Below are 144179 nucleotides of genomic sequence, written 5' to 3'. Positions count from 1 at the left end.
ACAAGTTCTGAATTAAAGCCTTTTACAATCTGCAAGGTGTTATTTGGATTGAGCCACTGTCTGCTAATTCTACTGAGATTGGAAGTCACAACTGTATCAGTTCCATGCTTAAAAGTTCTGTGTTTAGATTGGAGAGGCAGAACAGTTCACACATTTCACACACATTCCTCTCTATAAAGCTGAACTCTAAGCAGGAAAGTTTTCATATATTCCTCAATAGTCCCAAAGACTATACATCCACAACCCAGCTATTGTAAAAGTAGCAGTGGCATCATCACTGTGTTGTACAAAGCCTGTGTAGAGAGCAGAGCTGTGGGAGGGACCCAACAGGTTCCACTCAAGACTGTAAGCTCCAAGGAGCAGGGCCCTCCTATTCCTCTTGTATTGAACTGTATTGTTGCTGTATTGTCTCCCTTTTATATTGTAAGGCATTGAGCGAACTGTTGGTGCTATATAAATCCTGTATAATAATAATAATAATACAGGCTGGCTGCAGAAAACTACAGAAGGACGTGGAGACAAGGAATCACCCTGCACAAGGAGAGAGAGCAGTGACCAGTCTTCATCAAAGGAAGCTCCCGCACAGAGGCAAAATGTCACACTGGATTGCTGCACAGATCTGGAAAAAATACACAAAGCACACCAAAACTGAAGTAAGAATACACATGCTTCTTGTATTTAGACAATATTTTCTTACCCTGGTGTTCAGCTTTAAGCTCCAAGTCACTCCAGAATAAAGCTCTAAAGTTGATTGAAGATGAGAACTTGGTGTGCGGCCATAGATTTTTGAAATCTTGTACACATGCCCTTGGAACAGGTCATGAGGAAGCCAACACCTGAGGTTGGGGAGGCAGAATTAATGGATGCCTAAATTGGGGTTACTATTGTGTAGTGTTATTGAAAGCAATCTGTTATATATGTTTAATAATTGCAAACAAATTCCTGTTGATCCTTCAGGAAATTAAGTATGATTGTATCACCTCTGTCCAGTTCACCTCTGGACTACAGGATACCTCCCACCATGTTATAGAATTAAGTTGGAGGTATCTAAGGTATTGTCTTATATCAATTAGACGGATGATTTATTTATAAATGTATTTTCCCACAGCAACTAGTCCAATAGTTCTTTTCCAGAGAGATGCATTTAATCAGCTCAGAAATAATACATAAGGCTCCATGCACACGGGGCGTTTTGATAATGCTGGTAACGTTAGCTGTGTAAAGTTACGTTAAAACCGTGAGTTTTGCAGCTTTTTTTAGCATTTTGCATTAGCATTTAGCAGCGTTGTGGCACTTTCTTTTTTTTAGGTTTTTTTGGTCAAAAAAGTCCAAAAGCGCTGGTTTGCTGCATTTTACTGCATTTTGCCACGTTTTTCAGCGTTAGAACATTTTTACGGCTAAAAAACTCCTCTAGAAACCCACCAGTCCTGGGTTTTTTTTCCAGCCAAAAAACGTCCCTGCCCAAAAACGTTGATTACAGTCTGTGTGTGCATGGACACATAGGATAACACGCTGGGGGGTTTACTGGCTGTAGGAAAAAACGTCATATGCCAAAAACAGCAGCTGTAAAAACGTCCAGGGTGCATGAGGACTAAAACAGAGGTACAGACAAGGCAGATGACAGGGTACTTAGAACATTCATGCAACCATCAGACACCTTTAGAGGACTCACTTTCTCCTGTCACAACTCAACCAAAAAACCTTCCCTAATATACTGTACACCTTTTCCCAATTGACTCAAATGTCAAGCAATCTGATTGGTTGGCTTTATGAGCATGTTTGATCTTATGTGTTACAAACAATGTGTCTAGACCTAGAACAGCTGTATACATAGATTTTAATTGAAAAGTTAAATAGATACTGCTTGTCTTGTTTATGGCAAGCCTGCAATCTTTACCATCCTTGTGCAAAGGTGGACACACCACCCACGTTGAAATTCTATTCACCATAAACAAGTACACTATGAATATTTAAGACGTGCTAAACCCATTAACCATATACTTCTTATACTGTTTAAGAGAAAACTGCATGTTTTTACTCCTCTTGCGTAGGTAAAGACTCCACCTCTTTAAAAAGGCTATTTCTCATAAACAAGGGCCTCATGAATATAAAACCTTTCCAAATCTAATCAGATAAACTTGCATTTATCAATGCTGGTAGATTTGCAAATAACCTGCTCTGAAACTCCCCCCGTGACTTTCCACATATTTATCCAAAGACAGGTTAGCCCAACAAAACAAAGGTACAGTAATTACCTCCTGCATAAATTAACATGGTAAGGAGTCCTTGGCTATCCTTTTGGTCAATAACGTGAATATGCCTTATATATATATATATATATATATATATATAATTACAATATCCTACATAGGGGGGCTGACATTGTTTTTACATAGATAAAATACAGTGAGTTATGTGAAATGTGTTAATTGTAGGGTCACCGGTCATAGAAAAAGGAAAAAGTGAAAAAGGAAACCTAATGCAGCCACCTCATACAAAGACTGGTATAGTGCACTGCATTACATTTCTGCTTCTGGATTTAGATAAAATACTGTTTAGGTTTTCATGTGCTTGTTGCTACTGTATATGTATGTCCAGGGGTGGACTGACAACTCATGGGGCCCCCGGGCAATAAGGGATCATGGGGCCCGTGTCCTCGCCCACACTTAAACCACACCCAAGAAAGCCTATGAAAGGTACCAGGGGCATCTCATGGGTCCCCCCACTGACCACAGGCCCTCAGGCAGTGCCCGAGTTCCCAAATGGTCAGTCCGCCCCTGTGTATGTCAGTCAGTGCTATTGCCATTCCTGCTGAAATATTGCTCCTAGAAAATTAGTTATAGGATAGGCCAACTAAATTCCCATGATTCCTATTTGTCTCCATAGAAGAACACTATAGGTCACAAGATTTCCATGTCTATATGGTAGCTAAGTCAGAAAGAACAATTGCTGGTGGTTTGTAGCAATGGGACACAAGCTAAGATGAAAGTCCTCTGCCCATCCCTGAAAATCTGCCTATGCATAGATAGCCTTGGGCAACTGAATTAACTTCTAAGATATAGAGTCATTAAAGCGGAGCTCCACCCAAAAGGGGAAGTTCCGCTTTAAGCCTTTGTCCCCAGCTCCCCATTAAGGATTGGCACCTTTTGCGAGTGGGTACCCAAATTTGACAGGTACCTGCTCCCACTTCTGCTGCAATCGTCTAGGTAATCAGGAGCGGAAGTTGTCCTCCCCTTCTCCCTCCCCGTAGTATCCTGAGACACGTGACAGGTCCCAGAAGACTACGGGGCCATTCACAAAGCGCAGTGCTTCTCGCACATGTGCAGTGGACACCCGGCTGTGAAGCTGCAAGCTGTCATAGCCGGTGCCCACACTGAAGATGCCGGTGCCAGGGAGAGAAGACGGCAGGTGAAACCAGCCGTGGTGAGGACACCTCTGGACCCTGGGACAGGTAAGTGTCTGTATTTTAAAAGTCAGCAGCTACAGTTTTTGTAGCTGCTGACCTTTATTTTTTTTTTTTCAGAACTCCACTTTAATAGGCATCAGACAATGGGCAGAGTTTGGGAAATCTTCCAACTGCTGAACAATTTTTCTCTTCCCCAACAGGATCATGAACATACGTATATTTTATATTCTACGATTCTAGAATCATTAGCCTATTAGCTGAAACATTGTGACAGCGTTGAAAGTCTTTCCTTGCCAAAAGAGAATATCTTCAACAGATGTGTCAATAATATACAAGTCCCAGCTGCCATTCCATCGGGATTATCTGATGTTGATGGATACCTTAAAGTAAACTTGGCAAAGCCTTCATTTTATTCAAATGTAACAACACTGCTGAAGTGCAGTACCTCATGGTGCCTGCAAGCAACAGTGTCTCTTCATCCCATCATGTTCCCATACAGCCTTTTAGATTGTATGATTAGGCTGTATATGAAGCCTTGTGCTCTGGCAAAAACAATCCCCCAAATGTCAAATGCCAGAGCATCTATTGCCCACAGAAGTTCTGACATTTGACATCTGAGTGACGGGGCAGAGCTAAGGGGAACACCTCTGAAACAGCAGCATGGCCATATTTATGGCCATGCTGCTAATTTGAAAAAGAACAATGGTACATTTACACAGCATGGCATTTTGCGTTACAATGTGTTTAGCACTTCACTTATTTGTCACTTTTAAGCAGGCGAAGTCCCTTTTATTTCAATGAATGAATAAAAATGTTGGGAGAAGGGAAGCTGGTAACATAAATAAATAAATAAATAAATAAATAAATAAACATGACATGTCAAAATTATGTGATTGGCCCCTCTCTATCACAAAATATTATCTGAAGCATGATGCAGAAAACACTCTGTAGGACACTGCAGGATCCACGCTTCGTTTTGTATTTTATGAATAGTGGTATTCCCTCTCTGGTATAAATAGGCCCCTTATCATTTTCAGGCCAATATGGTAGCAAGTAGAGATAACATTCATGGTAAAAGGAAAACATATCAACTTTTTTTATTTTGCAGGCAGCTACTGAAAAGTAAAAGAAATCCATAAAAATACAGATTTGGTTTTATACTGGTATGCAAACTTCATGACCATCCGAAAGATGGGAAACAGGCAAGAGGAAGACGTGACTACAGGGGCGGACTGACCATTTGGAAACTCGGGCAATGCCCGAGGGCTCGGGGTCAGTAGGGGGCCCCATGAGATGCCCCTGGTACCTTTTTCATAGGCTTTTTTCAGTTTGGTCAAGGACACAGGGGCCCCATGATCCCCTATTGCCCAGGGGCCCCATGAGTTGTCAGTCCCCCCCTGAGTGACTAGTTTTAAATCATGCACACAGAGCAATTAGTGGTGCAGCAAGTCAGCAGAAGGTGCTTTGATAAATGATGGTAGATATGGGATTTTCCACATTCTGTTCAAGAGTCTGTGAGAATACAGCTATGGAACTTACAATGAACTGAAATGATAATACATTGGCAACCATTATACAAAACGTCTTTGGCAATTTCCATTAGGTTGTAATTCATCAACGCTATCCAAAGGTAGGAAAGCCACATTAAAATCCCAAAAAAAGCTCCAAAGATGGGGGTCAAGGCAAGTAGCTAAAACAGAACTAAACTCAATCAACAAGAACTATTTTTAATTTTTATGCTGCTAGCTTTGGTAAATAGATAAGAAGGTACATTATATTTTCTTGTTTTAACATTTTTAGCATTTCTTCAGTTGTTTCCCGGTTTGTGACCTACAGTAGGCCAAAATGATGTCATACATTATAGGAGGCTTCATGGGCATTTGTTCCTTCATTTGGAGAAGTGGAGAAGAGACATTCTTAACTAAGCACACCCTCTTGCCTCTAGCGCCACCCCCAAAGGACTCGTTTGGTAAATTTGGGTTCTCTGTTCTGTGTCTCGACTCCAAGAGCAACCTCGGCCCCTCTGACATACCTGGTTGACTACAAATCACTGCAAGCACTGATAAATACACAAGTGCAAAATACCTATAACCTGACTGTGGTTTATTACCAGTAAATAGGCAATGACCCATTTCTGCATTTCGTTTTGCATTGCATTTTTACACCTGCAATTTTTATGAGTTTTGCATCTTTATTTACCGTATTTTCCGGCGTATAAGACGACCCCCTACTTTTCCTGTTAAAATATAGGGTTTGGGCTATACTCGCCGTATAAGACTACCCCTCTTCCAACGCACACCAAATAAAAATTAAAAAACATCAGATTTGATTCCAATATGGTATGGTATTCCAATGATGGTGCACGATTCCTCGCTCTGACACCAATGATGGGGCACGATTCCTCCCACTGACACCAATGATGGGGCACTATTCCTCCCACTGACACCAATGATGAGGCACTATTCCTCCCATTGACACCAATGATGGTGCCCCATCATTAGTGTCAGTGTGTGAGGAATAGTGTCCCATCATTAGTGTCAGTGGGAGGAATAGTGCCCCATCATTGGTGTCAGAGCGAGGAATCGTGCCCCATCATTGGTGTCAGAGCGAGGAATCGTACCCCATCATTGGTGTCAGAGTGAAGAATCGTGCCCCATCATTGGTGTCAGTGGGGGGAATAGCATCCCATCATTGGTGTCCGTGGGAGGAATAGCACCCCATCATTGGTGTCAGTGGGAAGAATCGTGCCCCATCATTGGTGTCAGTGGGAGGAACAGCACCCCCTCATTGGTGTCAGTGGGAGGAATAGCGCCCCATTATTTGTGTCAGTGGGAAGAATCGTGCCCCATCATTGGTGTCAGTGGGAGGAATAGCGCCCCATCATTGGTGTCAGTGGGAGGAATAGCGCCCCATCATTGGTGTCAGTGGGAGGAATAGCGCCCCCTCATTGGTGTCAGCGGGAGGAATAGCACCCCATCATTGGTGTTAGTGGGAGGAATAGCGCCCCATCAGTGGTGTCAGTGGGAGGAATAGCGCCCCATCATTGGTGTCAGTGTGAGGAATAGTGCCCCATCATTGGTATCAGTGGGAGGAATAATGTCCCAACATTGGTGTCAGTGGGAGGAATAGTACCCCGTCAGTGGGGAGAGGAATAGTGCCCCATCGTTGGTGTCAGTGGGGGGAGGAATAGTGCCCCATCGTTGGTGTCAGTGGGGGGAGGAATAGTGCCCCATCGTTGGTGTCAGTGGGAGGAATAGTGCCCCATCATTGGTGTCAGTGGGAGGAATAGTGCCCCATCATTGGTGTCAGTGACACCAATGATGGGACTCTATTCCTCCCACTGACACCAATGACACTTGCTGACTCCTGTTCCAGTATGGTGCTGCTGCAGCCAGCATATGTGGTTGCAGCAGCACCTCTGCACTGCACACTTACCGGCTGCTCCCTCACTCGATTTTCGTGGGTCCGCTCGGCTCCGCCTCCTCGCCCGTGATTGTCCGCCTGTGTGCCTTTCCTGAGCTACAGTTCTGGCGGCCAATCACTGGTGAGGAGGCGGAGCCGAGCGGCAGGAGTGAGGGAGTGGCCAGAGTGACTGAATCAGCAGCGCTTCCTGGATGGATCGTCGTGGGAGCCAGGTAAGAGACAGCAGCCCTCTGCCCAACCCTGTACTTAGTGTCCCTTCTGTCAGAAGGGGGGGGACGGTGGCGGCACCGCGCCGCCCCCCTAAAAAGTGCCGCCCTGACGTATACCGGCGTATTAGACGAACCCTCGACTTTTGAGAAGATTTTCAAGGGTCAAAAAGTCGTCTTATACACCGGAAAATACGGTATTTATTTATTTCTTGTTGCTAGGCAGATTGTAAATGCAAAACGCATCAAAAACAAGCCAAAAATACAATGCAAGCTTTTCTTCAGCATTTCCATTGAAGTCTATAGAACCAAAAATGCAATTTTTTGCGTTAAAAAAAGTCCCTGACCCTTTTCAAAAAACACACCGGGTGAAAATGCGGAGATGTGAACATGTCCCTTAGGAAAGCATGTTAATGGACTGTACTGCGTTTCTGAAAAACACAAGCAGAAAATGCTTAGGTGTGAACCTAGGGTCACTCAAGATGTATATTGCTAGAAATGCTAGAGGGTCTTTTTCAAAGTGATTTTTTAACAAAATAAAGAATGGAGACATAGATGGATTACTGAGTTTGCTTTGAATATTAAAAAAGAATTAAAAAGCGTTTTCAGTTTGTGGCGCTCAGACACAGCTTGATCCTTAGTTCCACAGCCTAGCCTTTAATAGAAATGTTCATCAATCAAGACTACTTATGTAATCACATTGGTATGGGTATGTCTGGGAATTCTCGACTATGGATGTCCATGTAACCAAACAGATATACATGTAATATACATGTAATAACTCGGAAGTGATTAAGTGGTATAATACATACATGTATATCTTTTTTATATTTATCTGCTGTTATTTAATTGGTCATTATCGATGTAAGTTTTACCCCACAGATTTATGGCTCCTGTAATGTGAACACATTTGGTGAGCCCTTCCTTGTCTGTGAGTTTCAAGAAAATGGCGCCCGCTAATTGGTTGCGCACCCTGCAGGCTATTTAAATGGAGTCTGTCCATGACATCGGCAATGGGCGTACCCCTGAGGACATGCATGCACACGAAACGCATTGGGTGGAGCCTTACGTACTGACGTTACACTGCCACGTTTGTGACTCTTTTGGTATGTGTTTGTAACAGGTTATGTTTCTTTCCATGTGGATTGTTTTATACTTCTTTTAAATAAATACTACACTATCTATAATGAATCCTGGGTTCCTGTGATGAGCTTTTTTCCTTAGGAGAAATCCCCTTTCTGATCTGAGCTTATCAGTACTCATTGGACAAGTCCGTTCTGTACATATGGATCCCTGAGTGTTCACCTATGAGATCAGCATTAATGCTACTTTACCAGTAGCTTTCTGGTGAGTGTTTAGCCATTAGTGGTGTTGGATTTCGTCACAGGATTAAGAGCACTTCTTTGGATATTCAGCATTGGTATTGCTGTGCTTTGTAGTACCACAGACACCTTTTCATCAGTGTTTCATCACTTTCCTTTATTATTGGATGGGCATATATGTATCATACCACTTAATCACTTCAGTGTTATTGTTTATACACTTTATTGCTAATTTTGCACTTAATTATGACATTTAATATTTAGCGCTGCACTTTATTATGCATGTTCTGTGGGATTTGTTGCCATTATCCTTTGTGCTAGAGGCTTTTATATATCAGCACTTGCCATGTATTTGCATTTAAACAGATATACATGCATTGGTGCAAGCTGAAGGTAGCACCGTGGAATGCATGCAAATTAAAATACTACATCACTACAGAAATACCTTCCTTAACCACTAACTGTCAGGCCCATATACAAAAATGGCCGGAAGGGAGCATTGCAGGAGTGGGTGGCCATTTATAAACGTCCTCCTGATTCTCTGCCTGTGCTCCCTGGGAGCGCACAGCACCGCAATCCGGTGCCCGCTGTGTCCTCCCCAATCGCTGTATGGGACCTCTGTGTGAGGTCCTGATCATGTGACCACTGATTGGCCAATCAGTGATCAGATGAATAGTAGTAAGCAAGATGTCACTTCTGACTTCATTGCTTAAAACTTGTGAAATCTGTGAATGATCACAGAGGTCACATGGTACAGGGCCATTCACAACAGCCTTGTACAGTGTGACAAGCTGTGACCAAAAACAGCTCTCACAGTATTTCTCAATGGCTGCAAGAATTTGGCCAGAGAGGAGAAATTATTGCTTTTACAGCCTTTATGGATTTAAAAGCAATCAGTGTAAACAAAAAAAAAAATCTTCATCACCCCAAAAAGTAGTACAGTGTCACTATGGTGACACTGTACTGCTAGGGTGACAGTATGTTAAAAAAAACACATAAATAATAATATAAAAAAAATTAAAATGTAAAAAAAAATTTTAAATTATAATTTTTGGTTATAAGCTAATTTGGGTTATTTGTTTTTTACTAAAAAGGTAGCTGAATACATTTTGGCCAAGATTTATGAAGAAAGATTATTTATTTGCAAAATTTTATAAGAAAAACACTTTTTTTTTCAAATTTTTTTGACTTTTTCATTTATATAGCAAAAAAATAAAAATCCCAATGATGAATAAATACCACCAAAATAAAGTTTTATTTGTTAAAAAAAATGCAAAAAATTCATATGGGTACAGTGTTGCATGACCGTGCAATTGTCATTCAAAGTGTGATAGCGCTGAAAGCTGAAAATTGGCCTGGACAGGAAGGGGGTGAAAGTGTCCGGACTTGAAGTGGTTAAAAAATAAATACATTTCTGCTATAAAACATCAAATAAAAGATGAAAAAAAAATCTAATTTCTGCATAAATTTAGGCCAAAAGGTATTGATATATATTTTTGGTAAGAAAAAATCCCAATAAGTATATATTGATTGGTTTGTGCAAAAGTTATGGCCAGGGGCGGACTGACAACTCATGGGGCCCCCGGGCAATAGGGGCTCCTGTGTCCTTGCTCCCACCCAAAAAAGCCTATGAAAAAACTAATGAAAGGTACCAGGGGCATCTCATTGGGCCCCCTACCGACCCCAGGCCCTTGGGCAGCGCCCGAGTGCTCGAATGGTCAGTCCGCCCCTGGTTATGGCATCTACAAACTGCGGTGTATATATACACCAGTTTTACTCTCCAGTTCCCTGGTCTCCTCCTCCCATGCCCGACTCCAGGACTTCTCCAGGTCTTCCCCCATCCTCTAGAACTCACTACCCCAATCCATCAGACTGTCACCTACCCTCCTCACCTTTAGGTGCACCCTGAAAACCCATCTCTTCTACCCCGCCCTCACCTAACAGCTGATCTCCTCCACTCCTCCTTCCACTCCATCCCCCACAGCCATTTCCTCCTGTACCACTATCCCCTCCCTCCTAGATTGTAAGCTCCAAGGAGCAGGGCCCTTGACCCCCTTGTGTATTGTATTGTTACTGTATTGTCTCATGTACTGTCTCCCACTATAATGTACAGCGCTAAGTAAACTTTTTGGCGCTATATAAATACTGTATAATAATAATAATATACTGGAATTTTATTTTTTTATACTAGTCATGTCTTCTTATATTTCCCCTTACATTGGATTTCCGCTGTATACATGCTGAAGTAGACAGAAAACATTTTCTAATGTGTTTTCCCCTTACTGTTCCCTTCAAAAATTCTTTTTTTCACCCCCTCCCCCTAGCTCTCCCACTCCTCTTGTATGTTGGATAATGGCCCAGATGTGTATTGCACTGATGACTCATAGAGGTCACAACAGCTGGAACTTGTTATACTCACAAGATGTGACTCCAAGCTGAACCCAACAATATATGTGGGGGCTTCTAGAAAGTGAGCTCCCCCTCCCCATCCTGCATTATACTTCTCTCCCTCACCTCCGGGAAGATTAACCTCATTGTTGTCGTCTGTGTTCTTGCTGCCTCAAGTCAGATCTGCAGCTTTTAATAGAAACAACAGACTTTCCTTACTGTTCCATTAGCCCCTCTCCTATATCCTACATATGATTTGTGTATTGTACTTCTGCTCAGTGTGCTGCTAGAATCAATCACCAGCCTTGCTGTTCCTGCTGATATTGTGTCTTTGTAACTGTTATCTGCATTTGTCAAACACTGGACTGTTTGCTTTGCAACATATTGATCATTAGCCACTTGCCCTCCAGAGTATTTACCCCTCTTCCTGACCAGGCCATTTTTTGTGGTACGGCGCTGCGTTGCTTTGACTGACAATTGCACGGTCATGCAGCACTGCACTCAAACAAAATGTACGTCCTTTTTTTACTACAAATAGACCTTTGTTTCAGTAGTACTTGATCACCGGTGCGGTTTTTATTTTTTGTGCTATCAACAAAAAAACCCCAACAATTAAAAAAAAAAACTCCTATATTTTTTACTTTTTATTTTTTGCGCTATAAGAAAAAAAGATTGACAATTTTGAGAAAAAAACAATATTTTTGACTTTTTGCTATTAAACATGTCAAGTAAAAAATGTAGGACAAAATGTATTCTGCTACATGTCTTTGCTAACAAAATCCCAATATGTGTAAATTAATTGGTTTAAATGAAAGTTATAGCGTTTACAAATGGCGATATATATACAGGAACTTTTTTTTTTTTTACTAGTAATTGCAGCAATATGCGACTTATAGCGGGCATTCTGACACTGGGGGGGAACTGACTTGGTGTCACAGACATCCCCAGTGACACCAATACAGTGATCAGTGCTAATAAAAAGCACTGACACTGTACTAATGGCACTGGGCAGGAAGGGGTTAACATGAGGGGCAATCAAAGTGTTAACTGTGTGCTGTTTTACTATAGGGGCTGTGTGTATGTTTCTCTGTAGGCACATTGCTTTGTATGGCTCTGCTATGCAGAGCCATACAAAGCAGTGTGCAGGAGCTGACAGGGGAGAGATCTGTATTGTTTACATACAGGTCTCTCCCCCATCAGAAATCCTCGGAGATTGCTGGGTGCCGGCGGGGAATCGCCAGCTGGGACCCAGTGATTGACAGCCAAGGCAGCAAATGGCAGTGCGGGTAGGACACGTGCCCCCTACTGGCTCTGCAAAATATATATATATATATATATATATATATATATATATATATATACGTGATTTTGCAAACTTGTGATGCCCTGTAGCAGTATTTCTGCTATAGGGTGGTGCGGAAGTGGTTAATATATTATTGTCTCCATGTTATGGTAATGCATCTGCTGTTTCTAGGCTAAGCAAACATACAATAATTTAAGACATATGCAACATGTGTTAATCTATAGCATTACTGTATGTACATTATCAATCTAATTTAGATTAAAGCTGCATAAATTGATACTTTGATGTGATAAAATAAGTCAACTTGTTTACAGAACCAAGATTTCCTGTTAGGTATAGAGTTGGGTCATTTGAAAGCTATACTGTAGTCAAATGTATCAATTTGCAATAGGATCATTCATAGAACCTAGACCAGTGTTCCTCAACCTTTTTCCAGTCAAAGCACCCTTGAAATTGTTTTCATTTTCAAGGCACCCTAGTTAAGGTTTTTTTCACACTACTGCACGCTGGGGAATGCGCGCAAAATCTGGTGCATTCCAACGAACACAGAAATGTGCTGCTCTTTAGCAGAAGGGTGCGATTAATCCCTAATGTTACCCCAATGCCTTAGCAAATGCAGTGCATTTTCTGTGTGGCGCAAGTTAAAAAAAATGGTTTGGGGACTAGGACTAGTTCACACCAGAACGTGGTACGGGAAAGGAGTGTGTGCGTTTCCCGCACTGCAGGTGATTGCATTGCCCTTGCGATTTGCATGTAGGTGCCAATGTATTGATGGAGGCATCCCAAACAAAGACAGCAAATGCAGTGTGTTTGAAGACACCAGATTGCATGGTGCTGCAGTACCATTTAGTTTCATGTGGAGCATTTTTTGCACTGCTGTTTCTGCACGCCAGAGCAATTTGCAGCCCATTCAGATGAATGGGCTGCAAAATCACACTGCACGTTCCCCTTAATGCTAAACTCTGCAACCCAATCCCAGTCTACCCACCTTTGGACTCGCCCTGCTAATCTCTGCACTCCAGAACCCTTCTGCTCACCTCTGCACTGCAACCCCCCTCTTCTCACCTTGGTACATCAAACCCCCCTCTCTGCTCACCTCCATATCCTAGAACCCCCTCTCTGCTCACCTCCACACCCCAAAATCCCCTCTCTTCTCACCTCCATATCCTAGAACCCCCTCTCTGCTCACCTCCACACCCCAAAACCCCCTCTCTTCTCACCTTCATATCCCAGAACCCCCTCTCTGCTCACATCCACACCCCAAACCCCTCTTTGTTCACTTTCACACCCAAACCCCTCTCTGTTCACCTCCACATCTCCCTCTCTGCTCAGCTCCATACCACAAAAACCACCACTCACCAGAGCTTTGGGGCAGACTGGTCTTTTATTACTATCCACACAGCTGTGGGCGGTGCTGGCCGGGTACTGTCCCATAGGGGGAGGAGGAGATCTCAAGATTCAGTAAGCTGCCTCCCGCTACCACTGCTTTGCACTGCACTGTGCCGACTGAATTCTTCTTCAAGCATGATGCCACGGCACCCCTGAGGACCTCAAGCGGTTGAGAAATGTTGAACTAGACTATGCTGAATGACTTATTGTAAATATAATTGCCCTTAACCTTATTCTGCAAATGGCCCAGCATATGGACCTGAAAAATTCACGCTGACTCTTCCCTGATTCCGAGCAATATTTTGTGTCTCTCATAGTAGATGGTTGCACCGAACAAAATCATATGACAGGAGGCAGCAGTCCAACCTGGAAGCACTGAAACTATCGTTGGTTTCAAAGGATTATATAAAATTATAGGCGCCCAAACAGAGTTATTCCAATCATTTTATAATTCAGTTTTTTAATACACTGCTCAAACAAATTAAAGGAACACTTTAAAAACACATCAGCTCTCAATGGGGAAAAATATTCTGCTGGATATCTATACTGATGTAGACTGGGTAATGTGTTAGGAATGTAAGGATGCCCCATCGTTTGATGGAAATGAAAATGATCAACCTACAGAGGACTGAATTCAAAGACACCCCAAAAATCAAAGTGAAAAAATGATGCAGCAACTCAAAATGGTACTCAGTAGTTTGCATGGCCCCCACATGCTTGTATTCATGCCTGACAATGGTGGGGCATGCTCCTAATGAGACAATGGATGGTGTCCTGGGGTATTTCCTCCCAGATCTGGGCATCACTGAGCTCCTGGACAGTCTGAGGTGCAACCTGGCGGAGTCAGATGGACCGAAACATGATATCCCAGAGGTGTTCTATTGGATTTAGGTCAGGTGAGTGTATTGGCTATTCAATGGTATCCTTCATCCTCCAGGAACTGCCTGCATACTCTCGCCACATGAGGCCGGGCATTGTCCTGCACTAGGAGGTACCCAGGACCCACTGCACCAGCGTAGAGTCTGACAATGGTTCCAAGGATTTCATCCCGATACCTTATGACAGTCAGGGTGCCATTGCCTAGCCTGTAGAGGTCTGTGTGTCCCTTCATGGATATGCCCCCCCAGACCATCACTGACCCACCACCAAAACGGTCATGCTGAACAATGTTACAGGCAGGATAATGTTCTCCACGGCTTCTCCGGACCCTTTCACGTCTGTCACATGTGCTCAGGGTGAACCTGCTCTCATCTGTGAGAAGCACAGGGTGCCAGTGGTGGACCTGCCAATTCTGGTGGTCAATGGCAAATGCCAATCAAGCTCTATGGTGCTGGGCAGTAAGCATAGAGCCCACTAGAGGATATCAGGTCCACAGGCCACCCCCATGAAGTCTGTTTCAGATTGTTTGGTCAGAGATATTCACACCAGTGGCCTGCTGGAGGTCATTTTGTAGGGCTCTGGCAGTGCTCATGCTGTTCCTCCTTGCACAAAGGAGCAGATACCAGTCCTGCTGATAGTTTAAGGACCTTCTATGGCCCTGTCCAGCTCTCCTAGAGTAACTGCCTGTCTCCTGGAATCTCCTCCATGCTCTTGAGACTGTGGTGAGAGACACAGCAAACCTTCTGGCAATGGCACGTATTGATGTGCTATCCTGGAGGAGTTGTACTGCCTGTGCAACCTCTGTAGGGTCCAGCTATCACCTTATGCTACCAGTAGTGACACTGGCCCTAACCAAATGCAAAACTAGTGAAAACAGTCAGAAAAGATGAGTAGGGAAAAAAATGCCAGTGTCCTCCACCTGTAAAACCATTCCTGTTTTGGGGATCATCTCATTGTTGCCCGTCTAGAGCAACTGTTGTTAATTTCATTAACACCAAGGCAGCTGAAACTGATTAACAACCCCCTCTGCTACTTAAGATCAATATCCCAGGAGTTTAATTGACTTGATGCTATACTCTGATTAAAAAGTGTTCCTTTGATTTTTTTGAGCAGTGTATTTAATTCTGATTTACAAAAATGTGACACATGTATGGCATTTTTATGCTGTTTTTAATAGGCTCATTATTTAGAGCACACGTGATATACACAATGCCCAAAAGCCAAATCCAACCCACCAGACCATTTCATATGACCCTCACACCTGTCCTACAACTGTGGTAACCCTCTCGTCTCTGCCCCCACCTTATCTAAACAATGAGCAGCAGAGAGGAGGACAGAACTCTTCCACCAGATCCTTGTTTCTCCATGCAGCTGCAGAGAGGTTCATATCTGACCCCCCTACCCATCTCAGCAATTGGTAGCAGAAAGGGAGAAGTTCCTCCTACAGATCTTGCACCTCTCTGCAGCCACAGTACCCTTTGTCTCCCCCTCCCCTGATCTCAGCATTCAGCAGACTCCGGCCCACTCTGGTCCTCCTCCAGACCCTGCACTTTCTGCTTCTCAGCCTTGCCCCCGGCAGCACAAGGTAAGGCGGGGTGCATTGTGATGTAAGGGAGGGACTCATCACTTCTGATGTTGGATGGACTTGTAAGATCTGATGTAAGGTGTAACAGCGTATACACAGAGACTGACACAGTCCTCCATTTTGTTAAGAACCGCCATCTTGGCAAAGGGGTTAACCATCCTGACAAACATATTTCCCCCTAATTCTCCCCCTCCCTTTCTGAGAGTCCCAGCAACATTTGGCCAGTGTGTATGTGTGTAGGAGTGTCACAGGAGGCCAGGGCCCAGCAGGGGGCTAGGAGCTATAAAGTCCCCAAGGGAGTTGGGACCTAGCTGTCTGAAGAACCTGTAAAATGTAACACCTCGTATAAGATAAGGCAAGCTTTCCCAGGATTTCAAGAAATTCCAAGGAAGGTGGGACCAGCTAACACTTTTAAAAAATACCTTTTTCCCCTATGTCTCATATCTTGGAATATGAGAGACTTACATAAAAACCGGACATATCGTCAGATTGGCCACGAGAAGGCGAACAGTTTGTCTCGAATACATAGGAAAGCCGAAAGATAGATCTCGTGAACCGTTCAGTGTATAATTTCATAATTCATATCTAATCAATCCTCAGACATGTCTGACTAATTGACCCGGGTGGAATGTCACTTGTGTAGATGGAAAGTTGTGGGCCAAAATATGAGTTATGGGAGATATTGGCTCTGGTTGAGGTATCCGCCCATACCTACACGCCCTAAACAAAGTATTGGTCCTTGACTTCAGAGACACCCCCTGCTGGGGACTACAAAATAGGCTGTCAGGTCTAAGAGTCTGAGTTGAAGACGTCTTTTAACATCAATACCACCTGGGGAGACCCGTGCCCTTTTGCTCTGAAACTTGGATCTGCTAACCCAGGACTTTGGCAAGTAACTTAACCCATTCACCTCTCTCTGATATCTCTTTGCTGTGCTGTTGGTCTCATGTTATACAGATGATTACCTCTGTACAAAAAGGAGGTGGTGGCAGTGTGAAGGGTTAATTGCGTAATTAACCTGACCAAGTAACAATCACTCAGGCTGCTGGTACATCAATTGTGGTCCAATTAGTTGGAAAATCATTGTGCAGGGTGCAGCTGGGTGTGGCATTGTTACGCACGTGACATCGCGGTTTTAGATTGGCTAGTCCTTCGGTCACGAGTTTGGTGAGAAGGTCTGGGGTATGACGCCGCGATTGTAACATAAGGGACTCTGGATATCTCCTCTTACAGAGGCCCTTTGAAGGCAACCATAATGCTGATGCAGCCCATGATGAAATTGAGTTTGACACCCCTGATATTGAGAGTGAATTTAATATTACTTATATAGCAGCATCAATTTACACAGCTTACATGTATATTGTACATTCACACCAGTCTGTAACCCTCAAGGAACTTACCATCTAAGGTCCCTACTCACATTCATACATATACTAGGGCCAATTTAGACAGAAGCCAATTAACCTACCAGCATGTCTTTGGAGTGTGGGAAGAAACCTGAGTACCCCGAGGAAACCCACGCAGGCACAGGGAGAACATGCAAACTCCATGTAGGTAGTACCAAGGTGGAGATTCAAACCAAGGACCATACTGCTGCTAGGTGGGCCTGCTAACCACTTAGCCACTGTGCTGCCCATTGGAAAAGCTGTTATTATTTATTTTTCAATTTAATCTTGCAAATATTGACTTGATTAAAATTTTGTGTGGAGGTAAACAGGTGACTTGAACTAGGTTATTTGAACTGAATGAATGGTAAAATGTAAGACCTATCTGAAATCTCGATTCATTTGTAAAGACTCCCCTTTTGAATTGCCAGATGACAGTTGCTCTAGTATTGCCTCTTTGTAAACCAGGACGCAATTACAGCTTCAAACGTTGAAGCTAGGCATGGCAATAACTTCAGAACAGCATATAGCAACTTAACAAGGAGGCATTGGTAAAATAGAGGGGTAGGCAAACACAAGGAAAATGAGGTTAAATGCAGTGAAAAGTAAAGTAATGCACTTGGGGACTAAATACGAATGCATTCTACACACTAGGGGGAGAGCCTCCGGGTAAATCAGGGATGGAAAAAGATCTGGGGGTCCTAGTTGATGACAGACTCAGTAATAATATTCAATATCAAGCTGCAGCAAGCAAGCAAGTAGATTATTAGCATGTATTAAATAGGTATTTACGAAAACTATAGTTCTACCACTTTACAAATCTCTGGTTCAGCCACATCTTGAATATGCTATCCAGCTATGGTAACCAGTCCTCAGAAAGGATGTGCTGCAATTGGAGAGAATGCAGAGAAGGGCAACAAATTTAATAAAGGTGCTAGAGGACCTCAGTTATGAGGAACGATTAAAAACATTAAATTTATTCTCCTTGAAAAAGAGAGGATATGGTAGCGATTGAAAAAAAAACTTAATGGTGATTCCAACATTGGAAAGACACTATTTAGTCTCAAGTTATTCAAGAAGACATGTGGCCATGTGGATGGGAAGCAGTTCAGCCTTAAATGGAGCAGAGGGTTTTTTAAGGTTCGAGCAGTAATGATGTGGAACAATATTCCACAATCGGTGGTTTCAGCATGAAGTTTTACTAATTTCAAAAATCTTTTAGATGGGCATCCTCCTGAACACAGAATACAGGGATATGAGAACTGGTAGAGACATACACACACACACTCAGGTTGAACTAGATGGATTGGAGTCTTTATTCAATCTCACCATCTATGTAAATATGTAACTATATGGATCCTTATAAACTACATTTACAATTGCACATCTGTGATCAGTAAGGAAAAAAAGAGACACACTTTATAGAATGTGCTACAGGATTAATATTTACATCACCTTTGAATTAACCTGGTATTTGGATCTGGAAAGCTTTTTGTGCAAACTAAACACTAAACAGATTTTAACAGCTAAAATATCCAGTTTAACAAGTATTTTATAGGAAAACGTTCTCCCATTGGAATTCAATCCCTCTGGCAAGACAATAAACTTTACCATATCCCAGTATGTATGCCTAGATTCGTTAACATTGCAATTCAGCCTTATATGCTTTTCTCCTATTCAGAGTATTTTGGATGTTAGCTGTCGGTACTGATCATAATTTCACCAGAAATGTAGTATGGTGGGCCTTTGAGATCCAGCAGGACAATTACATTTCTAGCTGTCTAACAATGTGGGTTTTCATATAGAACCTAAAAAGGAAATATTTTATGCATTGATGCCCTATAACTAGTGATGAGCTGAATGTACCTGGGTTTGGTTCAAGCAGGGACTGGCGAACATGTCTAAAGTTCAGGTGACAAATCCAAACCCCAGGTGAATGTTAAAAAAAACTATGCTGGCTATTTTCTGTGATAGAAGGCAAAGGATTGCCAAACAAATGAGATGGAGGGATGGGCACTGTCCTGTGGGACATGTACCAAAGCAAAAAAATTACAATTTGTTTGGAGGAGAGCAGTAATTTTAGCAATGCTTAAACAGAAACATTAAGAATTCAAAACTCCATTAAACCATGCTGGAGGAATGCCTTGATCCTACCTGTGAAGTACTGCATCTGTGTGATGTATACAACTTACTACAGCAACACTGACTTTTACAAACAAAAAAGGGGTTTAACCCCATTAGCTTTGGAAGAATTACCTATTAATGACCATGCCATTTTATGCTGCGTTACTTTACCTGACAATTGAGCAGTCATGCAACGCTGAATTAAATTTATGTTGTTCTTTTCTCCACAAGTAGAGCTTTCTTTTGGTTGTATTTGATCACCTCTGTTTTTTTTTTTTTTGCTATAAACAAAAAAAAAAGTAATTAAAAAATAAATACATTTCTGCTATAAAACATCCCATAAAAGATGAAAAAAAATCAAATTTCGGTATACATTTAGGCCAAAAAGTATTCTGATACATATTTTTTGTAACAAAAATCCCAGTAAGTGTATATTGATTGGTTTGTGGAAAAGTTATGGCATCTACAAACTGCGGTATATACACTGGAATTGTCTTTTTTTTATACTAGTAATGGCAACAATGAAGCAGGACTGTGATATTGCGGCAGACAGTCTGAAACCAAACTGACACTGACACTTAGCGGTAACCAGTGACACTAGTACAGTGATGAGTACTAAAAATATATACTAAATAAAATAAAGTGCAGCGCTAATATGTAATCATAAAAGATGAAAAATAAATAGCAAACATAAATGGTGAATAATAAATAGTAAATAATAGTTCATCCAATAAAAGGAATTGTGTAATGAATTAAATAAGTTCAAATAGCACAGATGGATAATCTTCTCAGCAGCAGATTTCTAAGTAAACTCGTGACTGGAACAAATGGTAAAATTGCACACTCACCGGAAGCGCATAGGTAATGCGCATATATATGTGTAACCACCAGGGATCTCTTAAATAGGCAGATGGTATCAGGTGTATGGTGAGCTTCCTTCTATGGTATGGTCATCCAGCCTGAGGCAGTATGGAAATCTGCTGGGTCCAGAGGTCCCTTTAAGGATGGATGGGTGCTCAGCCTGGGTACAGGGCTCCCTCCTCTGGATGCTGAATTCAGTGGGGATTATCTTTATTTGCTGTGAACGAATGGCTGTTTGTTCCAGTAGACTGATCAGCGTGGTTACACATATAAATGCGCATTACCTATGCGCTTCCGGTGAGTGCGCAATTTTACCATTTGTTCCAGTCACAAGTTTTCTTAGAAATCTGCTGCTGAGAAGATTATCCATCTGTGCTATTTGAACTTTTTTCATTCATTACACAATTCCTTTTATTGGATAAACTATTATTTACTATTTATTATTCAACATTTATGTTTGCTATTTATTTTTCATCTTTTATGATTGCATATTAGCACTGCACTTTATTTTATTTATTGTCATTTGAAGGTTTATTGTGGTTGCCTTGAGTGTTACAGCTGCTATTTTTAGGGAGCTCACTTTATTACTATTTTTACTTTAAAAATATATACTGTCACTAAATATATACTGTCACTGTATTAATGACACTGGCTAGGAAGGGGTCATACATCTAAGGTGTTCAAAAGGTTAACTGTGTGCCTAGCCAGTATTTTTGTGTACTGTGTGTGTTTTTACTAGTTGATCTGCTATATTTTATACCCTGCTTTGCAGGGAAAGAAAATCCAGCAGATCACTGCTGACAGAACACAGCTCTGCCTTGTTTACATATTCAGAGCTTTATTCTGTCAGTCTCCTCAGCGATCAACGAGTGCCAGTACTCATCCATAGGCCAGCACCTGTTGATCACCTTCTGCTGTGTTCAATCATAGCAGAAGTGGCACTCCGGTGGCACGTATGTTTATACACGTGATTTTGCAGAGAATGTCCGTTCTGTAGCAGTAAGTCTACTATAGGGTGGACTTAAAGTGGTTAAAATAGCTGGCAAAATTACAGCTCCCGGCCACTTCATTTGTTTGTTAAAAAAGCAGACAGGGTTTCCATTCATGTATACCAAAATTGTATCCTAGATGAGGGTAAATGTTAGTGGGTGGGGACACTTTGGGTCAGATATGGATTTTAAGAGTGAACCCCACAAAATAATCAAGAAAAAAAAGTGAGATCCTCCTCAAAAATCTACCAGACTCTTATCTGAGCATGCAGCCTGGCAGGCCTAGAAAGGGGAGAAGTGTAACCCCCCCAAATAATACCAGGCCACATGTCCTCAACATGGGGTGGTGCCTTGCCAATGGAGGACCCCTTCAACCTTGGCCTGGTGACTGTGGGAAGAAAATGTCCCACAATGTAGCAAACGAATGACAGCAGGAAATGCCTAAAATGTTCAGCTTGTAGGTCGGTGCAATTTTTTTCTCCACTGCAGGTGGCGCTCATACAGAGTGGCAACTCAGCCTGGAGAGGAAGTCCAACAGAAACAAATTTTCTCTATGGTTTTCTGGGTCAATAGAGCAGCGTTCTGGTTGGTTACACTGCACCCATGTGACCCTTAGCGACCATCTTGTGTCAACAGGGTCTATTTAGGTCCTTGCCCCTGGGTTTGAGCGTGCTTCTGGTATGTGGCTAGTGTAGGGAGAGACACCCTGATTTTTAGGAAAAGCAATTAACAATAGGGAAAGATTCTTGGTGAGAAAGGAAAGATTAGGGACTTGCCATCCTGGAAAGGAGCTTCCCTCTTGGGACCAATCTGCCAGAACGCGCTTCACTATCTGAAACAGACGCTGTCGGAAGCTCTCCTCCTACACTTCTGACTCCATTGAACTGTGAGCTATTTCCCTAACGGTGTTCTCCCACCAGAGATTCTGTAATGTTGCTGTTCTGTTTAATACAAGCTTCAAGTTTTGCTGCATCCAGACTCTGTGTATTTACTACCCGCACTTTTTATCTGCATACGTATTAGAGTACAATTAAAGACTCCTACGTGACAGCCTAAACAAGTTCTAAATCCATTTACTATGGGATACTGAAGTCTCATAAAGTAAGCAAACAACATCATTTACCTTCTCTGAATGAGCCAAATCCATTTTTTGGAGCTTTTGCATGCTCCCCTTCTCAGATACTGCAGCTACAGTGGGAAGATTCAAGCAACAGAGACAGTGCTGTCAAGCCAAAAACCAGTGGCAGGACTAGGTGTGGCCAGGTGCTGACTGACAACCTGCAGTGAATCAGCAGAGACAATGCTGACAGTCACAGCCCCTTCAACATTTCTCATCCCATTTAAGTGCAAGTGGGCAAAGCTTGAATGAGAGTGGCAACTCTGCACTGGATTCAGGAGCAGTGTAGCAGTGTTTCCACACAATCACAGGAAGCTGCATTAGGTGGACTTTACCGGCAGTCTCAATGGGGATTTTGGGACTCTGCAGGGTGACTAAGCGAAAACTGTACGTAGAGATGCACTTTTTGTTAGGCGCTGTGGCACATGCTGTTTTTTTAATAGGAGACCATAATTCTGCTAATTACCTCCTTTAGTTTAGGATGAATCATTTATTCTACAACCATACTATATAAGCAGATAATCAGTATACAGAGGTTTTGTACAGCCTTGTGAATTGTCTTTCACTGATTTATCGTTGATTTTCTCTGCTGAGGTCATCTGCAGCTGTGTCTTCTGAAATGAATTAAGGACATGTTTCTTAGGGATTTGCATTGGAAATATAGGATATTGAAAAATTTGACAGGAAATCAAAAAACCAATAAAGAATGACTAAAAAGGAAGGGGGCGTTTTGTAATTTTAAAACATTTTCCAAGTAATACATTGTTACATCAGGTGTCCAACCGCTGAGACTAACAGAGCTGAAAGTTCTGTAGAAAATTAAGAGCATATTGATCTGGTGAAATGCTGGTGAAAATGTTTTAGGAAATGTTTCTGTTATCGTGAAGAGTATTTTTTGCAATATACAGTAAAGTGAAAACAATCAAAACTGCATTGATAATGAAATTGGTATTTCACTTAGAGTAAATATCTGAAGGAAACCATCCCAATCACACATCACATATAAATGTATACAGATTTTGATTTTTGCTCCTAAGAAATTAGCCCATATACACAATTATACAAGTATTGTACCTGCCAAAAAATATGTTTATTCAGTTACTTTTGTGATTTGAGAACCTTTGACATACTGCAAAGGCAGTAAGATCACTCTGCTGCAACCTGATTTAGCTATACGGCTTCCTGGAGGATTTCCCTGCTAATTAGAAAGAGGTGATGAAGCTTATTCATTGTATTATGGATATGCTGAAGGTAGGGAGATGTCATAGGAAGCCATGAAACCTGGAAATAAGCATACCACCTACCCTGATTATGTAGTGAGGCAGTTATGGTTAAATCACAAGAATGGCCATCCAGAATTAAAATGTTTTGAACAATGTAAGAAAAAATAAACATTCTTGGAGTCCAGTAAGGGACACATGAGATCGAGATCAGGCTCAGGTATACATAAGGAATACTACATATAATGCATTAAGGTAAGGAAAAAAAACCTTAAGGCTTTAGAATCACTTTAGGGATCTCCAAGAAACAGATTTTACGGTAAGTACAAAAGAGGTAAGATTGTGCTGGGGGACATTTGTATTGAGGAGGATGAAGATTTACAAGGAGAGATTTGTAGGGAGTAATGACTTGTTCTGGGAGGAGAAAAAGACTGGAAAGTGAGATCTTTGGGGTGTGAGTGTTGGTGGGGAGTGTGTTTGGGGGGGGAAGGTAGAATGAAGATTTGTGCTAGAGAGAGAGAGAGAGAGATGTATGGATGGGGAGTGTAATGAAGACATGTACTGGAAGGAAAGATTCTAGGGGGATGAAGACTTGTGCTGGGAGGAGATATTTTGATGGTGGATTAAAGATTTGTGCTGGGAGGAGAAATTTTAGAGGGGGGAGTTGTGCTGTGAGGGGAGGAATAAAAAGTGCTAGGAATGGGGGTTTGGTGGTGAAGATTTGTGCTGTGGGAGGGGATGTAGGGGCAAAGATTTGTGCTGGGATGGGGGTGTCAGCAGTTTCAGCTGTTGGTAATTTTCTGGGAGGAGGGGGTAATTTCTATATTTTTGGAGAGAATTTGGGCTTGGGGTAACCTTGCAGATTAGTGCTGGGTTTTATGGGGTGGGAGGGGGGATTGCTGCTGAGAGAAGAAGATGGGGAGAAGATTGCTTGAGGGGGAATTTTTCACTCCCCTGCCCCTGCACACTGGGTAAGACACACTTGACCCACACACTCTGTGTATTATGTACTCCTGAACCCTGCACACTGTCTATTACAAATTCCTGACACCTGCACTCTGTGGGTTATACGTTGCTCACACTTTACCCCTGAACTCTGTGCATTACCCATCCCTACCCCTAAATTTTTTACATTACATCCTCCTTCTCCCATCATCCGTGCATTACGTTGTGCTCTTGATCCCTACACTTTTCATATTTTACACCCCTGACTCCTACACTACATTGTACATTAAATGCTTCTGACCAAATCGTTCATTGACTCAGAAGCCCCTGACTATATTAATGAAGTTCTTCTTGCTGAATGCTGCTTGTCAATGAATGTGTTAGCCAGAAGTAGTAATGTAGAATAAAGTGCTGATGTCATAGGTGTAAAATACAAAGAGTACAGGGGTCAGGAGTATGTTACACACTGAGTACTGTGGTCAGGAGTATGTAATGCACAAAGTGCCAGGTTCAGAAGTACCTTAACTATTTTAGTGAAGTTTTTTTTAAGATAGCTTCAAAGTTTTTCTTACCTCTCTGTCTATTTTCAGTGAGCAAGAACATATATGTAATAGAAGTGACTGTGGCATATGTGTGCTATACTCTACTTGTGGTGCAGGTCTTTTACCAGGAGTTTTCCAGTCACTGTACAGAATGGGCTCAAGTAAAGAGTTCAATGGAAAGGTTTTTGATAGTCTTGGTGTTCTAAAGGGACTCCAGGCTAGTAGCAGCACTAGTAGAGGCTACAGGCTGTTGTTTTAAGGTGGCACACACCGCATCAATAGGAACCAATATGGTATTTTTAAGCCTGCTAGCTGCCTGCAGCTCCTCAGGAACAAAACCTCTAAAGAGGATTTGTGAGACTACGTTTTTTAAGACAGTAAAGGTGTTAGCAATGTCTCTATTTTAGTAAAAGAAACCTACCTGCTTGCTCGCAGTCATCTGTGGAATACACACTGAGCTGCAGGAACATGCCTGTGTGCTGGGATGACTGCACTTGTCAGATCTCTAGTGATCCACAGAACGGGATTCCCCAGGACACGGAGTCTAAGTCCCAGGCTGCCTTTTCACCAGAGCCCCTGATGGTGGGGATGGACTTGATGTGAGACTGAAACCAGGTTGCGGACCCTGAGTACACCCAACTGTGGTAGAGGGGTCCCGCTGAGGGTATGTGCCAGGGGTGAGCCTGATGTGAAGAGGCTGACAGGTCCAAGTCCCAAGCGGGATGGATGGATGACAGTCAGGAGTGAGCGTGGTCAGAGTAGCTGGGTCGGTAACGGTGGAGGCAGATAGCACCAAGCAGTAGACGGAGAGTAGCTGGGTCACAAGCCAAGGTTCAGCAACGGGAGGTCCAATAATAATAAGGGCAGCCAGAGGAATAGTCAGGGACGAGCCAGGGGTCATATTAGGAGAAGGTCAACACGAATCAGGACAGGCAGGGTCGGCAACAAGGAACGCACTTCAGGAACACAGGTAACAGGAACTAGACCTTGCGACAATCTGATCACCGCCTGGCCAGTTTAAATAGTGCGCCCTGCACCATCATTGGTGCCAGGCGCGCGCATGCGCGAGTGCGAATGCTCGGCCGCAATTGCCGCTGCGGACGACCAGGTCCTAATGCGTGCACATTGGTGCGCCTAGGCAATCTGCGCATGCGCAGACCTGTGCGCCGCGGCAAGACCCATGGTCCCTGACAGCACTCCTGTGCATGTGCAGGAGTCACATTATCCTGCACTAGCAAAGGAAATTGTCTGCAGCTTGGAGAAGCTGGGTAGAAGATGCTGGCGCTGGTGAGGGACATTAGACCATTGAAGGGAGGTAAGTATTGCAAAGTTTACCTCCAGTTAACAGAAGCAACCTAATTGAAAATACAAGGTACAACTGAGGTACAACTGAGGGTACTCACAGACTGTGACGATCGCGGCGTCAGACCCCAGCCCTTCTCACCAAACTCGTGACCGAAGGACTAGCCAATCTAAAACCGCGATGTCACGTGCGTAACAAGGCCACATCCAGCTGCACTTTGCACACATTTTTTCCAGCTAATGGACCACAATCGATGTGCCGGCAGCCTGAGCGCGATTGTTACTGGGTCAGGTTAATTACGCAATTAACCCTTCACACTGCCACCACCTCCTTTTTGTACAGAGAAAGAGGAATCTCGGCAATATTAGCAATACACTATGATTGGATAATCGTCTGTATACCATTGTCATCGCAGACAGATTATACAGAGGGTTAAACCCACACAGTAGCGCTCTTCAGCGGCAGGAATTCGTAATTTGCATTAAAGAGCTTTAGAAACAGTTCAACACTTTCAGAAAGTAAGATTTATTACTAAAAGGTCAAAAGGGTGCAATAAAAATATTTACAGGAAAAGATGTAGCCAATATATATACAAATAAATATACAGAGAACAATATCACAGCAAAGAGATAACAGAGATAAGTTAGAGGGTTAAAGTACTTGCCACAGCCTCCCCAACATTTATTGAGGCAATGCTGATCTAGATAGCTGCAAAAAGAGCCCAGCTCAGCATCATGTAGATAAAGTCTTGATTGAACAAAAAAAAGTTCTTGAAAACAGACAAAATAGCTAGAAAAATTGGTTAAGCGTTTCCCAGTAGGGAAAGATGTCTATCCTGTCAATAGAGAAAATACATCCACTCTACTAGGATTCCAACTTCCCAAAGGTTTTATTCATTCCCTACTCTATCTAAAACAAAACAAAAGTTTTGGCTGTACATACACTTTAATTTCACTCTCCATTGTTGCTTTTCAGTGGTGCATACCACTCGTGGCAGAGATGTGGTAGTACTCACCTTGTCATGTTGAACAAAGCCTTGATTGCTCAGTCAGTTAAAACCCAACTTCTGCCAACTGGGCAGAATGTTCCCATACTTCTTGTTCAGTCTTACAGCCTTCTTCTGGACAGGAAGTAGGAAAGAAATCTTACTTGGGATTTGACAGGATTGTAGCGGACGTCCGGAGCAGAACAGGGACAGAAAGTAGGTACTGGGTGAAAGGAGATTGACTTGGATATTCTATGTTGTCATGTGATGGAAAATGGCTCCTACCAGGGTTCAGGGACTAAGGTGTCAGGAATGCTCTCAGCACTGGTGGTGGGACTCACCTGCCGTGTGGGCTGCAGTACCAGAGCTGACCAGCGGGTGCTCTTAGCAGCCAGAAGCTCACAATCAGCCAAACCTGGGGCTGATTGCAGAAAGGTGTATATAAGGCATGACCAGGCCTGTGCTCTGGGCCTTGGTGTATGTTTTCCCATGAGCTTCTGTACCTGGTATCCTGTGTTCCTGCTTCGTTGCTGACCCGGCTTGATTCTGACCTCTGCTGACCGTCTCCTGTTGAACCCCTGGCTTGCCTGACCATCCTTCTGCCTGATCCCCTGTACCGCGCTGTCCGTGAGTTGCTGAACCCGGCTTGTGACCTTGACTATTCTCTGCCTGCTCCTTTGGTACCTTGCTGCCCGCACGTTGCTGACTTGGCCCGTCTTACCACGCTAACTACTCTGCCATCCATCCATCCTGCACGGATCCAGCCGTACCTGCACATACCTCTGGCGGATCCCTCTACCACTAGCAGGTGTACTCAGGGGCCGCGACCTGGTTCCTGTCTGCTCCAAGTCCATCCCCACCATCAGGGGCCCTGGTGAATAAGCAGACTGGGACTTAGACTCCGCGCCCTGGGGAATCCTGTCCTGGGGACCACTAGAGGTACCACCAAACGGTCACTACAGAACCCTACGGCCGGCCTGACCGTTCCACCTCTCCAGCCCTGACTACGCCTGTGTTCCTGCACCTACTAAGATTAGTGGAAGGTTGGTTTGTTCACTGTGCGTTTATATATATATATATATATATATATATATATATATATATATATATATCTGGGTGGCTAATAATAAACTGTATTATACTGTACCTGAGACCTGCGTTTCCCTGTGTCAGTCCACACCTTTCTGGTCATTCCTTGATTCCTGACATAAGGCATCTTCTGGTCACCTGAGACTTTGGAGGTCCAGATGGGCTTAAGTGGCAGAACATATACCAGTGTAAAACCCATGGGATTATCTGGCTGGACAATCGTAGGCAGACAGACGGGAACTGTACATTACGTTTTGGCAGACAGACTGAAACTAAGTCATAACCAGCAGCATTAAAAACAAAAATGACCAGACAAGAAAAGAAATGAAACCAACGCCAATACAGACAGACAAACAGGATCAGAAGCCAAAGCCAATACAGATAAACAGGAACAGAAGCTGAAGCCAATACAACTCAGACCAGGATATACAAGACAGAAGGATTGAATCTTAACAATGGAATGGATAGAGGCTGAAGTGTATGGGTCACAGGACAGACTGATTCAGACGATGCTCCAGCACTGGCCCCTAAATAGTCACAAACACAAAACAGATGAGATACACACTGACAAACTGAAAAACAGACTAACAGAACAGCCAAGACAGGAAAACATCAGATATGAAATGGGGATAACACACTTTACCAATCTGAACACTAATAGCTATCAAAATATAACAAAAGTTTGGATTATAGTTAAACATAAAATGTATGTTACCCTAAATATTTATTTTTTTCCTGTGAGTGTTTTATAAATCATAGTCTCTAACATTCCACCTGAAGTACCCTGTTGATCCTGCCAGTCACTTTTCTTCCATGTTCCAAACACACCACAAAAAGCAGAGAAGCTGATCTGAGCTTGTGTGGTCAGTTGTCATCCTTTGGCCAGCCATTCAGAGATACAGTACACTGTGCAAACACACAGCATGCCCGTATTGGTAAGTCTGTTCAGCCACCACACCCCCTCCCAATCACGACCTGCCTCTTGAACATACCCCCTGCTCAAAGCACATCCTGCATCTTGCCTCAGGCTGAACACTCTATTCAATACGGGCACACTGTGCGTTGGCACAACATCCTGTAACCCTTCCTTGCCTCCCCTCCACTATCAGGAAGAAGAGATGCATGGCCACATGACAGACCTTCTTAAACTTGTTAAAACGGTAAGATAGATCATGTCTGAAACTAAGAAAAGCATTTATGGTACCTGCATAGTTATAACTGTTTTAGGAATTATATGTTCACAATAATTTTAAAGTGGAGTTCTGGCCCCCGCCCCCCACATAAAAAAAAATAAAAGTCAGCAGCTACAAATACTGTAGCTGCTGACTTTTAATATTAGGGCACTTACCTGTCCAGGGATCCAGCGGTGTCCTCACCCCATGCCAATTCTTCAATTGGTTGTTGGGTGCTAATGCCACCATCTTGACTAAGAGAAACCGGCAGTGAAACCGTGTGATTCCTCAGCCAAGTTCCTACTGCGCATGTGAGATCCGCGCTGTGCTTTGTGAATAGGCCGCAGCTCTCTAGGACTTATGAAGTGGCTGCGGGAGTGGCTGAACTTCCATCTCAGTTCACCACAGCAATCTGAGCCAGTAGTAGGAGCAGGTACCTGTCAAAACCAGGTACCTTCTCACCCCTCCTCCAAAAGGTGCCAAATGTGGCATCGGGGGGGGGGGGGGGAAGCAGATGATCAAAGCTTCCACTTTTGGGTGGAGCTCCGCTTTAAGGACCAGTTCACACTAGTGAAGAGAGCTGCATTTTTCTGTATAAGAGAATTTTTTTGAGCCCTGTTAGCAATTCCTTGTTGGTGTCAGCTGTGGGGCAGAATGGTGTGGAAAATGCTGCATTTTTCTGCATTGCTCTGCAGGTCTCTGTGTGACCCTGTGTTTTTATGAGACAGAATCTCAGTGCTGACGTCACACCACTGTATGATTCCGGGTTGTCAGCGGCTCCCTAAGTGAGTTTTTACTTTTTTTTTCTCTGTCACATTGGTTTAATTGGATGACTGGCTCTTTTCTACAATAAACATTTATTTAAACTACTACATAATCACTGGCCTACTGCTGGCTCCATATTTAGCTCTATCTGTTCCAGAGGGAATTGTCTTTTGCTGCTGTCTAAGGCTACTTTCACACTGATCCTAGGAAAAACATGGCAAAAACGCATATGTATTTTTACCGTGTTTTATACTGCGTTTCTACAGCAATTTTATCGTGTTTGTAGCGTGTTTTACAGGAAATGTGATTTAAAAATGTACCAAAAATGCAATGCAGGTGCATTTTTGATGCATTTTCCATTGATTTCAATGGTGAGATGCATTTTTAGCGTGTTTTTTTACCGCACCAAACCTGCACAAAAAATGCAACAAGCATGAGTTTAAAAAACAAACCTGACCTGCAATGGATCAATGCAAAGACTTCCATAGGAATTCATGGTCGCACGTTTTTCTTCTGCTTTTTTTTTTACGTAAAAATGGAAGAAAAACGGATGAGTGTGAAACCAGCCTTAGGCTACTTTCACACTGAGGAGTTTTTCAAGCATTTTTTGTTTAAAAAAGCACCTGAAAAGCTCAAGTAAACGTCTTGCCTATGTATGTGAATGTATATCTATATATGTTTTCACATAAGTGTTGCGCTTGTGGTGCGGTGTACAAATTCTTCCTTGTAGCATCTTTGGGGCATGTTTGGGAGTTAAAAAAAAAAACGCCCCAAAAACACCTCTTCCCATTGAAATCAATGGAAAACACCTGAAAAGCACCTTAAAAACGCCTCTGAGAAGCATTTTTGGTGCAGTTTTTAAGTCACGTGTCCTTTAAAGCACGGCAAAACACCTATGTGTTTTTGCTGTGTTTTTACGGCAGATCAGTGTGAAAGTAAGAGGAGAGATTCCAGAGTGGAATAGCTAAAAAGAGTGGGACATTTGAGTGGAGAGTGAAAAAGTTTCTCCTATGACTTCTGGTTATTTCTGGTGCTTTTGTTTAATTTTCTTCTTTGTGTTTTGCTAACTTTTACTTTTTTAAATGTAAATTGTAATGTACAGCGCAGAGCGAACTATTGGCGCTTTATAAATACTGTATAATAATAATAATAATAATAATAATAAATCACTTTTTCTGTCACTTTTTAAATAGCATTTTTTTTCTTCCTTTCCTTGCCTTCCTTCACTCTGTTAATTAAGGGGAGGGGTTAATTGGTCACAGGCGATAAAGGTCCTATATAACTTGCTGTAGAGGTCACTCTGAGTTTGCTCATTCTTGAGCTGGCTTGATAAGTGGAGTGAAAAAACCGGAGTGTAAAACAGGAGATTATAACAGGAGTCTACTAACCTGTAAGTGACAACTGATCTTTCCTGCTAATATTGTAACTGGGATAATGAGTGCTAGCAGGGTTAAAGGTTTTGAGCAGTACACGGTGTACCGCATGTATGCAACAATGGAGCAACAGCTCCAGGATGGATACCGCTGCGACAGATGTGAGCGGGTTGCCCTTCTGGAAATGCACGTTAGAGATCTGGAGGAGCAAGTAGCAACACTGGGCAGAACCGGCAACCTTGAAAGTGGTCTTCTGCTCTCTGAGCAGGTAGCTAATGGGATTGATGTGGAGGGCAGAGGGGCTAATCAGGATTATCAGGTAGGAAGATGGGTTACTGTAATGAGAGGGAGTGGTAGGGGCTCACAGAAAAAGAAGTCCAGCCCTGGGTTTGTGCACCAAAACAGATTTATTATTATACAGTATTTATAAAGCAACAACAGTTTGCTCAGCACTGTATATTACAAACATTTTTACAAAAAGATTTGACAAGTTGTGTGAAGATGTGGGGGTGGCAAGCTCAGGGGTGGCAGCCCTGGATGTCACTGCTATCCCTAACAGCCGGGAGGGCAGATCATCTGGGAGGGGTGGTGAGAGTAGTGCAGGAAGGCCTAGACAGCTGGTGGTAGTAGGGGGATTCTATAATCAGGACTGACAGAATAATTTGTCACCAGGATGACCTCAACTAAATGGTTTGCCATCTCCCTGGTGCCAGGGTTTGGCATGTGGTGGACTGGGTTGATAAATTACTGGGAGGGGCTGGGCATGACCTTTCTGTCTTGGTCCCTGCTGGAACCAATAACAGAATACATGGAAGGTGGAGGCTCCTTAAGAATCAGTTTAAAGAATTAGTCTCCAAGTTGAATGGAAGGACCTCTAAGGTGATATTCTCTGAAATATTACCTGTGCAATTCGCAACTCAGGAAAGACAGGGGGAGATTAGAGAACTCAATGCATGGCTAAAGACCTGGTGTAAGAGGTAAGGATTTGGGTTTCTAGAGTACTGGGCTAGCTTTTCATTGGGGTGCAACCTATATGCTAGAGATGGTTTGCACCTAAATGGAAGGGGGTCTGCTGTGCTGGGGGAGAGGTTTATGGAAAGGCTGGAGGAGTATTTAATCTAGGACCGAGTGGGGAGGGAGAATTAGATTATAACGAGGTAGTTAAATCAGACAGGGGTTGTCACGATCGCGGCGTCAGACCCCAGACCTTCTCACCAAACTTGTGACCGAAGGACTAGTTGATCTAAAACCGCGATGTCCTGTGCGTAACAATGCCACACCCAGCTGCACCCGGCACAACGATTTTCCAGCTAATCGGACAACAATTGATATACCGGTAGCCTGAGCGATTGTTACTGGGTCCGGTTAAATACACAATTAACCCTTCACACTGCCACCACCTCCTTTAGTACAGAGAGAGGAAACTCGGCGATATCAGCTATAACACTATAATGGTTGAGATAATCGTCTGTATAAAAACGGTCACCGCAGGCCGGTTATACAGAGGGTTAAACACACACAGTAGTGTTCTCTTTAGAGGCAGGAATTCGTAAATTGCAATACAGAGCTATAGAAACAGTTCAACACTTTCAGAAGGAAAGATTTATTACTAAAAGGTCAAACGGGTGCAATAAAAATATTTACAGAAAAAGATTTTAACTACCCGGAAATTGACTGGAATAACAGTACTGCAGGAACTAGAGATGAGCGAATTATTCAAAAATTTGATTCGGCTGATTCGGCGAATTCGCGGAATAAATTGATATCGAGTCGAATATATTCGCTGCGAATTTAACTTATAAAAAGGGTGTTTCTAGGCTTCAGAGAGCCTTTATATTAGTGCAGAACACTGTACCTTTAATTTAAATGCCCTTGGAGTCTGCTGGGGAAGAGAAATAATACTGTCAGTCAGTATGACATGCAGATGAGTGCCGTCGATCTTAGAATCACCGCACACTTCACTCATTTGGGCAGTCACGGGGCCAAAACCAGAGTGTGGAGCCACAGTGTGGCGGTGGAGGCAGCAGCAATGGGAGGCCATACAGCACCCTATGAAAAAATGGAACCCACCAGCAGTGTGAGGAGACCTGAAAGTGGCACATGGCAGAGTGTGGCGATGGAGACAGCAGCAATGGGAGGCCGTACAGGGACCCATGACACACTCTGGACCTGGCAGCAGCATGAGGAGGCAGTACAGGGGCCCATGACAGATTACAGGCCTGGCAGCAGCATGAGGAGTCGGTACAGGGGCCCATGGCAGATTACGGGCCTGGCAGCAGCAATGGGAGGCCCCTAATCTGCCAGCACCCTATGACAAAATGGAACCCACCAGCAGTGTGAGGAGACCTGAAAGTGGCACATGGCAGAGTGTGGCGATGGAGACAGCAGCAATGGGAGGCCGTACAGGGACCCATGACACACTCTGGACCTGGCAGCAGCATGAGGAGGCGGTACAGGGGCCCATGGCAGATTACGGGCCTGGCAGCAGCAATGGGAGGCCCGTAATCTGCCAGCACCCTATGACAAAATGGAACCCACCAGCAGTGTGAGGAGACCTGAAAGTGGCACATGGCAGAGTGTGGCGATGGAGACAGCAGCAATGGGAGGCCGTACAGGGACCCATGACACACTCTGGACCTGGCAGCAGCATGAGGAGGCGGTACAGGGGCCCATGACAGATTACGGGTAGAGATGAGCGAAGTATTCAAAAATTCGATTCGGCTGATTCGGTGAATTCGAGGAATTAATTCGATTCGATGCGAATATATTCGCTGCGAATTTAACTTATAAAAAGGGTTTCTAGGCTTCAGAGAGCCTTTATATTAGTGCAGAACACTGTACCTTTAATTTAAATGCCCTTGGAGTCTGCTGGGGAGGAGAAATAATACTGTCATCAGTATGACATGCAGATGAGTGCCGTCGATCTTAGAATCACCGCACACTTCACTCATTTGGGCAGTCACGGGACCAAAACCAGAGTGTGGAGCCACAGTGTGGCGGTGGAGGCAGCAGCAATGGGAGGCCATACAGCACCCTATGACAAAAATGGAACCCACCAGCAGTGTGAGGAGACCTGAAAGTGGCACATGGCAGAGTGTGACGATGGAGACAGCAGCAATGGGAGGCCGTACAGGGACCCATGAGACACTCTGGACCAGGCAGCAGCATGAGGAGGCGGTACGGGGGCCCATGGCAGATTACAGGCCTGGCAGCAGCAATGGGAAGCCCGTAATCTGCCAGCACCCTATGACAAAATGGAACACACCAGCAGTGTGAGGAGACCTGAAAGTGGCACATGGCAGAGTGTGGCGATAGAGACAGCAGCAATGGGAGGCCGTACAGGGACCCATGAGAGATTCTGGACCTGGCAGCAGCATGAGGAGGCGGTACAGGGGCCCATGGCAGATTAAAGGCCTGGCAGCAGCAATGGGAGGCCCGTTATCTGCCAGCACCCTATGACAAAATGGACAGCACCAGCAGTGTGAGGAGACCTGAAAGTGGCACATGGCAGAGTGTGGCGATGGAGACAGCAGCAATGGGAGGCCGTACAGGGACCCATGAGACACTCTGGACCTGGCAGCAGCATGAGGAGGCGGTACAGGGGCCCATGGCAGATTACAGGCCTGGCAGCAGCAATGGGAAGCCCGTAATCTGCCAGCACCCTATGACAAAATGGAACACACCAGCAGTGTGAGGAGACCTGAAAGTGGCACATGGCAGAGTGTGGCGATGGAGACAGCAGCAATGGGAGGCCGTACAGGGACCCATGAGACACTGTGGACCTGGCAGCAGCATGAGGAGGCGGTACAGGGGCCCATGGCAGACTACGGGCCTGGCAGCAGCAATGGGAGGCCCGTAATCTGCCAGCACCCTATGACAAAATGGAACACACCAGCAGTGTGAGGAGACCTGAAAGTGGCACATGGCAGAGTGTGGCGATGGAGACAGCAGCAATGGGAGGCCGTACAGGGACCCATGAGAGATTCTGGACCTGGCAGCAGCATGAGGAGGCGGTACAGGGGCCCATGGCAGATTAAAGGCCTGGCAGCAGCAATGGGAGGCCCGTAATCTGCCAGCACCCTATGACAAAATGGAACACACCAGCAGTGTGAGGAGACCTGAAAGTGGCACATGGCAGAGTGTGGCGATGGAGACAGCAGCAATGGGAGGCCGTACAGGGACCCATGAGACACTGTGGACCTGGCAGCAGCATGAGGAGGCGGTACAGGGGCCCATGGCAGATTACAGGCCTGGCAGCAGCAATGGGAGGCCCGTAATCTGCCAGCACCCTATGACAAAATGGAGCACACCAGCAGTGTGAGGAGACCTGAAAGTGGCACATGGCAGAGTGTGGCGATGGAGACAGCAGCAATGGGAGGCCGTACAGGGACCCATGAGAGATTCTGGACCTGGCAGCAGCATGAGGAGGCGGTACAGGGGCCCATGGCAGATTACAGGCCTGGCAGCAGCAATGGGAGGCCCGTAATCTGCCAGCACCCTATGACAAAATGGAACACACCAGCAGTGTGAGGAGACCTGAAAGTGGCACATGGCAGAGTGTGGCGATGGAGACAGCAGCAATGGGAGGCCGTACAGGGACCCATTAGACACTCTGTACCTGGCAGCAGCATGAGGAGGCGGTACAGGGGCCCATGGCAGATTACGGGCCTGGCAGCAGCAATGGGAGGCCCGTAATCTGCCAGCACCCTATGACAAAATGGAACACACCAGCAGTGTGAGGAGACCTGAAAGTGGCACATGGCAGAGTGTGGCGATGGAGACAGCAGCAATGGGAGGCCGTACAGGGACCCATGAGACACTGTGGACCTGGCAGCAGCATGAGGAGGCGGTACAGGGGCCCATGGCAGATTACAGAATTGGCAGCAGCAATGGGAGGCCCGTAATCTGCCAGCACCCTATGACAAAATGGAACACACCAGCAGTGTGAGGAGACCTGAAAGTGGCACATGGCAGTGTGTGGCGATGGAGACAGCAGCAATGGGAGGCCGTAAAGGGACCCATGAGAGACTCTGGACCTGGCAGCAGCATGAGGAGGCGGTACAGGGGCCCATGGCAGATTACGGGCCTGGCAGCAGCAATGGGAGGCCCGTAATCTGCCAGCACCCTATGACAAAATGGAACACACCAGCAGTGTGAGGAGACCTGAAAGTGGCACATGGCAGAGTGTGGCGATGGAGACAGCAGCAATGGGAGGCCGTACAGGGACCCATTAGACACTCTGTACCTGGCAGCAGCATGAGGAGGCGGTACAGGGGCCCATGGCAGATTACAGGCCTGGCAGCAGCAATGGGAGGCCCGTAATCTGCCAGCATCCTATGACAAAATGGAACACATCAGCAGTGTGAGGAGACCTGAAAGTGGCACATGGCAGAGTGTGGCGATGGAGACCGCAGCAATGGGAGGCCGTACAGGGACCCATGAGAGACTCTGGACCTGGCAGCAGCATGAGGAGGCGGTACAGGGGCCCATGGCAGATTACAGGCCTGGCAGCAGCAATGGGAGGCCCGTAATCTGCCAGCACCCTATGACAAAATGGAACACACCAGCAGTGTGAGGAGACCTGAAAGTGGCACATGGCAGAGTGTGGCGATGGAGACAGCAGCAATGGGAGGCCGTACAGGGACCCATGAGACACTGTGGACCTGGCAGCAGCATGAGGAGGCGGTACAGGGGCCCATGGCAGATTACAGAATTGGCAGCAGCAATGGGAGGCCCGTAATCTGCCAGCACCCTATGACAAAATGGAACACACCAGCAGTGTGAGGAGACCTGAAAGTGGCACATGGCAGAGTGTGGCGATGGAGACAGCAGCAATGGGAGGCCGTACAGGGACCCATTAGACACTCTGGACCTGGCAGCAGCATGAGGAGGCGGTACAGGGGCCCATGGCAGATTACAGGCCTGGCAGCAGCAATGGGAGGCCCGTAATCTGCCAGCACCCTATGACAAAATGGAACACACCAGCAGTGTGAGGAGACCTAAAAGTGGCACATGGCAGAGTGTGGCGATGGAGACAGCAGCAATGGGAGGCCGTACAGGGACCCATTAGACACTGTGGACCTGGCAGCAGCATGAGGAGGCGGTACAGGGGCCCATGGCAGATTACAGGCCTGGCAGCAGCAATGGGAGGCCCGTAATCTGCCAGCACCCTATGACAAAATGGAACACACCAGCAGTGTGAGGAGACCTGAAAGTGGCACATGGCAGAGTGTGGCGATGGAGACAGCAGCAATGGGAGGCCGTAAAGGGACCCATGAGACACTCTGGACCTGGCAGCAGCATGAGGAGGCGGTACAGGGGCCCATGACAGATTACGGGCCTGGCAGCAGCATGAGGAGTCGGTACGGGGGCCCATGGCAGATTACGGGCCTGGCAGCAGCAATGGGAGGCCCGTAATCTGCCAGCACCCTATGACAAAATGGAACCCACCAGCAGTGTGAGGAGACCTGAAAGTGGCACATGGCAGAGTGTGGCGATGGAGACAGCAGCAATGGGAGGCCGTACAGGGACCCATGACACACTCTGGACCTGGCAGCAGCATGAGGAGGCGGTACAGGGGCCCATGACAGATTACGGGCCTGGCAGCAGCATGAGGAGTCGGTACGGGGGCCCATGGCAGATTAGGGGCCTGGCAGATGACGACGAGGCTGCCAAGTGCAATCAGCCTCATCATCATCAATTAGGGTCTCCGCCTCACTACTAGCCCCCTCGGCTGCGTGTGGGTCAGGAGACAGACCTGTCTCTAGACTGGCTACCGAGCCACTCTCCTCGCCAGTACTTCTTCGCCTGGCTGCTGAAGAGGCGGATGTCTCCCCCCGTTCCTGACTGCCCTCTGTTAGCTCTTCCTCACTGTACAGTGGGGCTGAGCCCACAGCATGCGATACTTCGCTTGGTGAGGGAACACCAAAGGACAGGGGCAGGTAGAGGACACGTGATTTCAGTGGGCTTGCTCCCGGGCCATGCCAACTAACGGTTGTGTCTGATGTACCCACCGACCGTTGGCTGTAGGTGTCAGAGGTGACCTGGGAAGAGGAAGACGACCGAGCCAACCAATCGATGACGGCAGGGTTGTCGGTGGAGACACGACCGCTGGATGACACCGGGAGCACTGGCCTCTGGCTGCGACTAGTGCTGCCTCGACCCCTTCCTCTGCTGCCACGTCTGCTCACTCCTGAAACATTGCCTCCTCTGCCACTCCTCTGCGTGTTGTCTGACATACTCTTTAATTCAACGATTCTGTGTCCCTGAGTAACGATTCTGTGTCCCTGAGTAACGATTCTGTGTCCCTGAGTAACGATTCTGTGTCCCTGAGTAACGATTCTGTGTCCCTGAGTAACAATTCTGTGTCTGTCCCTGAGTAACAATTCTGTGTCCCTGAGTAAAAATTCTGTGTCCCTGAGTAACGATTCTGTGTCCCTGAGTAACGATTCTGTGTCCCTGAGTAACAATTCTGTGTCCCTGAGTAACGATTCTGTGTCCCTGAGTAACGATTCTGTGTCCCTCAGTAACAATTCTGTGTCCCTGAGTAACAATTCTGTGTCTGTCCCTGAGTAACAATTCTGTGTCCCTGAGTAACAATTCTGTGTCCCTGAGTAACGATTCTGTGTCCCTGAGTAACGATTCTGTGTCCCTGAGTAACGATTCTGTGTCCCTAAGTAACGATTCTGTGGCCCTAAAGTCTCTCTGGCCCTTACTCTGTCCCTAATACAGACAGGTCTGTCTCTCTTGAATGACCGGAGGCTAATGGAGAATTGTAAGATGGCCGCAATTTATAGCTCCACCATTACACAGTGCTGGCTGGCTGGCTGCTGATTGGCTAATGCGATCACATGTCATGAATGAATGCATTATGGGTCAGCGCGCCTTGTCTGCGCGCCTTCCCAGAGATCCCCGCTCCGTCGCCACACATGTCGCCGCCATTTTTGGGAAAATTCGATTCGTGCATCCGAAGATTGCTAATTTTCGGATTCGGCGCGAATCAAATTTTTCCTGAACTTCGAAACGAATTCCACTTCGCCATGTTCGATTCGCTCATCTCTAGCAGGAACAGTTAAAGGTCAAACCTTTTTAACCTACTACAGGACAATTTTATGGTACAGTTCTTAGAGGCCACAACTAGGAATTATGCTCTGCTGGACCTGGTAATCTCAAACCATGCAGAGCTTATTATGAATGCCCATATAAAAGAACATCTGGGTAGCAGTGACCATAACATGATTTCATTTATTGTTAGCTGTAAACAGCAAGCACATACGGGAAAAATAAAAATGCTCAATTTTAAGAGCTAATTTTCCAAAGCTGAGAGCTGCTCTCCAAGACTTAGACTGGGAGGGATAATTGGCATCAATGAACACAACACAGAAATGGGAGTTCTTCAAAAAGACTGTATGTAAACACACTGCAAAATATATTCCATGAGCAACAAGTTTAAAAGGCTAAAAATCAAACCTATGTGGCTTACGGCCAAAGATAAAAAAGCTCTAGATAATAAGAAAACAGCTTTTATTAACTAGAAAAATTAAGCAATGTTATCATTGTTTAAACATTTCAAAGAATATAACAGAATATGCAAAAAGGAAATAAAGGCAGCAAAAATTGAAAACGAATGACAGATTGCAAAAGATAGAAGGGCCAACCCCCCAAAATTCTTCAAATATATTAATCATAAAAAGGTCCGGTCCAAGCATGTAGGCCCTTTACAAAATAATCCAGGGTGGGTGATTGGGGACAAAGAGAAGGCAAATTTATTAAACACCTTCTGCAGCACTGTGTATACAAAGGAGCATGGAGGAGCTTGTGTCCATAATGAGCATGGAATTGACACAGCTCCAGATGATCCACATTGGTTCACACCTGAGATGATCGAAAAATATTTAGACAGAATAAAGGTGCACCTGGACTGGATGGCATACACCCACAGGTCCTTAAAGAATTGAGCTCGGTCATTTCAAAGCCATTGTTTCTAATTTTTAGGGACTCTTTAATGACTGGCATAGTACTTATAGACCTGTTAGTTTAACTTGAGTTAACTTGAGTTCTTGCTGGAAAAAAATATTTTAAGCAACAGACAGCATGGATTCATGAAAGACAGAAGTTGTCAAACAAATCTGATTTCTTTTTATGAGGAGCTGAGCAAAACCTTGGATGGTTTGGTGGCGGTGGACGTGGTATACTTGGATTTTGCAAAAGCGTTTGACACAGTTCCCCACACACGGCTAATGTGTAATGTAAAGTCTACAGGCTTTGCAAAATCTGTATGTAAATGGATAGAAAACTGGCTAAAAGATCTTATTCAGAGAGTAGTGGTTAATGATTTATACTCTGGTCTAGGGTTGTCAGTGGTGTACCCCAAGGTTCAGTGTTGGGACCCTTACTTTTTAATATATTCATAAATGATATAGGGTCTGGGATTAAAAATACCATTTGTAGATGACACCAAGCTGTTGTCAGGAATGGACTGGCCAGCAATAGTGGGACTCAGCTGCCTTATGAGCTGCAGTACCAGGGCTGGCCAGCGGGTGCTCCCAGCAATCAGAGACTCAACCTTGCAGCCAGTCAAACACCTGGAACTAATTATACTGGTGTATTTAAGGGACATTCAGACCTGCAGACTCTGCCTTGGTGTTGTGTTTCTCTTGGGCCCTGTATCCTGTTCCTGCTCTCTGTTCCTGTCTGATTCTCTGCTGACCCTGCTCTGATCCCTGGCATGTCTGACCATTCTCCTCTGCCTGACCCTCTGTACCACGCTGCCCGCTACCTGCCCGACTGATATTGACCCGGCCTGCCTGACGACGCTTGCATTGTATGTACTGTTATCTGTGGGTGGTTGGTTGGTTTGTTTGCACTGTGTTATGTTTTAGTATTGCACTGCGTTTGTTTGTATGGTTAGTGTTAATAAATTACATTGTTTATAACATATCTGAAGTCTGCGTTTCCCTGCGTCAGTCACACACCTCTGGTCATACCCGGGAGCCCTGACATTACACCAAGGCCAATCCTGACCAGAAGTGGCTGCACAGGGAAGCCATCTTGGCTTGTTGATGGGAAGGATGGATCTGGATGAGGTTGCGTATTTATCTCTGCTAGTGTTTGATGACAGGGAGTATGCTTATCAAACTCTGAAGGAGTATCCCCGGAATGAACTGCTAGAATGTATACGGCTCGCTCATGTTCTAGTAGATCAGGGCACAGAGTTCTCTGAGGTGCAGCCTTTGATTGAGGTTTGTGCTGAGTTGGTTTCATCTGGTACCCCCGAATGCAGGGATGAATTTTTGCCACCATTTAGTGCAGACCAGGTAGAGTCCCTGGTGTGGTTATTAGAGGATGATGTGGATTACTTTCTGGAGCATTATTCCACATGTTCACCACAGACACTAAGAGATTGTATAAACGCAGTGTAGTCATTGACCAGACAGGCTTTGTGTAAGCTCAGCTTTGTTCAACCCATACTGCAGACATGGACAGACTTGCTGCACCCAGCCTCAGTCAGCTTACAAAAACCCAGTCCTGCTTCTAATCTATTTCCTCAAAACTCTATTCCTGCAATCCCAACAGCTCCTCCTGCCCTGCTATCTACCGCATGTCAGTCCCCTGTTCCCACTCGCTGCACCTATCCTGCCTTTAACCCTGTAAAAAAGTCCTCTGTAGCAACTGCTCCCTCTCCTGTTCCATCCTCCAGTTCTTCTCTGTCTCCAGCTGCTCCATTCGTTTGCAGACCTGCGTTTACTTGCAGTGCTCCAGTAGTTAAAACCAGAAAAAAGCGAAAATTCTTTCCAACCAATACCATCCTGCCAGTATCCAAACCGGTGAACCTGCTTTCCGTGGTTCAGCCTGAAGCCTCTACTCAGCCTGAAGCCTCTACTCAGCCTAAATCCTCTACTCAGCCTGAATCCTCTACTCAGCCTGAATCCTCTACTCAGCCTGATGCCTGTACGCGGCCTGATGCCTGTACGCGGCCTGATGCCTCTACTCGGCCTGATGCCTCTACTCGGCCTGAAGCCTCTACTCAGCCGGGCTCCCGCATTCAGCCTGATGCCTCTACCCAGCATGATGAACTGATCCAGCCAGACGATCCAATGCCTGGTGACCCGGTGCCCACTGCCTTGCCAGATGACGCGGTGCCCGCTGGCAAGCCAAATGACCTGATGCCTGGTGATCCAGTGCCCGCTGTCATACCTGGTGACCCGATGCCCGCTGTCGAGCCAGACAATCCGGTACCTGATGACCCGGTGCCCACTGTCGTGCCTGTTGACTCGGAGCCCACTGCCTTGCCAGATGACGCGGTGCCCGCTGTCGAGCCAAATGACCTGATGCCTGGTGACCCGATACCCGCTGTCCAGCCAGACGATTCAATGTCTGCCCCAGTGCCCGCGGTCATGCCAGTTGACTCGGAGCCCACTGCCTTGCCAGATGACGCGGTGCTCGCTGTCGAGCCAAATGACTTGATGCCTGGTGACCCGATGCCCGCTGTCCAGCCAGACGATCCAATGTTTGACCCAGTGCCAGCGGTCATGCCAGTTGACTCGGAGCCCACTGTCGTGCCTGGTGACTCGGTGCCCGCCGCTCCGCCTGGGGGCCCGAGACCTGTCGCTCCGCCTGGGGGTCTGGCGCCCGCCGCTCCGCCTGGGGGTCCGGCGCCCGCCGCCCCGCCTGGGGGCCTGAGACCTGTCGCTCCGCCTGAGGGCCCGAGACCTGTCGCTCCGCCTGGGGGTCTGGCGCCCGCCGCTCCGCCTGAGGGCCCGAGACCTGTCGCTCCGCCTGGGGGTCCGGCGCCCGCCGCTCCGCCTGAGGGCCCGAGACCTGTCGCTCCGCCTGGGGGTCCGGCGCCCGCCGCTCCGCCTGAGGGCCCGAGACCTGTCGCTCCGCCTGGGGGTCCGGCGCCCGCCGCTCCGCCTGAGGGCCCGAGACCTGTCGCTCCGCCTGGGGGTCCGGCGCCCGCCGCTCCGCCTGAGGGCCCGAGACCTGTCGCTCCGCCTGGGGGTCCGGCGCCCGCCGCTCCGCCTGAGGGCCCGAGACCTGTCGCTCCGCCTGGGGGTCCGGCGCCCGCCGCTCCGCCTGAGGGCCCGAGACCTGTCGCTCCGCCTGGGGGTCCGGCGCCCGCCGCTCCGCCTGGGGGCCCGATGCCTGTTGCCCCGCCTGGGGGCCCGATGCCTGTCGCCCCGCCTGGGGGCCCGATGCCTGTCGCCCCGCCTGGGGGCCCGATGCCGGTCGCCCCGCCTGGGGGCCCGATGCCGGTCGCCCCGCCTGGGGGCCCGATGCCTGTCGCCCCGCCTGGGGGCCCGATGCCTGTCGCCCTGCCTGGGGACCCGATGCCTGTCGCCCCTCCTGGGGACCCGGCGCCCGCCGCTCCGCCTGAGTGCCCGATGCCGGTCGCCCCGCCTGGGGGCCCGGTGCCTGCTGCTCCGCCCGGGGGCCCGGTGCCTGCTGCTCCGCCCGGGGGCCCGCTGCCTGCTGCTCCGCCCGGTGGCCCGCTGCCTGCTGCTTCGCCTGGTAATCCGATGTGCCTCTGCCCAGAGTCCGGCCCGATGTGCCTCTGCCCGGTGTGCCTCTGCCCGGAGTCCAGCCCGATGTGCCTCTGCCCGGAGTCCAGCCCGATGTGCCTCTGCCCGGAGTCCAGCCCGATGTGCCTCTGCCCGGAGTCCAGCCCGATGTGCCTCTGCCCGGTGTGCCGCTGCCCGGAGTGCCTCTGCCCGGAGTCCTGCCCGGTGTGCCAGACTTTGATATCCCGCCAGTTACCAGACCCGGGCGGTGGAACATTTTGCCCAGCTAGGACTGTTTGGAGCGTCCTGAGGCCGCTCCTTGAAGGGGGGGTACTGTCAGGAATGGACTGGCCAGCAATAGTGGGACTCAGCTGCCTTATGAGCTGCAGTACCAGGGCTGGCCAGCGGGTGCTCCCAGCAATCAGAGACTCAACCTTGCAGCCAGTCAAACACCTGGAACTAATTATACTGGTGTATTTAAGGGACATTCAGACCTGCAGACTCTGCCTTGGTGTTGTGTTTCTCTTGGGCCCTGTATCCTGTTCCTGCTCTCTGTTCCTGTCTGATTCTCTGTTGACCCTGCTCTGATCCCTGGCATGTCTGACCATTCTCCTCTGCCTGACCCTCTGTACCACGCTGCCCGCTACCTGCCCAACTGATATTGACCCGGCCTGCCTGACGACGCTTGCATTGAATGTACTGTTATCTGTGGGTGGTTGGTTGGTTTGTTTGCACTGTGTTATGTTTTAGTATTGCACTGCGTTTATGTTTGTATGGTTAGTGTTAATAAATTACATTGTTTATAACATATCTGAAGTCTGCGTTTCCCTGCGTCAGTCACACACCTCTGGTCATACCCGGGAGCCCTGACAGCTGTGTAGTGGAATAACGACCTTACAGGATGTCTCCAATTTATAAGCTGACCTCAATGCACTGTTTAATTGGGCAACTATGTGGCAAATGAGGTTTAATGTTGATAAATGTAAGGTTATGCACTTGGGCATATGAATATGCATGCATCATACATACTGGGGGGGGGTGTACAACTGGGGAAATCAATGGTGAAGGATCTGGGAGTTCTGGTAGATCACAAGCCTAATAATGGCATGCAATGCCAAGCTGTGGTTTCTAAAGCGAGCAAAATCCTCTCTTGTATTAAGAGGTATAGATTCCAGAGAGAGATATCATATTACCCCTGTACAAATCATTAGTAAGACCTCATCTGGAATATGCATTTCAGTTTTGGGCACCAATTAAAAAAAAGAACATTGGGGAACTGGAGAAAGTACAGAGAAGGGCAACCAAACTGATAAGAGGCATGGAGGAGCTCCGCTATGAGGAAAGATTAGAGACTGAATTTATTCTCTCTTGAGTAGAGGAGATTAAGGGGGGATATGATCAACATGTATAAATCAGTGGTTCATATAGTGAACTCGGTGTAGTTATTCACCCTGAGGTCATCAGAGGACAAGGGGGCACTCTTTTTACGTCTGGAGGAGAAGAAATTTAATCTCCAAACATGGAAAGGTTTCTTCACAGTTAGGGCTCGTTCACACTTGACTAACTTTTAACTCTTGTCAAATGCCATTATAGCGTTTGACAAGCATTAGACAGGCATTTGGGAAGCATTTTTAACGCTCCTCAAATGCTTCCTAAATGCCCTATGCGCATTTTTGAGGCATCTGATAGGTGTTTTCCAAGCATTAAAACTGCACCACAAATGCCTATTATGAAGTTAATAGTGTTAACGCTCAAACGCCTCGCAACCGCCTTGCAAATGCCCTGCAAACGCCTGCCAGGTGTTTGAAGAGCGTCACCATAGACTTGAATGGGAGGCTTCAACTCCTCCTGACTCAACATATGGTGTCAATTTTGCTGTGACGCTTCAGTGTGAACAGTACTGTGTGCTGCCATGTATTGAATTTTCATAGGCATTTGAGGAGCGTTAAAAACTCTTCCCAAAGGTCTGTATAACGCCTGCTAACAAAGCTAGTGTGAACTTGGCCTAAGAGCTGAGAAAATGTGAAATAGACTCCCTCAGGTGTTTGGTTCTGGCCAGCTTAGTGGATTGCTTTAAAAAAGACCTGGATTTTTTCTTGGCTACACAGAATATAACTGGATAGTAACATTTATAGGTAAAGTTGATCCAGGGAATATCTGATTACCTCTGGGGGGATCAGGAGGGATTTTTTTTTTCCCCAGCAGGAGCAAATTGGATCATGCTTTGCTGGGTTTTTTGCCTTCCTCTGGATCAACTGTGGGTGTGGGATTATAACTTTTTTTTTATTTTTTTATTTTTTTTATGGTTGAACTGGATGGACTTTTCTCTTTTTTCAGCCAGACTAACTATGTAACCTGGGGAGAGTCTGTGTCTAAGAAGCATGCTGTGTCCACTGTACTTATTACAGCTTCTGATCCGGAAAGTGTGCATTTGATTAAGTGGTGGCACTTGGTGTTTTTGTTGCACTACAAGGATCTACTGGATGATGGAAGATCTTTTATCTGAATATATATGAACTTTGATTTAGCAGAGACTACACATTTGGCACATTGAACATTGTTTATTTATTTGTATGTTTTTGTTATATTCACTGGCACTGTATCATTTCACAATATTGTAAGTTTTTACATTTGGGTATATCAAACTTTGTTAGCAGCGCACATATTATCACAGCGCAGATTTATATCAATACATTTATAATCATAATAGATGTACACATGATTTATAACAGTGATGGTGATTCTTTTAAAGACCGAGTGCCCACACTGCATCCCAAAACCAGTTCTTTATCTCAAGGTGCCAAAACTGCAATTGAACCCGAATACTGAAGTTTTAGTTTAGAAAAAACAACCCATACAATAACATCTTCTGTCTTAAAAGAAAAATACAATAACAGCTTCCACTGACCACCAGCACAAGGGGGCAAAGTTCCACTGACCACCAGCACAAGGGGGCAAATCTCCACTGACCACCAGCACAAGGTGGCAAATCTCCACTGACCACCAGCACAAGGTGGCAAATCTCCACTGACCACCAGCACAAGGTGGCAAATCTCCACTGACCACCAGCACAAGGTGGCAAATCTCCACTGACCACCAGCATAAGCTAAAATCTTGTGTTAATAAAAAATAATTTTTAAAACTCAGCCAGTCCAATATATATATCCTTGGCCATGCAAAAGCTCGGACGAGTCGTGGTTAATGAGTTGCAGCTCTTGACGTCATCACCTGGAACCGCTACTCCTTTCTGAGCATGCGCATGGCCCCTATGTGCGCTGTTATCTGATGCTCGGCTGCTGGGGCGACTTGGCTCGCCTGCTGACAGAGGGGGTTCTGTGTACCCACTGCGCACACGTTCCATAGGTTTGTCACCACTGGTTTATAATTTCACTACTTCTAATGTCAAGGACATACTGACACTTGAGGATTCGAGAATGTGTGCTTTTTGTGTTTTATTATTTTATAGCAAAAGAAAGTTTTGTGTGTATTCATGGGAGAGATTTATGGGTTTCACCTGAGCAGTCTGCTGATGGCTGGTATATCAGGTGACCTAATCAGGTGACCCAATATGTTATGAATAAGCGTTCTACGTGGAATGAAGTGTCAGCCCTGTTTGCTCTCTATCCCTGTGTTTGTTGAGCCGTTTTTAGAAGATTTACTATAAATATGGCTTTTTACTAAGGATCAAAGGGGTGCAATCATCTGGATCTTGTTTGTTGCAACCTATTGCAGGCTTTCACCCTGTGGATGCTGAATGGGGATTTGCATGGAATTAACCTACCTGGAGAAGTGGCTCTGCAATGCATTGTCCTGTATCCATTCCTGACCACATTATTAAGGTACACTGTTCTTCTTTCAACAGTATATTCATAATTCTGCAGAACTCCCTGAGTTCCATTTGGCTTGCGCTACTTAAATCACACTATCTTCTGCAGACATTATCCAGGCACTATACCAGCAAGATGTTTAACTGCCTTTGGGGACATCTTGCACAACAGTGACACAGTGAAGAATCTGAAAAGTTTTTTTTTTTTTTTTTTACTGTTGTATTGTTAGTAGTATGACTTGCTACTAGAAGTGCAGTTTGGGATATGCAATAATAATCAACATCAATGACAAAGCTGAAATAGGTAAAACATTTACAGAATATGAGGGAAGGAGAAATGTATTTTGATAAAGTTCTTGGACAGCATATTTTACTTTGGTCCTGGGCATGCAAGTAGACCACTTCTCTTTTAGGGCCCATTCAAACATTGTATGGTGACTGGAGCAATATCAATGTCAAAAAAATCGCACAGGGCACCACTAACTTCTTCTCTCAGTCTGCCGTTTCCCAGTGTCTGGATACATAGGAGAAGCATCATCTTTCCAAAGCACCTTCCAGATCTGCTGGGTTAACTATCTTTGTAAGTTCCCCAGTTTGAGTTGTCTTTCCTTTCAATAATTAAAGGAGATCTTCTGTCCTCAATTTTACATGTCATGAATGATAATTTAAGTTGTGAATCCCACATGTATCCAACTACAGAGCTGCCCCTCTTTAATAACTCCAGTATGGAGCATCTGTGAATGTTTCTACCTGCGGCTATCTGCCAGTTCTTGTTTTTTGTGTTGTTGCAGTTTGTTTCTTCCTTTGTTGTCATACAGCCAAGGAATATGAGGACATCTTCATGCCTTTGAAGTGGACTCTTGTTTGCTTGTATGGGTAACACTCTATCCAAACGTTTTTTGTTCCCTGGTATGAAATGCAGGTACCCTCTCTGATCTACGTCCCTCTAAAGCAGGGGTAGACAACCTTAAAGAGGTGAAGATCTACGTGATCAACATGGGAGAAGTCAAAGATCACCCGGCAGTGTTGCCTCCTCACACCTAATTTAAACCTCTAATTGCCGTACTACCCTATCACTATCATGTTCATTGCACAGCAATCATGGGTTTAAATCCGGTGATGAGAAGGCAACATATCACCTCCTCACCACTTGTCAAATGCACTAGAATCGCTTTGCAGAGGAGCAGCAGTGCCTACTGCACCTGTGAATGAGCCCATAGTTTTAATCGGCAGTGGCACCCTAAGGGCTTGTTCACTTGTAAAGTTGTGGTTGAATCAGTTTTACTGCCCCCCCCAATCCTTGCCCTCTTTAGCTGCTGAGGAAGCAGCCAAAGGTGTACACAGGCAACAGCAGAAATTGCACCCCCTGTTGCTTTTGGTGGTCAACTGAGACCCATTCAAATAAATGGTCCACTCTACAAGTGCCTGCCAACTCCATACTTCTGCAGGGTCTGAGGGCTTATAGCAGGCGGTGAGAAAGCAACACACCGCTGCCTGTTTAACCCCTTGTTTGCGGTACTGCACAAGGTTGCAGGGCAATTGTAGAGTGGACTCATTCACTTGAATGGATCATGCTTGACAGGTGCTGCACCCACCAACCATGACAGGGCATAGAGGAGACATCAACTTATGCCGCTCTTGCCCCCTACTACAGCTCCAACTTTACAAGTAGTTCCTCTGCCCTCTGTTTGATGCTCTGGGATGGCATGTCAGCAAGCCCAGACTGAGATCTACCAGTCACCTGCCCAAGATCTACTGGTTGCTGATCGCCGCTCTAAAAGGTCCCCTAATCTTTAGTATTGCCCTGTATAATGGCTAGAAAAGCTACAATAGTGTCCTGGACTATTACGAGGAAAATTGATGTTATTAAGAGACATGTTTACTACTCTAAACAATCCTCAGCATCAGTAGTCTGCCTGCAGGGGATGCACCTTTATAGGGATAATTTGCATCATTTAAAAATGTACCCTCTCTGTAGTAGGCAGGGTTAATCTTATTAAAATGGTGTGGATGCCATAACTGTTGTATATTCTTCATAATGGCCTTCTGTGAATATCCCAAATGGAATTCAGAAAAATAGATTCCCTGATTAGGGATCTCATTTGAAAGGAAAGAGCCTAGAAATAATTTTGAGGCTCTCTTTGCCAAAGGATTGTGAAGGTCTGGCGGTCCCTAATCTTAAATTATATTTTCTGACCTCCCAAATTCAACATATTGCTTGGTGGGGGGAGCCAATATTGCAAGATCCTGTTCAGAGGACATGTCTGTCCCAACTGCCTGTGGACCCACTGGTTTCTTTGCTTCAGGCCAAGCATTTTGTGCAATAATATCCCACCTTCTTGCTAATGTCTATCAGTGCAGCCTAATCAACACACATCAGTGAGGGAGAAAAATGACCTGTTAGCAAAAAAATTTAAAAAAAGTTTCTTTGTTTCTATTATAAAATGTTGCAATTTTTTTGGTTATAGCACAGCAGAGAAATACAAAGCAGCATGTTTCTCTATTAAAACACAAACAGCATATCATGTAAAACAGCACAGTTAACCCTTTAATTGCCCACGATGTTACCCCTGCCCAGTTTCATTAGCTTTTTATTAGCACTGATCACTGTATTAGTGTCACTGGAGATGTCAGTGACACAAAGTCAGTCCCCCCCCCCTTCCCCAGAGTCAAAATGCCGGCCAAAGTCCCGTTCTAAGTCACTGATTGCCACCATTACTAGTATAAACAAAAAAAAATATTCCAGTATATATATACTGCCATTTGTAGATGCTATAACTTTTAAGTCAAGTTATTAATTTACACGTATTGGGATTCTTTTTTTAGCAAAGACATGTAGCAGAATACATTTTGGCATACATTTATGAAGAAATTTTATTTTTAAAAATTTTTACTGCACACTCCATCTCCACGGAGGGAAAGGAGGAGGGCCCGACAAGAACTGGGCTGATGGGACCATGCCTTCCTGCCTATTATTACTTGCATCGATGTTCCTGGTCTGCGGTTTCCCTTGATTGGGATAGGAAGCAACCCACGGAGTTTCTATTTTTCAGCACCCCCTACACCTTGGGGATATATATATGTGTTTTTGTGGACGCTGTTGAGCTGTTTCTGTGTTTATATAGACTATATATGCTCTCTCGTTGATAACTGGATGTGTTTAAGTCTAACAAGGGTCTTCGGGCCCTCCGAATATCGCCCACTGATTCATGGTCTCACAACTCTTGGACACGTTACCCCACCCTGCCTCCTGACATGACCGGAGGAATCACCGCCCAATTGTGGGGTGACGGCTCCGTTTTTCATGTGTTATGGAGACAGGGTTTGGGCCCGATTGGCCCTTTGATGTTGAAATTTTTTGTTTTTTCAGGTACATCTAACTGCATACCTGATCCATGTCTCTCAGTTACTCTTTTCATTGTCGCAGCTATCATTGCTTCACTTTTACTGTTTTTTGTCTTTTTTTTCCTCAAAAATTTCGTACATGATGTTGGCTTGATGCCGGTGTGTGAACGTCACGACCCCCATTTTGGGGTCTGGATGTCCCCCAGACTGGTAATGCTACCCGTAAGTCTATTTGTTATGGACTTGAAGGTCCTTACATCTAGCCAAATAATTCGAGTATATGTCTTGTCAATGTGTATTTTTTTGCTGATGGTAATAATTTTTGCATATTATGGTAATTCAATGTATCTCGCATAATGTCCAGGGTTTCAATTCGCCAAACAAGTGCAAAACAGCCTTTCTCCAGTATAGGCGATTAGGGGCTAAAATTATTTTATTGCAGGAAACACATTTTGCAGCCGCAAAACACCCGACATTTTCACAAATCCTATAGACAAGGGTATTATACTTTACACTCCTCCAAGAGTAGAGGGGTGGCCATTTTTCTGCATAATTCAATCCCCTTTGAGGTTCAACATGTGTACCGTGATCCAGACAGTAGGTTTATTATTCTTAAGGGCACCCTTTCAGGCCGAGAACTTACAATAGCAAATGTTTACGCACCGAATTCGGCACAAGCTACCTTTTTCTCAAAATTTTTTGATGTTCTTGATAGATTTTTGTCACCCCATCTATTGGTGGGTGGTGATTTCAACCTGGTAGCAAATCCTCTTTTGGACCGTAGCTCACTCTTGCACTCTTCCCACGCCTTCCCAAAATCACTTACTAAAAGACTAGAGGCCTTCCAGTTAGTAGATGCCTGGAGGGCGCATAATGTAGGAGCTAGAGAATATTCATTTTATTCTCACCCACATGACTCTTATGCTAGATTAGACTATATTTATTGCACCCCTATTTTATTAGCAAACTCTAGGATAGCGAACATCCACTTGAGTCCTTGGTCGGATCACAATATTATAGCCTTGTCTATCACGTGTATGGGACTTGCACCCACTCCCTTCTCATGGAGACTCAATGATTCTATGCTTACGGATGTTGACTCCCGCCTTGAAGTAGCTGCATCTATTTTGGAATATTTTCAATCTAATTCGACTCCTGATATTTCTCCAGCCACATTATGGGTAGCCCATAAGGCGGTCCTACGAGGCCGCCTTATTTCTATGGCTTCATCCAGAAATAGAAAAAGATGGCAGCAAATTCTGCTTCTTACCCGAGAGTTGGAAGCACATTACCGAAGTCATATTGCTAACCCATCTCTTCTTAATAAACAGTTACTATCTCAAAAGCGCTTAGAATTGAATACTCTGCTATCCCAAAAAACTGAAAAAGCTCTCCGCTGGTCAAAAGCCTCGTTTTTGTTACATAGCAACTCGGCTTCCACTATGTTTGCAAGGAAACTGAATCACTCCATGCGCCCCCCACATATTTATAAATTGCGTACTAACTCGGGTGCTATTTCATCTCTGCCTCAGGAGGTTTTGGGCATTTTTGAAAACTTTTATTCTAACCTATTAGCCCCTCCACGGTCGGACTCTGTTTCACCAGCAGCCTCGTGGCTGGATTCTATACCCCTCCCTGCTCTCACACCTTCTCAAGTTGCTTCTCTTAATGCCCCCTGCACTCTGGAGGAGATAACTCGTGCAATTAGCGCCCTGAAAAGCTCTACTGCGCCAGGTCCAGACGGGTTCACTGCTAGTTATTACAAACATTTTGCCTCTTCTTTGGCTCCCTATCTGATAACTTTATTTAATGATGTTTTGCAGGGGGGTAGGTTCCCGGAGGAGATGCTGTTGGCTAACATGTCTTTAATACCCAAACCACAGAAAGATCACAGCTTACCACAAAATTATAGACCAATCTCAGTAATGAATAATGATCTGAAAATATTTAGCCGCATCTTGGCGGACAGGTTGGCCCCTATTATCTCCTCTTTGGTCTCTCCGGACCAATCTGGATTTATCCCAGACAGATTTATCACTGATAATATTCGCCTCACGCTCAACGTTATTCAAGATGCTAATTTACATTCTAAAGAGGTCTTGCTGATGAGTCTGGATATAAACAAGGCCTTTGACAGTGTTCTTTGGCCCTATATGTTTTCCTTGCTACGAAAAATGGGCTTTAATAACGAATTTTTAGCCGGTATACACGCCTTATATGACTCTCCGAAGACAAGAATACGGCTCCCTGGCTGCAATTCAGACTTTTTCACATTGGGTAGAGGTACCCGTCAGGGCTGTCCCCTTTCACCCCTTTTATTTGCACTGGTGTTGAAACCCTTGGCAGTAGCGATCAGATCACACCCGGATATTTCAGGCTACCCATTGTTAGTCTCACAATTTAAAATGAGCATGTATGCTGATGATGTTATGCTTTTTCTTACTAACCCGTTGACTTCATTGCCTAATTTATGTGTCATACTGAATGATTTTGCTATAACGTCAGGTCTTACTGTTAATTTTACCAAATCGGTAGTTATGTCGGTTAATATTCCTGATTCCCTAAGTGCATCTCTCCGCAGTTCCTTTCCATTCCGCTGGTCTACAGACCGGATATCCTATTTAGGTATTAATCTCACTCCCAGTTATTCAGATATATTTGCTGCTAATTATCCACCGTGTATATCACGTCTATCTACTCTACTGAGGATTTGGCATGGTTATCCTATTTCCTTCTTGGGTCGAGTCACGGCTGTTAAAATGAATATTTTGCCTAAACTTCTTTATCTTTTTAGAGCACTTCCAGTTCCAGTCTCAAAAACGTTTCTGAGCCAATTTCAGCGGACCATTAATAATTTTATCTGGGGTAATAAGCGTGCACGTTTTGCCTCAGCGATTTTATACCGCTCACAACGGACTGGAGGCCTCGGTCTTCCCAATTTTTGGATATATTATCTTTCGGCTCGTTTTGCACAGCTATCACAGTGGGCAACTATTAACTCTCAGATCCCATGGGTCAAATTTGAATCTCAGTCCATACGCCCATTCTACTTACCGAGCATCTTGTGGTCCAGGGTCTCTCCACGTTCACTTACCTTTTATAACTCCATAGTGACCCATTCAATGACACTTTGGTCCACATACAAATTTAAATTAAATTTGGTCTCTCCTATTCCCCCTATTCATTTTTTGGTGATCCAACTTTTACACCAGCTTTTTCTTCTCCTCAACTGTTTCGTTGGTGGTATGATCAATCTCTTATCAGATTATCTGATTTTCAAAGAGGAGGATCTTACATTACCTTTGATATGCTACGCGCGCTTTTTGATATTCCCCTTCGCGAGTACCATCGTTACCGACAGATTAGACACTTTTTTGAATCACATTCTGGCCTTACACCGTCTTCTCTGGTTTCCTTTTTTGAACGTACCAGCCGTGACTCTCCCAGGGGCAGGGGTCTTATTTCCAATTTTTATCACCAATCTTTACTTTGTCTTTTTCATACGCCTCCGTTGTACCAACAGAGGTGGGAGGAGGATAGTGGTACCACTTTTTCGGATGAGGATTGGGATTCCATGGTGGACAATATCTGTAAAAGCTCTCGATCTCTTTCGGTTCGTGAAACGGCCCTTAAGGTTTTAACTAGATGGTATTATACCCCATCAAGACTACATAGATTGTACCCACAAACGTCCCCTCTATGTTTTCGAGGCTGTGGTTTTACAGGCACTTTGGTGCATATATTTTGGGATTGCCCGTCCATATCTTTGATTTGGCGCAGGATATCCGAGGTGGCCACCTCACTGGCGGGTACCCCAGTATGCTTATCTATTCAGACTTGCCTATTGGGGGCTCATATTCCAGGGGTCCCTGATGCCATTATGAGATTGATACATACTATTTGTATTGCCACTTTATGGTCTATTGCCTTACACTGAAGATCCAATGCTGTACCTTTGGCCTCCATCCTACACAGAATTGATGCTGTAATGCTCATGGAACGCATTCATTATACTTTGCTGGATAAGATGCACTTATTTGATAAAAAATGGGAGTCATGGAGGGATTATAGACATTTATTGCATGATTGATAACGTTTTCAGTGAACAATGACTGACAGATGCTGTTGACAGACGTATTATTCAATTTCTCTTATCATTAACGTATTTCATGTACTTGCAATCTACTTTTCTTCTGTTTCTTCTCTTCATTATTATGGTATCTTTTTCTGAATTGTACTTTTCCAAAGTGCCTTGTTTTTGCTGTTAATATTTGAAAATGTGCTGTTATTTTATTGTCTACTTATACTCAATAAAATCGTTTGTAAACAAAAAAAAAAAAAAAAAAATTTTTACTGGATATATTTTAAAGCAAGAAGTAAAAAAACATTGTTTTTAGCTTTTTTTTTTTTTTTTAAATTTTCGTCTTTTTTTTTTGTTTATGGTGCAACAAAATAAGGAAAGCTCTATTTTGTGAAAAAAGGACATACATTTCATTTATGTACAGTGTTGCATGACTGCGCAATTGTCAAAGTAATGCAGCGCCATATCACAAAAAATGGCCTGGTTAGGAAAGGGAGTAAATCCTCTGGAGAGTGGTTTTTAAACCTGCAGGGGGCCTGTTTTTTTTTTTTGTATCCTTGTGGCGGTTTACTACCGTTTTAAAGCTAAACTCTTGGCAAACTGCTAAATACAAGGTTGGAATGTATAAAGGAGCTGTTTCAGGTGCCAAAGGATATATATTTCTATCTAACCAGCCCTGAGTGTTACACGACTGTCATGTTGATCACCCCCCTGCCCCCAGGTTGGAACTGGACAATGTTGAGAAGCTACAGACTGATTAGATCATATCTCTGCTCTCCCCTTCTATCTCTCTAGGTTCCTTGCTATCCCAAGTGCATACCTTGCACTTAGCAGTAATCAACTGCAACTCATCCCTCTCCTTATCTTGTTGCTGTGCAGTGGATTATAATAAGCAGATATCAAGCCAAATTCATATACTTATACTAGTTGTATTTCAAAATACATTGAATTATATTTTTTAAATAAATATTGTACTGCATTAATTGTTGTTTTTATGTGTCTGGAGTTCATATTAAAAACAAAGTGTACATTATTGAGTTGTTATGGTAAAGTTTAGATTAAGGTAATTAATTGTTCATGTGAAGTTCACATTTTAACATGCCTTTTTTGTCATTTTAATTGTTCTTTAGTCACTCTATTAAATGTAGAAATTTGCAGATCAGTCACCAGAGGGATTCGTACATTTTATTGCAAATACTCATCCCCCTGCCGAACAGCTGTTGCAGTACAGTATCAGCTACATAGGGAGTGCATGGTTTTCACCTAAAATTACATTCCAAGGACCAGCAAAGCACTACCTTTGTGTAGCACTCTAAAGCAGGAGGCAGAGTCTGTAAATGTAATGACAAATCTGTTTTTTTTATAGTTTGTAATTACATATGTATACTGGACAGACAAAGTTGTCCTCTTTATTATTATTATTGTTATTATACAGGATTTATATAGCACCAAGGGTTTGCTCAGCTCTTTATATATAACGGGAGACAATACAGCAACAATACAGTTCAATACAAGAGGGTTAGGAGGGCCTGATCCTGGGAGCTTACAATCACTTTACATAAAAATCTAAAGTTAAAAAGGATATACGATATACTGTACATAGATCCCCAATATGCTTCTGGGCTGTTGTAGCCTTCTTCACTGGTAATGTTTTCAGAGCAATCCTAAGTCCTCATTTACAACTGAGTTGAGTGTCTATGGTCGTTTTGCAGGTATTTTTGCACATTTAAAGTGTAAGCAAACATATATGTTTAGTTAATGGAAGGCTAGTCACAAAAACTTTTCTGAGCAATGAGTTTCAAGTGACCTTATGCTCAATTGTGAATGCGCACCACTGAAATAGGAAAAATTCTAATATCAAGTGTTGAAGTGCTTCCGGATTGCTTAGGTGTGAACAGGGTCTAACTCTAAACTATATGACTCTTGGCAGTAGTGTGACTTATGCAACAGTCCCCATAAGGTCCCATTTAGACCTATGCTTTGAGGCTACATGCATTTTAACGTATTATTATAGAGGACTTATATAGCGCCAACAGTTTGTTCAGCGCTTTACATTATGGAGGGAGACAGTACAGTAACAATACAGTTCAATACAAGAGGGATTAGAGGACCCTGCTCCTTGGAACACATTCATTTTAAACCGCACCCCAATGCACTAAACCAAGCCACCCCCAAGACACCTGTATTGCAGCGCACCACAACACACAGTAACACACTTTGAACTTTAACTTTAACATAACATTACAGTGACTTCATTAATGGACTGCAATGGACCAGATAGGAATCTTTTGATTAAATCTCTACTTTTATTATATATACCGTAGTGTATATATCTTTCAGTTAGGTCATCAGACCTCTCTGCCTCCAATTTCCGGGGTCCTGGTGAAGCTAATAAGCGAAACACGTGGACCTTTGGAGTACAGAGATACCACAATACATGATGCTATGATTATTTGGGCTCACTAGTCAAGTATTGTTTTTATAAAAAGTGTTTGGAAGATGTGTTTTAATAAACATGGTTTATACAGTAACATGAGGTTGTCTGCTTTTTGTTCTAGTAAAGTTCCATCAGTTTTTGTGGGTTTTTTTTTCTCTTTGATATATTAGGGATGAGGTACGTTTGCAGTCTGGTCTGTATAATCTCTACTTTTATTATTATTTGCTTTTATCTCTACTTTTTACATTTCTTAAATCTCTACTTTTTTTACTTTAATTTAATTGCTACTCAAAGATGCCTGTACATAACTTCAGCAGCTTGCGGTATAGCTTAGCCGTAATGGCTGTTCTGCCAGAGTCCAGTCCAACATTCCTATTGGCTGTCTCACTGGTCAATAGGAATGTGTGGAAGATGGGAGATGCCTGGAAAGCTTTTTCACTTTAAAGTGGTTGTTACAGAGTGAGGCAGCAGATGCTGAAAGGAACTAAAGTTACGTATTGGTAACTCTGGAACTCTGCACTTCGAACACGTCAGCAGTGTTCAATATTCTTAAGGAATATTATTGATATAAATATTAATGATATTAAATGTCTAAGAGCTGTATAAGTATTAAAGTGGAGTTCCACTCAAAAGTGGAAGCTCCGCCTATCTGCCTCCTCCCCCCTTCCGTTGCCACATTTGGAACCTCTTGGAGGGGGGGGGGGGAAGACAGGTACCTGGTATTGACAGGTTCCCACTTCCAGCTCAGTTCACCGTGGCGAACTGAGCTGGAAATCTGACCCCCCCCCCCCCACAGCCCTCTGGGAGTGATTCACACATGCGCAGTAGGAAACTGGTTGTGAATCCGCAAGACTTCACTGTCGGTTTCCCTTAGTCAAGATGGCAGCGCCAGCAGTCGACCGAAGAATGGGCTTGGGGTGAGGACACCGCTGGATCCCTGGAGAGGTAAGTGCTCTAATATTAAAAGTCAACAGCTACATTGTTTGTAGCTGCTGACTTTTCATTTTTGTGAGGTAAGGAAAGAACTCCTCTTTACTATGAAACGTAACCTTTCAGTGCTGAATTAATGTGGTTTGTGCTATTAAAGGAGGAGAAATGGACAACTGTATACTGTTTTGTGTTGCAAAGTTCATATACCTAGGCAACATTCCAGCCACACTTGACACCACCATCTGTGCTTCTTCAGCTCTGACAACCACCACACTCTGTGCCAGTATATATTTTTTCCCTCTAACTTGTCTATGTGACCTCTCTCCTGGTTGTTCCTAGTGCACAATTCCTCTGCTGTCTCCAGTCATGTCTTCTTTCACCCTTCCACCTTTCTCTGCTTTTATTTAGTCTCCAATATTCTTTTCTCTGTTTGCTGCTTTTCTCTCTCTGCTGCATCTTTACTCCATTTGCTGTCTCATTAATGTCCCTCTGACTTGAATGGCACGTATTTTATCCCTTCTACCACTATTTCTCACACACTGCCCTTGTCTCCTTTCCACATTTTGGGTGTTACTCCCTCAGCTCCAGTAACCATCAGAGTTTTCACATGAGTACAATGCACAATGCCAATGATGTTGTAAATGCAAGAGAGAGTGAATCACAAGACTGGCTATAAACTATATATAGGGCAGCACAGTGACTAAATGGTTAACATTTCCGCCTGGCAGCACTAGGTTCATTGGTTCAAATCCCAACCATGGCAGCACCTGCCTGGATGTTACATGTTCTCCCTGTGCCTGCGTGGGTTTCCTCCAGGTACTCCAGATTCCTTCCACACTCCAAAGACATGCTGGTAGGTTAATTGGCTCCTGTCTAAATTGGCCCTAGTATGTGTATGTTTGAATGTAAGTTAGGGACTTTAGATTGTACGCCCCTTGAGGGACAGGGACGGATGTGAATGTACAATATATATGTAAAGCACTGCATACAATTGACGGTGCTATATAAGTTCCTGTAATAAATAAAAATAAACTATTTTAGAAGCTGCAATAGTTCACAAACATGCATACCACTGCTCAAAATAAGGTTCTTCCAGTGTTCAAACGGCAGTGGTCTGTACTGGCAGAGCTGTGTAACAGCCACACCTCGCAGCACAAGTGTCCTTACACATACAGAAAATGTATTGCAGAGAAACTAGTTGGACCAGCTCTGCAGTGCACTGAGTTGTTAACTCAATCTATCTGACTGCTTGTATACTTTTATTACTTCAGTTGTGCTTTAACATGTAAAGCTTATTGTAAACTTATGACGGTGTATGTATTTTACATTGATTTATTCATTAATTATTATAATTAATATTATTAATTTATTTTTTGTTCGGGTTTAGATGTCTAGGTTTAGGTGTTTATTTTAATAGTAATATTAATAATAAAAAATATTTTTAAGGGGTAGGGGTAATTATTTATTTATTAATACCTAGCATTTATTTAGGATTATTTTTTTTTTACTTGTGTATTTATTTTACATTTATAAATGTAAAATAAATACACAAGTAAAAAAAAATAATCCTAAATAAATACTAGGTATAAATAAATAATTACCCCTACCCCTTAAAAAAATATTTTTTATTATTATTCCCAATCCTAACCTTAACTAACCCCTTACCCTAGCAAAAAACAAAATAATAAAAAATGAATAATAATAAAAACTAAAGCTGTTGTAAAAACTAAAAAAAGAAAAACTTAGCAACAAATAATGCAACAGATGATATTTTTCTCTATTGGCTAATAAAAAAATGCCAAAGTTCAAAAAAGTTCAAAATAGGCTATTTCTGACAGTTCTGTGACATTCCCTCCATACAGCGGTTGAAACCGCTGTATGGAGGGAATGTCACAGAACTGTCAGAAATAGGCTATTTCTGACAGTTCTGTGACATTCATTCCATACAGTGGTTTCAACCGCTGTATGGAGGGAATGTCACAGAACTGTCAGAAATAGCCTATTTCTGACAGTTCTGTGACATTCCCTCCATACAGCGGTTGAAACATTGTATCTATTTGTTTCCATTTATGGAAACAAATAGATACAATGTTTCAACCGCTGTATGGAGGGAATGTCACAGAACTGTCAGAAATAGCGGAGCTCTGCAGATACACTTAGCGGAGCTCTGCAGATAGATACAGCGGTTGAAACATAGGCTATGTTTCAACCGCTGTATGGAGTGAATGTCACAGAACTGTCAGAAATAGGCTATTTCTGACAGTTCTCTGACATTCACTCCATACAGCGGTTGAAACATAGCCTATGTTTAAACCGCTGTATCTATCTGCAGAGCTCCGCTAAGTGTATCTGCAGAGCTCCGCTATTTCTGACAGTTCTGTGACATTCCCTCCATACAGCGGTTGAAACATTGTATCTATTTGTTTCCATTTATGGAAACAAATAGATACAATGTTTCAACCGCTGTATGGAGGGAATGTCACAGAACTGTCAGAAATAGGCTATTTCTGACAGTTCTGTGACATTCCCTCCATACAGCGGTTGAAACATTGTATCTATTTGTTTCCATTTATGCGGTTGAAACCGCTGTATGGAGTGAATGTCACAGAACTGTCAGAAATAGGCTATTTCTGACAGTTCTGTGACATTCCCTCCATACAGCGGTTGAAACATTGTATCTATTTGTTTCCATTTATGGAAACAAATAGATACAATGTTTCAACCGCTGTATGGAGGGAATGTCACAGAACTGTCAGAAATAAGCTATTTCTGACAGTTCTGTGACATTCCCTCCATACAGCGGTTAAATGGAAACCGCTGTATGGAGTGAATGTCACAGAACTGTCAGAAATAGGCTATTTCTGACAGTTCTGTGACATTCCCTCCATACAGCGGTTGAAACATTGTATCTATTTGTTTCCATTTATGGAAACAAATAGATACAATGTTTCAACCGCTGTAAGGAGGGAATGTCACAGAACTGTCAGAAATAGCCTATTTCTGACAGTTCTGTGACATTCACTCCATACAGCGGTTGAAACATTGTATCTATTTGTTTCCATAAATGGAAACAAATAGATACAATGTTTCAACCGCTGTATGGAGGGAATGTCACAGAACTGTCAGAAATAGCCTATTTCTGACAGTTCTGTGACATTCCCTCCATACAGCGGTTGAAACATTGTATCTATTTGTTTCCATTCATGGAAACAAATAGATACAATGTTTCAACCGCTGTATGGAGGGAATGTCACAGAACTGTCAGAAATAGCGGAGCTCTGCAGATACACTTAGCGGAGCTCTGCAGATAGATACAGCGGTTGAAACATAGGCTATGATTCAACCGCTGTATGGAGGGAATGTCACAGAACTGTCAGAAATAGGCTATTTCTGACAGTTCTGTGACATTCACTCCATACAGCGGTTGAAACTCCTTCTTCTCATCCTTCTCCTTCTTCTCATCCTTCTCCATCTTCTCATCCTTCTCCTTCTTCTCATCCTTCTCCTTCTCCTTCTCCTTCTTCTTCTCATCCTTCTCCTTCTTCTTCTCATCCTTCTCCTTCTTCTTCTCATCCTTCTCCTTCTTCTTCTCATCCTTCTCCTTCTTCTTCTCATCCTTCTCCTTCTTCTTCTCATCCTTCTCCTTCTTCTCATCCTTCTCCTTCTTCTCATCCTTCTTCTCATTCTTCTTCTCATCCTTCTCCTTCTTCTCATCCTTCTCCTTCTTCTCATCCTTCTCCTTCTTCTCATCCTTCTCCTTCTTCTCATCCTTCTCCTTCTCCTTCTTCTCATCCTTCTCCTTCTCCTTCTTCTCATCCTTCTCCTTCTCCTTCTTCTCATCCTTCTCCTTCTCCTTCTTCTCATCCTTCTCCTTCTCCTTCTTCTCATCCTTCTCCTTCTCCTTCTTCTCATCCTTCTCCTTCTCCTTGTCCTTCCTCATCACCAAGGGCATTTAAATTAAAGGTACAGTGTTCTGCACTAATTTAAAGGCTCTCTGAAGCCTAGAAACCCTTTTAATAAGTTAAATTCGTAGCGAATTAATTCGCATCGAATCGAATTTCTTCCTCAAATTCGGCGAATCAGCCGAATCGAATTTTTGAATAATTCGCTCATCTCTAATTGGGACCCACTAAAGATAAGAGCACCTTCCCTTTACATGACTTACTTCAAAGAGTATCAGTGATGCATAAAAAAGACATTGGTACTTTCTTGTATTTTGGATATACTGTATTTTTACACATTGTAACTTTATTTTATTTTTTAAATGTATTTCAAACATATTAGAAAGCAATGCCTCCCCCAAATGAACTATGCTTTCCATCCTCAGTTATCTTTAATATGACTGTAGTCTGTGTCTTGTCTGCTTGAGAAACATCCCCCCCTATTCATGTGATCCTTATCAGTTTCAAATTGGGGTGGAGAAGAGTGCTCATTTGACCATCTCCCTATAAATTTAGATCAGCTCATGGGGGGAGATCACTGATGGGGAGCACAGTCACTGATGGGGTGCTGCTTTTGCGTGAGTGCTGCATTGATGGAGCGCTAAGAAGCAGTTAAACACTGCAGTTGAACTAAAGCAGGATAACTCAAACAGCAGGAAGATACAACAACAACAAGAAACTCAACTGCATGCTGGACAGACTGCGAGTAAACACCCTGGCAAACATCTCTTACAAGTCTGAGTCCCACTCCGTGTACCTTTTTAATATGTCCCCTCTACTCCTCCTTTTCATATTACTTTCCTGCGTTCCCAAAAATCTCCCTTCTTTATCCCTCTGCTCCACCCCAAAACTTGTACATCTCACCCTCACAGCTACCATCTTCCTACTACTACTCTCATCACCTCCTGCTGATACTTCACTCTCCTGCTGACCCAAATACCAGGACTGGAAGGCATGTGCACTCGTGTACATCCCGCTCCCATCTTACTTTCCTCACCCTTCTTCTTCTCCTAACCTCTGGGGATATCTCCACAAACCCTGGTCCTCCAGTATTTCACCCACACACCAGGCATCCTCTTTCATCCAGGAATAGCCACAATTCCCTCAATTTAATATCAGTCAACGTGCTCCCAAAAACCACCCTCCCTTTTTCATGTGCACTCTGGAATGCCCGCTCTGTCTGTAATAAGCTCACCTCTTTCCATGACCTTTTTGTCACCCGCTCCGTTAACCTACTAGCAATTACAGAAACCTGGCTCCAAGCAGCAGATTCTGCTTCCCCCGCAACACTTTCCTATGGAGGCCTCATCTGGACCCACTCACCCAGACCCAGTGGTCGGAAAGGTGGTGGGGTTGGTTTGCTTCTATCCCCACTGAGCACCTTTCAAGTCCTCCCTAACCCTCCCTCTCTATCCTTCTCTTCTTTCGAGACTCACTGCAACCTGCTGTTTTTTTCCCATTTTTCTGAGGATTGTAGTGATAGCTATCGACCTCCTGAACCGGTGTCCCGCTTTCTTGATGATTTCTCCGCCTGGCTACCCTACTTTCTCTCCTCTGAACTACCCACTATCATTCTCGCAGATTTTAACATCCCTATTAATGTCAACAACCCGGCTACATCCCAACTCTTCAACCTAACCTCATCTTTTGCATTAGCACAATGTACACAGTCTTCCACTCACTCTGATGGGAATACATTAGACCTTGTTTTCTCCCATCTTTGCACTCCCTACAATCTCACAAACACCCCCTTTCCTCTCTCTGATCACAATCTCATCACCTTCACAGTCTCCTCGTCTTCAAACACCTATCCCTCCTAGCGGCAAACAATTATCCGCAGAAACCTTCACAACTTGAACCCTGCTCCTTTCTGCTCTGCAACTGACCAACTCTATGACAGAATCTCTCCCCGTCCTGCCCTGACCTGGCCACTGCTGTCTACAACAGTTCACTTTCATCCGCATTAGACTCGCTTGCTCCTCTAACAACATGAAGCATCAGGCCCTGACCGTTACAACCTTGGCAGACTGACGACACCAGAAATCTTAAACGGCATAGTCGTGTGCTGGAGCGATTGTGGCGTAAAACCAAATCCCAGCAAGCATTCACCCGATATAAATCGCTTATTAATACCTTGTCATCCAGTCCTCGTCATCTCTTCTCTACTTTTAACTCTCTACTTTCTCCACCTCCACCCAGTACCTCACTCACTGCTCACGAGATTGCAAATCATTTAAAAAACAAGATTAACGCAATTCATAGGGGCATCGCCACTGCACAGACATCAATCCCACTTAGCACACCTCATAATAAACCTCCCTCAACACTTTCCTCTTTTGACCTTGCTACTACCGAAGAGGTCACTAAGGTTTTCTCAGAAGCCTGTCTCACTACCTGCCCCCTGGATACAGCCCTCTCACAACTACTACAGTCACCCTCTTCTTCCATCCTATGCTCCCTCACTTACATCTTCAATCTTTCCATCTCTACTTGTGCCTTCCCCTCCCTTCTAAAGCTTGCGCACATCGCTCCCATACTTAAAAAGCCCTCCCTTGACCCCACCTACCTGAACAACTTAAGACCCATCTTCCTGCTGCCATTTACCTATAAACTCCTAGAACGCTTAGTCTACAATCACCTGAGCTCCCACCTCACCGACAACAACCTTCTTGACCCTTTTGTCACGTACCTGATTGGAGACTGAAATGACGAGGTCGGCCTCACTTGTGTCACTAGCCCTGACCCCGCTGGAGTTGGAACAGAGGGAGTCTAGGGACCAGGGGGACAAGAGCGCCAGTGGTTGTTGTTTGCAGCTCTTGCAGATGATGACCTTGGAAGGCTGATGATCCTCTGATTTTGGCACAGCAGTAGTAGGCAGAGCAGGTTTTGTAGATTGCCAGGCATGCACCAGAGCAAGGCAGGTAGTGAGGACAAGAGACAGGAGCAGTGTCATGGAATAGCCAGGGTCATGAACAGTCGGGCAGCACAGTACAGAATCAGAAGGAAAAGCCGAGGTCAGGAGCAGAGCCGAAGTCCGGAACCAGTATCAGGAGAGTAATCAGAGTCAGGTCAGGAACAAGCCGGGTCGGTAACAGAGGAATCGCACAGGAACAAGCAGGACACGGGGGAGCTGAAGACCAGTCAGCACTGAACATGAGCAGAGACACTCCTTAAATAGGCCGCCTGGCGCCAATCTTTGCTGTGCATGTGCACGTGCGAGTGTGTGTGCACGTGCGCGATCGCGCATTTCTGCGTGCATGCGCACAACCGGCAATTCTCCTGCGGGAATTCCTATGCTCATGCGCATTTCCGATCGTGATTCGTCTTGCCGGAAATCCCTTACATTGCCCCCCCTTAGGGGCAGCCTCCGGATGCCCACTAGGGCTCGTTTTTTCAGGGTGAAGATGGAGGTAGGCTTGAACTATCCGTGGGGCATGGACATTAGTGGATGATTCCCAGGAATTATCCTCTGGTCCATAATCTTTCCATTTAATGAGAAACTGGGTTTGTCCGCCCCTCTTCCTGCAATTCAAGATAGCCTCAACCTCGTATTCTTCATTTATTTCAACCAGCAGTGGAGCAGGCGCCTCCAGATCTCGATTGGGAAATCCCCTTGGAATATGTGGTTTTAGCAAGGAGCAATGGAACACTGGGTGAATATTCATATTAGCAGGTAGTTTTAATTCGAAAGCTACAGGGTTAACTTTTCTCTTGATAGTAAATGGTCCCAGGTATCTTGGACCAAGCTTTCTCAAAGGACAATTCAATTTTAGATTTGCCGTGGATAACCAGACTTTATCCCCTTGTTTTAGTTTTAAGTTGCCCCTTCCTTTGTCAAAAAATTTTTGTTACTCGCCTGAGCTTCGGAAATAGTTTTCTGCAATATTTCACTGTTTCTCCTGAGGAACTCCATCCTTTCTTGTACTGCCGGGACAGCGGGTTCCACTGGTATTTCCGGAAGGAAGGAGGGATGATATCCATATTTGGAGTAAAAGGGGGATTGCTTGGTAGCCGAGTGAATGGAATTATTGTAAGCGAACTCCGCTAACGGAAGGAGAGATACCCAGTCATCCTGTGAATATGAGGAGAAGCCTTGGAGGTATTGTTCCAGAGTTTGGTTTGTTCTTTCCGTCTGTCCATTTGTTTGTGGGTGATATGCAGAGGAGAAGCGTAATTCGATCTCTAATGCCTCACACAGAGCTTTCCAGAATTTGGATGTAAATTGTACTCCTCGGTCAGATACAATATTAATAGGAACGCCATGTAATCTTACGATCTCTTTGATAAAAGCAGAAGCAGGTTCCGTGGCGGAAGGAGTCAATTTCAAGGGAATGAAGTGGTCCATGTTTGATAGGCGGTCAACCACTACAAAAATAGTGGTGAATCCCTCTGATGGGGGAAGTTCCACAATAAAATCCATGGAGATCATACTCCAAAGTTTTTCCGGTACGAGCAAAGATTCCAACAGGCCCCAGGTCTTGGCTTTGTCAGACTTGTTTCTAAGGCAAACTGTACAAGACCTCACATAGTCCTGGCAATCTTTTATTGAGTTTGGCCACCAGAAGGAGCAAGAGACCAAATCTGAAGTCTTGTGAAACCCGAAGTGACCTGCTAAGGGGTGATCTTGACACCATTTGAGGATAAGAGTCCTGAGTTCTTTGGGCACAAAGATTTGTTCTTCATGAAAATACAGATCGTCCTTTAGCTGAAGATGCATATCTATGGAAGGTGGATGATTATCCACCACTTCTCTTATTTGTGTTACAAGGTCTGTCTGCAGCAGTAAAAAATTCTTGGGTGGCAAAATCGTGTCCGGTTCAGAATGTACAATTGGGTCGGGAAACATACGGGAGAGTGCGTCGGGTTTACTGTTTTTTGATCCAGGACGGTATGTCAAATGGAAGACAAAGCGGGAGAAAAATAGTGCCCATCTTGCTTGTCGTGGCCTTAGGCGTTTTACTGTTTTCAGGTATTCAAGGTTCTTATGGTCTGTGAAGATGAGAATAGGATGGGATGCTCCCTCCAGTAAGTAGCGCCATTCCTCAAGTGCTGCCTTGATGACTAGCAGCTCTCTGTCTCCCACATCATAGTTCCTTTCAGAGGCATTTAACTTCCTGGAGAAAAATGCAACAGGGTGCAGAAGGGATTTGAGTCCCTATCTTTGTGACAAGATGGCTCCTACAGCATTCTCAGAAGCGTCCACTTCGAGGACAAAGGCTAGAGCAGGATCTGGGTGCTTCAGGATAGGTGCGGAGGTGAACAAGGTCTTTAATTGCTCAAAGGCTGCTTGGGCCTCGGGAGTCCACTTGAAGGGGATATGTTGCCTGGTGAGCTGTGTTACTGGTGCGATGATCCCAGTTAAGTTTTTGATAAATTTCCTGTAGAAATTTGCAAATCCTACGAAACGCTGCACTGCTTTCCTGTCTCCTGGAACAGGCCACTCCAATACAGAGGAAACTTTTTGGGGGTCCATAGAAATGCCCTCGAGGGTGATCACAAGTCCAAGGAACTGGATAGACTGTCTCCCAAATTCACATTTTTCAGCTTTTGCGTAAAGGTGATGTTGGCGTAATCTATCCAGAGTCTTCTTCACATGATCCCGATTTCTTTCTATTGAACTGGAGAAAACTAAGATGTCATCCAGGTAAACGATTATGAATAGATCCAAATAGTCCCGAAATATATCGTTTACAAGGTGTTGGAAGGTTGCTGGGGCATTACAGAGACCAAAAGGCATCACCAGGTATTCAAAACGCACAAAGCGGGTTCGAAAAGCCGTCTTCCATTCATCACCTTTGCAGATTCTAACCAGAATGTAAGGGTCCCTCAGATCCAGTTTTGAGAAGAAACATGCTCCTCGCAGCCTTTGGAATAACTCAGGAATTAGAGGCAGGGGATAACGATTTTTTACCGTTATCTTGTTTAGGTCACGGTAGTCCACACAGAGTCTGAGGGTGTGATCCTTCTTCTAAACAAAGAAGATGCCAGCTCCTGCTGGTGATGTAGAAGGGCGAATAAATCCTTTTTCTAGACTCTCATCAATATAACCCCGGAGGACCTCTAATTCTACATCGGATAGGGAGTAAATGTGTCCGAAAGGAATTTCGGCGCCGGGCAGGAGCTCAATCGGACAATCATAGGAACGATGAGGAGGAAGAGAATTGGCACTCTTTTTATTAAATACGTCCAGATACTCATGGTAAACAACAGGAACGAGTTTCATGGCCTCGGGATCAGAGTGAATACTAAGAAGAGGGGTTGCTGCACTTGGTTCTTTAGGAATACAGTGGTTCAGACAGTATTTCGAAGGGAAGAGGATTTCTCCAGACAACCAATTGATGGTTGGGTTGTGTGCTCTTAGCCAGGGCATGCTGAGAATAACTGGAAATATCAGGGAAGTAATGATATCCAGACAGATATCTGGACCCATCTGCTAGATGAAGTGCAAGTTTTTGTGCCTTGGTATGGAGCAGAATCTTATTCTGGGTAGTGAAGTTCATATCCATAAAACAACTACAAGCGCCAGAGTCTATAATGGCCGGGACCGTGATCATCCTTTCGGCCAGTTGTAGTTGAAGATGGAAAGAGAGATGCATTTGGCTTGTTCCTTGGGGATGCATCATATAAAACCAGTTGGGAGAGGGCTTATGAGGTCTGATTGGACTCGTCACTATATAATGACCTGCGTCACCACAGTAGAGACAGAGGTTGAACTTCTGTCGTCGAATACGTTCTGCAGCGGACAACTGTGGTCTCCAAAAGCTCCTCCTAGATGGATTAATATGTTTTATTTGATTAATGGGTAACTCTGATGGAACAGCATTCGTAGAGGGCACAGGGATCCCTATTTCTGAACATATCAGAATCTCCCCGTTAGTTTTCTCATCCTGTCTCTCCCAAATCCGACGGTCAATGTGGATCGTCAGGTCTATCAGGTTCTCCAGCCTGGTTGGTACCCCCACTTGGGCAAGCTCATCTTTCAGGGTGTCAGAAAGGCCAAGACGGAACTGGTAGCGGAGAGCAGACTCATTCCATTGAGTATCAGAACTCCAGATGCGGAAATCGGTAACTTATTCTTCCACAGGCCTTTGGCCTTGCTGTAGCTTGTTAAGCAGATTCAGCGGTTTGACGCAGGAAAGGATCAGCATAGATTTGTGCCATTGCTGTGAAAAGAGTCCACCGAAGTTAGATCCGGATCATGTTGCTCACAAAGGTTCCGGTAGGGAAGGGGTTCCAAAGATCACACTGGGCTCTGTTTGAGTGGTTGCATCTAAGGCTGCAGGGAGATCCGTGTCTGTGGGGTCATTAGACTCGGTTAGCAGTTGATTATCCAGATGCTCAAAATTTCTCTGCAAATCTTGCACCAAGTTAAACAAGGCAGATACTGATTGGCAAATGTCCCCCAATGGAGAGGCCTCCCTTTCAGACTCCATCATTGGCTGACTGGTACTGTCACATACCTGATGGGAGACTGAAATGACGAGGTCGGCCTCACTTGTGTCACTAGCCCTGACCCCGCTGGAGTTGGAACAGAGGGAGTCTAGGGACCAGGGGGACAAGAGCGCCAGTGGTTGTTGTTTGCAGCTCTTGCAGATGATGACCTTGGAAGGCTGATGATCCTCTGATTTTGGCACAGTAGTAGTAGGCAGAACAGGTTTTGTAGATTGCCAGGCGTGCACCAGAGCAAGGCAGGTAGTGAGGACAAGAGACAGGAGCAGTGTCATGGAATAGCCAGGGTCATCAACAGTTGGGCAGAACGGTACAGAATCAGAAGGAAAAGCCAAGGTCAGGAGCAGAGCCGAAGTCAGGAACCAGTATCAGGAGGGTCAGGTCAGGAACAAGCCGGGTCGGTAACAGAGGAATCGCACAGGAACAAGCAGGACACGGGGGAGCTGAAGACCAGTCAGCACTGAACATGAGCAGAGACACTCCTTAAATAGGCCGTCTGGCGCCAATCTTCGCCGTGCGTGTGTGCGATCGCATATTTCTGCGTGCATGCGCACAACCGGCAATTCTCCTGCGGGAATTCCTATGTACATGCGCATTTCCGATCGCAATTCGTCTTCCCAGGAATCCCTTACACTTTTACAGTCTGGCTTTCGCTCACTACACTCCACTGAAACTGCCCTACTAAAACTCATTAATGATCTACTAACTGCTAAAACCAATGGCCACTACTCCGTACTCTTACTACTTGACCTCTCTGCGGCTTTTGATACAGTTGACCATCCCCTCCTCCTCAAAAACTCCACTCTCTTGGTCTCAGAGACTCTGCTCTCTCCTGGTTCTCCTCCTACCTATTGCTCCTTCAGCATTACCTATAACGCTGTCTCTTCCTCTTCACTCCTTTCTGTAGGGGTCCCTCAAGGTTCTGTCCTTGGACCCCTTCTCTTCTCCATCTACACCTCCTCCCTTGGTCACTTGATAAACTCCCATGGCTTTAAGTACCACCTCTATGCTGATGACACACAAATCTATCTTTCTACCCCTCACCTCACCCCTTCAGTCTCCTCTCGCATTACTAACCTACTAAGCGACATATCGGCATGGATGTCACTCCACATCCTCAAACTCAATCTTTCCAAAACTGAGCTCTTAGTAATCCCCCAGCCCGTGACCCCTCCCCTGACTTCTCCATCAAGATCAATAACACAATCATCAGTCTTTCCCCTCATGCCAGGGTACTAGGTGTAATCCTAGACTCCCATCTGTCCTTTCACCCCCAAATCCAATCACTGTCCAAATCTTGTAGACTTCACCTCCGCAACATCTCCAAGATACGCCCGTTCCTAACCACGGAAACCACTAAGCAACTTATTCACTCCTTTGTTATATCTCGCCTTGAGTATAGCAACTCCCTCCTCATTGACCTACTGAATCGCAGGCTATCCCCTCTTCAGTCTATCATGAATGCTTATCCAGACTTATCCACCTTACTAACTGTTCTGTATCTGCCACCCTTCTCTGCCAATCCCTTCACTGACTTCCCATTGTCCAAATGATAAAATTCAAAACATTAACAATAATGTATAAAGCCATTTATAACTCTGCCCCAAATTACATCACCAATCTTGTCTCTAAATATCACCCAAACCGTACTCTCTGCTCCTTGCAAGACCTCCTGCTCTCTAGCTCCCTTGTCTCCTCCTCCCATGCTCATCTCCAGGACTTTTCCAGAGCTTCCCCCATACTCTGGAACTCTCTACCCCAATTTATCAGACTATCGCCTACTCTACTCACTTTTAGGTGATCTCTGAAAACCTCTCTCTTCAGGGAAGCCTATCCTGCCCTCAGCTAATAATGGAATCTTCTACTCTTCCTACCAGTCCATCCCCCACAGTTACTACCTTATGTACCACTAGCCCCTCCCTCCTAAATTGTAAGCTCCAAGGAGCAGGGCCCTCCTTTCCCTCTTGTATTGAACTGTATTGTTGCTGTATTGTCTCCCGTTCTATTGTAAAGCGCTGAGCAAACTGTTGGCGCTATATAAATCCTGTATAATAATATAGCATTTCTTTTATAGTAAGGATACCCATGAAAAATATGATTTCCCCACTACCAGTCAGTGTCCAGCTCTACTTCTCGGCATCCACTTTCTCTTCATACCAGCCATGTCAGTGCCAGGAAATTAGCCTACTGAATACGTAGGTATGAAAGACAGAAATTGAGCACTATTATACCAACATATTCAACAATTCAACTTCAGCAGTATAGTAATAACAATCAACAAAATGTAAAGTGATATTAAATCAATTTTTGTCACTTTCCAGGATGCTGAGGGCTGCACTTACATTGTCTTCTGCTTTTTCAGCAATTTATGGCATTCTTTCCTCTCTTTTCATACTACCCCTGGAACACTGTCCACTGATTTCCATTGTATGGGGGCTCCTTGGCTTGCAGGGTCCTACGGAGACCAGCTGAAGCCATACATTTGTGAGTGTTCCCAGAAGAGGACTACAGCCCTATGTGAAAATGCTGCTTGTGCCAATATGCCCAAGCAGTCCGAGAGGACAACAAACCAAAGGTACGTCTCTCCTTCTCCACAAACAGAACACACACTTCTCTTCTACCTACAAGGGAAGTGATTTACAGTGGCTCCTGAGGATGTCTCTTTTGGACTGCCTGTGTGTGTCAGCACTGGCAGCATCCTCACATCAGCTAATGGGGCACACATATGAAGTGGCCCAATGACTAAAGGCCCATTTAGTTCTGAGTACAGTCCTGGTGTGACTTTGATTTACAGTGCGTGCTCTTCAACCGGAAGTGTGGGGGAGCAGCACACAAAAAACTGATGAATGAGACTGCAAGAAAAAGAAAATGTTTCTGCTGTTTTTTTTTAGTGGGAATTCTTTGTTGTACCTTGTCAAATGTATCTGTTAGGATGTATGGCTGAAAAAAGGGAAATATTTAGAATTACTTTAACAATATAAGTGAGAGCATTCATAAGAGAGAAGTGTAAAGTTATCCTTTCAAAACTCCCTATAACCTCCAAATTGGTTGGGATTGTCTGCTCTAACCCATTGTTTTACAGCATACTATTTTCTGCAAAACTACAGTTGCACTTTAACAATAATTCTACAATGGCATTCATAATTATCAATCATGGTTAAACATAATTAAGTCTAATGACCACAATATGTAGTAAGCTGTACTTGTTTCAAAGAAACTAGTGGAGTGATATACTCAAGCCTCCAAATGTTTGTTTTAGGACACCCAGCTCTCCATGATCTGTGTAAAAGCTTTCTGCATTTTGCCTTAACTTCTATATAGCCAGAGAATTAATTTGTCAAATGGTTATATTTATAGCAGGAGCTACATTATTCCCATTCAGTACTCTATATTGCTAACATATGAGTGGGTATAAATACAGTGTCTAGAGAATCAAAATGAAGATAAAAGGGAAAAAGGGGGAAGGGAGTAATAAAATCAAGATGGTGTTCAAGCTGCTATTTTAATGAAATCCATGCATATTTGAAAAATACACACTAACAACACAGACTCGTAGGTGGTAAAACCCTTTATTCAGAGACCAGAGTGAGCATAGATTGAAAAAGAGAGGGGCCTTACAACCGTATTGCACAGGAGGTATTATTGTCATTCCTGTACCAGCATTGATGGCATTACAGGATTTCCTGTACATGAAGACAAACTAGGTCATAAGTCTCTACATGTGCTTCTTTTCCCTGAATATAGCACCAATAAGAAAACACTGATTTACCCTTGCACTTCCAGCATGCTTGTATCAAACATGACAAACTTTTTGCACACATTTTCAATGGAAGTGCAGAAATGTGTTTTTCAAGACTGCATCATCAAAACTAAAAATTGCTAAATTCTCTTCAAAAGTAAAAAAATAAAAAACACAATGGTCCCTGTCAGTGGGCTCTACATGTTTCCCTGGAGTCTGATGGAATCTAATAGTCTAAATTTGTGGCTTATATCTGCATTAACATTATTTTTACTCCTGCAAATTCTCTTCTATTTGGGGTTTGGTTTCTCATAATTCTCAAGTATTAACTTTATGTCTTCATGAAATAGGTAAACAACTTCTAACTTTGGGCAGCTCATACTTGGCTAGTTGTGTACAAAGAAAGTCTATATAAAATGCTGCAGACATTTAAATGTAAAGAGATTTGTGGAAATATTTTATTTTTGTAATGCTTGAAAATTTAGGAACATTCAACCTGCACAAACTCTTCTTCTATGGAAGTATTCCAAATCTGAATAAAAAAATAACATTTTATTTCTTTTCTTAAGTCTTCATTTTCTAATTGGTGTTGACCACTATATCTTATTATTTTGTATATAAAGTGCTTTCTAATCTGCCAACTATTTTCTTCTTCTGTGTACCTTCTTAGCACCCCACTGAATTTTCTAAGCATCCCTCACCTATCTAGTCAAACTGCAGTGTAGGTTGCCATTTTGTAGACTGAACCAAAATTCAAGAAAGCTATGATGGAACTGACAAAAGAAACAAAAAAATGTGCAATACATAAAAATGCTCATTAATTAATTTTAAATTGACGGACTAAACATTGTCTTTTACCAACATGGCTTGCTGCACCGTGTGCACAAGATACGCAATCTTTAGGTCATACATGGCTGTATATACAGTTGGAAATCATAAAATATCAGGTTGCAGTGGTTCTATCTATGTAAGTACTATATATTCTAGCAATGTTCTATATGTCCTAACCTATTCTCGGGGACTGATTTTAAATGTTTTTGCAGGATTTAATGTAAGCAAATATTTCTGCTTTGTTATATTTTATTTGATAGACAATGACCCCAAAGTACCTTTTTAAGAGTATGTTTTGATTGTTTTTGGTCTAAAGCATATAGACTTCATAAGCTATCCCTGGGTGATTTTGTATAGAATGAAATATGTGGGAAATGTTTCTAGGGCAAAACTCAAGTAGAGGTAAACCTCTTAATAAACTTGATGCTGTGTGTATATCTGAATTTACAGTATACATACATGTAACATCATTTATACACACAATTTATTGACACCTCTCATACCCTTTAAAAGTTGAGTTTGCCAATTGGCAGATTAAACCTGCTAGAACCAATATTACAATGACACTGTTCTTTAAACATCTAGGGACCCTGAGATATTCTAGACCAGAAGGATTAAAGGCATTACAAATATAGACATTTCTTATGGAAGGTTGAGTTGAATGTACAATTTAGGTAATTTTAAAATCCAGTAAAAGGTATGAGAGGGGCTTTGATGGACTAGACAAAATAACAATCTGCAGGGTAAGTCATACCCCTCCATTATATTCTGAGAACACAGTGCATGGGGCTGAGGTACAACTCATGCCTGTTTTGTTAACTGTAGGGGTGCTGTTAGTTTACTGGGGTTTGAGAGACATTCGGCGGCTCACGGTCTTGAACAAAACACCTCTGAGTAGAGAAGGATATTCAGCAACACGGAATAGGCTCCTCTCATTTATGGCAATCTTGGAATCAGGACGAGCACCAGTTAGCAGTATTCTTAGATTGTCCTCATGAGGTCGGTTTCCTATTGACAGAACTGAAATCTCAAGGCCAGCTGCCCGGGCATCTCGTACAGCCTGTAGAAGTGTTTCCTCAACTTGTGTGTTTCCATCAGAGAAGAGCAGTACCTTCTTAGTTGATCCTGGTTCACCAACTTCACGATAAAGTTCTGTGACAGAACGCAATGCTGCTGCCACATCTGTGCCTCCATTTATAAACTTCATATTGTCTATTCCAATCACTGCTTCTGTATAGTTGGAAACAAATTGCACCTCAACTCTCTGATCAGTACGACCACTATACTGTACCACAGATAGTCTCACAGAATCAAATGCAGGACTTTTAGCCTCTAGGAAACGCTGTGCTAGTCGCTTCACAAAGCTTTTGCTTGTTTCAAAGTTTCGGGTGCCAACACTTGCAGAGCTGTCCACAAGTAGCGTGATGTCAGCAGGAACATCAAATGATACTGGAGAGAAAAAATGACAGCTTGTCATTCATGTGTATAATTTCACCTGTTAGTAAATTCACAAAAATAATAAAAGGCTAATTTTTTTTTGCTAGTCCTTATGTCCTTATCCTTACTGCCGAAAATAAAACATGTTTGCTGGTAACCGTTACCAGTTTTTGAAGTACGGGTTTTCCTGTTTATTTGCTCAGCTGGAGCAGAATTGTTGCCTAACTGCTTCTTATTAATCTTAAAGTATAATTAAAAGGGAAAAACTTTTTTATGTTTTGGATAGCGTGGAGTGGGATTAGAACCACTGTCAGATGTTATTGCTGTTTGTGCCCACGTTAATGGGATTCACCCTCTCTGTATGTCCTGTTTACCATTTTCATTGAAAGTGAAAGTAAAGAAAATCCTAAATTTTGGGTTATTCCCAGAAAAGTATTCCCTAGAGGGGAAATCTTCCAATGGGGACACTAGTTCTGGTGACCTGGGGGTTACCAAGGGATTCCATTAATTTCGTATGGCTATGTGACATTAAGTGAAGGGATATCTCTGAAATGAGACATGGATGATGAAAATAATTCTGACAGGGGTTATGTCTTTAAAGGTTCTGTACATTTCTAAGCAATAGTCCGAGTTTATATGGGCATTTGGGGTGGAGGAGTGTATGTATTCACTTATTCCCTATACTTTTTTGTGCACCCACTTGGTTACCATCTATACTCACATGTGGGCATTACAAAGGTGTCTGACTCCTGCTGCTAGATTTCCCATCTAATTTTAAATTATGAAGTCTGCAGCAGGAGGACTAAAATACCTCTGCTTGGCATCTTAAAAGCTACAGTGTAGTGTAGATGGGGAAAGTGCTAGGAAAAGTTAGAAGCCATCTCCCTATATAATTTGGATGAGCTTAACCTTCAACAACTATCAGAACATTAAACCTGAATTCTTCATAATAATATATCATACAAATGTAGTCATTATGTTTCTTTTTTTTCGTGAGAAGCCCTTTCTAGGACATGTATGTCTCTTATTTTTATACTGCTGCAAAAAATAGTTCCCAAAAACTGATGTCCCATCTGTCTGACAGGCTGTGATTGAACATAGGTATGATAAAGAGGTCCAAAAAGAAGATGAAACAAAAAGTGGCTCAATTAATTGCCTTTATCTCTAAATGAACAGCATGTACCTGCAAGCTAAAACATCATGCATAGTAGACAGAACAAGCAGTATACTCACTGGCACAAGTATAATCGGGGCACTTCTTATCTGCATGGGAAAAAAAAAACTTACATCAGAAGAAGCAAATTAAAAGGGCAAATGATATGTACATAAAGCATTAAAGTATACTTAGGAACACAAACCTTACTAAAATACATTTCTTAGAAAAATATTGTTACCTTTACAAATATGAGCAGTCAAATTCTGCAAGAAGCCATCATCAAGCAGCTCCATATAATTGGCCTTCTGCAGAGACAGTCCTTGGGAGTATGATGTTCCTCCACATGCAATCTCACCCAGCTGATCAGGGTTTGCAGCAGACTGGAAGATGTCTCCAACTCCCAAAGACACAACCTATCCAAGAGACAAGAAATGTGAGCTTTAATGTATTAATGCATGGTCAGAAGTGCAGTGAGCACAGAGGTCTACTCACCGGTGCAACCTCGCACAATGTGTTCAGTGGTGTCTTGTCCCTCAGGATATCAGAGTGGCCATCTGTCAAGACAAGTGCTACTCTCTTGTCTGATGCAAACCTCTTTAGTAGGTTATCTTTAGTGAAAGCAAGTGCCTCTCCAGTCCAGGTGCCACCGGCTATCCAGCCCAATTTCTTAACAGCCCTGCAAATAGAAATGATGCAAAATTTTAGCAATATGAAATATCATTCTCACTTCCTATGACAGCAGAATAAAAGCATGAAAATATTATGTTTAGAGCAGTACTAGAATTAAAAAAATCTGTATTAAAGTGTTTGTTACCGCAACATTTCATATTCATGATATGTGTCTGAAGTGCAATGTGTTTATAAAAAAAAGTTTCCGGTTCTCTTTCTATTTCCTCCTTTGTGTGAAATTGCTAGTGATTCTGGCAGTCCCCCTGCTTTCCTATTTCAAACTGACTGTGCTAAGCATGGATGTTTATCCATTCCAATGTGGTCAGTTCAATAGTTGTGCTCAACTCAAGTTTGCCTGTACTTCCATTTTCAGACTTGTACTGACACTGGAAAGACTAGTATATTTCTGTTTCTCTGCCTGTTGCTGACCCCTCTCACCCTCACCTCTCCAAGTCCCTTATGCAGCTGAGTATAGAGGTTGTGTGATCACTTATAAAAAAAGAAAAAAAAATATTTGTAATGCTTTTTTTAAAATATATAAATAAACATTTTGACTTTCATTTTTATTTTAAACTCTATGGGTTGTCTTACAAGGCGAACTTCACATACACTTTAAGTAGAAATGTTCAGAAGGATATGCCTTACATTGTCCAGTGTATAGCCCTGCTACACTCAAGTGCTGTTATCTCCACATTAATAGCATTTTTGAAGCTGGAGAGAGAGTTTCCACTACTAAGGTGATGTTGTTTGTACACGTCATGTTCTCTGCATTTCATGAGTGACATTGTCTACACATAACACAGAGACTTCACAAAAGGTCAGCCCTGTGCTCCCAGTCTTTTGATTCAGTTGTGTCCCCAGATGAGGCCCCTGGGCAAGACTGAGCATCTTGTCTTCAACTTGGCATCTGTCTTCAACTATAGGCCTGCTCTAAGAAGGTTCATTAATTAAAATGTTTGAAAACGTTCATGCAAACACAGACAGCATCAACTCAAAATGCAATTTTGCAATTTCAAAAAATGTTTTCACTTCCACTGACTGAATGGAGAGGTGAGGGGTCACCGTAAAGGTAAGTATGTGCAGATGGTAGGGATGGTATTAAAATCATCTTGTTGCTTTACTCTGCGTGATGAAAGCACAAGTTCATTTTATGGAATACAGTTCTGATTATATTCAGTATATTAATTATGTTATTTTAGTGACTAGTAAAGCTTTTAATGTGTAGTTCTATCTAGTATGTATAGTTTAAAAGTACCCGAGCAATGTTTATTGTGCAAAACTTAAATATAAAATATAAATTGGTTAGCTGCTGTCTTAATGGTATATTAATGTAATCAAAATGGCTGTGCTTACCCTAAATAAATTGTAGTGCAAATCCTTAACTTCAGTACATTTTATCACTGTGCAAACAATCAAAAATTCAAAAGTCCTTTAAACAGTGTTTGCACTTTAAAGTTGCACTGTTATTGCACTGGCACTTTCATTGTGGACCTAAAAGAATGGTTTAAAGTACTTTTGAATTTTTGATTGTTTGCACATTGACAAATGTACTGCTGTTAAGGATTTGCACTACAATTTATTTGGGGTACGCACAGCCTTTTTGACAACAGCTAGCATGACCTTGTCATTTTTGAGCAGTGAATTTGCTTTTATTTAGATGCAGATACTTTTTCTTTAACTACTCATTTGATTATATTGTTCGAATGTACGTTTGCTCCAAGTTGATTGGATACAAAAGTCACTTACTCCTTCAGGTCACCAATAGTCTTGATATTGGCATCACCCATAGCCACGGCTTCCTGGGTGTTTCCATGACTGTACTGAACCACTCCAACTCGGGATTCTCCAGAGTCAAACTGCAATCAAAGTCAAACTGTGAAGATAGTGTTGGAAATTTTTGGAAGCCTTAACAGTAAAGTACTTGAAGACCATTGTGCAAAGTGCAGCATCCCAAAGCAATCAATGACAATTTTTCTCTGATCTAACTTTACAAAACTCAAATCTGTTTACTATGTATTACTGTACTTTGCATTTTACAATAGTTCTCCTTACTAAATACGACTGTTTTAGTTAGTAAGAGTGATTTTTTGTTAAAGTTGCTGTATAGAAATATAAGTGTATGTTAGTGGTGAGTATAGGAAAAAAATAATTAAAAGACACATGTAATGTGAGGACCTTTTAAGATTTTTGTGATTATTCTCACCTTGACATGTTCATCCCTGCTCAACCGATCAATAACTTTTATTATAAATTCTTTTGCTAGTTGGAAATTAGTGTTACCAATACTTTCAGAACTGTCAACCACGAAAAGTACATCAACAGGACCACACGTGCAGTCTATAAAAAAACGACAATGGGTACAATGAACAGTGTCAAATCTGTTGCAGATGAACGTCTGTAAAGAGGATTAGTGTTTCATGCATCTGGTGTAAGATCAGACAACACAAGGTTAAGCTTTATACAGTTGCAAGAAAAAGTATGTGAACCCCTTGGGATTACGTGGAGTTTTGCATGAATTGGGCATAAAATGTGCTCTGAACTTCATCTAAGTCACAACAATAGAAGAACACAGTCTGCTGAACATAATACTACACAAACATTAGATGTTGCCATGGTTTAATTGCACATAACATGTAAACATTCACAGTGCAGGGAGGAAAAAGTATGTGAACCTTTGGACTTAATAACTGGTTGACCCTCCTTTGGCAGCAATAACCTCAACCAAACGTTTCCTGTAGTTGCAGATCAGACCTGCACAACGATCTGGAGTAATTTTGGACCACTCCTCTTCACAAAACTGTTTCAGTGTAGCAATATTCTTGGGATGTCTGGTGTGAATCGCTCTCTTAAGGTCATGCCACAGCATTTCAATCGGGTTGAGGTCAGGACTCTGACTGGGCCACTCCAGAAGGCGTATTCTGTGCTGTTGCAGCCATTGTTTTGTTGAATCACTTTGGTCATCGCTTTGGGTCATTGTCCTGTTGCATCACCCATCCTCTGCGGAGCTTCAGTTGGCGGACAGATGGTCGTACGTTTTCCTGCAAAATGTCTTGATAAACTCTGGAATTCATTTTCCCATCAATGACAACAATCCGTCCAGGCCCTGAGGCAGCAAAGCAGCCCCAAACCATGATGCTCCCTCCGCCATGTTTTACAGTGGGGATGAGGTTTTGATGTTGGTGTGCTGTGCCTTTTTTTCTCCACACATAGTGTTGTGTGTTCTTCCCAAACAACTCAATCTTGGTTTCATCTGTCCACAGTATATTCTGCCAGTAGTGCTGTGGAACATCCAGGTGCTCTTTTGCAAACTTCAAACGTGCTGCAATATTCTTTTTGGACAGCAATGGCTTCCTCCGTGGTGTCCTCCCATGTACTCCATTCTTGTTTAATGTTTTCCTTATTGTAGATGTGTCAACAAAAATGTTAGCATGTGCCAGAGATTTCTGTAGGTCTTTAGCTGACACTCTGGGATTCTTCTTTACCTCATGCAGCATTCTGCGCTGTGCTCTTGCAGTCATTTTTACAGGACGACTGCGCCTAGGGAGAGTAGCAACAGTGCTAAACTTTCTCCATTTGTAGACAGTCTGTCTTACTGTGGACACATGAACATCAAGGCTTTTGGAGATACTTTTGTAACCCTTTCCAGCTTCATGCAAGTCAACAATTCTTGATCGTAGGTCTTCTGAGAGCTCTTTTCTGCGAGGCATGGTTCACATCAGACAGTGCTTCTTGAAACCAGTAAACCCAAAACAGGTGTGTGTTTTTTAAGGGCAGGACAGCTGTTAGCAACACACCCAATATCATCACACTGATTGGAGTCAAGGTTGGCTCACTCCTGGCTCCAATTAGCTCTGGGAGAAGTCATTAAGCTAGGGCCTCACATACTTTTTCCTCCCTGCACTGTGAATGTTTACATGTTATGTGCAATTAAACCATGGCAACATCTAATGTTTGTGTAGTATTATGTTCGGCAGACTGTGTTCTTCTATTGTTGTGACTTAGATGACGTTCAGAGCACATTTTATGCCCAATTCATGCAAAACTCCACGTAATCCCAAGGGGTTCACATACTTTTTCTTGCAACTGTATATGTCAGTAAACTATGGTATTATGAAGAATAAAATCCAGGTCAACAGTATTTATTCAGGTTAAATGTCGAACACACTTTCATGGGAGAGCTAATTGCTTTGTAGTCTGAAATCAGACATGCTGAGATGACTGGTCGATAGAAAAGGGGTCCCATTGATCTTCTTTAGGTTGTTTGAGATAAAGGCACAGATGCAGGGGCGGACTGACCATTTGGAAACTCGGGCACTGCCCGAGGGCCCGGGGTCAGTAGGGGGCCCCATGAGATGCCCCTGGTACTTTTTTCATAGGCTTTTTTGAGTTTGGGCAAGGACACAGGGGCTCCATGATCCCCTATTGCCCGGAGGCCCCATGAGTTGTCAGTCCGCCCCTGCACAGATGTGATATATATATAATTGACAGGTACAACACGTGAGTGAAGAAGCTAAGGGCTAAAATCATTAAAAACCACCCTATTGTGGGAAAGTAGAATAACTTGTCAGAGAAACAGCAAAGAAGATAGGTAGTCATGGTTCTAGATAGTCAGGACACCTGTCATATGAGAGTATATATGAGAAAAGGTATATTGTATGGATACATAATATTGCCAGTGGTCATGCCTCAAGAATAAAGACATTTATTAGACCCACCAGGAAAGGGAGGGATAACAGAAACAGTGGAAACATGCATTGGTGCAAGCCAAGGGGGCAAAACCTAAATGAAGGAGGAGAAGAAAACAACACACACTTACCACAACAAGCTGAAAAAAAAGAAGCATACAGTTAAAAGTCAATCAAAAACATCAGGACATGAACAAAGCCAACATCAAAGATACAGCTGAGAATAAACAGACCTAACATCAGACATACAAAGTGCAAACATTACAAAAGAACTCTCTGAAGTGCTGAAGGACAGTTCTTACAGTGCATATCAAACATCACCGAGTCAGAGCAGACATGAGAAGAAGGTCATCCAATTGCAGATAAGCCAAGATCAGACCTTTCAATCAAATGTGTCTAATAAGCTCAAAATAGACCCATGAACCAAATATGGTTGAATGTATTACTAAACTCTCAATTCCGCCAGACTAGCCTTTTTAACTTTCTTCAAAAGTCACATTTACACATATAACTACAAGTGTGGTTATCAAGTTAAGTTACCCTTCATATCAAATGCTTAAAGTGGTAGTAAGCTCTCTATTTTTATTTTTACCTACAGGTAAGCTTATAATAAAGACTATCTGTAGGTGAAATGAATATCTCCTAAACATGCATCATTTAGGAGATATTCTTGTCACGGACCTATGGTAGTGAGTTATGCCTTTATCTTGCAGGGAGAGTTCTTTTTCAGAGTTTACTACCACTTTAATACTTTTATGAACATTTCTTACTGCTATCATTGGGAGTCATTTATAAAGCACACTGAGCTTTTTTTCTCTGTTTTGCAGATTGTATGAGTTCTTAGCTTAAACAGACACCTACATCTGATTAAAGCTAGCCTGTGTTTCCCCACAAAGGACAATCAACAGGTTTTCTATAATATGTCCCTGCCCAGCAGCACCTACAGTATCTCACAGAAGTGAGTACATCCCTCACATTTTTGTAAAAATGTTATTATACCTTTTCACGTGACAACATTGAAGAAATTACACTTCGCTACAATCTAAAGTAGTGAGTGTACAGCTTGTATAACAGTGTAAATTTGCTGTTCCCTCAAAATAACTCAACAAACAGCCATTCATGCCTAAACTGCTGGCAACAAAAGTGAGTACACCACTAAGTGAAAATGTCCAAATTGGGCTCAAAGTGTCAATATTTTGTGTGGCCACCATTATTTTCCAGCACTGCCTTAACCCTCTTGGGCATGGAGTTCACCAGAGCTTCACAGGTTGCCACTGGAATCTTCTTCCACTCCTCCATGCCGACATCACGGAGCTGGTGGATGTTAGAAACCTCCTCCACCTTCCGTTTGAGGATGCCCCACAGATGCTCAATAGGGTTTAAATCTAGAGACATGCTTGGCCAGTCCATCACCCTTACCCTCAGCTTCTTTAGCAAGGCAGTGGTCATCTTGGATGTGTGTTTGGGGTTGGTATCATGTTGAAATACTGCCCCGAGGCCCAGTCTCCGAAGGGAGGAGATCATGCTCTGCTTCAGTATGTCACAATACATGTTGGTTTCATGGTTCCCTCAATGAACTGTAGCTCCCCAGTGCCAGCAGCACTCATGCAGCCCCAGACTATGGCACTCCCACCACCATGCTTGACTGTAGGCAAGACACACTTGTCTTTGTACTCCTCACCTGGTTGCCACCACACATGCTTGACATGATCTTAACCAAATAAGTTTATCTTGGTCTCATCAGACTACAGGACATGGTTCCAGTAATCCATGTCCTTAGTCTGCTTGTCTTCAGCAAACTGTTTGCAGGCTTTCTTGTGCATCATCTTTAGAAGAAGCTTCCTTCTTGGATGACAGCCATGCAGATCAATTTGATGCAGTGTGCAGCGTATGGTCTGAGCAGTGAAAGGCTGACCCCCTTACACACACACACACACACACACACACACACACACACACACACACACACACACACACACACACACACACACACACACACACACACACACACACACACACACACACACACACACACACACACACACACACACACACACACACACACACACACACACACACACACACCCAGCACTCATACGGCTATTTCCCAAAGACAACCTATGGATATGACACTGAGTACATGCACTCAACTTCTTTGGTCGACCATGGCAAGGCCTATTCTGAGTGGAACCTGTCCTGTTAAACTGCTGTATGGTCTTGGCTACTGTGCTGCAGCTCCGTTTCAGGGTCTTGGCAATCTTCGTATAGCCTAGGCCATCTTTATGTAGAGCAACAATTCTTTTTTTTCAGACCCTCAGAGAGTTCTTTGCCATGAGGTGCCATGTTGAACTTTCAGTGACCAGTATGAGAGAGCGAGAGCGATAACTCCAAATTTAACACAGCTGCTCCTCATTCACACCTGAGACCTTGTAACACTAACGAGTCACATGACACCAGGGAGGGAAAATGTCTAACTGGGCCCAATTTGGACATTTTCACTTAGGGGTGTACTCACTTTTGTTGCCAGTGGTTTAGACATTAATGGCTGTTTGTTGAGTTATTTTGAGGGGACAGCAAATTTACACTGTTATACAAGCTGTACACTCACTATTTTACATTGTAGCAAAGTGCCACTTCTTCAGTGTTGTCACATGAAAAGATATAATAAAATATTTACAAAAATGTGAGGGGTGTACTCACTTCTGTGAGATACTGTATAGACACGGTTCAAAAAAATTAAAGGAACACATTGAAAACACATCAGATCTTGATGGGTAAAAATATCATGCTGGATATCTATACTGATATGGACTGGGTAATGTGTTAGGAACGTAAGGATGCCCCATCATTTGATGGAAATAAAAATTATCAACCTACAGAGGACTGAATTCAAAGACACCCCAAAAATCAAAGTGAAAAAATGATGGAGCAGGCTAGTCCTTTTTGCTGAAATTTCATTACAGCAACTCAAAATGGTACTCAGCAGTTTGTATGGCCCCCACGTGCTTGTATGCATGCCTGACAATGTCGGCGCATGCTCCTAATGAGACAACGGATGGTGTCCTAGGGTATTTCCTCCCAGATCTGGACCAGGGCATCGCTGAGTTGCTGGACAGTCTGAGTTGCAACCTGGGGGCCTCAGATGGATCAAAACATGATGTCCCAGAGGTGTTCTATTAGATTTAGGTTAGGCGAGCGTGGGGGCCATTCATTGCTATCAATTCCTTCATCCTCCAGGAACTTTCTGCATACTCTCGCCACATGAGGCAGGGCATTTTCGTGCACCAGGAGGAACCCAGGACCCACTGCACTAGTGTATGGTCTGACAATGGGTCCAAGGATTTCATCCTGATACCTAATGGCAGTCAGGATGCCATTGTCTAGCCTGAAGAGGTCTGTTCATCCCTCCATGGATATGCCTCCTTAGACATTCACTGACCCACCACCAAAACAGTCATGCTGAATGATGTTACAGACAGCATAAAGTTCTCCATGGCTTCTCCAGATCCTTTCATGTCAGTCATATGTGCTCAGGGTGAACCTGCTCTCATCTGTGAAAAGCACAGGGTGTCAGTGGGAGACCTGCCAATTCTGGTGTTCAATGGCAAATGCCAATCAAGCTCTACGGTGCCGGGCAGTGAGCACAGGGCCCACTAGAGAACGCCGGGCCCACAGCCCACCCTCATGAAGTCTGTGTCTGTTTGGTCAGAGACATTCACACCAGTGGCCTGCTTGATTGTAGGGCTCTGGCAGTGCTCATTCTGTTCCTCCTTGCAAAAAGGAGCAGATACCGGTCCTCTCCAAGAGTAACTGCCTGTCTCCTGGAATCTCCTCCATGCTCTTGAGACTCTTGAGACTATGCTGGGAGACACAGCAAACCTTCTGGCAATGGCACGTATTGATGTGCCATCCTGGAGGCATTGGACTGCCTGTGCAACCTCTGTAGGGTCCAGATATCACCTCATGCTAACAATAGTGACACTGACCCTAGCCAAATGCAAAACTAGTGAAAGACAGTCAGAAAAGATGAGTAGGGAAAAAATGCCAGTGGCCTCCACCTGTATAACCATTCCTGTTTTTGGGATCATCTCATTGTTGCCCATCTAGTGCACCTGTTGTTAATTTCATTAACACCAAAGCAGCTTAAACTGATTAACAACCCCCTCTGCTACTTAACTGACCAGATCAATATCCCAGAAGTGTACTTGACTTTATACTATACTCTGATTACAAAGTGTTCCTTTAATTGTTTTGAGCAGTGTATCTTTTGGTATGGAGGAGCGTGTGTCTCATTTCTTTTCCTCTGATGTAGAGTACTCATGTTTAATGATTGTCCTGAAGCTATCACATGAGCATGGTGAGACTGCTCCCCTAACTGCAAGGGTTAAAAGTTTGTTTAGGTCTGGGGGATGTGAAAAAGTGGATTTGTTTACTCGATCCTCCGCTACAATAGCAGATGATGTTCTCCTATGCTACAGCAGTGGATTGTTCCTCAGTGTCCTCATATCCAGTGCAAGGCTATGGACCCTGCAACAGTCTTGATGAAGTCAGAGAACCTCAGACCACAGAAACATGGGGAGTGGAGGCTACAGGTGCCAAACCTGCAGCATGCAAGAGCTTGCAGGAGCAGAAGGGTGAGTAAGTAAAAGTGCTTTTCCCATTCCTCTAGATGTAAACAATCAACTTACCCTTGCAGTGTGGTGACAGCCTCACTGCAAGGGTGGATTTTTAGTTTCCCTGGAATTTAGCTTTAAACCTTACAGAAGGACTTCCTATCTTTACTCCCAGGGGCTGTATAGAGCAATGGGTGAGCAAAAGTAAAATGAATATGTGCGGGAAGAGAAACATTAAAGCAGACATGCTCTTTTTTTCCTGCAGGGCATAGCATAGGTTCATGTTAAATACCCTAGGCCCTACTCCATATTAGGTAAGACAATTATGAAGTACCTATGTTGCTATGTTACTAAACTGCCAATATGACTATACCGTCCTCTACGTACATACTATATTTTGCTATACCTCACAATAGTGAAATTATTCTAAATAGTACACTGTTGTATGGCTGTTCCTCTCAGTCTATCACTATCTGGCATATCGTCTAGCATTTGTGTAGTTCCCATTCACTGGTATATACTCATGGAGTGGAATGACTGACACATTGCTGGTACGTGTGCTGGATCTTAGTTTTATTGCTTGGATAGGATCATATGTTTTAGAAACATACTGTACATATGCAGATTATTTTATTTGCTCGGAACCTCCCTAGGATGGACTATTAAAAATAATTAGGTTAGTACTTACAGCACATCTTCATGATAATGTCCAGAATTTCACACTCCTGTGAATACACATGAAGAAGTTTAGATGACTTTCTAAGTAAATGTGTAAACCAGACCTTAAACGGTAAAACTCTCTAGTAATGGACACCATCCAAGCTCCTTTTTAGACAAAGAATGAGTCACTTGGAATAAATGTTTCATATAGCCTTGTATTTCTGTCTGGAATCTCCTAGTGCCAGTGACTGGAAGAAAGGGCATCAATCTATGACCAAAGTTTGAGTTGCTATGCCTAGTAGTATAGCATCTGGCAGTCTCCAATATCTTCTTATCACAACCCCATATTAATGGTTACATCACTGCAATAAAGGGGGTAGAACATGGTTACCAGAGGCACAATGCCAGCAAGAATAAAATATGACTCACATCTGGGCCTGGTGGGCCTGGAGGTCCTGGAGGTCCCTAGAAGGAAAGATGTTCAAAGAGAAAATATAGTCAACAAAATTAGAACACAAACTATTTCAGCCAGAGAGTGGTGAATGATAATACATTATATGAGGCAGTAAAACTGCCAGTAATCTCTCATAGGAGAACAGTTAGAGATATTAGCTCCTTTTCTAAACTTCCATGTTTAGAAGTGCTGCAGACAATCTTTCTAGAGGGTTGCAAGCAGCATCTGTACCTGACATCAGGCAGTTTGAATGCATTATTTGTATAAGAATACTGTGCATACTTGAAAAATTTTGAAAGGATATCATTTTTTTATTTTACTTGAACTCTAACATTTATTAAGATTACTACTATATAACAGGGTGCATGCTGCACCTTAAAAAATAATATCACTAGAATACACTAGCATGGATGCATACGATATAATGTAAAACATATAACATTTTACATAAATAGCTAAGAGTCAATAGGCAAATGCAGCTTTCAGAAGCATCCAGCTTGTATTTGAAATTATTTGAGGTGCTTCTGAAATCATTCAGATTTCAATGACAGGTGTATATGACCTGCAATTGACCTCCTTCTTAGTTGCATCAACCTGCCTCAAGGTGCTATTGCATTCCAGTTGACTTCTGTGGGAGGAGAAGCAGTTTTGATCCAAACAAAAACCCATCAACACAAACCTTTATAAGGATACAAACTGTACATGTACTTATCTCAACACTACTAATGGAAGCAAAAGGGTATTTTGTTCCTAAACAGAATATTACAATAATGAAAACACACTTTTTTTCCTTTTACACTTGCAGCATTTGTGTTATTAAACTCACCGATGATCCTTCTAATCCTCTGTAACCCTTTGCTCCATTGGGCCCATCTGGACCTTTATCTGGACTCTGAAATATGATGCGTACAACAAATAATATGTATTTAAATGTAACTATTAATGGCTTTTAAACATTTTAAGGAATATATAATAAATATGATGCCTAACATTCTGTGTGCTTTGAGTAGCTCCCTTGGCTCTTATTCATATTGCTTATTTTTTGGACATATTCACCTGTTCAATATTCTCCAAGAACAATGTGTAGTATAGTGGGCAATATAAAGAGAATATAAAGGAACTGGAATGCTAAGCTCTATAGTTGTAGAAGAACTGAACTGAAGAAAGTATCATGATCAGGGGTGGACTGACCATTTGGAAATTCAAGCACTGCCCGAGGGCCAGGGGTCAGTATGGGGCCCCATGAGATGCCCCTGGTACCTTTTTCATAGGCTTTTTTGAGTTTGGGCAAGGACACAGTGGCCCCATGATCCCCTATTGCCCGGGGTCCCCATGAGTTTTCAGTCCGCCCCTGATCATGATACTTTCGAACAAACGTACATGATAAGTTTAAAAAAAGGAATGCCTAAGGTAGGGCTTTAAAAAAACCACATTTGAACAAAAATTATATAAAAACTATTTGGTATCATTAATATCACGCCGTTTTGAGCCTCAGAAACTGAACAGCTAGAGTATGAAGGGAAACCTCTAATAACATACAGCAGTCGAGTATTTTCCAAATATCTCATGAACCTGAGATACTTGGTCTTCCATTATTAAGCTCTTGGCACAAAGGTCTTTCATGGCACCCCTTACTATAACCATGTGGTTTCAAATCACCTAAATGTAATTCTATGGTGATAGTTGAACTAAAGGAGGTACAGCATATCAGATCCCTGAAAAATAAACTATTTTGTAAATGGTAAACAGGTCAACAGCGATAAATTCAGCTTATCAGTATTTCCTTAAACTGACCTTATAGTATGCAATTTTATTGTACACTCTCTGTGCAATCACCTTTAGATTTACTAAAACTATGTTATATGAGGACAAACTTAAATAATCCATTCAAATAGTATCAAACCAGGCAGTCCCTTGCACGATAGGAGGTTGTACAATCAGATTGTATAGTGTATAGTCAGCCTAAGACTTTTCTTGCTCTGGAATTACAACGCCTATTCATGATATAAATATAGAATTATTGACAGAAATGGTAGAAGTTTGGATTTGAAGATAACCCTATATGGCTCCTTAATAAACTATCACACTCACATCATCACCAGGATCTCCAGGATCTCCTTCATCTCCTTTTGGTCCAGGATATCCCTTTGTTCCCTACAGAAAATGAAATAAATAGCATTTCATGACTAATTCATTTTTAAGTGTTTTGTGAACAATTTGTTTTCTTGATTAGGATTATTGACTTACATTAGTTCCTCGATCGCCTCTAGTTCCGGGGTACCCCTGAAGTGAAGAAAAATGTTAATCATAAAAATATATCATACTGAACAGATGTTATAGGTTTTTCTTACCCAACCTGTGGCCCCATCTGTACTACAACCTGGTCTGTTTGTCAGTAAGTTAAAAAACCAAGGTGCATAGCTTTTGTGTAATCTTAGGAGTCACGTTGGGCCTGTAACTCAGCACTCTCTTAATATTTTTTGTGAACTCAAAGTTACGAGTAATGTAAAAAATATTAAATCAAATATAGAGTAGTAGATATAATAAAGATTTTGTAGTATGACCCTTTCTTTGATGTAAATCCATGACCATGGTATCTGGAAATGTTTACCTTGTCAGGATCAAAAACTTACTTGGAATCCTTGGAATCCATCAGTACCATTTCCTGGGGGGCCATCATCTCCCTGATAACAGAAATGTGATGTTAAACAATGACTGTACATTGTTTTTAACATTTTGAACAGTTTACCTATCAGGATGATCACCTTTTAAAATTCCTAAATCTTAGAAAAAGAACTTCTGATCAATCATAAAAAAAAATAAACTGGAGACAGACAAGCTTATAATTGGCACTTCCAGTGAATATCTACCCCAATAAATGGGCAAAGAAGGTTTCCTTGTGTTTAATGGTTTTCCTTTGTTGGAAATAATGTGAGCTAAGCCTGAGGGGTAAGCAAAAATTAAACTGGGTCAACCCAGGCTCCTGGCTCAGTTTCCATACCAATAATCCATGGGGTAATAGATAGCAAGCATAAAGTAGATGAGTTAAGGTGTGACCACCCTGTCCAACCACTATAAAGAACTGTTACTTTCCATTGGATATTACAAAGTGGGTCATGACAAAATGGAGCAGCATTCCAGGAATTTAGTGCAAAAAGAAAATACCTAACATATAAGCAGAGAGCAGCAAGTCAGGTTCCAAAGCCAAATTAAGTTAAACCTTCTTTTTAAAACAAACAATAGATTTACTAACCATTGTGATAAGGCAGCACCCGTAACAAAGCTAAATGACATCCCTATACAAGGGCATAGCTATAAATTATAGGATTCCATACAATATTTTGTTTGGGCTTCTTATTCCTCTCAGTGACATTCACTGCAGTACCCAGCACTCTGCTTTGGTGACCAACAGGCTATGCTTTACTCCTAATACATTTACTTTGGTGGTCAGTGGTGTCCTTCTACCCTTCCCTAAGAATAGCCCTTATCATATTGCTGGTCACTTTTTTACATTGCCAGTCATTTGTAACTCATGCCATTCTGATAAAAGCATCTTTAAATGACATAAGTGGTAATAGATCTTCCCATGCATAGAGATAGTTTGTATTTTTCACACACATACACATTTTTTAATGAACCAGGAGTAACCCCTATAGAAGTCTATGGAGATCACATAGGTAGCTCTGCGAAGGTCATCGCTGCTGGATACAAGTGAGGGGGAGGATAGGTTACTTTGTGCTGATATAAAAGATAAGTGCCTTTTCCTATAAATGTGAAGTATATTTATTATTGCAATAATTACACATACTCAACATTTAATTTGTATTTTTATAGCGCTTTTCTCCGTAGGGATTCAAAGAACATAGCAGGTTAGGTAGCTTTATTGGGCACACAAAATTGAGCCACGTAACATACCATCATGTCTTTGGAGTGTGGGAGGAAATCCTCACAAGCACAGGAAGAATATGCAAATCCCATGCAGACAGTGACCTGGTTGAGATTTGAACCTAAAAGCTTCAAGGTAGAAGTGCTAACCACTAGCTGACTAGCTAACGATGCTATAGGAGTTATTTACTAAAACTCCCTGGTGCAAAATCTGGTGCAGCTCTGTATAGAAACCAATCAGCTTCCAGGTTTTATTGTCAAAGCTTAGTTGAACAAGCTGAAATTAGAAGCTGATTGGCTATCATGCACAACTGCACCAGATCTTGAGTGCACCAGTTTTAGTAAATCTACCCCTTTGGGTCAACTGGTAGTTTTTGGTGATTTCAGGGAAGGTGACCGTGTCATGCAGTCAACACTCTGAGACAAATTATTTTATAAAATGAGTCTAATGAAAGTTTGGCAAAAATATTGGGAACGCTTTTCTTTTTCCAGTATTGCTGATGCTGCTATGCTTGCAGCACAAATAATAGGCTCAAGCAGCTAGCGCATATGCTATGTCTTCAAAAGACAATTAATGGAATTCATAGAGTGTCTATGACACTTTGGAATGCTGACGTGCATCCACATCACAAATGTTGGTGTGGGCAACAGATTCAAGTACCTTTTGCAAATAGGTAGATGAATCTGGGGCACACCCTGTGTGGAGCGATATTTGGCCTCTCAAAAGCCCCAAATTTTAAAGGATTTAAAAATGTTGAGTTTGACCCGCCAAACCTGCACTCACATCGACTTGGCTATTTACTGTATGTGTGCAATTTCAGCACTATGTAAGAGCACACTGAACTGCTCCTATCTACTTTTGGACAGGATTCCGTGCTATATATACATTGTAACCATGATAACAAAAACTAAACGCTGCTGCATTCCAGGATTTTTAACATTTATCATTCCTCTCTATATGCAGCACTTACCCTCTCGCCTGCTAGTCCTTGCTCTCCGGGTAGTCCTTTAGCTCCTCTCAGTCCTTTTGTTCCCTAAGCAATAAAATAAGGCCAAAAATAAGAAGAAATGAAAGAAAAAAAAGGATTTATAGCTAATGGGAAACAGAGGAGACACAGGAAACAGCTGCAGATGATTCCAGTTTAATACACATGCTGGAGTCCAGCGGGAATCAAAAGCAGCTCATCAAGTTTCACTTTGGACATTTGTCCCTTGAAATATGGCATCAATCAGAGTACACTGTATGAAGGCACAACATGTGACACAGCATGGAACCCAATCATGAAAGATGGCATGAAGAATTAATTTATTGCTTCAAAATCTGGTGTTAATTTTTTAAATATTAGGACATGAAGCACATAGTGTACAAGATTTCAACATTCTCTGTCTATGTCACATGTAAACTTTGTTGAAGATGCAATATCATCAAATATCACCTTTTCATGGCTATGTGGAGAAGACGGAGACATTCTGAATTTAGAGGTCCAGTGGATTGGTTGCAGTGAAATAAAATTGAACAATGTCAACAATGTGCATCTACCAAACACTTTAAACCTGAAATGTGTTTAAAACAATTCCTGTCCATAGTCATATCATGCCCAGATATGAAAATCCACACTCACTTCTAATCACCTCCCAACCCTCTTACAGACTCATAAAAGGGGCAGTCTCCCACATTAAGAGGGCTGTCCTTCTGCAGCCTAAACTGTATTTTTTTTCCTATGTCATATTTTCCACCATACTTCTATTCTGTATGTGTCATGGAGTCAGCCTGCATTTATTCTGCCCCATATCATGATGTCCTCCTGCATTTTTTCTGTGTCATATTGTCTTGCATGGCAATTTATATTTACTCTGTACATGTCATGGGGGTTGATCTACTAAAACAAATAGACTGAGAACTTTGCAAGTGGAGCTGCACGCTTCAAGGGAATTTGCTCTAGAGCTTAGTAAATTAGGTGAAGTTCACTTTGCAAAGAAAAACCCCATCACAGTCGAGAAAAAAATTGCATTTTTACTTGCACATGATTGGATGGTGGAAGTCAGCAGAGCTTCCTCTGATTTACTACACTCTGGAGCAAATTCCTTTGCATAGTATAACTGCACTTGTAAAGTAGACAGTCTGTTTGCCTTTAGTATATCAATCCCACGGTGGTCTTCGTTTATTCTGTTCCTGTTCAATAGTGTCCTGCATATAAATTGCCATGTCATGGTGTCCTTCTACACTTATTCTGTCCCATGTCATTTAATCATCCTGCATTTGTTCTGTACATGTCATAGTGTCCTGCATTTATTCTGTATTATGTCATTGTGTCCTCTCGCATTTATTCTGGCCCATGGCATTGTGTCCTCCTGCATTTACTCTACCCCATGTCATTGTGACCTCCTGCATTTATTCAGCCCCATCTAATGTCATGGTGTCCTGCTATATTTATTCTGTCCCCTGTCATGATGTCCTGCATTTATTCTGTACTATGTCATTGTGTCCTCCTGCATTTACTCTGTCCCATGTCATTGTCTCCTCCTGCATTTAATCTACCCCCTGTCATTGTGACCTCCTGCATTTATTCAGTCCCATTCCATGTCATGGTGTCCTGCTATATTCATTCTGTCCCATGTCATGATGTCCTGCATTTATTCTGTACTATGTTATTGTGTCCTCCTGCATTTACTCTGTCCCATGTCATTGTGTCCTCCTGCATTCATTCTATCCCATCCCATGCCACTGTGTCCTGCTATATTTATTTTGTCCCATGTCAAGGGGTCCTCCTGCATTTATTCTGTTTCATCTCATGTCATGTTGTCTTGCTATATTTATTCTGTCCCATGTCATGATGTCCTGCATTTATTCTGTACTATATCATTGTGTCCTCCTGCATTTACTCTGCCCCATGTCATTGCGACCTCCTGCATTCATTCAGTCCCATCCCATGTCATGGTGTCCTGCTATATTTATTATGTTCCATGTCATGATATCCTGCATTTATTCTATCAAATGTCATTGTATCCTCCAGCATTTATTTTGTCCCATGTCATTGTGTCCTCCTGCATTCATTCTATCGCATCCCATGTCATTGTGTCCTGCTATATTTGTTCTGTCCCACGTCATGGGGTCCTCCTGCATTTATTCTGTTTCATCCCATGTCATGTTGTCTTGCTGTATTTATTCTGTCCCATGTCATAGTATCCTACATTTATTCTATCCTATGCCATGGTGTTCTCCTGCATTTTTTCTGTCCCATCCAATGTCATGGTGTCCTGCATTTATTCTGTCAAATATTATTGTGTCCTCTTGGATTTATTCTGTTGTGTGTCGTGCTGTAATCTTGAATGTATTTCTTCCACTGTACCATAGTCCTCATTTGTTGTGTTGTGTACATTATTAGTCCATAATATATCATGTTGTGCATTTATTTTGTACCATATATTGCTACTCTTACTTCTCTAATTCTCCATCATGCCATGCTGTCCTCCATTATCTGTGCTTTCTGGTATAAGTATATCTTTATTTGTTATGCTGTCTACATTTTTCTATATCATGTAAAACTGTGATACAGCAATTATTTTTCCAGTAATGTCTTGCTGCATTTATACTTTCCAAGGATAAAGTGTCATCCTACTTTTATTCAGCTTTTATCCTGTATCTCCATGTCTTGCTGCCTTATATATTTTTAAGTTTCTACAGTTTCTGACTACTATCCTATTTATTTCTGCCTGATGTTATGCTGTCCTCCTGCATATATTTCTCTCCTGCAAAGTTAAATTAATGTCAAACAACTCCGTGATATATAGGTTGAATGCAATGCGGGCCTCCTACTGGACTATGTCCCCTGCAGCTCCCACACAACTACTCTTTTGATGTCAGGAGGGCAGAACTTTTAGTGAAGAATGTACAAACACCACTGCTTTCATTTACTGCTTGTTAATGGAAGCATGTATATACTGTGTTGAAATCCTCATTCCAGCATAGAAAGAGACAAAGGGCTGAGTATGTAAATCCTATTGCCATAATATGTTAAGTGATTTTTTATCATTTAGGAAGTGTAAATATCAGAAGAACACAGTTCCTGTTTGTTACGATGTTTACAATTGAGTACTGTCCGTGATACTTTTTTTGAGTACTGCTTGGACTTTGAAGAAGGGGACATACCCTGAAAGCTTGTCCTCAAAAATGTATGTTAGTGCAAATAAAAAAAGTATCACGGACAATACTCAATTGTTTCTGTCGCTAATGCACTAATATGGCTACAATCACCTCAAACATTACGATGTTTACAAATTGGGCAACAACAAAGCAGGCAGTAAGCTTTAAAATAACTTTTACAATTGTGCAAGTAACATTAAAGTAGTTGTAAAGGCAGAAGGTTTTTTACCTTCATACATTCTATGCTTACCTGAGCCTGCTCTCGATCTAGCAATGTGCAAAAGAGCAGAGGCTCTCTCAGTTCTCTCATTCCTCACTGGTTTAAAGACAGCAGCAGGAGCCATTGGTTCCCGCTACTGTCAATCACAGCCAGTGAGAAGGGAATGGGGGCGGGGCCAAATCACGCTCTGTGTGTCTTGGGAGATTCACTCATTTGGAGCCTCCCAATTGACATCCCTCGACTGGAAAATCGAAAGAGCCAGGAGGAAAATTGTCAGCCAAACAGCACCAGCATCCGATCAGATGTAGGCACTGTTTGGATATTTTGAGAGCTTGCAAGGCTGGCTGTCAAAATACAACAGCCACAGAAGGATAGTCATCCCTGTTTGTAGGACAGTCCTACTTTTGGAACCAAATGTCGCTGTCTCTCTTTCCTCTCCAGTTGTCCCTACTTTTGGTCTGATGTATGAATCTCTATAAAAAATATACTATTTAACTTCCAAAGTGCTACATTAAAGCCCAACTGAATAAGCTGATTGTATTACTGTGATGCAAAGAGGCTGCATACAGAGTAAAATATATGGTCATCTGTTTAGTTGTTTGCCGCAGAAAAGGGTGAAAACACTCTATGTTTGCAGCATGCTGGAGAACCGGACCTCTGATTGACACAGAAAGCAGCAGTCCAGGTATTCATTGGTCTGACATCCCTGCACATTGCTCCAATCAGTAGTGCTCATTCTGCCTAAGCAGTGTTGTTGATTGGAGCAATGTGTGTGTGTGTGTGGGGGGGGGGGGTGTCAGACCACTGGAAAGCCATACCACTGTGCTCTTGGCTTTACTAAAGGGCATTGAAATAGCGAAGAGCATTTACAAAGTGTTCTATAGCTTTAAGTTTAACAAACTAAAATGCATTTTTAACAAAACACCAACAGCAGGAAAACAATCCCTAGGAGATCTTTAATGGTTGAGACAGTAAGCTTCAAAAGACAGTGCTTAGACAGTAGAAGGTATTTGAAACAGAATCAGCTGGTAAGACTGTGGCTGCAAGTAGCTTGCTGGCAACATACCACCAGTTTAGGTAATGTTTGTCTGCGTGTGCATCCCATGCCCATCCATCCATGATATACTATGAATACAGAGCTGCATTAATTATTTTTTATATGTTTGTGTATTTGCTTTTTTATTGTATGGCCATAACATTTTGATTTTAAAAAGTCCCTTCCGAAGTCCCAGTATGGACTTTTTTTTTAAATTTGAGTCTCCGGAATAAAATGTTTAAGAACCCTTAGTTTAACTGAGAAATGTTTGGCATTAACTCTTTGTGGTCTTTGTAATTGGACATGTGAAAAAGACGGGGTTTTGCAGCTTACTTAAAGTGATTCTAAACACACCCTGTTTAATTTACATTATCCCTTCTCTTTCTGTATGCAGATAATGGCACTGTAATTATTTTAATTAAAAAAACAAAACATCTAAGTACCTTTTACCTAATCAATATACAGCTGCCACATGACCTAGCTCTTTCCCAGCCTGTCTAAAGGGAAACATAAGCAGGAAGAGCTTCTAGTCCTCTGCTGCTGGTCACATGCTAACAAAAAAACTGCTTTTGGGATACAGAGTAAAAATAAATAGTTAACATCAAAAAACCTGTCTTAAATTGTCATACAAATATATATTTAAAATAACATTTTTAATATTTTTTGGCAATTACATAGTTTGGGCAGATTTTCGCCAGTCATAGGCTGTGTCACACCCCTTCAACCTGTGATTTAGAATAACAGGGAGGTGATGTCTCAAACAGGGGCGGACTGACCATTTGGGAACTCGGACACTGCCCGAGGGCCCGGGTCAGTAGGGGGCCCCATGAGATGCCCCTGGTACCTTTCATAGGCATTTTTGGGTGTGGTTTGAGTATGGCCGAGGACACAGGGGCCCCATGATCCCCTATTGCCCGGGGCCCCATGATTTGTCAGTCCGCCTTTGGTCTCAAGATGTAATATCCCACCTCCATTGTGTTTAGCTGGTCAGTCGGCATGGAGGAGGAGGGAGGGAGTGGGCTGTCATTTACCAGTGTGTATATGCACAAATGTGTGACTCTATATTCACATGGGCTGTTCAGATGTGATAGGGAAGAAATGCTTAGCATAGAAACTCACTGAAAACTGAGCATGTGCAGTAGCTGCCCACACTGCTCTGCAAAATCCCCAACTGCCTCGGGGACATGGGCAGAGGGGGGAAATAGAGAACAGCAGGATCAAGCAGGTTTTTTGCAGAATAAAAAAAATGAATCCCATAGTGGATGAGCAGGTATGAACAGCATGTAATACAGCATTTGTTGATAGTTTTTTATGATGTGGATTTAGTGACACTTTAATTTGTGGTAAAGGATGTCCCTTTTTCTCGACTCTAAAACTTGGGAGGAATGGAATGCTGTGTGGTAGAGTTGACATAACGATGTACTTATGCTATGTGTTTGTTATAGGTATATTAAAAGAAATGAGTCTGGTGCATTTTAATAACTGCAGCTCTTCTAATTACCTACCTCAGGCCCACTGGGTCCTTCATCTCCTCTGTATCCTTTGGCTCCTTCTGGCCCTGATTCACCCTAAAAAAAGAGTAAAACATTAGGTTCCATCCAAGGCAATATCAAGCAACATAAGAAACATAAAACTAAGAGAGTTTAAAAAAGACCCTGAGAACTGAGTCATCCAAGGAAAACCACAAATTTTACTGATAAGATTAATAAGGGAAACATTCTACTGATTCCCTTAGGTTATCTGCAGTTCACAGAACCATAACTCAGAGCTGGATAAGAGGAGTGTAGTGAGTGAGAGGTGAGAGGAAAAGCCCACAGAAAATAGACAGTGGGGATTTGAAGAGAGGTGTGAGAATGAAAAAACGTACCAATAAAATAGAAAAGCCCACGTAACAAAACAGTATTTAGTTATTTTGCTTTGGACATTGTGAACAAGCAAAAGGGTGGTGGGAAGGAATGTATTATTAATTGCACACAGAGAACTTTTTTGGCCCAGTCCTAAATCAAATAAACATTTCTTTATTTAATGAAACAATGCATAGAGTGATGACTGTACCAAATTCAGTAATGCATACCAATCAGAAATCAGGCCCCACTCAGGTTTATTTAGAGTTTGAATGGTAATGAACCTAAATGAATGCGCCCTAAAATATATATTTTAGGTTTCTTAAAGTATATCTGAAAGTACCTTAAAATATAAGTTAAGTTTTCTATAGAGTAGGAAAAGTTCAAATCCATGAGAAAGTAGATTGATAACACTGGAACCCTGAGTTTTCTGTCTCTATTTTATATTATAATCATCCAAAAGTGTGGTAGCAGTTCAGATATAGAGAATTTAAATACTGGACTGGCAACCTCTGCAAACCAAAGGATTTCCACAATCACCACACCATGATATTCAAGACAAGATACAATTGAAGGCTTTGCAGAAAACTTGTCTTTGGAATAAACATGTATCTAGACTGGTATACCACAGTGTGGAACTTCAATTCTAGACTTACTCAGAGTTAAAATCTTGTTAGTTTTTTGCCATCTGTGCCCCACTGGGGACAACTCACATACTAGCCTGTGGACAAAGAGGCAGTGAGAGGAAATCACTTCAATGGAAGAGAAATGCATTATTAGACAACTGTCATCAGGACAAGTGTAACTACTGGAAGATCAATCCATCCATTCTGTTCCAATGACAACTTAAAGAGGGTAATTTACTAAGGGCAAATACACGTTCACTTTGCAATTGAAGTTACAGTCTACAAAGCAATTTTCCCCAGAGCTAAGTGAATGTAGTGAACCATCACTTTGCATAATATGCACAATCATGTGCAAGAAAAATAAGAGAAACACCATTTTTGCTTGCACTTAAGTGGATGTTGGAAGTCAGCAGAGCTTCACCTCATTCACTAAGCTCTGGGGAAAATTTCCTTGCAAATCACAACTTTCCTTACAAAGTGCAGAAGCATATTTGCCTGTAGTAAATCAACTGAAAAGTTTTCATTTTCCATCCTGAAAACAATGGTTACTTACCAGCAATGATCCTCACAGCAATAAATACTTAAGAGAGGTTCTACTCTATTCAAGGCTATTAAAACAATTTTACTTTAGATACTCTTTAAACTGTTTTTCTTTAAAACCAAATTCTCATAATTCAATTCAGCCACAAAATAATTCCTTTGCTGTTGGTCTGATGCAGTGGGGATTGGTATATAATGTTAACTTATATAATTTGTTCACTAGACTGAATATAATGTATCTGCGCCATTTTGGAAGACACTGGCTGACAAAATGGCTGGCTAACATGGGGGCCGGAGGTGGGAAAGGTTGAGAACTGCTGCAAATACACATAATACAGATTGTCATTCTGTGGGAAATTGTAAGGGCATGGTGACAGAGTAATGTAAGATTGGCAAGGAAAATAGTGCTACCAAGTCTTTTTCCATAGCTGATCAAATGGAGCTTTCTAGGCAAAAACAATGGGGAAATCCATGTAGCACCACTGCGCTCAGAAACACTTAAGGGTTGATTTGCTAAAACTGGAGAGTGCAAACTCTGGTGCCACTTTGTTTAGAAACCAATCAGATTCCAGTTTTTTTTTTGTCAAAGCTTAATTGAACAAGCTGAAGTTAGAAGGTGATTGGCTACCATGCACAGCTGCACTAGATTTTGTCTTCTCAGGTTTTAGTAAATCAACCTCAATGTGTTGCTTTAATACCTGGATTGATACTTTCTTGAGGTGCCTGTTTTGCATTCAGTAGATGTGCTTTACCATTTTTTTACTTTCTCATCCCATCAGAGGATTTTCATGCCAAAATGTTTTAACCAAACAATTCTTTAACATATCCTTAAAGAAATAGATAGTTTTATGAAAACTAGATCGAAGAACAGTTTGGCTGTTTAGAGTGGCAACCAAATTTCATGTTGCATTTTTAACACATGCTAGGGAATGAAAGCTAAAATTTAATTGGTTGAAAGAATTTTTTTTTCCATCGTTATTTAAACAGACATGTTCTGAAACAAGTCTCTTAAGTTTAACCAGGTGCTGGGCTACAGCAATATGGAGAAAGAGACATTGCTCTTTGTTTTCTCTCCTGCACAGTCCTCCTCCAGCCAGCAGAGGTGAAAGCTAAAGCTAAGCAAGCCCATAGACTTCTATTAAGAGCTCTGAGAATCCTGGGAGTTGTAGTTTGAGGTGGTAGCCATATAATGGCTACACTATAATGGGTACACTACATTTCCTAATGCAAACTGATTTTTATCAATCTGCAGGGGAAAGTTCTTCCTCTTGGCATCAAGGGAGTTGGAGAGAGAATACCTCTGTCTGAATATTTGCCTGCCAACTGGAGACCATACCAGCGTAAGTCTAAGCCTGAGACTGGGAGTGAAAACACCCGGGAACAGTAGCCCACATCACAGCATGGGCACTGCTACCTAAGGGAGACTGGAGCATCTACTCACTCTGTGCTTCTTACCACTGATCACCGGAGGCTTTCGGGGAGAGATTGAGAGGGTCCTCATTCTATAGCAAGAAGTAACTGCAGCATCTTGGGGACTGGAGAGAAGGCTATTCGCCCATAACTGATGCTGCTAGCAGGCACCAAGCCATACAGAGCAGGACACCAAGTGTAATCCCAGCCATTTCATTTGAACTTTTTCATTTTCAAATCAACTCTTTAGATTCCCTGCAAACCTCACATGTTATAAAATATACACTATATTGCCAAAGGTATTGCGACACCTGCCTTTATATGTACATGAAATTTAATGGCATCACAGTCTTAGTCCGTAGGCTTTAATATTGATTTGGCCCACCCTTTGCAGCTATAACAGCTTCAACTCTTCGCATTTGTGATGTCAGGCACTGATGTTGGACGAGAAGGCCTGGCTCGCAGCCTCTGCACTAATTTATCCCAAAGGTGTTCTAATCGGTTTCAGGTCAGGACTCTGCAGGCCAGTGAAGTTCCTCCACCCCAGACTCGCTCATTGATGTCTTTGTGGACCTTGCTTTGTGCACTGGTACACAGTCTTGTTGGAACAGAAAGGGACCATCCCCAAACTGTTTCCACAAAGTCAGGAGCATGAAATTGCCCAAAATGTCTTGGTATGCTGACGCATTCACTGGAACTAAGGGGCCAAGCCCAACCCCTGAAATACAACCCCAAACCATAACTCCCCCTCTACCAAACATTACATTTGGTACAATGCAGTCAGGCAACTAACCCAGACATGTTCATTGGATTGCCAGACAGAGAAGCGTGATTTGTCACTCCAGACTACAATGCTCTAGAGTCCAGTGGCGGTGTGCTTTACACCACTGCATCCAACACTTTGCATTGCACTTGGTGATGTAAGGCTTGGATGCAGCTGCTTGGCCATGTAAACCCATTTCATGAAGCTCTCTATGCACTGTTGTTTTGCTAATCTGAAGGCCACATGAAGTTTTGAGGTCTTTAGCTATTGACTCTTCAGACAGTTGGTGACTTCTGCGCACTGTGCGCTTCAGCATGCGCTGACCCTGCTCTGTCATTTTACATGGCCTACCACTTCGTGGCTGAGTTGCTTCCACTTTGTTATAATACCACCAACAGTTGACCGTGGAATATTTAGTAGCAAGGAAATTTCACAGATGGACTTATTGCACTGGCGGCACCCTATCACGGTACCACGCTTGAATTCACTGAGCTCCTGAGAGTGACCCATTCTTTCACAGATGTTTGTAGAAGCAGTCTGCATGCCTAGGTGTTTGATTTTATACATCTGTGGCCATGGAGGTGATTGGAGCACCTGAATCAAATGATTTGGAGGAGCGGCCCAATACTTTTGGCAATACAGTGTATCTTTTTACAATTAATAAAAATCTTTTTACAGTAGAGCAAAACATTTTCTGAGTTACAGATTTTCTTAGTAAGGATTCATGACTCATGTCTTCGAATTTATATAGTTCATTATCCATAACATATGGATTCTAGAGTAATTTAGCATTATATTTTTCACTGAAAATAACAAACAAATGGTAAAAAAAACCTTATAATTTAATTTTTTGTTGTGACAGCGCTAGGTCCTGCCACTGGGTAGCAGTAAATGGCACACAGGGTTCTGACTGAGGGGCTCCAAAATGTCTGTTTTAACCATTTTTCAGTTCTCTATGTGTTTTGTAACACACAGATTGGGGGCTGAATCCAGAGGCTTTGAAACGTTTTGTGAGAGAAGAACCCTCTACCCGGTATCCAGATTTTACCAGAGACCAGCAGGCGGTGTGTGTGATGATGTGCACACCCTTTATAGTCACGAGGCTACCCGTAATTCAGTGCTCCACCCAGGAGGTCTCCTGCCCAGGCCAGGGCGTGGGGCAGTACAGCAGGGAACCGGGAGAGTGCAGAGTGAGTCCAGTGAGAACAGAAGGCAGCTGTGAGAGGAACAAAGGTGTACCTGAGCACAGCAGTGCTTTTCAATAGAGGGACCAACCAAAGGTTGAAGCCTGAGGCCTAAGCAGTGTTGCTGTGAAAGAAAGCCAGAAGGCTGAAGAAAGATTTTCTTTTGAGTCCTGCAGTGACAGTGGAAACCCCTGCAACAACGACAGTTTTGTTGAACTTTTACTTTTTTTCTAATAAAAGTAGGCTAACAAGCCCTCAAATAGGACTACCTAGCTTGACTGAACTCAGTTGTAAACACTACACTTGAGCCAAAACCCCTAGAACGTCACACCGTGCACCAAATGCAAAGTAATTTTGCTGCTACCTTTTTAACACACCATTAGGGCCCAGCCAGAGGCAGGAGAGGTGCTGACTTTGGTTCAACAGTTAGAAATAGGGAAAGGAAGGAACTAAGGGTTGCATGTCCCTTCCCCTGACTACATCAGCTCAGTGGCTCTCTCATGGTAATATTCACAGTTTTTTCAGTTTTACAACTGTGCTCTACTCTGTGTATTAGGATTATTGACACTGGTTCTGGCATAAATGAATCTTGCATTTAAAAATACCCATCAGGCTTGGTTTTCTAAGAACCAAAATGTGGTTTCCCTAGGACTGGTAGACATAATTTATCATTTTTGCACCTACTGTGCGAATATTCAAACATGATAAGCCCTGGGAGACACATTTTGGCATCTTCACCCCAAATGCCACTGAATAATGTAATATTTTTTATCAATGAAAGATTTCAAGATAAATGTAGGCTACAACTGCTGGCCTGCTTCTGAAAATGTTATTTGCCTGGCTGTATCTGATTTAAGAAATCTATAAGTGACCTACCTTTCACTGGTATACAGCAAGGAAGATCTGTGTGAAGTCAAAACTCCTAATTTTGGCTTGTTCTGTGTCAGTGACTCAGAAATTGACTCAGTACTACAGCTAGGAAGCTTGCAATTTTAAAAGGAAAGCTATCAATTAAAGACATATATTTTAATTAAGCCCAGGCTCTATCTTTCTGACAACCACTTTAGTCAAATTAATTGAATGTGCCCCCAAGAACAGCTTGCCAGAAGACTTTTTAGCATTAAACAGCACAGTGCAGAACTGAAATACAGTACATATAATGGGTCAGGAACCCATTCAGCCTGCTGATAGGACAGGGGCAAAAGCACACTAATCAGGTCATCCTGAAACTCCCTCTGCTCTCTGCTCTCTTTGTCAGCACATCACATTGCACAGAAGTGAAACTTAGTTGGCTATTAGAGACGGCCCTACTTTTTCTAGTATGAACCTAATATGTAGGGCAAGTAACATAGGTTTGCTTTTACTTTGCTCCCACATCACTCATTTTGGCCACCAGGAGGGAAGAAATATAACAGTACAGGGTATAGGGTACGATGACTCTGCTCCCTTTCTCCTACAATGCAGCAATTGGTGTCTACGTGGCAAATTGATGGGACCCAGCACAGCCAAGTGGGGGAGTCTTAAATCCTTTTTGTGCTCCAAGCAGAACAACTTGAAGCCATTCTTCTACTTTCTGGGCAGCAGTCAGGAGTCAGCGACAAGGCAGTGTTTCAACACATAAGTTACCCACCCAAATAGTAAGTGTATACCATCTTCTTTTGAAGGCTGGGCTAATTTTTCTTTTGAACCTCTAGTCACAGGCTCACTTTAAGATGTACACCTGGCCCCTATTCTCTACATTTCTCCATAAATGGATATTTCTGTAAAAAGAAAACTGAGATCTTTCAAAGAACCTCTTCTTGAAATAACTCTATTTTTGTTAAAAAAAAGCAAAGCAAAACCAACACATTAAAAAATAAAAAACACACCAACTTTGCCTGTATGCTCCTAACATGACACCAATTTATTATCTGCAGCTTCAGAGCCATGTATAAACAGTATATAACTGCATTTCTAGTTGGACAGAATCTGAGATTTTCTGTTATTCCAATGATATACACAGATCCCCATTGTTATTATAATGGAGGAACGCCAATTTCTGTCTCGCAGCCACGTCTGACTTATTTTCTGGTTAATTTCTCTTACATCTTTGCTACTGTATCTTCTTACTGTAAGTTCTGTGAAGACAGCTGCCAGTGTTTATATAAGATAATGTTCATATTGAAAGATATTCATCAGGAGGAAATAAGGTCAAAGTGAAAGAATTTCTGAAGTGGACTAAAAGGAATTATAATGAATTAAAATTTAATAAGGAGTATGTCCTATTTTAACAAAAGGAGGGTTCCAGAAACATACTGTAAATATTAATAAATCACTTACGATTGTTCCTGATAAATTAACATATTTATCAAATCCAGGTCCAATGTCTACACTCTAGTTTGATTCTAAACATTTTTATACTGCTGAGGAGTTGTATATCATCTCCCATTTGGGTCTGAGTGGGGGAAGTTCATTATTTAGTGGTTTCCTTATCAGACTGGATTCTATCTTGCTGGACTACGCTGCCAAGATGCACAATTTTCCATTATCCATTTATCCTGTGGATGGAGACCTCTATATTATATCTAACTACATAGGTCAAATTCACATGATTGCCTGTCTTGTGCCATTTTCCTACTGCAGTCATTTATATTATGTTTATGGACAGATCATAGTTTAGAAGCTGTGGTGTACAATGCAGGGATGGACTATAAGATATATGACTTATTTTAAAATCCAAATTGTTTTCAATTTGGGTGAGGTGTTCTGTTTTCCACCCATTTAAAACATAGGAAGTGAGTGGAACTATCCAAAATAGGAACCAGGACAGGAAATCCCTGGTAAAGCCATTAATTTTTTTTGGTAAAGCCAAAAAGATGAACAGGCCCACTTTTTAATTGCTTACTAACTAAATGAGACATGCTTTTCATTTGTTACCATTTTGAATTCCGAGCCTTTACTTCTTCAAAAGAAGGATTTGGAAACTGCTGTTTTAATTTATTCTGTAATTTTCAGTTATCACCTCTTCTCTATAATCTGTGGTAAATCCATAAAGTATGGTACTTGCTGTTGAATTTGTGACAAAAGGATGACCTTGCTGTTTTGAGAAGGCAGTATTCTGAAGGATTGATTTGTGGTTCACTTACATTGAACAGACTGGTGTATATACATTTTAGTAATGGACACTTATCTAATTTAGTACTAGTGGTCTTGGATATAAAGGTAGTGATTGTGATTAAGGAATGAATGATATGGCTATGCCCATTGTCCATAAATGAGGAATAAATCCTTTGTTTTCTGGGTTATGGTGGAAGACAAATTCAATGCCTTCTGTTTTAGGAAGGCAATGCTATAATTTTTTCACCATATGGTTAGAGTCCTAGGGTTCTTAAGAATCTGAATATCCTTCTGTCAACCCAATATGAATTGGTGTAGGATAGGAGCCACAGCTACGAGTGTCACATAGGCCATCACCACATGATCCAGCCCCCAGGTCCTCTTTCCTTAAAACATGATCCCAAACACTTCTGTCCATCCATAGGCTGTTAGGTGCTTTAGATGTGCTGCATTAGATGGGTGAGTGATGATGACACAGAAATGGAAGCATCGACCAACATAATCCCTGAGCCCACCCAGAAGACCGGGCTGAAGAATAGTACCCAACAATTTGTTTAGGACAGTACTGATTGTTATCTTGGTTCACAATAAAACAAAACAAGCCTAAGTATTAATACAAAGATTTGCCTCTTACTGGATCTCCAATGGGACCAACAGGCCCGTCTCGTCCTTGATCTCCTTGCTGTCCAGGATCACCCTTTAGAAGAAAAAAAATAGTGAGAAATCATATTATTCTATATACACTAATAAATACCTGCAATATTCATGTAAAAATATTCATGAGCATATAGCAAACAAATAACCTAAAAAATAATATTCTAGTGAATTGAAAGCAGCTCAAGATAGCAGTTTTTTATTTTATGAATGATAATAGAATAACTATCATAAATGATTATTATATGTAAATACCCTTTCCAAAGGAAATGACTTCTGGGTATATGCCATGCAGACTCTGTGACATTTATCATGAGAGGTATATGTGGGCTAACATTGCTGACCACTTTTTGAATACCTTGTCTCCTCTAGGTCCTCGAGTTCCAGACACGCCTGGTGGGCCCCGCTCTCCTGCACCTCCCTGAGGAAATTAGAGATTAGACTTAAGTAACAGGTCATATACAGTAAATTAACACTTGTACAGAGGGGATATACCAGTTAAAAAAAAAAATCATCTCTCCATAAAGAAGGCCTGTAATGGCTCATGCTATCACAAGGGATTCTGTTCATCCCTTCCTTGTGATAGCAATAAAGTTCAATTTAAAAAATAAAGAAACAGAGTTAAAAATGTAAATAACATTAGTAATAATAAAAGAAAAATTACATGTCCCCCATGCTCACGTGCAAATGCAAGAGCACACATAGGTTCCACGTGCATATTTAAAAAGGAGATCACACCACAGCAATAATTCTAGCATCAGACCCCATGTGTAACTCTAAACTGGTAACCTGTAAAGCAGGGGTCCTCAAACTACGGCCCGCGGGTCACATGTGGCCCGCCAAGGACATTTGTCCGGCCCGCCGGCAGGGGCGTATTTGCAGCGAGGAAGGGACACTAAGTACAGGGGCGGGCAGGGGGCTGCTGTATCTTACCTGGCTCCGTGTCCCAGTCCCACGACGATCCAGTCCAGGAAGCGCTGCTCCTTCATTCACTCCGGCCACTCCCTCACTCGATGTTCGCGCTGCCGCTCGGCTCCGCCTCCTCACTGGTGATTGGGCACCAGAACTGTAGCTCAGGAAAGGCACACAGGCAGCCAATCACCTGCAAGGAGGCAGAGCCGAGCGGCCCCGCGAACATCGAGTGAGGGAGAGGCCGGAGTGAAGAAGGACAGCTGACAGGTAAGTGTGCCGTGCTGATGGTGCTGCTGCAACCAGGTATGCTGGCTGCAGCAGCCCCATGCTGGAACAGGGGTCAGCAAGTTAAGTGTCATTGGGAGGAATAGTGCCCCATCATTGGTGTCACTGATACTAATGATAGGGCATTATTCCTCCCACTGACACCAATGATGGGGCACTATTCCTCCCCCCACTGACACCAACAATGGGGCACTATTCCTCCCCCCCTGACACCAACGATGGGGCACTATTCCACCCTCCACTGACACCAACGATGGGGCACTATTCCTCCCACTCACTGACACCAACGATGGAACACTATTCCTTTCCCCACTAACACCAATGATGGGGTACTATTCCTCCCACTGATACCAATGTTGGGACACTATCCCCCCCCTCACTGACACCAATGACGGGGCACTATTCCCCCCCACTGACACCAATAACGTACTATAACTCCCACTCACACCAAAGATGAGGCACTATTCTTCCCACTGACACCAATGATGGGACACTATTCCTCCCACTGACACCAATGATGGGACACTATTCCTCCCACTGACACCAATGTTGGGACACTATCCCCTTCCCCCACTGACACCAATGACCGGGCACTATTCCCCTCACACTGACACCAATGATGGGGCACTATTCCTCCCCCCACTGACACCATCAATGGGGCACTATTCCTCCCCCCACTGACACTAATGATGGGGCATTATTCCTCCCACTGACACCAATGATGGGGCACTATTCCTCCCACTGACACCAATGATGGGGCACGATTCTTCCCACTGACACCAATAATGGGGCGCTATTCCTCCCACTGACACCAATGAGGGGGTGCTGTTCCTCCCACTGACACCAATGATGGGGCACGATTCTTCCCACTGACACCAATGATGGGGCACTATTCCTCCTACTGACACCAATGATGGGGCACGTTTCTTCCCACTGACACCAATGATGGGGCATGTTTCTTCCCAATGACACCAATGATGGGGTACTATTCCTCCCACTGACACTAATGATGGGGCACGATTCTTCCCACTGACACCAATAATGGGGCAATATTTCTCCCACAGACACCAATGATGGGGCACTATTTTGCTCCATAAGACACACTTGGGGGGAAATGTCTGTGCGTCTTGTGGAGCGGCCTGCCCAGTATTCCCGCCGTCGTTGTATGTCCGCAGCCTCTGGTCATCTCCTGTACTATGTCCACAGTCTCTGGTCATCTCCTGTACTGTGTCCGCATTTGTTCATAGTTTTTTTTTTTTAAACTATAGTCTGGCCCTCCAACGGTCTGAGGGACAGTGAACTGGCCCCCTGTTTAAAAAGTTTGAGGACCCCTGCTGTAAAGGCTTTTAAAGTGTTGCCTATGGATAATTCAATGTAATGTAGTTTGTCGTCATTCCATGGGCGTGCCCAATTTTAAAGTGTGATATGTTCGGTATCTATTTACTTGGTATAACATCATCTTTATTCTTTTACCAAAATTCAGGTATTATATTGTGTTTGTGTGCACTAAAATTCATTTTCAAGTCTATTTTTTCCTGCAAATTTGTGTTTGGTTAACTGCTGCGCAAATATCGTGCAGAAAAAAAAATTGCAACAACAACTGTTTTATTCTCCAGGGCCTCTGCTTAAAAGATATATAATGCTTTGGGGCTCTAAGTAATTTTCTAGCAAAAAAATGCAGATTTTTACAGTATATATATGAGAGAAATTTCAGAATTGACCCTGACTGGAGTTGGTTAAGGTGAGTTACTTGTGACTATAAATGCTGTGGTATGTTCATGACAATCAATAGATCTGTGAATGGCATTCAGATGAGTGGTAAAACACTTGCTTTACAAAACAAATAAAGTTTAATGTGCCTAACTACTACTGGCTAAAGAAGAATGCTATGCTCACCCTGAATATGTTACCAGATATGTTACCAGATGTTGCAGTTGTAGTGTATCAAATCTGCTGGTTCACAAGTTAATGCACTAGGCCATAAAAGACAAGCTCTGTCCCTGACAATAGCTGCTGCTTAGTGTATCATTAGATGAATTCACCAGGTTGCACAGCAGGAAAATGGAGTACTCTATGTTCCCGGCATAAAAACATGTAAGTAACATCCGTATTATATATAGTACATAATGGCAGCTTGGCATGTTCCATCAGCATGTGTATGTGATGCAAGGAAGCTGGCTCCTGGTTTTACAGGAATCACCTGTAGATCCGAAACCTTGCTTGGTTTATATGCCTGCAAAAAAATGAAAACAAAATGTGTCCACGCTGCTCACTGCTTGACCAAACCTGCGCAATGCAAACAGATATCAAGATGCAAAACCTTGATGCATTATGCACACAAATTTCTTAATTGTAGTTATTGAGCGTACAATGCATCAAGCCTTTTCATCTCAGTATCTGTTTGCACTGTGCAGCTGTAAACCTTTGGTCAAGCAGTGAGCAGCATGCACCAGGTTTTTGGATTTCATAGCGCATTCCATTAGGTTGAGCAAACTCTATAGGGACTCTAAATCACCTTACTAATAGTACTGGTAAGAGCACCAGCAACTTGATTAATATTGTTGCAGGAGTCTAAAGGAAAACAGTGCATATTTCAGTTTCTGCCAAGATACTTCTCAGTGGATTGCTGTCTATTATAAAAGAAGCAGAAAGATGTTCTGTCTGTTGGTGCAGATGAAATTGAAAAACCTGTGCAACAACTGGTTTTTCACAACTCCCATTCTCATTCATTATGGCTGCAGCTAAGATACTGTTATTTGAATTTTGTCTGGGACCAGATCTGATGAGAAGGATTAGGAGGAAGAGCTTGGCACTATTGCCCACCCTGAGTCTTCTACCCATGTGTGGTCCTTCATATTTGTTTATGATAACTCAAGTTTCCAAATAACTAGAAGGATGTTTATTCCTTCACCTTTGTCTATATACATTACTGACAGCTATGGATAAGTTGTCTAATGGTAAGGAGAAAACTACCAGACTGGAGATCCCCACACACCACTACCGCTCCTTAGTTTCCTAGTATGTCCTATGTCTGGCAGCCTGAGAGCAAGACACTAGAACACAATTACTGACTCCAGAGCTGTCTATTTTAGATGCACCCATATCCTTGTATGCTCCTTTTACTAACATTACTCCTTCTAAAATGTCTCCTGCAAATGCAGGCTGAATAAAAGAAATCATTGAATGCATGGCCAGCTCAAGAACAAGGTGCACCAACAAGCTAGCCAGTATGTGTTCCTGCTCTATGTCTGTGCCTGATAACAGAATTCCTCCCACATTAATTATCAACGGCCTGTGCAGTAGAGTGAGGGAATCCTGTAGGGCATCACCCCGATGTCAAATTTGCATTGGACTAGAGGCAAAACTGCTACTTGAACTGCCAAAAGTTCATAATTATGTTCACTGGTCCAATCCAGACTGAATAGGGTAGTCTGTCAACTGATACCCAGTTGTTAATTTTTCAACAATGAAATCATTCAGCATCATGGCCAATCACAATTCAGAGCATATTAGAGGAGCAACCCATAAATCATTAACTGTATTACTAGGCATTTCTTTGCACTAATAGTAGCGAACATTGCAAAACGTTCAGCTTGTCAGAATGTTCTTTTTACTCTCAGCCATTCACAATAGTGTTGGGTATGTAATGTATTGTAACCAGTGTTAACTATGGCAAATATATTCTGATTTTGCCTATCCAACTTAATGAGCATATTACTAATTATATTTCAAAATGTGATCTCTAAATTAAATGAACTCAAGACACTAATCTTAAGGTAACCCTGCTTTGTAGAAGACACCTTTGCTGCCTTTGTTGGAGAGATTGTGAACAGAAGTACTTTACCATGTGTCCAGCTTTGCTAAACAAGACGTTTGGAGTTCAGAGCTCTATAAAGACTGGCTGTTACCATATAGTGGCCAGATAACCACAAATGTAAACCTAGAATCGCCAACTGCTAACATACTACTCCCAGTCCTTTAAAATGTGAAACTATTAATTTATAAAAATCAGATTTCTGAATCAGAAACCATACAGTATATTTAATGAACCTTACCCTATCGCCTGGAGGTCCATCTGTTCCAGCATCACCCTAAAAAGACCAAATACATGTTCATTGATAGAGTAGATAATTGTAATTCTGTTTACACACAATCATATTTAGTTTCAGCCTCTTACATCATCACCAGATTCTCCTTTTTCTCCTGGAGGACCATTTGATCCAGGATCTCCCTGTAATTAAAAAATAATTATTAATGTACACAATTGAAAATAAAAGATGAGCTTTTCTATCTAGGATTTTTCAGCCATTATGTTATAGAATTCTTAAAACTTAATATTATTGTAGAATTCTTTACTTCTTTTTTTCCAGGAGGATCTGACTTCTATTATGATTTAAATATACTTGTGTTTTTATAACTATTAAAGCATTTATCATCTTGGTCTGTAGGCATCTCCATTGGTAGATATTTATTTTCTTTTGCTGATCGCTCATTTATTGTTAATATACCGTTTTGATGGTAGTTATTGGTCTCCCACTGACAGTTAATATTTTTCCATTGCCGATCACAGCAATATTGTTAGCATTGGATTTGTCATTGGTAGTTATACTGGCATGATAGTCATAGGTCTGTCAATGGGAATTATGCACTATCAATCATTATTATTGTTAGTCATTGACTCCTCATTGGTAATGAAGGGTTTGTCCTTAATAATACTTGATCATGGATTTGTCATTATTGATTAAATATTTGCTGATGATTAGTAAGCATGCATTTATCTATGTTGCATACAAATTTATTATTAGCAAGTACATTTGTGTTATTTGTGGACAAAAGTGTTGTTTGCTTTGTTCCAAGGCTTTATGATTAGTAACTAAGGATTTTTTCATTGACAGTCAAACATTTTCCATTAGTATAGTTTTATCTATAGGGAATATATAAACCTTAGAATTTTCAATTGCAAATTATAAATGTATCCTTTTTAATTATGGATTTATTTTAAAACCAAAAGGTTATTTTTTTTCCAATCCAGCGCACAGTCTGTTGTACTTTCCAAAATCCAATTTGCCTATACTCTGATGTTTATCATGATACCACAGAAATATGCTTGTAATAAAGATTGATTATAGCTATAACTATAATATATATAATATATATATATATGATATAAAGCTGGAAAATTTGTGTTCTCGAGGATTGCCATGTGGTGATTAGTTTACTCAGTAATTCATAAGAAAGACTGTGAGAAGATCAAACATTAGCCACTCTTTTTCTAACATCTTGTTTTTTAGGAAGCCAGATGAGCAGAGCATCTGTTTTTCAAGGTTTGTGTTAGAAGATGAAGAACATAATCAGTTAGCCAGTTTCTCTGTTAGCACAATTTCAAAGCTATATATTGCCTTGTTTAATCTCCGACTTTTTAAATCTTTAGGGATGCCATGACACATGCACAAACACCTAAAAAATTATCTGATCATGTCTTACCTTGTCACCTATATTCCCTGTGCTACCAGGTTTTCCTGCACCACCAGGTACTCCAGGCTCTCCCTGCAAAAAAACAAAAACAAAACAATATATATAATTATATAACATATAACTATATAACAATAATATATATATATTAGCCAACAACTTACAGTATGTGTTATTTGTTCCATGTACCTGTAGCTGCTTCTCCATGTATCCAAGTTTTACTTAATATGTATGCTTCATACAACTACAATCTTTTTTTATATTTCTGACTCTGCCTATCAGTTGCTCAATATTTAGCTAGATTCATTTAAAATACTGCTGTATATATGAAAGCTGAAATTGCTGATCTTGAAGCAGCAAGCTTTGGGGGCTGTCATCTTTAAGCTTGTTTTAAAGCCTTGCAAGTCACTGACCTGAAACAACTATTGGCACACATGCGATACTTATACTTCTTCCACCTCAACAAAAAGATCAGGAAGGACAAGGATTAGAAGCCTAGTGATTGCACCTCCAAGACCAAGTCTGCAGTGACAGCTACCATTTTTGTATTTTGACAGGTTTCTTTAAAGCTCTTGATATTGGCATTGTCAGATTTTGAATTTCATTTTTGGAAGGACACGATAAAACAATCAAAGTTAACACCTAGTTAATTTCCACAGGCAATAATCCTTGTTTCTAGAATGTATTATGCCCTTGCTTCTCCTTGTATAGTTATTGTTAGACGTGTACGGTTTGTTTAGTTCTGAATTGAAATTTGAAGGAAATTTTCGTTATTTGGAGATTCAGATGTATCCGAATTACAATAGTAAAGAATTTAAACAAATTTGAAATAACGAAACAAAATTTGAATTGAATTAGAAATGATTTTGAAAACAAAATTGAATTTAAAAACAAATTTGAAATGTAAACATATTGCTGACTATTGCTGATTTCCTTCAAAGACTGTGCATATTAGAATATAGCTGTCTTCCGAAATTTGAATTTCGATAAAAATAGAGTAGAAAAAACAGAATAGAGTAGAATAGAAAATAAAGGAATAGAATAGAATAGAAAAGTATAGAATAGAAAATAATAGAATAGAAAAAATAGAATACAACAGAATAAAACAGAATATAATAGAAAAAAAAGGAACAGAATAGAAAATAAAGGAATTGAATAGATAGCAAAGAACAGAATAGAAAATAAAAGAACAGAATAGAAAAAATTAGAATGAAGTAGAAAGAATATAGCTGTCTTATGAACTTCAAATAAAATAGAACCAGCTATTCTTCATAATGAATTTGAAATGGATATTTTTTTATTTTTGAATCCATTAAAAAAATCCGATTAGGATCAAAAACGAAAAAAATTTAATGAAACAAAACTAAAAACATTTTGTTGCGAATGGAACAAAATTAAATGAGTAACTTAGCAAATCGATACAAAACAAATTTTTTCGCTCTGCGCATGTCTAGTTATTTTATTTTTCCTCTATGCCCCTAATTGGCTAACGCTTACTTTTCCTCCTTTTGCTCCATATGACCCGGGATCTCCTTTTGGACCAGAGGGTCCAGACTCCCCCTGAAAAACAGATACATATTTACTGATAGGAGCATTATTGCACAATGGATCTGAAAAATGAATATGAATTGATTATCAAAGCTTGGTTAGTTACACCTTCAAAATTTTTTTCTCCCAAATATATGTTAATAAGGCAACTGACCCAAATGTTACACATACACCAAAAGTGTAATGTGGTGGGCTTTCATGCGTGTATGGCCAAATTACCTTGAAGTGCCCTTTCATGTGCCCAAATTACTCAGGTAAGATGGGGCCGCAATAAAATACATAAAATATTTGTTTTTTTTTGTCTGGGGCTTCTGGACAATTGTTGATACTACCAGAAGAAGAATGAATGAGTGGGGGGACAATCAGAGATCACCATACTCTCTACAGATCAAGGGACTTCCAGCCACCTCTGCTTTCTCTGTAGGCTATAGAATTATAACTCTGTATGTAAAGCTCCTTTTTACAAATAGCAACTTTAAACTTAGATTTTTACACTAAAGAATAAGTAACATGATTGGTGAACAAAATATAGAAAACTGCATGAAATGTGTGCCTAGAGCAGTGTTTCTCAACCTTTTTTCAGTCAAGGCACCCTTTAAAGTTACGGACAGTCCTGAGTCACCCTTTAAATTTATGGACAGTCTTGAGGCACCCCATTCTAAAATGTGAAAAACTATTCTAATAGTTTTATATATTGCGGCAACATCCACACATGTAGGACTCCCAACGTTAGAGGTGATTTATTCTTCCAAAGCAAATACACTCTTGCACACTGGTACTGACAAGTATCCCAATGTTTCTCTTCTCCCTCAGTTTTTCTCCATCACTGAGATAATGTGACCCCAGCGCTGATGGATAGGGGCAGGTGAGGGTCAAACTAGGATGCTGTGCTTGCGGCTGACATCCTCCTTATCAGCTGATGATGTCATTGGTTGTCAGGATGTTGATAGCTAGAAGGTTGTAATGGTGCACAAGGAAACCCTGTGGATTTGCGTAACTAAAAGGCAGGCTTGTTCCACCCACTGGCTTGTATTTAAGTTTTTAGACATATTGTCAAGGCACCCCAGGTTGCCTGGGCACCCTGGTTGAGAAAGGCTTGCCTAGAGCATAAGAAAGTTAAAGGAAATCTTTCCTGAGAGAACTGCAAAGGCTGTCATTGCCATCCTTCTTCTGAAAATGCTAGTTGCCTTGTTTTCCCTAGCTTCAGTCCTTTCTGAGACACCAACCCAAAACAAGCTTGCAAATAGGAAACATGAAGTTAGACCTCATAAACTGCATACTTGTTTTAGGTTAGTGACTCAGAAAATTGAATCAGCATGACAGTCAAGGAACCAACATTTTCCAAGGAGTAGGAAAGTATTTCCAGCCTACATACTTCTACATTACAGGCTTACTTTTAATTCAGCATGTGTTCAAAAGTTGCAGCCACATTTTGAAAAAATACATAGGTATGCACTTATGGGCTTCTGAGGCAATTGTGATGTGCTGATAATCTTGCATCTACACTCACAGCAACACAAAACCTACAATGTGGCTACCAACTCCAGAAGGTGGAAATAAAACCTTACTATTTGCAATTGTTGGTCTCTTAGGTACCTGCATTATAGTTTGATCAGTTGCCATAGCTAAATTGAATCTACAGCTGTAGACTTTCTCAACTTCAGAAATGGTGACGATACACTTGCTTCAAATACATATTAAATATAAAATTGCAATACATTTACCTCAAAACCCGGAGATCCTTTGCAACCGGGGAAACCAGATTCTCCATCTTCTCCCTACAAATAAACACAAGAAATGGAAAATAAGTCAATGTACCAAATGTAACTTCTCAGTCTATGCTGATCTGCATTTGGATATTTAGAATATGGAATCCATTTATATCACAAAATACTGTATAGCGAGTACTAATTCTTACTAAATTTTTGGACAGAGAGCTGCCAAATGACCATTTTTTTGCTTTGTGTAGCTATTGCAGTTTTATTTGTAGAGAAGTGACTAAAGCATATTGCAGTTACAAAGTGCTAAATAATCATGCTCCTATATGGAAATAAACAGAGCAATCTGTCTTCAATGCTAGCAGATATACCCATAACTATGAGAAGCTACTGGGGGATGAGAACCTGTGGATGGATAAGTAAAATTTGCAATAACTGCTCTTTATGTAAAGGAAAATGTGTTTTCTAGATGTGACTGTATGGATATTACATATGTCACTTTTCAGTTATGTAACCATACTTCAAATGTTATACATAACCTTAATGATCGAGACATATGATTGCTACTGACCTTCTGTCCATCAGTGCCATCAATTCCTCTTTTGCCTTTATCACCCTGTAAGATTAGAAGAAACCAATGTTAGAATAATACAAATTTACATGTGGAAAGTCACAAACAGAGAGTGAACAAAAGGACACAATTTAGAGAGTTAACCAGTAAATAAAAGTCAAATTAATTAATGAAAAAGAAGAACATTCACAATACTGGTAACATTCAGCATTCAAAGAACACTCACATTGTATAACAGGCATACTGTTTTGAAAGAGAAGGTAGAAAAGATAGACTTTTAGGGTGTTTTAGTTTAGGGTGTTTTAGTTAAGGCCTTCACCAAAACCCTGATCTTCCATATTGTTTGGTTGTTAACAGATCAGCTCACCTGTCATTTGGCATTTCAGAACATCACTGTGACAACAGACTGTTCTCAATGGGTCCTCAAATATCAGTCAAGTTAAACCTCTTAATATTTATAGCAAACCTGTGGTGACAATAAAGCTTACATTTCTAACAAAGTAAAGCATCAAGAGATGCCAGGACATGGACATACCTTATATTTTATATATGGCCCTAAAGTGCCAGTGCAAATACTAGCTTTCTGTAACTCTACAAAAATAAGCTTTCTCTCTCACATGGCCTGTAAATACCTTGCCAAGTACCAACATTGCCTTGTGCAATACAAACATACCTATTCTTTAACTTTTAGAAGTTCGGTATTTGCATAGGTGCTCCAGGGACTCACATAGATGTATTTCTAATATATATTTAGCTGTGTGCCTAATGTTTAGCTTTAAGGTGATTAGGAGCCACCAGATAGGTCATAGAATATATTAAATGTTATCAGACTTCAGCTTAAAAAATTAGTTAATAGAGGTGAATTTTTATTTCAGGTTGCTTTTTATAATATAATGTATTATGGGTCTTGTTAGATGGCCATTGTAGTAGACTGTCATAATTGTTCATATAAGATAACATTGAATAATAAGATAAAAAAATGTTGACTGAATAGAAAAAAATACAACCAAAAAGGTAGTTTAGATAGTTAAAACATATATATAGAATATAGTATTAAGGAAGAATTATCACCAGAGGCTGAACATTCTTGTAGAATTCCCAGTACATAGCACTTAGTTCTGTTAAGACCCAAGCAGGACTTTAAAAATAAAATGTATTTCTTTTTTCTGTTTGTGCTGTGCTGAAGCTCCACCCCAGGCTAAATCCCAAAGTATGGGTGTTCCTATTGGAAATCCACAGTACAGTGCTAGTAAACATACACAGCAGTGGCAGAAACATTCTGTAACTACAAAAGTGCTGTTCTTATACAACAGTAAAGAGTGGACAGCTCTGCAGTGCTGTTTAATGCATCTGCTGGTGTAGTGTATTTTTACTATCAGCCGGATATATCACACAGCCCCACAGTGTTGACTGATGGTTTATTACTATGAATGAACAGATAGTGCTGTTGGGGCTGTGTGAACTATAGCCCATGCTGTATATGTTTACTAGCAGTCGGCAGATAGATTATACACTGTCTTCTCATTCACAAAAAGAAATGATCAGTCAGTGGTGCAGGACTGTGTGATAAGTCTGCCAGGTGACAGTAAACATCTACTTTGCTAACAGATAGCTCAAAGAGCCCTGCACCACTGACTGATCTTTCATTTTATTGAATTAACAGTTGGTTCTCGTGTCAGGATCGGAATCTGAACCTGGGACCTATGTGTTGTCTGGCTATAACTTGTTTGCTGTGCCACCTGAGATGCTACTCAGCTTTCTGCCTGATATCTTGGACAACTTTGCTTTGTATCTTGTTTATGGTGAACCTTGAACACTTTGCTCCTCCATGAACTTCCTGATTTAAGTCTGCACTTCCTGTTTGCCAGATTATTGTGCTCTCTCCAGAAGATATCTTGCTCCTTGCTTACCTGCTGTCCTTATCTTCGCTACCATTCATTATTGACCATTGGCTTGTTCGCTGACTATGCTTCCATCTGATCCCATACAGCTACTACTTGCTACTGACCTTTTGGCTCATTCACCAACTATGCTTCTGCTTTTTCGTTATCTGCTATATCCGTTACCTGAACCCCACTTGGTCTTTTCCCACTGGGCAATCCAGAGAGCTGTGACCTCCCATTGGCATGCAGCAAAACCTATCTCCACCATCAGGTGCTCTGGTGAAGACCAGCTGGATCCTGCACCTTAGAAAAGCCCACATCATCTGCTAGAGGGATCTGCTTGTATATTTCCAGGTGATTACTCTCTACTGCAACAGTCCCACTGATCCCAGACCCTGATCCCAGACCCTGACTGCTTGTGTAATAAATGGAACTGATCCTGGCCCCTGCTGTGTTTAATGGTGGTGCTCTTCTCCAGCGTATGCTTGTTGCCAGAGATGAGCACTGTTAATCAGCCCTCATTTTGATAAATGTCTGGTGGTACTTCTTCTTTAAAGAGAAATTTAAGGCAGAATATCATATGACATATTTAAATAGTGTGTTGATGAAGATGCTTACCTTTGCTCCTTTTGCTCCTCTTGCACCCTAATGAGGAAGATCAAAAAGAAAAAAAGTTTAAGTATAAATACATCAATACATAACTTGTGTTTTATTCTATAGCCTGATAAGCCTACTTTCTATCTTCATATGGGGTTATCCGCCTTACCTTTTCACCTCTGACACCTTGGTCACCCTATAGGAAAAGAAAATAAAGTTGTGATCAAGAGTGTGAAAAAATAGGTAGAACATTATAGGCTATTAGAATAGCACACTTACCTTCATTCCCTGATAACCTACAGGACCAATGTCTCCAGGACGACCCTACAAAACAATAATTATATATAATTAAAAGATCACTAAAACATTTAAACAAAATTAAATAAATGGTATGGAAAAACTGTTGATGAATAATAATTATAATATGTTTTGTATATTGTGTATGTTTCATTTCTTTACTTTTTTTTGTTTGAGTTCCAGTGACAGAGAAGCTTCACAAAAGAAAGAATAGACACAGTCTAGAGATACATTGTCTTTCGGTCATGGAGTTTGATCCCTACTACACAACTATCTGCAGGAAGTATTTATGTTGCGAAGTATTTATGATACACAAACTTTTTTAAGAATATGAGAACTAACTTTCCACTCTACTTTTGTTCTAAGAGTTCTGATATGTCAATAGACTTCCAGCCAATCAGATCCTGGAGTATGTGTTTGGCTGTCTGATGGTATCATTGATGAAATGTATTCGGTTTTTTTTTGTTTGTTCTTTTTTTTAATGCTGCAGTGAATATTCTGAAACAAGTGTTGTGTTTGACATTCCTTAAAGCGGAGTTCCACCCAAAAGGGGAAGTTCCACTTTAAAGATTGGTCCCCCGCACCACCTTTGGGGAGCATGGGGGGAGTGGATACCTGAAATTGACAGGTACCCGCTCCCACTTCCGCTGCAATCACCTAGGCGATCGGAAGCAGATGTTGTCTTCCTACCCTCCTTCCCCATAGTCTTGCGGGACACGTGACAGGTCCCAGAAGACAACGGGGCCAATCAGGAAGCGCAGCACTACTTGCCCACACTGAAAATGCTGGTGCCTGGAATACATAACGACCGGTGAAATGGGCTGCGGCGTGGGCAAAAAAAGTCAGCAGCTACAACTTTCATTTTCTTACAGTGTTTGTGGAACTCCGCTTTAATATGATGTGGTTTAAGTAATAAAATAGTACCAGGGCAGAAAGGCACAGTCACCGTAGCTTTCAATCAAATGTCTGCTTTCCTCATCATGAGATATTGCACTTGACACCTTGCCTTATTAAATACAGAGTGGTGCTCTGTACGCTTCGTACATTACAACAGACTTAAGGTGCCCATAGACAGTACAATGCGATTGTGCAATATGCTTTAGATCTACTATCACTTATGTACTGTAGTATTAAAGGCTACATTACTGGATATAAATATTCTTTGAGGGTTGTCCTTATATTACAAAGTTTTAGTAAATATAAAGAAAACTGTACAAAAATAGAATAGTCCAATTGTAATGATATAGTGTACGGACAGCTTTAGATGGATTGAGTGGGTGGAGTCAGGGATGTAAATAGCTAAACTTGGTGCCCTTAGGCGGTATCCTGGGGGCACCAACTTCATGCAAACTGAGGTTTTTATATGTGTGAAAATAAATGCCTAACTAGTGTGCATATGTAATGTGTGCAATATTCTACTTACAGGGTCACCAGGGGGTCCACGATCACCAGGAAGTCCTGTTTTTCCAGTCTCTCCCTACAAGGATAACAGAACATTAAGATTGTTTCTCTGTATTTTCCTCCAAAACTACAAAGCTTATATAATAAGGATCACTTACTTCATAGCCAGGTGGACCATGTGGCCCAGATTCTCCACGACGAGGCTGCAGGAAGACAAATAATGAATCATATTAATCATTAAGAATGAAAGTTGCATTAGAGATATATATTCCATAAAGTTATATAATTTTCTTACCTGACACTCATAAGAGCAGCACTACAACAGGCAAAGATGAGAGAAAAAGTAAGGATCAATAATGCAGTATAATCCAGTGTTGGGTGTGTTTATATCATTTGAAATCATAGCATTACTTACCCCATGTTCACCATTAGCTTTCTAAAGGTAAAAAAATAAAATCTTTATTAACAAGTTGATATAACACAGTTCTACTGCAATGTCATTTAACATTAATATATACTATATAAAAGCAAAAAATGTTAAACCACATTATATACTATACATATAAACTAGGCTATGGCACTATAAGATGCAACTGTGGGCTCTGCAACAACTGTTTCCTTGATCCCCTGCTAGCATGATCATGACCAGATGTGTCAGTGCTATGCAGAAAGTGCTTTACTGGATTACTGTATATAGAGCTATGTTTTACCATCCTTCATGCATTTTTTGCCATTCCCCATGCATTTATTGCAGAGTAATTTGCAAACTTAAGTTGGTAGCTTGGAGCCCCCAGGGCCAAAGGGGGGGGATGCAGTTCCAATGTTTCTGCAGTAAACCAGGTAGATAGCAAATTGGTCATAACTGTGCAATTGCCTAAACTTCACAAGGGACTTGTAGGCAAGTGGTGTCTGATAGGGCCATGCAAGTACAGTTAATACAAATAAGGTGACTTCTCTGTGACTATTTTATTTTAATTTTACTTATTACAGGAACTGTCAATTTATGCAGCGGTTTTCATATACTGTATATTGTACATTCACATCAGTCCCTAACCCTCAAGGGGCAAACATTCTAAAGTCCCTAACTTACATTCATACATGCACATGCTAGGGCCAATTTAGACAGGATACAATTAACCTACCAGCATGTCTTGGAGTGTGAGAGGAAACCGGAGTAAACCCACGGCACAGGGAGAACATGCACACTTCAGGCAGGTGGTGCCGTGGTTGGGATTCAAGCCGATGACCCTAGTATTGTCAGGTGGAAGTGCTAACCATTTAGCCATTGTGCTGCCCCACTATTTCAATCCTTATCAAGTTGATGGCATGAAGGGGAAAAACTGCTACCTTGTCTAAGGTCCCATTCTGCCTTTAACGATCTCAAATTCCTATCTATGCATTTTCTCTTGTGAAATTGCTGATATCTGAATAGCAGAAACAAGTAATGTGATTAACTAGTTACTTACAATAGTGTCAATAATAGTATCAATTGTATTATCGATCTCATCACTGGACAGACCAACAGCACTGGTGGCTGTGAAGTTTCTTCTGTAATTTGGATCAGAGGCAATGACACTGAGACGTGGTTCCTGAAGAATAAAACGAAGACTGTTACTCTTACTTATTTTGAACACTGATATTATGCAGTCTTTATAGTAATGCTAATTAGATGGTACCAGGTGATTTGGTGAGATGGCAACAGAGAAGACTTTGATGCCCAAGTGTCTTGCTTCATTTGCTGCATCTTCTAGACCTCCACATGGCTCTTTATACCCTTCCAATGGGTGACCATCTGTCACTACAATAAGATATTTGTTCTCTCTCTGATGTGATCCTCTATAAAAGGAAATATCTGTTACATGTCTGTTAAAGGAAATGCATTTTGCATGTCCATATATAAAAGCCAAACCTCCCCATGTTTATCGTATTGGGTTTAAAAAAGACAAGACTGATACACAAACAAAGGACACAGAGTCTAATAAAACTGAGTATACCAACCCAATTAAGACCTCTTCAATGCCTCTTTTGATGGCGCAATCAGTATGGGTTCCTTTACCAATGTACTCAACTTGATCCACTCTCTTTTTTAGATCATCACGGTCCTTGGGCAGACTGGTTAGACCTTTAATTAGAATGATGTCATCACTGTAGTGGAGGGCTCCAGCATTCCATACAAGGTGGCGGTCACAGCGATAATACCTACAATAATGGAGATGTTATGAGCCCTTAAAATTTGCTAAATATCCAACCTTTATACAAACTTTATGAATGCAAAGTAATATATTGCTCACACTCTATACTGAAGAATATATTTATTTCCTTCTGTGTATATACTGTATACTGTAGGCTGATACTTCTTACAATGGTGTAATTACTTTTGATTAAACATGGACAATTAAAGCATTTAGTCAGTCTATGATGAATAATGGTCAGTTTTTAAAGGTAGGTAAATATACATTGTTGGCAACAAGGCTGTGGAATTTAAATACAGTACCTTTAAAAAGCACCAACTAGTGTTAAGGGTTGATGACTCCATGCAACTTTCTGTGCCATAAATTTAAACGAAAGGCACAAAATACCCAAAGTTTGTACTGCTACTGAACTCTTTGATCTTGCTACATATACAGTGAGGAACAAAAGTATTTGAACACCCTGCATTTTCCAAGTTCTCCCACTTAGAAATCATGGAGGGGTCTGAAATTCACATTGTAGGTGCATTCCTACTCTGAGAGACAGAATTTAAAAAAAAATTAAGGAAATCACATTGTATGATTTTTAAAGAATTTATTTGTCTTGTACTGCTGAACATTAGTATTTGAACACCTGAGAAAATCAGTGTTAATATTTGGTACAGAAGCCTTTGTTTGCAATTACAGAGGTCAAACGTTTCCTGTAGTTCTTGACCAGGTTTGCACACACTGCAACAGGGATTTTGGCCCACTCCTCCACACAGATCTCCTCTAGATCTGTCAGGTTTTGGGGCTGTCGCTGAGCAACACGGAGTTTCAGCTCCCTCCAAAGATGTTCTAGAGGGGGTGTAGAGGTAAGCAGAGACAGGGAGAAGAATGGGGTTTGGGTTGAAAAGGTTAGCAGGGGGGGTTTGGATGCATAAGTAAGAAGAGGGAAGGGGGGATTGGGATTCAAAGGTTAGCAGAAGGGAAGGAGGGTTGGGGTGCAGCAGTGAGTAGGTTTGGTGGTCACTGTAAATAACCTTGTTAAATTGGTAGTCAGTGTCAATGTGCTTGTTAAATTGGTGTTTAGTATAAACACTCCATTAAGTTGGTGGTCAGTGTAAATCTTCCCATTTCATGGTGGTCAGTGTTAATTACTTTGTTACATTGGTATTCAGTGTAGATTCCTTTCATTACACTAGTGGTCAGGGTAACTGTCCCTGTTACATTGTATAGCAGTGTAACTCTTCCCATTACATTTGGGGTAGGTGTGCAGTAAAATCCCCCAGTTTATTGGTGGGCAGTGTAAATACCCTCATTATATTGGTGGTCAAGTTAAAAATCCCATTTAATTGATGGTCAGTGTGAATGTTTTTGTAACATTGGTGGTCAGTGTAGAATCATCCCTTACATTAGTGGCCAGCGTAAGATCCCCCTTACATTTGTGGTTAGTATAGAATCACCCTTCCATTAGTGGTCAGTACAGCATTTTGCTTACATTTGGGGTCTGTGTACAATCTCCCTTACATTGGTGATAAGTGTGGAATTGCCCTTACATTGATCTTCCATGCAGAATCAAACCTAAATTTGTGGTCATTTTGAAATCACCCATCCTTTGGTGGTCATTGTAAATCCCATATTGGTGCTCATTGGTCAGTAATCAATCATCCTTACATTGGTGGTTAGTGTATAAATCCCCCTTTACATTGGTGGTCATTTCAAATACCCCATTACATTTGTGGCCATTGTAGAATTGACCATTATGTTGGTGGTCAGTGTAGAATCCCCCGTTACACTAGTGGTTGATGCAAATGTCCGTGTTACATTGGTGGTCAGTGTAAATGTCCATTACATTGGTAGTCAGGGTCAAATTGACCACCTATGTAATAGAGGGGATATGCAGATTTTACAGTTTTTAAAAATAACTGATTTAATCATGTGCATCAGGGCAATCTTCCTTCTACTAACCACCAGTGTCAATGCATTCTTCTCCCACCAGACACTTGATACTAGGTCTTCATCCTTCCAATGACCACCAACCACAAGAAAAGGAAAGTAAGAACATAATCTCGACCTCTGAACTCTGTACACTGTAATGTACATTCCATAGCCCTGACTGTTACACTGTATGTGCTGTTTAGAGCATTACATAGACCTGATCTGTATATGTTATGTTATGTGTTGCTTGCTGCTGTGTAGTTTGCAACTATTGTTTTCAAGCTAGGCTCAGTTAAAGTGTAAGCTTCTTGTCTATATTCTGTTTTATTTTATTAAAACAATCCTTTCGATTTATGTGTATCTGTGAGGCTCTCATTTATGACATTTTGTGGGTACAAAGACTGTGGACTTTAAACAGTTTAGTCTATAATTAGGCTCAGTCGCTTCTTTAAGCCAAGCCCAATATTTAATGCCATGGTCCTTCATTGCTGCGGGGAGCACAGTGTGTTGCACCCTTATTCTTTTTTCTCCAGCTGTCTCTTTTTCCCAAGTTCTGATGTTGGGAGGTCTGCAGCATTGAGTTCAAAACACCTAATTAACCATTTAGTTACTCTCACTGTTACATTTTCTATCGGTACTTGTTATGAGTACTGTTAACATCTACATATTGTTTAGACCAGGGGTCCTAAAAACTTTCTAAACAAAGGGCCAGTTTATTGTCCTTCAGACTTTAGTGGGGCAGGACTATGGCCAGTGGGAATAGAAAATAAATTACATAATGCCTGTGGTGAGTATGTGGAAGAATAGTGCCCCAACATTGGTGTCAGTGGGAAGAATAGTGCTCCATCGTTGGTGTGATTAGGAAGAATAGTGCCCCATCTTTGGAGTAAATTTGAGGAATAGTGCCCCATCATTGGTGTCAATGGAAGGACTAGTGCCCCATCATTGGTGTCAATGAGAGGAATAGTGCCCCATCATTAGTGTCAATGGGAGGAATAGTGCCCCATTATTAGTGTCAATGGGAGGAATAGTGCCCCATCACTGTCACAAGTCATTACGAGAAATTATTCTCCACTGTTGGTATCAGTGGAAGGAATGGGGACTCATAATTGGTGTCAGTAAGAGAAATAGTGACTCTCATCAGTGGGAGGAATGGTGCCCCAAGGGCCAGATAAAGGCAAACAAAGGGCCACAGTTTGAAGACCACTGGTTTGAACTATTAAAATATTGTTTTAGTTTTTAATATGGGCTTCTGTCACATTTAGACTGTCAGTAAAAAATTTGCTCTGTGCTATGTATTTTTTGTCAGTAAAAGAAATTATGGAGGAGGTTGGCAGCCCTTACACTGAGGATCATAGAAATCAAATTGAGATGACATACGGTGATGGAAATTCTGCTTTACTTTGTAGTATAAATACTAATCATTTTCTGACTAAACAGTTATTTATATGGGATGTCTGCATTAACATAACGTACGTTTGAGCATTAGGGACTTGGCTCCTCCACTACATCTAGCACCAGCACAGTACCTGCAAAAAAATGTCTGGAGCTGCCCCTTTTGCAAGAGCATTCAATGCTCCAAAAATTAACATGGCAAACCACTGTTTCTCTTCCATATTCGTACAGGTTGAAGGGCTACCAAGTGACACTGTAATCCTGTGGACAGAAGTCATACATTGGGCAAGATACTGTCACGTATGGAGAAAGCTGCACACTGGGTATCCCACTGTTTTGTCCCCTTGGTTAGTGATAAAAGCCAGCACATTGGAAAAATTATACATGCTCCATGCCTGGCTTGTTTCGCTAACTTGTGGTGCAGAAATTCCAAAACAAAATACCTATTCAAGGTCCAGTAATTGTAATATTGAGCTTGGTAACTCAATGTATGCTTTGGTATAGCTTCATGCAGATATTTCTGTAGATTACTGTTTTTGATCATAGTATTATTTGTCTTATGGTTTAGCCTAGAGATATTGCATTTTAAGCAATATGTCTTGTATTTCTATAATATTTTAACAAAGAAAAAGATCAAGACGATACAGTATATACAGTAGCTCTTCTGCTGCTAAAAATGTTCTCCTTGGTTTGCAAAGACAGTAGAGTTTTCGATATCCCAAATTTGTTTGTGCCATTGTCGTCAAAATGAACTTCCCCCTTAAAGTGCTCAATTGCCTCTAGGACCAATGAAAAGCCTTTAACTTCAATATGCAACACAGCAGGAAGAAAATCCTTAACCAATGGTAGCTGATGAAGGTTGGTTAGGCTGTTTAAGCAGCTAACTAGGTTTATCAGTATAGACAACTATAGCATGAATGCCCACTCATCTTTATATTACAGAATATGCTGACATACAAAGAGAATTTATAGCATATTTTCTGCAGTATGTAATTTAATCTACTGTATCTAAATTAATCCCCTTTGTTGAGGTTTTTGTTTTTTTTTATTTTTTTTGGTCCTGCCAGATAATCCTGCCAATAAAAGACTTCTTGTGTCAGAGTGACAATGTGCAGTTACTGTATGTTGTCTATGAAGGAGATGTGGTGTAATTCTGCTGGGTTCTGATCTGGATTACAGAACACTCCCACTCCATATTGCCATAACATGGGGGGGGGGGGGGGATTGTTCTGTATTTCACAAAGGTGAATTGGGCAGGGCTGATAACACTGCCTGGGTTTTCAATGCAGCAGAAAGAAGCAGAGTCTTAAAGGAGTACAGCCAAAGCTTTTCTGGCTGTACTTCTCTTGTGGATCAAAGGTGTGCAGTTCCTTCTGCACTCCTGTGACCCATTTTCAGCTGACAACGGACTGAAGCCCACTGTCGGCTAACATCACTCAGCCAGTCCAGGCTGGGGAAAGATCCTGACTTCAAAGACAGGATCCACCCCAGAGTCTGGAGAGGCTCCAGGCTCAGCCTCTCAGTGAAGCACTGAGAACCTGAGCCAGTCGCTCCCTCCCCATCCACATCCCAGCACTTCAGTGAGCACTGGGTGGGCTGAGCAGACAACTGTGACTCAGTTTTCACACTGAGACCTGGCAGGGGACAGATGCAGCATCAGACCGATGCTGCATCCACCTAGGTAAATATAAATGGGGAAAGGAAAGCCCTACTTCTCTTTTAGTACTTAACACATAAAAATGGCTTCCCCCAGAAAGATATACAATTACGCAATATACACAAAAACAATATTTTCAAAACATTCATGTACTTTGATAAAATTATATACATCAAGCTGATGTTTTTACATGTATTGCTGAAAAAAAAAATATTTAAAATACTAAACATTCCTTTTATTGCTAAGAGGGGAGGAATGCCAAGGCCAGGGTCTAACTCTCTGCAGTGTTCCTGTTGAGAACCTGTATGGTGTTGAGATGTAGCACAAGAAGAAGTGAAGACAAGGAGGTTCATTTTGTTAATGTAAAGGGGAAGTAAAAGCCACTAGATAAATCTGAGCATCTTAAAAATAGGAAAGCAGTGGCCAAGAGAATGATGATGGTGGCGTTGACAAAGTCTGGTCACCTTTTAGCTTCACTGTAAAGCCACACCTGATTTTTAAAGGCTGTTATAACCAAATTTTTAAGGAACCTGTTATAACCAAACACAGAGTCAGTGGTGGAAGCAGCTAATCCTTGGCTGATATACAACATAGCTGCCCCAGAATTATTATATTGTATGTCTTTTGCGTCATGACAGATTCTAATAGATTTTCCTCTAAATAAAACAATTGACTGATAATGTTTGGTGGTAAAGGATATGTAGTCACAGAGATGTATACCAAATTTGACTTGAAGTCTTTACCTTGTTGTGAGTTTATCTATGAATCTTTTGGTAAAGTCCTTGACTTGAGTCACGAGAGTCTTGAACGGTTTCACACGGAGAGCAACACTTTCAGATGTATCCAAAACAAAGAAGATATCCACTGGACAGTCTAAAAAAGAAAATTGTACTCATGATATATGAGATTATAAACCTTCAAAGAGGAAACCTATGGCTGTATGTACCATTAGACACTCATAGGCCAATGCCAAGGGCAGTATGAAATCTCGTGCCTTACTAACTGTAATACCTTTTTCTTTTATTTTGCTTTCCTTACCTGGCCACCTCTGGACATTTTTTGACTTGATTAATCAAGATAACCATAGGGGGAAGTGTCTGTGTATTGGTAAGATTTACTACAGTGCAAAAAACAATGAACTATCTCTTTTGGTATTTTCTGGTCTGTACCAGGGGCGGACTGACAACTCATGGGGCCCCCGGGCAATAGGGGATCATGGGGTCCGTGTCCTTGCCCTAACTCAAAAAAGCCTATGAAAAAGGTACCAGGGGCATCTCATGGGGCCCCTACTTAGCCCGGGCTTACGGGCAGTGCCCGAGTTTCCAAATGGTCAGTCCGCCCCTGGTCTGTACACTTAGCTGTTAACATAAAGCAGACAGCAAGCTTTATCTAATAGCACATTCTAGCATTTGTTTTACAACTGAAGCATAAACGGATGAGCTTATACAAAAGGATGTAATCCTACAGGTGTGCACAGTTTCTATAGTCCTGGAGACAAGGGTTTTGTTACCTGAGTTTTGTCATAACTCTCAATGAGTTTTATACTAGCCAAAATGAGAACATTAGGGGAAAATTGTGAAAATAGCATAGACCTCTAATTCCCTTGACTGTGACATGCAGGGAGTAATCACTACAGTATCGCTAGGATCTATGCAAAAACTAGATGAAAATGTATCAAATTGCAACATAGGAGGGATATTATTACTAATGTTTTTATGATTGGGAAGGTACATATTAGGGTTTATTGTGCATATACAGTATATATAGTATTACAACAAATAAAATTTCATAAATTCATAAAGAGAAAAAAAATGGATTTTCTACTTTAAAGCAGGGTATCTCAAGACATCCTGACAGCTATATTATCCAATTTAAATTAACACAGGCCTTTTGGTGGTTTTATCCAATCAGTTCCGAAACAAATGTCCTCTTTTCTCCTTTATTAAAATGGTAATTTAGCTCAAACCATGGGATTTTTTGGGTAAAGCCAAGTCAATTAGAAGGAAGACACAAGAAATCCTCAATCCTCGTTGTGGATAATATTTGGATGCAAAACATAGGAGGAAATCTCCTACTGAGCAAATTAGAGCAGCATTCATTGCTGATAATTGACATGTTAAAGGGAGCTATGTAGCAAAAGAAGGTTTTCATCTTTTGCTTCTCCCTAGTATTTTGGGTGAGGTGCGGTTCTCTATTTGCCTACTAGAAGTATCTATTTCCCCTTTGAGACAGAGTATAAATAGAGCTGGCTCTAGGTAGCAGGTTGGTTGGAGAAGTGGGAGGTGTCAGGGCAAGGGAGTGCAGTGTTCCTCTTTTGGTCCCCCATGCAACGTCTGGGGCCTACTGCTGTCAGCTGTGCTTGTTCCAGATAATGAATTTCACTAGCTGGCGAATGCCATAAAAACCTTCTCCATATTGGGCTTACTTAAAAAGAGCAAGGACAAGTCAAGAATACCCTGAAAGTGGGCAAGAGTTGAACACCACTGGATGTAGAATGGGTACTGCTTGGTGAAGTAAGGACTGTAAAGTTTCCTATTGCACTTTAGTAAAGAAAAGCAAGAAAACGGAAGACTTCAACTCAACTGTTCTTATTCACTTCATTTGTGGCTTATACCTGGTGAATTTAGTATGCACTTGGCTCAGCTGGGGGGTGGTTGAAAAATGGGGGGGGGGGGGTGTTCTCCTGTGCTCAAGACCCCACAGCTTTGGGGGCTGGGTGTGTAACATGGCTCTGAGGACTGTTTGTGTCATTGCTTCTTATAGGAGTGTGAGTCCAAGATAGTCTGGTACAGGCCTGAATCCTGTTAGCAGTGTACTATATTCTTGTGTACAGTTAGCATCTCCTACAAGCATATGTATGAGTGCCTTCATAAAATTAGCAGTTCCAGTCAAAACTTTATTTTAGATTTCAACAGAACGTGCAAAGGTTAGAGACACTTTCAGATATTTATTGAAGTCTGTTTTGTGCTGAGATGAAATCCATATTTGGTGGTCCTGCCCCTGCCTGGTGGGATTTTAGTCGAGGGTCTACGCTCTCCTTTTCATTTTATTTCATGTGCCCTTCTGCAAGGATGCACACTATGCACTCCTTCACTGCCCTCTCCCAGGCCTTTTTTTCCATCAGTAGTAGATGACTAAGTACCTTTTCACAGCTGTAAAGCGTGCCATTGCCAAGGCTTGCAGGAAGCCCTTGGTGGGGTTCGCAGAGGCAAAGGGCATTTTGATTTCCCTCATGGTCCACGAGAAAATTACCAGAAAACTTCATGACTCTCACTCCAAATTCTTCAATGTGTGGTGCCCATGGTGGTCTTATGTCCTCCCACTCTGCCCCAGTCGGACCACTCTGGGTATTTCTGATCATTGTGGAGCACCATCTAATTTGCAGGTACCTTCTTCTCCTCCTACCAAGTCCTGCTTTTCTTCCTATTCTCTTTCTCCTGACTATTTTTTGCCTTTTCTCACCTCCCTTTCTTCTCCTTCCCTCTGACTCCTCTTGCCCCCCATTTGTCTATAAATTTTCTTTCTTTTTCTTTTTCTCCACCAAGGAATGGGAAGTCCCTCCCCACCTGCTTCATTCAGCCCTGGGCCACTGTGCCCAGACACAGATTTTTACTTATGGCGACGGAACATTCCAAAAATTGTGCTACCTTTGTAATCGTATGTTTTTCTAATTGGCTTGATCCCCTGCACAGGACTTATTTTTTCAGCTTGTACTTTGTGATTGTTTTTCGAAAAAAAACTTTTATACCAGAAGTCTGTTTCCCTCTTGGGAAGATTTACACTAGCTTCCTGTCTGAACAACAAGTGATGAAAATTATTTCAGTGGGGACACAGAGAGCAACAAATAAAAAAGTCAGTACAAAGTGAAAGATCGAGAACCTCTGTCTGGTTATTACTAGCTAAATTGGAATTCCAAATGTGACATATTTTACATAGTCACATTGGTCCAGCTTGGACCAAAGAAACTATGCATGTACCATACCTTTGGGATCCTTCTAAAAGATGGAAATCATTGTAACAGACACAAAAATTCAACCAACACAGTAATCTCCACTAGCTTCTTGGTCCCATTCTGGGCGGTTGCCCTGATACATTGTGAACACCTCTCCACTTTATCCAATCAAAGAAAGCTTTGAGGGAATGAGAGATACCTCACACCACTAGCTCAACAGGTGGGGAGGAAGGAGAATGGCCTCAGCCTTGCATTTCTTCTAAGCCACGCCCCTTGGATGCAAAGCATTCTCTGAATGGAGCCCATGCCAAATGGCCGACCTCCTGTGTTCACAATGCAGCAGGGCTACCACTCAGTATGAAACCTGGAAGCTAGTGAAGATCACTAAAGTAGAGATGCCAGAGATGCCTTCTTTAGTGATTTCCAGCTTCTAGAGGGATCACACAGGTATGACACACACATACTTGCATTGGTCCAAGCTGGGTTAATGTAACTATGCAATAAATGCCAGCTGAAAGTAAAACATTGACTCTTTCTCCAACAGTGCTCCTCCAATTATTTTTTCAGACTCCATTCACACTAATACTTTACATATTGTATACATTCAGTATTATACTGTTATTCCAATATACTGGGATACAGATTACAACAGATTTTTTTTGTAACAGGGAATAGTTAGAACCTATGTCAGGTTGTTATTTCTGTCTGCATCTTCCTGTCTAGATGACAGCTATTCTCCTAATTTTCTGTCTTGATGTCACAGGAACAGGAAGTGAGGAGAAATCTCTCCAATGAGTTACAGACAGCAATACACGCTTGATAGAGGTATTTGGGGATTGGGCTTCACAGTATTTACATTATAGTATAACAATACAGGTAGCGTCTCGTTGAGTATCAAGTGCTACTCCATAGAAGTCATAGTTTCCATGCGCTACAGCGGGGGTCAGCAACCAGTAGATTATGATCTACCAGTAGATCTTGGCCAGGTGACTGTTAGATCCCGGTCTGGGCTTGCTGACCAGCCATCCCAGTGCATAAAACAGAGCCTCCTGTTCTAAGAAGGCTTTACAGTGCTATGCATGTGTAGAGCCCCATAGAGCTACTGTTTTGCTAAATCTAGTTTTTGGCCTCCCTGTAACCAGACAGAGCAATATTAGCTTAGTTAGGTCTGTTCTGGGCTCTATAGGTATAGGCTCAATTAATTTCACCTGTCTCTCAGGAGACATAGTGGGTGGGAGAATCATGACCCCAACCAATCCCTGGTCAATAATCCCAGGTGACCAGCAGGGGGCTGAGTGAGGTATAAATAGGCCAGAGTCCAGAGCAGAAATAGCTCTTGTTCCTGGGGGAGTAAGACCTAGACTGAGGGCTATGGCATCCCTGAGAAATCTGTGTGGAACTACCAGCACTTTGTGGTGTCCCAGCTACAGTCTGGCTGGAGAATCCCTGTCCTATTCTCCTGGAGCATTCTCTGAAAGCCTCTCAAAGATCCAGGCTGCTAGAGTGCAGATGTTGACTGACCATGTTGACTGACCCTACACATGGCTGCTTGGAAATCAGGAAACAGTGAGTACTACCCTTTTGGATCTAAAGACTTTCCTTAGCACTCCTGGGAGTACATTTGCCACTACTCTATACATTCCGGACTGCATTCCTGTTTTGGGATTCCTGTTCATTGCTGTTCATCTATACACTTCAAAGGGGATGTCTATATCCTGAAGTCTTAGTGCAGAGTTAGTGTCCTCAATTTCAAGTTTACAGTTACTGGAGTATCCACAGGCTCAGCCTGACCCTATCCAATCTATACCCAACAATAAAATACAAACACAAAAAAAGCTGCACACCCTGTTTGCTGACTCAAGTGTGTGGGAAATGTTGTTTTCCTAGATGTCGTGTGCCTATCAGGAATTTGAACAATGGCTCCTGCTGCTGTGTCTCAGCCAATGAGGGAAAGAGACCCAGGAGATCCATGGCTCTCATGCACATTGCTGGATTGAAATGGGGCTCAAGTAAGTATTGGGGGGGGGGGCTGCAAACCGAAGATTTTTTACCTTTATGCATGCAATGCATGAAGTTAAAAAAAACCATCAGCCTTTAGAACCACTTTAAAGTGCCATATGTGTTTTGGGGGTGGGGTGGAGCACAAGTGAAATATGGTCCTGTTGCCTGCTTGAAACTTATATCTTTTATTTTAGTCAGAAATATCAGATGATATAATGAATGGCCACAACCAACAACGTCTATACTTCATTTTCTCCATGGCTTTATTTTTTTAGCCAATTTCCTTGCCAGTATAGGCAGATCTATTGTTACATACATAATTATATCTGCATTGAATTACATGGGTAGAATTATAGAAACTCTACTGGTACTTACAATTTGCAAAGAGGCTCTAAAGGAAACCAGAGATATGAGGGGACTGCCATTGCTGATGTTCTTGCTAATTATTTGACCAGGGTCGTGCTGCGGGAGGATGTCTCCTGTGGAGGCCTCCCCCCAATGGCTATGATGGCCGCCTCAGGCAGCGGTAATGCTGCATGTGCGTATATGTGTGTGTGTATGTGCCTACACACACACACACAGGCAGTCAGCTCAGTTACTCAGAGCCTTCACTGTTAACAGGTCCCGCAGCACTGAAGATGCTTGGCCACTGTGTCTGATGTGTGACAAGCGTAGTGGCCAGGCAGGGAGCTCAGTAATGCTAAGCCTATGATTTTCTCAGGTTCAGTGTTACTGAGATGCACTGAAGATGGAGTGTCCAGTATGGTGACTTCTGCCACAGTGCTGCCTCCCAGTGTGCCTCTATGAGTGCCACCTAAGGTGGCTGGCTGCATCAATTGGTGGAACAGCCCTGTATCTGACAGACATGCTGATCTTCTGGTTTCAGTACTTTCTAAGACAGTGACATGGAATTTGCAGCCTACCAATGAGGACAGAATAATATCGTAACTCCTCTCCTTATTTTTCTACTTGTTTCAGGTCAGTGATTTAAAAAGTATTCAAGCCAATTGATTAACATGACTAACGCTCAATTAGCATTTTCATTTCAATGATGTTTATTCCTTTTATCTTAGAAAAGAAGGGGTTACAAGCCAGTCCAGAAAATTATACATCCATTTTTCCACAAACTGCTACCCATCTGGGCTGATACAAACAATGCACAAAATACAATATTCCAGGACAATTGTCAGTCAATGATAGCTAAAAGGGACCCATTGGGACTTATAAGTACAAGGCCCGTAACAATATGGTAAAGGAGAAAATGAAAAATAAAGTGAAACTTTTTGTCAGGCCTGGCATCAGAGACTACCATGACCTGTATGGAGGGTCGACTACCCTCCAATGATCAGCATGCCATAAGGGGAGACACCCCCCATGGCCTTTAGTTAACTATATCCAATACCAGGGAAAGAAACATAAAGGGAAAGAAATGAAGAGGGAAAAAGGGAAGAGTGAAAAGAGAAATAGAAGAAGAATAAAGAGGGAGAAAGAAAGGACGCGTGGTGGGGAGGAACTGGCGGGCAGCCAGGCGCAGGGTACAAGACATGAACTGTTTATAGATTTCCCATATTGTCCACCATCCAGCCTCGGATGGTGCTGAGAGATATTTCATCCAAGGATCCCAGGTTTTTTCAAAGTAGGCCACTCTATCATGAAGAATAGCGGTCAAACGTTCATTGACCATAATCCAAGTCAGCTTGGCCTTCAGGAGGTCAAGGGATACCAAGGGGGGCCGCCAGGAGCGTGCTATGGATATTCTGGCTGTAGTAAATATAAATGCAATCAGGCGTCTCACATATCCGGGTATGCCTTCCACCGGCTTCCCCAGGAGGGCCTGAAGTGGAGATTTGATAAAATTAACCTGGGTAAGTGAATATATAAAATTATATGTGCGAATCCAGAATTGCTTTACTTTGCTACAGGTCCACCACGTATGGAGAACCGTTCCCTCCTGTCTGCAGCCACGAAAACAGCTGGAGGAGGCCACCCTGAACAAAAGATGCCAAGCGGGAGGGTACCAAATATCACCGCAAACAAACCTTATAATTAGCTTTGATCAATGAAGTATTGATATATATTTTTTTAATTAAGCTGCATCAGTTTATTCCACTCCATCACCTGTAATACTTCCCCCAGGTCTTTTTCCAAGCATTCCATATAGGGTAACTTGGAGGAATCTATTAGTAAGATAGCATATATCATGGATATATGACCAATGCGTTTACCTAGAGTTCTACAGAGATGTTCCATTGGAGTCAATGAGGACAAGTAACTGGTGTGTTTAAGGGTATGAAGAAAGTGGGTTATTTGTGAGATGCGATAGAGTTCCTTAGTGGGGAGGTGATGTTGCTCCTGAAATACTATCCTAGGTATGGGGCCTCTATGGTCGCAAAAACCCGCCAACCGAAGAAAACCTTTTCAATTAACAATTTCAAAAGATGGAAATAGCAATGTTAGCCTCTCTATTTAAAAGGGAATTACAAACAGTAGTGGATTAATGCCTCAATTTCCAACCACCAAAAGCTAGCACAAGACATTTGTGAATGGGAGTTATGGTGCCAAGGACAAACTGGAATTTCACAATAAGCACCCATGCCCCTGCTACCTCTGCTCATCATCTATTCTTAATATGGGCACATTCACATATCTGTGGTCTTTTTAATAGTGTTTTTGTTTTTTACATGAGGTAAAATTAGTTTATTTGAGAGATGCACTCATACAGAACTGCACCAAAAATGTAGCAAGCAGGATTTTTAAAACACCATAATAAAATGCTTAGATGTGAATTATGCCCTTACTGTTACTCTAACCCTTAACCAGTCTCTCCCCTAACTTTAACATAACACCTACCTTCACAAATTAATAAATACCCTCACCCCAACACTAAAACATAACCCCTGACCTTAAACTGAACAAACCCCTAACAATTAAAACGTAAGTTTAGTCAAAATAAAAAATGAAAATTCATCACATGGGACATGACTTGCTATTAATAAGCAGTGTCTCTGGTGCTATTGGGACACTTTTTTTCATCAATCAACCCTCCATCTCTGTCTCCACAATCTATCGGTGTGTCAGGTGCTGTAAGAACTAAGGGAGCTGCCATTTGCACTTAGCAAAAGTGCCCAACTATGTCCGCTCTTTCCTCCCAGCTATTCTATTCATAGTAGGTGGTACTACAGTTTTTATGAATGAAAGTGGATCTCTGAATTAAGGACGGCGGATGATTGAAAGTTCCGCCCCTTCTATTCATATGTAGCTTTGGCCTGCGGTTCTCCCTGCCCACAACTGCCCAACCAGGCTAACACTGGGAATATTACAGTCATTATCTCTGCAGGCCCAGGGCAGTCTCACGTGTGAAATGAGAGAAGTGAGGAGGGCTAATGAGTCAGAGATGCTGGCTGTCATGAGAGAGAGACTGTACCTCCACATTTGCATGGAGGCCACAGCCAACAGAGAGATCCAGTGGGCCAGAGGAAAGGGGCTTTACAGATTCCATGAGAGTTTGAAACTACAATGTCCAGAGTAGCCACCAATGTCACTTGTTCCAGGTACCAGAGAGCAGGAGGAGGCGTAACACAGTGCATAGTGCAAAGTGATGAGAGGCCGCAGGCCACAACTTTCGTATGCACCTTTTGTAGGGTCAGCATCACCCTAACCTGGGGCAAAGTTTGGAAACTTGAGTGCTCCAACGAAGCACTATGGGCCCCAACGCTTAATACTACACTGGCCAGTGGAAGAGGTTTTGAAAGACACAAGTACCATTTAGCTTCCAATACCACCCCTTTAGTTAGGACCCCCTAGACTCAGGGTTCATGTGCAGAGACACGTGGTATTTTTATTGTCTGTGGTGTTGTACAAACTTGCTTATTATCACTAATTGCCGTGGCAAATCTGTTATTGTTGACTTGTTAGAAGTATTTCCTAAATAAATTCTCCTTCATCAGCCTTGGTGTGTCAGAAGGTGTGGCACTGCTGGGAGGATCGTTGTCATCCAGAATCAGGGGACCCATACATTAGTGGCTCCTTTAGGGGTAAATACTAAACAGAGATACTGTTTCATTTATAGAATCTGCAGTACAGCTTTTATGAATGGAGGAGCTAGGCAAACAGGGCAGCAATAATCAGGAACTCCTAATGAGTGCAAGTGAAGGTTCCCTCAGCATTTTTAACCCCAGAAGATTACAGTGGCGGGAGTAGGGGAGAGCATGAATAGAGGAAAATTTTAAGGAAACCAGAAGTCATCAGCTCAAGGGACACAGTTAATTAATACCAAGTCATGTCCCTTGTGTTAGGTCCATTCTGAGATGGAATAGGCAATATTTACGAGAGTAAACAGTGTGTTTCATTTTTACTACACTTAGGCTTTAACCTTATCCTATGACTTAAAAGAAAAGTATGTGCTTATAAAAAAATAAACATCCATCCTCACTTCTATGCTGCAGCATCATCTGTGTTGCAGCATCGTTGTGATGTTGCAGCTGTCCGACATCGTTCCTAAGGCCAAGAACTGAGTGATTACATGACTGTTGATCATTAAATTCTAGGTCTGCTCTGAGAGGAGAGCAGTGACTGTCAGTCCTCGCTCTCTGTTCTCACTGGAGCGCTGGGTAGGAGAGGAGGCAGGCCCAGCTGGTTCCGGTGTACCAATAACCCGCTATCAGCTCATTCTGGGTCATAGGAGAACAAAAGTAAGTGTACTCCTGTGAGTACTCCTGTTTTAACTCTATTTATTAACCTTAACACTTAACCTCATTTTTAATACAAAAGTATATAAAAATATTAAAGGTCCACCTTTATATCGGTTCTATAATAAATAGGAAAAATCTTTTTTAAAAAATACCTAAATAAATCTCTATTTTACTGTCTGGTAACTCCTAGTACAGTAAGACTCAGGGACACAGGGAGGAGAGGAAATGGCAGTAATATAAGCCAGTCAGATTATATTGCATTGCATAAGGCTGTAAATCTAACATAGACCTAAGGAAGAGAGAGCATTATGATGACATCATTGGTATGCTGCTGCTTATCATCCAATCACAGGCTTGTGCAGGCCCAAACCAGGCTGTACTGTATTAACAATATTGGATAAAAGTGAGGTCAAGGACCTGGATGTGCTCTTTGGCAGGAGTGATTGAAACCCTGAAGCTGAAGAGAATGACAAGCCCATTACAGAATGAATCCTTATTCAGGCCATTGCTGACGTAAACCAGTCTATTGTCTAAACAAAACTCCATTTTATTCCCAGAGATGGGCATTTAATCATAACAAATCATCCAGACTTCAGGTTTAAGCAATGTGCCATAGTCATTGTGAATTAGTCATACTTATGAATGATTGTTGTTGTTTACTGGACTTTAATAAATAAATGACTTTTGTATCAAACATAAAGCTCTAAGCGAACAGAGCACTATATAAATCCTGTATAATAATACCAGTGAAGGTAAATGCAAATATATAGAAAGAACATCAAGGAAAAAAACACAATGATGTACAACACATATTTCAGTGTACTTCAAGTTATACACTCTAAGTGCCCTTTTGTTGTTATGTACAAGCTGGGTGAATGTCTCTTACTTCGTGTCCCAAGTGACACCCTGTGTGATGGGGTATGACAGGAAGTCACTGCAATTGGACACAAGGGGAAATCTTTCCAAATGAAACAGGGACAGCAATAAAAACCTTTTTATCTAACAGCAATAAAAACTTTTTTATTTAAGTTTTATTATCTTTTATTTTTTTTAATTTATTTTAATTTATTTTTTATCAAGAAGTTGATCCCAGAAAACACAAAATATGTAAAGCAAGCAAGCCCAACCCATGGCATTGCGAGACACTTGAATAGGGAACATTGCATATTACAGTGCAAAACTCATTGCCTACTTCAGTAGGATCAGGGGCGGACTGACAACTCATGGGGCTCCCAGGCAATAGGGGATCATGGGGTCCCTGTGTCCTTGCCCAAACTCAAAAAAGCCTATGAAAAAAATAAAATAAAATAGAAAATAAAATCTGATTGGTTTATATTTTAGGCCTACGACTAATATTCATTGATACCCTGCTAGGAATAAAATTGTGGCCCTGCAGATCCTAAGGTACTGCAAGTCTCTGTATGCCCAGCCTGATAGGACTTCTCAGAAAGTGGAGGCCCACTGGTGGCTGAGATTATATAGACCTTTTTTTTTATTAGATTGTAATATTTACTGGTGGTTACAAATCATATCATGAATATTTCATGTGTATTTAAATGCACATGTAACCATACATCATGCAGCCAACTAAAGGGCAGTTTATGAGCATATAAACATATGAGCACAATAAAAAAATAGGCTGATGTCTTCAAATGCTTTCTTTTGCAACAATAAAAACATCCAATTAAATGCTACATTAATATTGATTAGAGATTATACAATTAATTGTCAATACATAAACGAGTTACTGGATTGCTGATGTTAAGAATGAGACACAATAGTACATTTTGTCAAATCAACAGAAATATCAGGAATAGCAGAACTTTTGTCTGCCAACACCAATATCTCATTACAAAAATGTCTACAAAAATCACATTTGCAAACATTTTAAACTTTTATTTGAGTGTGTAATGTATTGTATTGAGATAGTAATATATTTCTTATTTTATATATTTATAGCAATATATTTAAATTTTTATATATATTTTCTTAAAATAATGAACTATATGTATAGCTCCACCTACTTCATCTAACAGGAAAATATTTGAACACCATTTGTTTGGCTCCTCCCACTGTTCTGGCAAAGGCCCATTTTTCCTGATGCCCCTCCCACTATGACCTTGCTAGTCGAAACCATAATCTGTCATATTATGGAGGTAGGTATATTACAGATATTACTTATCCATAAAATGTCAGATTGCTTTGTGTTTGTGAGTTTTCGGTATAAAGTTACATTATTGCCCCTAATAAAAGATGGATTACAGATAATTAGGGTTTTTTTTCATTCTTTTATTTAAAGCAATAAAAGTAAACCTAAAATATTAAAGTTGTTCAAACCAGATAACCAAATTTGAAATCATGATCGAAATGTAATCCTTCCAAGTAGTTACGGGTCAGCAATTGGTTAGTGGCTAAAGGACTACAAGACACAGCATGCACTGAAGCCTAGGACCTGTAAAAAAGCAGAGATGGAATAAAAAAAAAGCCTTGCACGCCTGTACTGGCAGTCAGCAAGTGATTCAGGATGAATAGGCGTTCTCAGCCTGGAGATACAATCTGTTCTATGAAAAAGTTGCTTTGAGAAGAGTTATGTTAAAGTGACAGCATTGTACTTTCTCAGTTATTACCTTGGTAAGATGAAGTCTTTTCAATCTCAGGGAAGATGATATTGGTACCAGGTCCAGTGCCAGGTTCTGGGGGGACTTTGTTGGGCACTTCCCCCTGTTGTGCTGCACCACCCCCTAGAAGAAGAAAGAGGTGCAGCAGCGTGAGCGGGAGGTCTCCCCGCAGCATCTTCATAGTTCTCCCCTGTATCCCAAGCAGGAGGGGAAGCAAGGTTTCAGTGAGCGCCTAAGAAGAGAATGCTGAGCTAGAAGGGAGAGAGAACTCACAGACAAGGTCCAGGGAGGGGGGAGTGCTGAGCTCACAGGGAACAGGGGAGTGCTGCTGTTTCTGATGAAGGGGAGTGCTGGGATGAAAAGGGTGGAGTGATACAAATGGAGGGGATGATATTAGAGGAAAGGAGGGCTTTCCTAGGGAGCTGTGTTCCTATGTGCCTGATTCTGACAAAGAAGTTGTAAGGCCAAAATTCAAGGAGAGGAAAAATAACTCAAGAAGCATATTTGAAGTGATGCTGACGATGCATTCCTCATACATCATGTGTCCTACAAAAGGGGCAATTTGTCACAACTGGAGCAGCTGCACATCCAACCAACCATATCAAACAACCAATCATAACTTAAGCTTCTTCAGTCATAGTAGTATTAAACTCAAAAAACAAATCTGTAAAATATTGCAGTTTACCAGTTTTTAGATGATGTGATCGCATTACTTCTCTATTTTATTCCTTTATTTTCTGCTGGTGATCCAGCCATTAAGTCTGTTCTTTTTTTAACTTTGTTTAACCACTTACCCTTCAAAGGATTTACCCCACTTCCTGACCAGGCCATTTTTGTGATTCAGCACTGCGTTACTTTAACTGACAATTGTGCGGTCATACAATTCTGCACCCAAATGAAACGTATGTCCTTTTCCCCACAAATAGAGGTTTCTTTTGGTGATATTTGATCTTTTATTATCTTTTATTGATATTTTTGCGCTATAAACAAAAAAAGACCAACGATTTAGGGAAAAAAACAATATTTTTGACTTTTTACTATAAAACAAACATTTTAAAAATCAGATTTCGTCATAAGTTTAGGACAAATGTATTCTGTCTTTAAAAAAAAATACCAATACATGTAAATAATTTGGTTTACGTGAAA

General features: G+C 42.2%; 1 protein-coding gene across 1 annotated transcript; it reads right to left on the bottom strand.

Moving 5' to 3' along the window:
• Positions 1 to 73833: 73833 nt before the first annotated feature.
• On the bottom strand, positions 73834 to 143361 carry COL6A1 (collagen type VI alpha 1 chain). Its single transcript, XM_089680865.1, has 35 exons — positions 143043 to 143361; positions 130515 to 130644; positions 124609 to 124809; positions 124287 to 124446; positions 124077 to 124199; positions 123026 to 123046; positions 122906 to 122926; positions 122769 to 122813; positions 122633 to 122686; positions 121192 to 121236; positions 121082 to 121108; positions 120934 to 120960; positions 118433 to 118477; positions 117868 to 117921; positions 116093 to 116155; positions 114608 to 114670; positions 113301 to 113354; positions 113179 to 113214; positions 108285 to 108347; positions 107907 to 107969; positions 99315 to 99377; positions 93381 to 93443; positions 91158 to 91208; positions 90772 to 90807; positions 90616 to 90678; positions 89351 to 89416; positions 88500 to 88535; positions 88099 to 88135; positions 82929 to 82937; positions 80316 to 80449; positions 79859 to 79968; positions 77936 to 78119; positions 77682 to 77856; positions 77521 to 77550; positions 73834 to 76299 (listed from the first exon to the last, which is right to left on the bottom strand). The coding sequence occupies exons 1-35, from the start codon at positions 143212 to 143214 to the stop codon at positions 75689 to 75691; spliced, it is 3135 nt and encodes a 1044-aa protein (XP_089536991.1). The 5' UTR covers positions 143215 to 143361; the 3' UTR covers positions 73834 to 75688.
• Between the last annotated feature and the right edge of the window lie 818 nt (positions 143362 to 144179).

The sequence above is a fragment of the Staurois parvus genome, unplaced genomic scaffold (genome assembly GCF_062004578.1).
Source record: "Staurois parvus isolate SC_StPar_1 unplaced genomic scaffold, SC_StPar_1.0 ptg000251l, whole genome shotgun sequence".
Taxonomy (NCBI): domain Eukaryota; kingdom Metazoa; phylum Chordata; class Amphibia; order Anura; family Ranidae; genus Staurois; species Staurois parvus.
Note: the sequence above shows the minus strand (reverse complement) of the source record. Positions and strands in the feature narration are given on the sequence as shown.

Coding starts and splice junctions, on each gene's coding strand:
- COL6A1 (XM_089680865.1), bottom strand. CDS start 143,214: ATGAAGATGCTGCGGGGAGACCTCCCGCTCACGCTGCTGCACCTCTTT. Junction 124,810..130,514: donor ATAGATAAACTCACAACAAG/GTAAAGACTTCA, acceptor CCATTATTGTAG/GTATTATCGCTGTGACCGCC. Junction 77,551..77,681: donor GACTGCTCATATTTGTAAAG/GTAACAATATTT, acceptor TTTCCCATGCAG/ATAAGAAGTGCCCCGATTAT.